Below are 144,179 nucleotides of genomic sequence, written 5' to 3' on the forward strand. Positions count from 1 at the left end.
GGAGCCAGTCTTGGTCAGAAGCAGGTGGGGGCAGCTGCATCCAGTGGTGGTTCTTCTAGAGATGCAACATTGCCTTACTTTGAACATCTTTGAAGAGTCATCCTTGTGCCGGTACTCTCCATGGGGAGAACAGTTCTGTTTCAATTTCATATCTGCTCAGCATTTCTCTCTGCCCATGCCCCATAGATGCTGTCCCCCCAGCATTCCTCAAAAAGTTTTCTATTCTCAAATGTCCACCCCAGAGTCAGTTGCCCCTGGGAACCTGTTGCTGCCAGAAGTACACTGTTATGATTTGTATGTGAGGTGTCCCCCAAAACCTCACATGTGAGACAATGAAAGAAGGTTCTGAGGAAAAATGATTGGGTTGTAAGAGTCTTAATGCAATTGGTGAATTAATCCCCTGATAGGGATTAACTGAGTGGTAACTGAAGTGGTGGGGTGTGGCTGGAGAAGATGGGAATTGAGGTGTACTTTGGAATATGTATTTGTATCTGGAGAGTGGAATCTTTTTCTGCTTTCTGATCTTTATGTGAGCTGCTTCCTTCTGCCATGCTCTTCCACCATGATTTCCTGACTCACTTTGAGCCCCAAGGAATGGAGTCACTTATGAACTGAGACCTCTGAAACCGTGAGCCCTTAAATAAATAAACCTTTCCTCCTCCCCAATTGTTCTGCTCGGGTCCTTTTAGTCACAGCAGTGAAAAAACTGACTAAAATATACACCACAGAAAAATAATCTAAGAAAAAACTGTGGAATAAGAAAGTCTCAGACCTATTGACAGTGACAACACCATCCTTCATCAAAGGTGAAGTGTAGACAGCTCCTTCCATTTGGTGTCCAAGAAGTTGCTGAAAAGCACCAGGGCGAATTGCAGTGAGTTAAGCAGTTCTCAGTAGTGTGATTTCTCCCTCCCGCTGCCCTTCAGGGAACATTTGGAAAAGTCTGGAGTCAACTCTGGTATTCACAGTGTGTAGGGCAGAGAGGGTGCTGCTTACATCTAGTGGGTAGCAGCCAGGGATGCTGCTAAATATCCTGCAGTGCACAGGACAGATCCCAGCAAGAAAGATGATTTATCCTGTCCAAAATGTTAGGAGAGTGAAGGATGAAAAACTCAAGTCGTAGTAGAAGAGAATGCTTGTCTTAGGTGTTAGAGAGGTTGGAGAAACTAGTACGTGTGAGAATGGTAGAATGGAGATACTCTCACTGTGAAAGCTCAACAGTGACTAATCATCAACTCAAGGCAAAGTGTGAAAGTCAAGGGCCCCGTGGCAGCATATAAAGAGATTCACATCCCTTTCAGAAAATCCTGGGCTTCAGGCCCAGTGCTTAATTATACGGATAGTTGAACTCCAGAGAGATGTGAATTTCCATCCTAAACAAGGCTGCTCTGCCAAGATGAGAGCCAAGATTGGGAGGAGTGGAACCTTGGACTTGGGATGTGACATCTGGGTTAGCTCATGTGAAAATCTTGCAACCCAAGTCACCCCAACTTCTGTTGGCCTGAGGAAGTCCCTCAACTGCTACTGGAGGATGCTGTGCAATTATTAGACCTTATAAGACGATGTGTGCTCCCCTTAAGATCTACTCCCATCTCCCCCTCCTACCAACAAACAGGGTTGAGTTATAGAAAAACCCATGCAGGTGGTCATGCTGAGGAAGAGAGGGAAATACATCTGGAAGGTGGGACTTAGACGACATGGGCAGAGGAGTGTGCTCATGGGACTCCATCCAGAGGGCACAAGAGGAAGAGGAAAGCAATACAAGTTGGATAAGGCACGGGGTATTTTTTTAAAGTTATTTTCTCCAACACAGGATTGAACACTCTGGAAAGGACCTCAGGTGATGGTGCACTGCTGGGTTGGCTCTTAGAACTTTGGACAATGAAGGCTCACATTAACTGAAGCAGAAATACTAGAACTGCCATTGCAGATGATGGATGAAGGAAGTAAAAGGCCCAGAGTTGTGCAAAGGACAGAGTAAATATATCATGTGAGGCCTGTCTGTAGCCCTTAATGCTAATGAGGAACCCAGTTCTATGACAACGGCTCTGATCATTAGCCCTGGCCTAGAAGAAACAATGCCCCTGAGCTTTTTTATAATGTTGGTTCACCTCCCATCTTATTGCTTCAAAAACAGTGTCTCCTGAGCTGGGAAGCTTTCTGACATCACATACATCTAACCAGATTCTTTCTCCTATACCTAGATGACCCTTAGATAACATACACCACACACACACACCTCAACGGGCATCTCATCCTAGGCTGCAGAGGCCACCACGCTGCTCAGGAGGGAGGAAAATACAACCTCAACTAGGCCCAGGCTGTCCCATTATCCGTGCACCAGCAGAGGTCTGTGCGCTTGTATTCTCAGTTTTAAGGGAGAAAACTTTCCCCTAGGGCCCACAGTCTTTCTCAGTGAGATGGTTTGGATATGAGGTGTCCTTGTGAAGTTCCAGTGTTAGTGTAGGACTGTTCAGAGGTGAGAGGAGAGGAGGAGAGCTGTAACCTAATCAGTCCACCCTACTTGGAATGGACTAAGGGGCGGAAGAGGTGGGTCACTGGGGGCACGCTCTGGAAGGACCTGTCTTCCCTGTGGTCCCTTTCCCGTCCTCTCTCTGCTTCCTGACTGCCATGGGCAGAGCTTTCCTCCACCATGCCCTTTGGCTATGATGTTCTGCTTCACTTTGAAACCAGGATTCCAGTGTCAGCCCACCATAGTCTACACCTCTGAAACCATGAGCCCAAATAAACTTTTCTTCTAAGCGGTTCTTGTTAGTACTCTGATCACAGTGATGCAAAACTGAATAACACACTCAGTTTTCCAGTTTCCTTTAGCAATGGCAAAACCAAATAACGCACTCAGTTTCCCAATTTCCTTTATTTCTCTATACTCCATTGCTATTATTTGGATGTTTAAATGTTACCAGAAACCCATGTGTTAAAGGATTGGTACCCAGGTGCTGCTACTGGGAGATCGCAGGGAACTTTAAGGAGGTGAAAACTGGTGGGAGTTCTTGAGGTCATTGGGGTGTGAACTTGAAGGGAACTGTGAAACCCTAAGCTCCACCTTTTTGATTTTTTTGATTTTTTTGCTTCTTGACTATGAGTTGAGCAGTAGTTTGTGCTCCTGTCATGATGACATGACCTTGTCATAGGCTCACAAAATAACAATTGATCTTGGATTAGAATCCATAAAACTATAAGCAAAACAAACCTTTCTTCTTTATAACTTATCTCAGGTATTTTGTTATAATCAATTAATAAGCCTATTCCTGGCTATTCACCTCATGTACAATGCTTAACTTCTATAATCAAATAAAAGTGAGCAATGCAGGTTAATCTCTTCCATGTATTTGAAATTTCACATTTTAATATCATTGATCCAAGTCAACAGGATCTATTGGAAGTTGAACTTGAGTAAACATTATAGTAATATACCTTAACTTTCATTGATTAACAATAAATTTCAATTTACCTTTCAGTGTATTTATAAGGTTTTGAATTCTAGTTTTTAATTTTTATTGTGGAAGATTATCTCTCTATGAATTTCTAAAGGAGTTTCTTGCAGTTTAATTGGAAATGTTTTTGTTTCATCTGGCTGCATTGGAATTTGGGATGGCATCTCCTGGCAATGCCAACTAGCACTGTGACCTCTCCTCCATAATTGTACCCCCAAAGACAGCCAAAATAAATAGAATTCACACATTTCACTCATGTGAACATATTTTAGCCAGAAAATATTTTGCATGTTAGCCTATCACAGGATTATCTGATTCTATTTCCCTTTCAGATGAGTTTCATAGCTTTCTGAATAAAATGTTTTGAATATTGATGGTTGAGCTCTGTTTGAGAGATTCTTTGCAGCAAAGCAGAAAGAAACCAAATGTTTGACATGGATCATTAGATATTATGTTTTAATTATTTGGACATTATATTTTTCAGATGAGAAGGAACAGTTATAGGAATATTCAAAATGTCAATAAACTCAGGAGATTGAATAACTCAACAATGTGTCAAAAAATTACTTGATGAAAGACACAGAATCAGTCCAAATGAATAAATAAAAACATAAAAATATTCTGAAATGTTACATTATGTAGAAATGAAATAAAAAATTATGTTTGATATGTAGTATAGTGAAATGATAAAATTCTGAATCAAACTATAGAGAAAGAACATATGAAAATCTGGGGTGGTGAGCGTTTATCATATAATGCAGATACAATGCAATTTTATGTAATACTGCATATATGGTTAAAGAGATTTATTCCACTTATAAGCACCATGGATCATTTTTTTTTTCTTGTCTTTCAGCTATTGTGTGCAAATAAGTGATTGGGAATGATTACCAGTTTCTAATTTTCTAGGTAACTTCAAGATTTGCATAAGAGATATCCATTCATCTTGGAATCTGTCACTTGTATGATTAGTTTGATTCAATTAACATCTCAGATTCTTTAAGAAGTGCATCAACATTTATTCACTAGTAATCGTTAGTAGTTATAATTTAGTAATGATTCATTCACACCATTGTTATGATTTCATGAGTAGCTACTATGTAACAGACACTGCACAACACATAAGAGAACAAAGGCAAGGCAATGAAATTTGACTTCATAACCACGTCCACTAATATTCTACAACACCCAAAACAGACTCCTTTTTGGAACAGTCTTTGTTGAAAATCTGGAGATAACAGAATCATAGAATATGAAGAATTCTCAGAAAAAGAATAATGAGAATTTCCTGGTTCTCAGTCTTATTTCCCTCCCAATGTCAGTCTTTCTCTTTTTCGCTCCTAATTTTTTTCACAGTATGAATTTTTATTCTTGCTCCTTTTACAAATATTCTACCTCCTTCTAACAAGGCATTCCATTCATGACCATGATAAGTTTTAAGAATATATTTCAGTGTCTTTTTAGAATGACCTTGATTTGGATTTGCCTTTTGTGTCCTCATTACATTCTGGTTTTACATTTTTAGACAGGATCTTACAGGTGATTGCATTTTTCTCAGTGCATGCTACCATCAGGCATATGGCACCATTCCTTTTGAAAACTAGAGATGTTGAGATGATCTTCACAGGGCTATTCATCATGATCAGTGTTTGTATTTACTAAAAAGTTGGGAGTTCTGACACATCAAGAGCTTAGAAATTGTCACCAATTCTTAAACAGGAAAAAAAATATGAACAAACTGAAAATCAACAATTTTTCTTAGATCCACATGCTCAAAGATTTTACATCATTCACAAAACTTAATGCAAATTAAATCATAGACCTAAATATAAGATGCAAAACTATACAACTCCCAAAAGAGAATACAGGATAAAATCTAGATAATCTTAGTTTTTGTGATGAGTTTTTAAACACAACAAAAAAATAATTCACAGACTGGGATTGTATGCCTGCAAGACACATATCTGATATTCAAAATAAAGAAGCTTAAAGCCTTTAAAGAAGAAAACAAACAATCCACTTTAGAAATGGATGAAGACCTTATATTCACCCCAAAAGATATGCTTATAGCATGCAAGCATACAAAAAGATGCTGTATGTTATTGGGAAATTACAAATTTAAACAACAGTAAGGTCCCACTGTGCATGGTTAGACTGATAATAATAAAGACTGTGGAGAAAGGAGCTGTGACAACTCCATTCATGCAGTGGGTTTGGGAAGAGTTTGGCAACTTCTTGCAAACCTACACAGTCTTGTCACATTAGCCCTTGTTCATACTCCTAAATATTTACCCCACTGAATTAGAAACCCAGAAAAACCTGCACATGTATGTTTATAGCAATTTTATTCTTAACCACCAAAAACTGGGAGCAAAATTTTCTTCAATAGGTGGATAGATTAAAAAAAATCGTGACGCATCTGTTATACGGAATATTTTTAGGAATACAGGGAAATGACTATCGAAACAAAAAGAAATGGAAGAAACATGCAAGCATGTTACTAAGTAAAAGGAAGCTGGTCAGAAAAGGTGAATTATGATGTGATTGCATTCTCAGGAAAAGCAAAACAAAACTGTGGAGAAGTGAAATGTCCAGTGGTGGCCGGGGATGTTTAATATACTAATGAATGGATGGTTGCTTAAAGGTGATATTATAAATTGCAATTCTTTCTACATTTATTGGTTGAAATTTTACTGTAACAGAGTTTTCCCTTTCCAATTTCTGTCACTCAATTTTTCTTTCATTCATTTACGCATTTATATTAGCATGGACTCCTGGATTTCTATATTATTGCTTGGATTATATTGCATTTTCATAATTAATTATTTGATACTTTAATTGTCCCAGGTTAGGACAGTGAGAATCCTTTTAAGGTGGTTCCTTTGCTCTTTTGACGTGATTAAGTATGCTTTGGTCTCTTCTTTGTAGTACTACAGAATAGTTCAGTCCCAAATTATATTATTTCTGCTCCAGAGTCATCCAGTTTTCAAGGACTCTTGGCTTTATTTATTGAAATAAATAAATCTTAGAAACCAAAATCTGGGTTCTAGTTATGGTCCTGGACTTCTAAACCTTCCCAGCAGGAATTAGGAATGTAAATACACAAAGGAAGTTTATTCTTAACCACCAAAAACAAAGGAAGACTCCCTCATGTGCATCTCTGTCTGCATCCAGCCATCTATACACATTAAAAATCAAGAGTTGAGTCACACACAGTGACACATACCTATAATCCCATCAACTCAGGAGGCTTAGGCAGGAGGATCAGGAGCTCAAAGCCAGACTCAGCAGATTAGTTAGGCACTTAACAACTCATTGAGACCCTGTCTCTAAATAAAGTATAAAAAAGTGCTGGGGATATGGTTCAGTGATTAAGCATCCCTGGGTTCAATTCCCAGTACCAAAATAATAATAATAATTATAATAATAATAATAAATAAAAATCGTGTATTGGAAAATCCAGTTAGACACTTGAAGATCTAACCTATTTCCTTTTTAAATTTGTATTTTTGCAAGTAATGAGACATCTGGCTCCCATAATTTTCATATATACACTTAATTTTAACATCCTCATGTATAACCAATTTTCAAAATATGTGAGAGATCTCCTCTGCCTCAGCCCATCCTCACCTGGAGGTTCCTTCAAGCCAATCAAGGCCATGTCCCAAGCTGTAGTTCCTTTGGTTTTATGCTATTGTAACATGATTAAAGTTCCCTCTCTCATTAAACTCTGCCATATTGAAGGAAACTGTAGCATAGGTTATTCTTCTACAATTCAGAATGAATCCAGAACTATTATGTGTGTGACCTATGCAGGGTCTGCTACCTAATTGGCCAGGCCTAGTGCAAAGTGAAAGCACAGGATTCCCATGGGGAAGGGAAGTCAGTCTTTCCTTCCCATCCTCAATCATCCGAACCCACTACTGACTGAATGAGCTCCCAAGGAGTGGCAGCCTTGGAGCTGGTCTACCCTCAACCTGTATCAGGTGTGGAAAAGAGGTTTGTCACCATCAAATGACCTGAGGCACTGCCAGGCTAGGACAGGATGATCAGTACCATGCCCCTCCTCTAGACATTGCTGGAACATGCAAGAGACCCTGACCTTCCCCATGATCTCAGCCCAATAACGCCTAGGACAGAGGGTAACAAGAGGTCTCTCCCTACTAATACCATCTTGTCAAGTATGCATGTTTATCACATAAAATATGTTCAAATGAGAACTATATAAATATTTTCTAATTAGACATACTGAGTGATTGAGCATGATGAGTTAGCTTTTCCATTTCCACATTAAATTTAATAAAGAATTGTTATCTTTGCCTTTTGGCCAAATAAATAAAAATATCATGATAGAATTCAGCAAGCAAAGGGTGTTCATGTAGATTTACACACTGAGTAAGAAGAACTGTGATAAGGACATTGAGAAATGTGTATGGTAGCCTACTCTTCTCATAGCTGAGGACTTGCTTCAGACTCTGAGCTAGGCATGAAGTTTTTTTTCTTTTCTTTTCTTTTTTTTTTTTTTTTTTTTTTTTTTTTTACCAGCACTTTAGTGGTCTAACCAAACTTGAATGAGAGACACAAGAAATTTATAACCATCATTCAATAATCCAAGTACATTTCTTTTGAATTTGATGGATTCAGAAGTTATGATTTGGTATGGTAAAAAAGATATTGAGCAGTTGGGACAGGTGTGAAAGAAATATTTTAGTTTAAAAATGGAATAAAGATGAAAATTTCTGTATTCCTTAGCGCTTTCCTGTATTGATTATGTCCAAGGCTTTGCTGTTATGGGTTTTAAAACCAAAACATTCTTTGATGCCTGTATGAACATCAACAAACTGATGAAAGACCCAATGTAGTAGAATCAGTATAAAACATTGTCTTTGTTTAAAAGGTGATGTGTAAGGTAAATAATGTGTTTAAATCTTAGAAAAAAAAAGTAAGTCACTTTATTTGGAATATTTAATGGTACGGAATAATACGTGATGAAAAACACAAGCAAACAAATCTTATAATTTCCAGAGTATAGTTTCTCAGAATTACCTAAGTTTCCTTCTTTTGACATAAGTTACCCATTGGTGAAAACACATTTCATTACCAATAAAGAAAACATTAAGCCTTAAACTTTAAACCTTAAGTTGTCATTAATCTACCAGTGACACCTAACCTAATGAGGTTGTCTGTCATCTAGGAATCTGCGAAAAAATCTTAAATTGTTTTAAAGACGTTTTAAGTTCTTTAATGGGTCAAGGAAAGGACTTGTAAACTAATACTGTAAACTCATTCATTTGCTCCATATATTTGTCAGCAAGAAAGATGACACACTGAAATGGGATAATTAAGGATAGTTTAATAAAGGAGCTACTTACACAGGTGTAAACTGAACTAAGGAAACCAGCAAGTATGATACATCTTGGGACTAGCAATAGCAAGAAGTTCTTAATATCCTAAATTGGAAGGGGAGTGGGTATTAGAATTCTGAAGGAGATGTTTGCTTTAGATGCCGCTGTCATAGAAGAGAGATGCCACACAGGACATCTGGTTTTGGATAGGGTAATATAATACTGCCAACCTGGCACCTGGCAAGGACTAGTTGGGGAATAAATGCTGTGCTCCACTCTGCTTCCATGTAGAGATCTCCCTCTAATCCTTCCAACAGGCCAAACACAAGTGGAAGTCAGAGGGAGCCTGCGCAAATCATGGAGTTCATCCTTGCAGGGCACAGAGCAAGATGAAGAATAGAGTCTGAATATGGAGGGAAAATGGAAAGACTTTTGAACACAACAATCATTTCATAAAAAATATTTCCCTTTACAACAATTTAAATCCCCCTGAGGTGTATTTTTCCTCTAAGAAAAATATACTGAATCATAGTTGAGGACACAAAATTTCTGTTCTTCATATTAAATTTTTCAATTATATGTCCACCTTCCTTCTTCCTCTCTGTTTAAAAGTATTTTAATCTTACCCTGTTTAAAGCATAAGATAATGCTGGACTTGCTACGAGTTTTCTAAAACCATTTCTGGAGACAGTCATTTTAAAGTTTTGCTATCACAAACTTTGATGGAATTTCAAAGCATAAGATAATGTCTAACCATGAGTTTGCTAGGGATACATTTAAGTTTTTTTAAAGATTTTATTTTATTTTATTTTACTTTTGGTACTGGGGATTGAGCCCAGGAGTACTCAACTACTGAGCCACATCCCTGGACCTTTTAAAAAATATTTTATTTAGAGACAGGGTTTCACTAAGTTGCTGAGGCTGGCTTTGAACTTGCCATCCTCCCTCCTCAGGCTTCCAAGCCATTGGGATTATAGGTGTATGCCACCAGGCTGGCATGCTTATTGTTTTTTGAAAAGCTATATTTACTAGCTTTGTCATATATTAAATTGAGGTGTGGGTTATTTTTATGGGGATTGAGAAATGCTGTTTTTTTCATAATGACAGGTGAAATATAAACATGTTCATTGAATAATACATTTATTTAAATGAGTTTAAAAGGTTAATTATTGTGGAGGGTTTGTTGTTCTGTCTTGCTGAAAACAATTCACTAGTAGATTACTTCCTTTTTAAGGGTATGCTCAAGTACTATGAATGAAAAAATAACAACCCACGAATGAATTTGCAGGTAGAAAACATATTAGTTGCGTGTTCTAAAAGTTAAGTATTGGATGTGATGCTTCACTTGAACTTACAGAGGCAATGTTAGATGGCATCCTTATGTACCTGTATGTGATGCCATTCTTATCAATCATACTACTTTGTAACTAGTACATGGGAGTTACAAGAAAAAGCTCGTTTCACTTTTTCATCTACATTTAAAATCATTTCTAGAGCCAGGCACAGGGAGGAGTGCCCATAGTCCCAGAGCTCCAGAGGTTGAGTTGGGAGAAACCCATGGAGTTTGGGACCAGCCTGGGTCTCAACAAACAATCCAATAAAATCATTTTCATTTTCTCCTTGATCCTTGAGGAATGACTGGTGGCAGTAATTGTTTTCCTTCCTTGCTATCTGAGAATGTGTCTCCGCTTTCCTTTAAACTTTGATGTAGAGATTGCTGCTTCTGTGCACTGGGGACGCTAGCTATAAATAAAATTTGACAAAATGCTGAACTGAAAATTAACTGAAATAACAGATGAAGTCATTTGTATCAAGTCTAAATTTGGTAATACTGGAAAATGCAATGATGAATTCTGTGTATCTCAAATACTTGAGTCTGTCGTAGAGTCTACATTTTGCTTTATGTATGATGAACTTAAAAGCCTGAATTATACATCACTTCTTTAAAAATATTTTAAAAGGTGCTTCCTCTGCCTATAAGGGCATACAGGAATCTCACCATCATCTCAAAAGTCAATAAACTGTTATACTACAAATAATTTTTATAGGATTAAGGTATCAGTGCACTGAAATCTGGAAAGAAACCAAATGAAAACATTAAAATAGAAAATTTGGCACATTTAAATATTACAGTGGGTTCTTAAAGTCATGGTTTAGGCTATTTTCTCTACTGAATATGACATTAATCAGTCAGCCAACCACTAATTAACCATTAAGCTCTCTTGAACAAAACATGGAACACTGTAGCAGGTTGATAATTTGATATATATTGCAATGGGTAGAAAAAATGTTAACCTACTAGAAATATAAAATTTGATAAGAATAAAATATTTAGCATGTTATGATTAAAATGGTTCTAATAATCATGATTATAAACTATTATTTTCTTTCAAATTTTCTGAGAAATACTATAAAGTACTAGTGGAAAGATTATTAATGTTAGCAACAATGATATGTTGATTGAAATTCTGGCTTTAATATTTACTAGATGTAAGGCATTAGACTAGAACCTCTGTGCCTAATAGAAGAAAAAGTAGGCCCCAATCTACATCTGTTGGCTTAGGGACCAACTTCCTTAAGAAGACTTCTAAAGCACAAAAAGTAAAATCAAGAATCAACAAATGGGATGGTATCAAATTAAAAAGCTTCTTTACAGCAAAGGAAATAATCAAGAATGTGAAGAAAGAGCCGACAAAATAGGAGAAAATCTTTGCCACCTGAACTTCAGATACAGCATTAATCTCCAGGATATATAGAGAACTCAAAAAACTTAATACCATAAATAAATAAATAACTCAATTAATAAGTGGGCAAAGGAACTAATCAGAAACCATTTTACAGAAGAAAAAATACAATTAGTCAAGAAATAAATGGAAAAATGTTCAACATCTCTAGCAGTTAGAGAAATGTAAATGAAAACTACACTGAGATTTCATCTCACTCTGTTCAGAATGGCAATTATGAAGAATATAAGTAACAATAAATGTTGGTGAGGATGTGGGGAGAAAGGTATTCTCATACATTGCTGGTGGAACTGCAAATTGGTAGAACCACTCTGAAAAGCAGTATGAAAGTTTCTCAGAAAACTTGGAATGGAACCATACCATTTGACCCAGTTATCCTACTCCTCAGCATATACCAGAGGACTTAAAATTGGCATACTACAGTGACACAGCCAAATCAATGTTTATAGCAGCTCAATTCACAATAGCTAAACTATGGAACCAGCTTAGGTACCCTTCACCAGATGAATAGATAATGAAACTGTGATATATATACACAATGAAATGCTACTCAGTCATAAAGAGAAATGAAATTATGACACTTGCCAGTAAATAGATGGAACTGGAGACCATAAAACCAAGTGAAATAAGCCAATCCTCAAAACCCAAGGCTGAATGTTCTCTCTGATATGTGGATGCTAACTCACAATTAAGGGGAGGGGAGGGAAGAACAGAAGTACTTCAGATTAGACAGAGAGGAACGAAGGGAAGGGAGGGGGAATGGGAATAGGAAAGACAGTAGAATGAATTGGACATTACTTTCCTATGTGCATGTATGAATACACGACCAATGTAATTCCACATCACGTACAACCAGAAGAATGGGAAGTAATACTCTATGCATATATAGTATGTCAAAATACATTCCACTGTCATGTGTAACTAATAAGAACAAACTAAAAAATTTACTAGCTGTAGAATTTTATATTATGCCAATTTTATTGGTCTATTTTCTTAGCTGTATCACTTACCTTATGCAAATATTCTTGTGATGCTAGGGATTGAACAGGTGCTCTACACTGAGCTGGAACCCTAGTGTCCCTGTAGTTTTTGTGAGGATTAAATGAGATAATAACAAATTTTAGAAAGAATACTCAAGAGAGGGTCTGGAACAAAGTATACATGTAATACATTTTATTTTAAGATTTTTTTTCTTACCTTTCTTTTTACTTTCTTTAAATTCAAAAGCCATGGAAAAGTATAAAAGTAAACTAAAATTTAAAAAGTTACTAAGAAATAGGAGCTATTGAGAATGATAAAAGTCCATATTCCACTTACTTGTTTATTTAACAAATAGCTGTTTCATATTCACCATAAGCCTGACACTGATCTAAGCACTTTACAAATATATCTTTATTTAACCCAGATAACAACTCTATGAAGTAGAACCAATTATTATTGCCCATTTTATGGATAAGAAAATTGAAGCACAAAGGGGTTAAATAACCTGCTCAAGTTCATGCAACTGAAAGTGACATATTTAATTACTAATAAAAAATAACAGTAAGAAAAGTCCAGCCATTCTGTTCCTGGAGAGCAAATTTTTAACCACTACTTTATGCTACTTACTTATGTATGATGACAATCATGTCTAACATTTGCATTCATATGTAGCATGCATTCTGTAAGCAACATGCAGGTTTATGAAATAATATGATTCTTATTCTGTCTTATGGATGAAGAATATAAATTACAAGGGTGTTAAGCAACTATGCTCTTTTAGAGCAGAAGGGTTAAGGAGTGTACTTTTATGTAAAATGTGCCCTGTTTCACTATCATAAACATTTGAATAGATGAACTGGCTTTGGTTCAAGTGTTAACTATATTTATGGTTTGAACTTGATGATCATTTTCTCATAACAAGAGACTAGTTCGTCCAGAATGCTAATACATTTTTGGCCTTCTGAAAACCTCCCTTGGTCACTGGCAGAGACAATGGACTCTATTTGCACTTGGTGGGATACTGTTGCTATAGCAACCTGCTATTCTCTCCTTACAGTACCCAGAGCTCCATTTTCACTCCGGGTGTAGCTGAGACTGTGCCACTGATAGGTCATTCCTTGTGTACCTGTTAATTCTACAGGTCCAATAATAAATTGCACTCAACACCCCCAATGCTTCCTCCTTCTGTTTTCTCTATTCCCCACAAAATCTACTCCTCCTGACCCTGTATAGCTAAATATAAACTACAAAATATAGTTCATAATTCTTCCCTTTTCTATTCTCTTCCCATGTCTTCTAATTCATTCTTCTCCTGCTACTAGCATTATCTTTTCAAAACATAGTTTGGGATTTTTCTAGTTTCTCTCTGTTTTCAAGTGTCTACTATGGGATGAGAGTCAAATTTCTTAATAGGGTAAAATATCCTCACATAAATTATGTTTACAGAGAGATGACGTGCTGGTAATAAACTAGGATGTATAATATATTAATGCTAAATGTTTGACATTGCTGATATTACTAATCCTAAAGGAGCTAACATGACAATCTTGAAATAAATTGTCTATCCAGAATATGAAATAACAAGAAATCATGAGTTTTAACTGTAAATTATATTCATAGATTATTCATACTTTGACAGTTTGCATAACATGGTTAGTTTAGTAAATAAATATTTACCTTGAGGAAAATAGATTGTCAGTCAAACTTTAGAGTTTAAATTTTCAGGAAAATAACTGTAAAAGAAGTGATATAATATAAATAACGAGTTGACAATAATTAAATTTTAATAGCTAAATAATTCAAGTAATTATGTGTTTCAAATTGTCTAGTTAGAAATTATAATTATGTAGTTGGGGGAGTTTTCATCTCTTTGGAAAGTGCTTCTACAACTTTATACAACCCACACTCCAACTCTAGCTGTGAAATTGTTGCTCAGTTTGAATTCTCCACCCATAGAACAAGTCATTATGAGAACATGAAAAAAAGAGGAACATGCACCCCATCATGTTCCTAGCATAACTACATAGCATAAACTCATGCTACAGGGTTCCAAATAGTCCAAGCTATTTTGGAACAACAGTGTCTATTTTTCATTTAGAATTACTGCAATTTCAGTAGCAGCTGTTGCACTGAAAATTATAATGGTCAACATTTAATCAACGCAACAGTTTTTTTTTCCCCTTTCATCAATCAATCATTTGCTTCAGTTACCATAAAAATCTCAAACTTTACTTGGCAGTTGGTAACTTTAAAAGCCTCATTATCATCTGGCTCGACCTACTGATCTCCCATTATTTCCCTCTATTTCCTAACATGCATTCTGGGCTCTGTTTCAGCAGTTCCCTAACACAGAAGCCTCCCTTCTCCTCCCCTTACTTCACACTTCTAGAAAACCATCTGTTTTTCCCCTTCTTGGTACAAACACTGTCTTTTTGGATATCAAAAGCTAATCTCACCTCCTGGAGAAAGTTATCTTTGCGTATGCTAACTTAGCTTTATGATTTCCTCATCTCTAGACTTTTGTAAGCCTCTTAATTTCATCTCTTAATTGAACACTGCTGGCCTTGTCTTCACTAATTTGATGCAAATTCAGTGAGGCAAGATTATGTTTCATATTCCCCTAGTTTCTTTGTAGTATATTACAGCATCTCAACACAAGAAAAATCTTGGTATGCCATCGTGTGCTAATAGAGTAACATTCACTTCTCATTCTTCTGTGTTTCTATAATATTTTATCCTAACTTAGCATTTTATTCTCTGAGACACATACAAATAACTTTAGTAGAAGTTATGTGTCTCAGATTTTCTATAAGCAACCTGAGTTTTTCCAGTCGTTACAATCATTGAGTTGTGACCCTACTCTGTAGTGCCGGGCACTAAGAGAAAACATAATAAGAAAATCTCCATCAAAGAACCCACAGTCCAGAAACCTTCTGGTGACAGAATAGGACAATATGAGGCAGGATAGGGGCTTCAGCAGGCAAGTGGAAAGGACTAGGAGAACTCAGAAGACAGAGCCACTGATCTTGTTCAGCATGGCAAGGACATAATAGTAGAGTTGAGTATTTAAACAGGAGCAAGAATTCGTTCGTGGATGAGACAGTCTGGGGAAAGATTTTTAAGTAGAAGTAGTAGCTCATGCAAACTCACAGACGCAGGGAGCAAACAAAAATGGTATGTTTAGGAAACAGAAGGCAGTAGGGTGAGAAGGAAGGTAGCAATGAAACAGAAGGTTTTAAAGGTGTCTCCCTGCCACAGAATTCTTGTTTATTAAAGTCATTATATAGGCCAGAAAAAAAAAAAAAAAAAAAAAAAAAAAGATGGATTGGAACCAGAGAACTATGGTCACTGATAATTTTTTTGATCAAATTATTATCCAGTTTGGCTGTGTATTACTATCTGGAAAACTAAAAATTCATATATAGACCTAGGGTCCCAATTCAAACCCAGTAATCAGAATCACTTAGAATGAAGCAAAGAGTAAACCATGCAAGAATATCATAATATTTTTTAAGAGGTTGACTGACATTTCAACAGTCTTCCTCCTTTTTAGTATTTTGATATTGAACAATTTCAAATTTCAGTACCCCTACCCCATTACTCCTACAGAAAGTAAAATGTATGATGATGTACATATTTTGAACACTCAATAGATGAAAGGCAATTCGCAAATTTAACTTGTTTTCATATATCACCTCTGTAATCATATCCATGATACAAATAATAAATTAAGCACTGAGAGGTTAACTAACTCGATTCAGCTCACAAAACTACAAAAGGGGTGCAGCCAAGATTTGAACCCAACCAACCTGACTCAAGAGCACTAGCTCAACATGACTCTTACATAGTCACCACCTTGGGCTCTGAACAAACTTCCCAGCTCTGAACAAAAGGTGCTGGGAAAACTGAATATCCATATGCAGAAGAATGAAACGAGATGCCTCTCACCTGCACAACAGTCAAATCAAAGAAGATCAAAGACTTAGAATTAAACCAGAAACTTTGCAACTTCTAGAAGAAAACATAGGATCAACCCTCCTACATACTGACACAGGCACTGACTTAATTAATAAGACTCTTAAAGCTCAAGAAACAAAACCCAAAATCAAGAAGTGGATGGCATCCAATTAAAAAGCTTCTGCATAACAAAGGAAATGATTAAGAATGTGAAGAGCGAGCCTACAGATTGGGAGAAAATTTTTGCCAGGTTACGTTTTTCATTCTGTTATTTTTTTTCCCTTCCCCCCCACCTCTCCCACCCTTCTTTTCCCTCTATACAGTCCTTCCTTCCTCCATTCTTACCACGCTCCTTATCCCTAACCCTAACTGTAACGCTAACCCCTCCTCCCCCCCCCCTTATATGTCCTCATCCGCTTATCAGCAAGATCATTCGGCCTTTAGTTTTTTGAGATTGGCTTATCTCACTTAGCATGATATCCTCCAATTTCATCCATTTGCCTGCAAATGCCATAATTTTATCATTCTTCATGGCGGAGTAATATTCCATTGTATATATATATGCCACAGTTTCTTTATCCATTCGTCAACTGAAGGGCATCTAGGTTGGTTCCACAATCTGGCTATAGTGAATTGAGCAGCTATGAACATTGACGTGGCTGTGTCTCTGTAGTATGCTGATTTTAAGTCCTTTGGGTATAGGCCAAGGAGTGGGATAGCTGGGTCAAATGGTGATTCCATTCCAAGCTTTCTGAGGAATCTCCATACTGCTTTCCAGAGTGGCTGCACTAATTTGCAGCCCCACCAGCAATGTATGAGTGTACCTTTCCCCACATCCTCGCCAACACCTATTGTTGCTTATGTTCTTGATAAACACCATTCTAATTGGGGTGAGATGAAATCTTAGGGTACTTTTGGTTTGCATTTCTCTTATTACTGGAGATGTTGAACATTTTTTCATATATCTGTTGATTTTTTGTACATCTTCTTCTGTGAAGTGTCTGTTCATTTCCCTAGCTCATTTGTGGTTGGATTGTTTGTATTCTTGGTATAGAGTTTTTTTTCTTTTATAGATTCTGGAGACTAGTGCTCTATCTGAAGTATGAGTGGCAAAGGTATTCTCCCACTCTGTAGGCTCTCTCTTCACATTACTGATAGTTTCCTTTGCTGAGAGAAAACTTTTTAGTTTGAATCTATTCCAGTTGTTGATTCTTGCTTTTATTTCCTGTGCTATGGGAGTCCTGTTAAGGAAGTCTGGTCCTAAGCCAACAAGTTGAAGGTTTGGACCTACTTTTTCTTCTATAAGATGCAGGGTCTCTGGTCTGATTCCGAGGTCCTTGATCCATTTTGAGTTGAGTTTTGTGCAGGGTGAGAGATAGGGGTTTAATTTCATTCTGTTGCATATGGATTTCCAATTCTCCCAGCACCATTTGTTGAAGAGGCTATCTTTTCTCCATTGCATATTTTTGGCACCTTTGTCTAATATGAGAAAATTGTATTTATTTGGGTTTGTGTCCATGTCCTCTATTCTGTACCATTGATCTACCTTTCTATTTTGGTACCAATACCATGCCATTTTTGTTACTATTGCTTTGTAATAGGGTTGAAGATCTGGTATTGCGATACCCCCTGCTTCACTATTTCTACTGAGGGTTGCTTTAGCTATTCTGGGTTTCTTATTCTTCCAGATGAATTTCATAATTGCTTGCTCTATTTCTGTAAGGTACATCATTGGGATTTTAATTGGAATTGCATTGAATGTGTATAGCACTTTAGGTAGTATGGCCATTTTGACAATATTAATTCTGCCTAACCATGAACATGGGAGATCTTTCCATCTTCTAAGGTTTTTCTAATTTCTTTCTTTAGTGATCTGTAGTTCTCATTGTAGAGGTATTTCACCTCTTTTGTGAGATTGATTCCCAAGTATTTTATTTTTTTCGATGCTATTGTGAATGGGGTAGTTTTTCTAATTTGTCTTTCTGAAGATTCATCATTTATGTATAAAAACGCATTGGATTTATGGGCATTGATCTTGTAACCTGCTACTTTACTGAATTCACTTATGAGTTCTAAGAGTTTTCTGGTGGAATTTCCAGGTTCCTCTAAATATATAATCATGTCATCAGCGAACAGGGATAGTTTGAGTTCTTCTTTTCCAATTCGTATGCCTTTAATTTCCTTGGTTTTTCTAATTGCTCTGGCTAGAGTCTCAAGAATGATGTTGAATAGAAGTGGTGAAAGAGGGCCTCCCTGCCTTGTTCCAGTTTTTAGAGGGAATGCTTTCAGTTTTTCACCATTTAGAATGATATTGGCCATGAGCTTAGCGTAGATGGCTTTTACAATGTTAAGGAATGTTCCCACTACCCCAATTTTTTCTAGTGTTTTGAGCATGAAGGGATGCCGTGTTTTATCGAATGCTTTTTCTGCATCTATTGAAATAATCATGTGATTCTTAACTTTTAGTCTGTTGATATGGTGAATGACATTTATTGATTTCTGGATGTTGAACCAACCTTACATCCCTGGGATAAAACCCACTTGATCATGGTGCACTATCTTTTTAATATATTTTTGTATGCGATTTGCTAAAATTTTGTTGAGAATTTTTGCGTCGATGTTCATTAAGGATATTGGTCTGAAATTTTCTTTCCTCGATGTGTCTCTGTCTGGTTTAGGTATCAGGGTGATATTGGCTTCGTAGAATGAGTTTGGGAGGGTTCTCTCCTCTTCTATTTCATGGAATACTTTGAGGAGTATTGGAATGAGCTCTTCTTTAAAGGTTTTGTAGAACTCAGCTGAGAACCCATCTGGTCCCGGACTTTTCTTTGTTGGTAGGCTTTTGATGACCTCTTCTATTTCATTGCTTGAAATTGATTTATTTAAGTTGTGTATGTCCTCCTCGTTCGGTTTATGTAATTCATATGTCTCTAGAAATTTGTTGATGTCTTCGAGGTTTACTGTTTTGTTGGAGTATAGATTTTCAAAATAGCTTCTAATTATGTTTTGTATTTCACTCGTGTCTGTTGTGATATTTCCTTGTTCATTCCGAATTTTAGTAATTTGAGTTTTCTCCCTCTTTCTCTTTGTTAGTGTGGCTAAGGGTTTATCAATTTTGTTTATTTTTTCAAAGAACCAACTATTTATTTTGTTAATTTTTCTGATTGTTTCTTTTGTTTCAATTTCATTGATTTCGGCTCTGATTTTAACTATTTCCTGTCTTCTACTACTTTTGGTGTTGGTCTGCTCTTCTTTTTCTAGGGCTTTGAGCTCTAGTGTTGTCGTTTATTTGTTGATTTCTACTTCTTTTGTTGAATGCGCCCCATGAAATAAATCTTCCTCTAAGTACTGCTTTCATAGTGTCCCAGAGATTTTGATATGATGTCTTTGTTCTCATTTACTTCTAAGAATTTTTTTATTTCCCTCCTGATGTCTTCTGTTATCCATTCATCATATAATAGTGTATTATTTAATCTCCAAGTATTGCAGACGTTTCTGTTTTTTATTCTGTCATTTATTTCTAATTTCAATCCATTATGATCTGATAGAGTACAAGGTAGTATCTCTATCTTCTTGTATTTGCTAACAGTAGCTTTGTGGCATAAAACATGATCTATTTTAGAGAAGGATCCATGTTCTGCTGAGAAGAAAGTGTATTCACTCTTGGTTGGATGGTATATTCTATATAAGTCAGTTAAGTCTAAATTGTTGATTGTGTTATAGAGATCTATGGTTTCTTTATTCAATTTTTGTTTGGACGATCTATCCAGCGGTGAGAGAGGTGTGTTAAAATCGCCTAGTATTATTGTGTTGTGGTCTATTTGATTTCTGGGATTGAGAAGGATTTGTTTGACGTACATGGATGAGCCAATTCGGGGCATAGATATTTATGATTGTTATGTCTTGCTGATTTATGCTTCCCTTAAGCATTATGTAATGTCCTTCTTTATCCCTAGTTAAAAACTATGACTAGTTTTGGCTTGCAGTCCACATTTTCTGAAATGAGGATGGATACTCCAGCTTTTTTGCTGTGTCCGTGTGCATGGTATGTTTTTTCCCATCCTTTCACCTTTATTCTATGGGTATCCCTTTCTATGAGATGAGTCTCTTGCAGGCAGCATATTGTTGGATTTTTCTTTTTAATCCAATCTGCCAGTCTATGTCTTTTGATTGATGAGTTCAGGCCATTAACATTCACGGTTATTATTGTGATATGATTTGTATTCCCAGTCATTTGACTCATTTTTTTTTTTTTTTGACAGGATTTGGTTTCTCCTTTATTTGGCTATTCCTTTAGGCTAGTTCCTCCCATTGCTGATTTGCATCATTGTTTTTCATCTCTTCCTCATGGAATATTTTGCTGAGAATGTTCTGTAATGCGGGCTTTCTTATTGTAAATTCCTTTAGCTTTTGTTTATCATGGAAGGATCTTATTTCATGGTCAAATCTGAAAGTAAGTTTTGCTGGGTATAAGATTCTTGGTTGGCATCCATTTTCTTTCACGGCTTGGCAAATGTTGTTCCAGGCCCTTCTAGCTTTTAGGGTCTGGATTGAAAAATCTGCTGATATTCTTATTGGTTTCCCCCTGAATGTAATTTGATTCTTTTCTCTCGCAGCCTTTAAAATTCTGTATTTTGTATGTTAGGTATTTTCATTATAATGTGCCTTGGTGTGGGTCTGTTGTAGTTTTTTATATTTGGAGTCCTATAAGCCTCTTGTACTTGGTTTTCCATTTCATTCTTCAGATTTGGGAAATTTTCTGATATTATTTCATTGAATAGATTGTTCATTCCTTTGTTTTATTTCTCTAAGCCTTTCTCAATCCCAATAATTCTTAAATTTGGCCTTTTCATGATATCCCATAATTCTTGTAGATTCTGTTCATGATTTCTTACCATCTTCTCTGTTTGGTCAACTTTGTTTTCAAGATTAAATATTTTGTCTTCAATGTCTGATGTTTTGTCTTCCAGGTGTTCTATCCTATTGTTTATGCTTTATATGGAGTTTTCAACTTGGTTTATTGTTTCCTTCATTTCAAGGATTTCTGTTTGTTTGTTTTTTTTTCAATATCTCTAACTCTTTATTGAAATGATCTCTTGCTTCCTGTATTTGCTCTTTTAACTTTTGATTGGTGCGATCATTTAATGCCTGCATTTGCTCTTTCATCTCCTCCTCCAATGCCTGCATTTGCTCTTTCATCCCCTCATTTGCTTTCCTGATTTTTTTAATTATGTACGTTCTGAACTCCCTTTCTGACATTTCTTCTGCTGTGCTGTCATTGGGTTTTATTGATATAGTATCTAGGTTTGTTTGGGATATTTTCTTCCCTTGTTTTCTCATATTGGTCAGATGTCAGTGGGACTCTGTGATATTACAGATTTCCTCTACTGGCTTATAGTGTCCCTGTGGATTTCCAGTGGATCACCTCCCAGCCTTCAGTAGCCTGAAGTCTTGGAGTAACTTGATAATGCAGTGCTTCTGACGAAAGCTGCCCCTAGCCCGCTACTGGTTCCAGGGCTTGGAGCTGGCTCTGTGTGGAAAGGCTCTCACTGGGGTGCCTGCTCCAAGAAGCTGGCCATATTGGAGGAGCCCACCACCGGAGTGTGCAGGGCTGCCTGGGGAAGACTCTATCTGCCCTGCCCTACTCTGCCACCCGGGCCGAGCTTCACTGGGTGGGGGAGACTCACCCCGTGGTTCTATTTTAGTCTGAGTCTCTCAATGCCTCCCCTTCTTGAATCCTGGGTTCTGGAGTGACTGGAGATGCAGTCACCCTCTAGTCCGCCATCTTGGATCGCCCTGTGTAAAAAGCCTGTGGCCGGAGGGAGCAGGGCCGCCTCGAGAGGTCTCTGGCTGCCCTGCTGTGTTCCCAGAGGTTGCTTTCGCTTTGGAGGTCTCCGCTGGCTTGGGGACTTGTGGCTGGCTCTGTGCAGAAAGGCTCTCTCTGGGCGGTCTGCTCCCAGAAGCTAGCCTAGAAAGGCGCTTCCCACCGGAGAGAGCTGGGCTGCTTGGGGAAGTCCTTGGCTGCCCTGTCCTGGTCCCTGAAGCTACCTGGGGGCCGGAGCTCGCCTCAGTGGCTCAGGGACTTGGAGCTGGTTCTGTGCAGAAACACTCTCACTGGGGGGCCTGCTCCGAGAAGCTGGAGAATCTGGCCGTGTCCAGGTTACTTTTTTGATAGGAGATTTTAGTCAGAATGTATAAAGCACTCAAAAAACTAAACCAAATACAAGTAACCCAAACAATCAGTGGGCAAAAGAACTAAACAGATTTTCTCAAATGAAGAAATACAAATGACCAACAAATATAGGAAACAATGTTCAACATCCCTGGCAACCAGGGAAATGCAAATCAAAACTATGTGGAGTTTCCATCTCATTCCAGTTAGAAATGAAACCATCAAGAATACAAATAATAAATACTGATGAAAAGACACACTTTTACATTTTTGGTGGGACTTCAAATTAGTCCTACTATGGAAAGTGGTATGAAGATTTCTCAGAAGACTAGGAATAGAACCTCCTTATAACTCAGCTATCCCACTCCTTGGCATTTGTCTAAAAGAACTAAAATCAGCATACTACAGTGATACAGGCACATCAATGTTTATAGCTGTAGAATTCACAATTTCTAAGTTATGAAACCAGCCAGGTGCCAGTCAGTAGATGAATGGATTTTAAAAATGTGGTATATATACAAGATGAGCCTTACTCACCCATAAAAAAGAATGAAATTTTGGCATTCTCTGGTAAAGGGATGGAACTGGAGAACATCATGCTAAGTGAAAAAGAAAGACTCAGAAAGCCAAAGGTCAGATTTTTCTCTCATATGTGGAAGGCAGAGCAAAATAAGGTGGTAAAAGAGGGGGTGTCAGATCTCAGAAAAACGGAGGGAAGATTGGTGAAGTCAAGGAAGGAGAAATGGAGGGGAGGGAGGAGTGATGGGAAAAGTGAGGAAATGCAGAATGAATCTGACAAAAATGTGCTATGTACACATATGGATCTATCACAGTGAATTCTACCTTTAGGTATATCTATAAACGCCAGTTAAATACTAAATTCATAAAAGGAATAGCAGTAGAGCGAAGGGGAATAGGGGCAGGAGAAGAGGAGGGAAAAAAGCAGCACTGGGAAGTGAAATAGAGCAAATTTATATTCCATGCATATATGATTATGTCAGAATTAACCCCACTACTTCATACAACTATAATGCACCAATAAAAGCATATATATATAAATGGAACAATCAGAAAGACACTCTTTCTTTCTGCCACATTATCCTCAGCCCACTCAGCATTTTTTGGAATGTTTTCTCTTCCTCCACAGTAAGAAGTTTTGCTAGGCACATGCCACCAGGAAAAAAAATTCCCCCACTCCTTGGAACCCAGATGGAATGCTGAATCTCTATCTCCTGTTGCGGGGGAAGACCATAGTTTAGGGATAGTGGTACAGAAAGCTGTAAGAAGCCTGAGTCCCAGAGAATTTTTCAAACAATGCTATCACATGGCCTCTGTTTGGCCTGCTTCCAACACATTTTCAATTTGAGAAAAGTAAACTATGTGTTTTAATTGACTGTTGTTTTGCCTTCTTTCATTTAAAGCAGAGCTTGTTCCTATTTAAAACAAATTAAGAACTTAAGAAAAAACATAGTATTGCACTTAGAAAAATATGAAATAATTTAACATTATAATTATCAAACATAAATAAATGAGCTAACACTATAATTATCAAACATAAATAGATAAGGGTACGTAGGATGAGAGAATGAGTTCATACAGTAATTTCAAAAGTCATTTTAAACTGGAATTTTTGGTTGTGAATTATACCACACATGGTATACAGGATACATATCAGACATTTACAAATTAGTCATGATAAGTAGTCATAATTATTTGTACCTCTGTGCCCACAACTAAAATCAATCATTAGCATAAACACTGCCATGTCGTTAGTGCCCTCTCTGGCTCTGCCTAATGCTTCACTCACTACATCCCAGAGGTAACTGACTTCACGTTCATCAGTCAATCGCATTTTCTGCAACGCTTTGTTCTCTCCAAATAATGTCAGAAAAGATCACTTTTTTTTTTAGCATGAAAATACATGGAATCATATCAGTCTTTTATTTTGAATACCAAAAAAATACATAATTGACTAATTAATTCAAGTTTGACATTTCCACAGAATGTTTTGGCACTAGAGAGGCAAGAGTTTTCCCTGAGGATGGATGAGTCAGATCCTTCCAGGTTTAGGATTCTTCAAAAAATATTTATTGATTAGGATGGACAGCCTCTGATCTGCATTATAAATAGTAACAAGTGATTTTGATGTGATTTGACCCCTTTAGATTGAATCTATCAGATGTAAAATGTGAGGGTATGCACTTGACATTTCATTGGCAAAGCTTACATATCATTTCTCCCTTTTCAGATATGAAGGTAAGGATGAATAATTATAATTGCATTAGTATCTAAATCCAGAAGTATCACTTTCCCTATCATTATAGAAATATTAGTTTAGCGTATTTATTAATGGTTTCAACCCCATGTCGAGCAAAATCATTGCTATTTTATTAGTCTTATTCTTACAAGATAATGACATCTCTGTCCTGTCATTATTTTTTGTTTGTTTTTGCTTCTATTTGTACATTTCTTAGTTACCTAATTAAAGGAGTGTAACACTGGTTTTGTAAGTCAAATTACTATTGGTATGTCTTATATGTACAATATTTTAAATATGCATTTGTTTGAATTTCTAATTTTCATTAGGGCATAAAGCATTGGTTTTAATGAAATAGGAGTGACAATTGCTTGGGAAAGAACTTGTTTTTATTAAAACTTGCATACTTGTCATTAAGTTAAGCATCTCTGGCAATTTATTTTGTAATGTTAATAATTATCATTTTCACCATGGGATACTTAATTTCATTTTTAACATTTGGTACTGTTGTGTGAATAACTGACTCAGGAAATAAAATCTAAACCCTCAAGGTGTTTGCAATCACATGGAGGGCTTAAGTAGACCAATTAAATGAAAAAAAGATCTAAATGAAGGGCATGTGAATTATACAGAATTTATTAATAAGAATACTAAAGAACCAAGAACCTGATTCTGTATTGATGCCGAATTAAGAGTTTGTTTGACTTTCTATGATAGTTATCAAAATTCCAATTCTCCTTTATTTATACTACTGAGGTATATTTCTGTGGTAACGATACATGTGTAAAATACGCTGTGCACACCGTTACCCTTCAGAATGGAAACACTGTGATTTCCGGGGACAATGTCATAGTCATCTCTCCTCACAGCAATGCTGATGTGACATATTATAGTCACGTAAATGATGGTAAGTTACAAACCAGTCATTTTGTTGCCACAGACAACCAGATGCCCTTTTCCTATCTAGATCTCTGAAATTCTAAGGGTCTTAAAGTTTCTGGGAAGCATTCCAGATACTCCCCATATTTTATTAAATACATTTATAACAGAAATAGCTTAACTATCATTCACCCTAAGTTTGAACCTTGTCTCTGTAATTTATAAAACCTGTGTGATATTTTAGTATCACTTAAGTTTTATTATGCCTCAGTTTCTTTATCAATAAAGTGGGGAAAGAGCAATATACTTAATAAGGTTGTCCTGAGGATTAATTGAGATAACACATTCTAAGCCTTTTCAAAAGAATTTAGTATATCATAAGTACTCAAAGGTTGTTTTAGGGGCTGGCGGTGTAGCTCAGTGAGAGAGTGCTTGCCTAGCAAGTGTAAGGCCCTGATTTGGATATCCAGCACTAGAAAGAAAAAAAAAAAAAAAGTCAGTTTTATTATAATCCAATGTACCACAATTTACTGATAGGAAAGTGAATTCAGAAACATTTTACAAAGATATTAAAGGAAATCATAAACAAATATGGGTATAAACAGAAAGTACCCCAGAGTCCTTGTTCTTAATCATGATTCCTTGTTCTTAATTCTAAGAGAAAATATTAAATTTATCAGAATACCAGGAATTGTGGTACTGAGCATTTGAAAATTATGCTATATCCATATTTTGCTTCCTTAGTATCAGAAACATTTTATAAACTTTTTTTTTTTTTTCATGGAGAAAGAAAATCAATGCAAGCCTTTACATTGCCAGTTCCAAGTCTAAGTGAGGAACTAGAAAGCTTTAGGTCTATGTTAGGTTGGGTAAGTTACAACTATGCTTTTCCAAAGAGGGGCATTGGTGTATCAGAGGAACGTCACTAACCAGGTCTCTCAAAGCACTTGTGCAGCTGGACAAACTGAACCCTCAAGTGAACGTGGTGCTCCCAGGCAAGTCCAGCTGCCAGACTGAGACAACAAAGGGGAGCTGGTGGAGAAGTCCAAGGACAGCTGCTGTCTCTGCACAGTTACTCTTTCTGAAGCGTCAGATGGAAAAAAACAAACTAAAGAAGAAAACAAAAACAAAAACAAAAACAAAAAACATTTTAACCCTAACAATTATTTAGAGGGCTACTGTAGGCCCAGATCCCAGCCATCTTTTTATCCACATGGTAAGCCAATCTTACAGAAATTGGTGCTCACAGTGTTGGTTGAATGTGTGATTTCTGAGTTGTGATTTGTCTGTTTAGCATGATAAACCCTGATGTGAAACATTCTCATTTCCTCTCCAATTGTCCCACAGATGAGTAGGTCAGCCAGATGTTTGGACAAAATGCCCCTAATTTTTACATTTTCTATTCTCATCCACATCAAACTTCTGGATTTCTCCATGAATATCATGTCATTTCAGCTTATTCCATAAAGTAAGTGCAAAATGGATACCCTGTAATTAAGATAAAGAGCAGTATTTAATGGGCTTACGGTGCTGCTTTGAGCATGTTCATTATCCTGTGCATCCAACAGAGTGTGCTGGTGTGCTGTATAGCATATGGACTAGGGTGGTGATGGGATATCAGGCTTATTCCAACTATTTGGTTTGCACCCAACAATTGAAGTGATGCATAAGACTATATTGCTTAATTAAGACAAAACGAGTGGTCAGCAGGATGAATGCTATGTAATTTATAAATACTTAAATAAATAAGTGTGAATACTTAAAAAAAGAAACAAATAGAAATGATAACTGAGTTTTTCTTTTTATTTGGCTTCACTGTCCAACACCCTACCCATTTAATTTCACATGGATATATAATTAAAGTTCTTACTAGTCTATGTATAGGAAAACCATATACTCTCACATGATCATATTTAATATTTTAAGCTTTTCATATTAAAAAAAAGAAACATGTGCCCTAATATTTTCTTAGGCTAGAACTCCTTAAATTCACTATGTTTTTTTTGATTCTGTTCCAACAATAATGTAAACCTCTCCAGAGACGTGATGATATGAATTTATTTAATGCATTCAATCCAGTCTTCATTCATCAAAATTAGCATGAAGTGACATACAAAACCCTAAACAAAAATCCAAGATGGAAAAAAATCATACTAAAAATATTCCAAAGGGTTAATATCTTTTCACTCTGTATTTTTCATTGAATAGTTCAGCATTTAGATAAATTAACTCTCCAGTTACAATTTAGGAACCAGTGTTGTGATTTTATTTTTCTAGAAGAGTGTGTGCATGTGTGTCTTATGGGAAATTGGCTGTGGACATGAATAAATAAGAATACATGTTTAGGCTGCTTGGGGGACTTGGCAGTCGGAAGAGTTTAGGCTTTTATGGTTCTGACCAATATGGCAACAGTTTTGAACTCAGATGCTTATAGTAGATGTTTGTCATTCTTTTTGGCAACATGTTTTCTGAATTCTCTGCCTTTGAGATAATATTGCAAGATTTTATGAATCTTGTACAGAATGAAATCAAGCTCACATTATAGAAACTGAAAATGCCAGACATTTATTGTCCCATCTGTTTTTGTATCTGGGCTTTGAAACTCTGACATTGACATCCACCTATCTCCTAGGTTGAACTGGAAGCCCATCAGGTCCAAAGTAGCAGAAAACCGTAAGTCTCACAGTGGTAGTTCTCAGAACAGTAGAGCCCACAGTGCAAACTCAGCAGGAAAATAAGTTTTCTCATCATGGCAGTTCTCTGTACAATGTGGGCCATTATTCTCAGCTATGTAACAAAAAACATAATGCTGCAACCCTCCTGTTGATTCTGTGAAATGCTTAATTTCTTTTTTCAACTCACATCAATCAAAGTCAAATTCTGTTGCCATTCAATAACACATAATGGTGATATACCTGTCATGGTTAAGTTATTCTTCTCAGCAAAAGGAATTTATAGCTCCTTTTCTCCAGTGTTGTAGGACACAGAATTATAATGGATTGTACAAATGAAAGGGGAACAGCCCCAAAACTCAGGTAGGTCAGAAGAGATGCAATTTCAGCAGCCAGTGAAGAAAATATGGTCCCATGGTAATGGAAACGAGGGGCTAATACTGGATGGAATTAGGAGGCAAACCTTTACAGGGAGATTTCAAAGGGAACTGGAAGCAAGTTCATGAGCTAAGTCTAAAGGACAGACCCTGGGAAGCAAATATAATCTGGGTCAAGATGGATACTACACAAAATATTCAGCAGAACTGAATACGTAAAGAAAGAATAAACATAAACTAACAAAAGTATTTTCTCATCACCTATTCTTTGTTGAGGAAATACAAAATTATATATCAAAGTCTCACAGGGAGGGAGGGAGGGAGAGAGAGAAGAGAGTGGCAACAACCCATAACTACAGTTCTCGTTCTCCAAAGAGAACGTTCTTCTGGAGGGGAAAGGCCTGAGTGTTCCCCTGTCTTGGTACAAGCATCTCCTCGTATGCTGTGCTGTACTTGCCATGAAATGTAGGAGTGTGCTCTCTCTCTCAGGACTTCTTTCTTCTTTTGCAAAACAAAGCATTCTGATAGGTTCACCAAGAATTAGGTTTGAGGAATTTCCTTATACACTTCATCTTAATTTTTTAGGTATACCTTCATTTGGGATTTCTCTTCATTGAATCTGCTTTTTCAAATAGGTATTTTCCCATCTTCCCTTGAATCTCATGATCTTTTTCCAAGAAATTAAGCTAATTCATAGGGAAGTGTCTGGGCTCCTAATTGCTCCCTGATGGATTTACTGTAAACACTGACTTGGTGTTGTTCAAGTGACAGTGACATTTTCTAGGCCTGGCTTTTATCATAGTTACTTATAAATATAAAATACCTCTGTTGTTCTGTTTTGTGCTGAAGTTAATTATCTTATGTATGAGTACAAGGGGATCTGTGAAGTGGGGGGCCTTCAGGAAATAGAACGAGACAGTGTTTGCTGGACTGTTTTAAGGAATGAATGAAACTGGGAAAGCTTAGGCAATTCCAGTTTAAATAATATCTGTAACATGAACAGTATGGGGAATAAAAAGGGCAAGTTTGTAAGGGAAGACAGTGTGCTGACTTTGGGATACAATGGGGTTGAGGTCCCTATGAGGTATCAAGATGAAAATGCTACCAAGTATTTAGATGTAAAATGGTCTCTGGGGGAAAGAATATGGATTTTCAAATAAGATAGAATGATGTTCAAATCTTGGCTCTTGTCTTTTTCTAACTGTTGGACCCTGATAGGATAACTTGGAAATGAGCTTTGATTCTCTCACGGAAGAATGGGAATAATAATACTTGAAGGTAAAGGCTCACTTTTTCTTGTCTCTGCTAAGTTCATCCATCAGTGGCTGAAGAACAATTACACAGACAGTGGGTTTGTTGCTTTTCTAGTAAATGTAGCTGGATCCTTTTTGGCCTGTCAGCCTTTACTATCCCCAGGAAGTTTAAAGTTCCTGTCTTAGAAAAATGGAGAAATGAGCTAAGATGTCACTCCCTTTGAAGAAGCTATAAACAGCCTATTTATCATTATCCCAGTTCATCTTTCCATGGTGCTCCCATTATCTCTAATGGCAGGGGAAAATTCAGATAATCCAGTAAAATGTAGCAATCTCCTCTTAACTTAAAACTGCTTCCTTAAAGTGACCATTGAGTCATTTTGAAAAGTTTAAAATTTAAACTCCCTCTTGTAGATTTTTTTTTTCTCCTGAAAAATAGTTTTGCTTTCCCTAATATGTCATCTGATTGCAGAGGAACATAGCATCTCCATCAAGGAGACTGGGATAAAGCCAAGGCTCTAGAATTTCTGCTCCCCTTGCTACCTCTAGAACAGGGGGTGCATGATTGGTCAAGTCTGAACTCGTTTGACTATCCCACTGTGCTAGCTGCAGCCATTGACTCTGTGTTTTCTTTGGGCATGAATACTGAACAATGGCCCTCCTCTGTCCTGGCCTCTGACTTCCGGGGTACATGGATGTCCCTACTGCTTTTGTATTCCCTCTCCAAAACACATAAAGTCATCCATTCCTGTCAAAGATGGCAGGAAGTCCTGTTGTACTGGGCTGGGATTCAGTTTAAGCTGAGTAGTCTAGATTTTTCCTATTACTGTCTTTGTGACCACACATAAAGCACTAAAAACCTGAACAAAATAGAACACTAGCCTGGTAGTTCTTGGCTTCTCTTCCAGTTCACTTAGCCCTCTTTCCCCACCCCATCACCTCCAAATCATTCTTTCCCCCACATCTTCCACCCTCTATCCTCCTCACCTCTGACCAAGTCTGGGACTGGAGGCACTACAGTTGTCTCAAGGACTAAAGTAGCATTGTCTTCATCATGGGAACTGCCTCTACACATTTCCTGCTCTACAACATGAAAACATCTCCCTACCTTGCATGTTCTACTATCTGTTCTGCTATCTGTTCTACTATCCTTTCTTATATCACATCATTAGTTCCCCTAATTCTATAGCCTTTTTAAATTTGACATCTTATCTGTTAAAACTTTCCCAAAGAAAATAAATTCTATGAACTGGCCTTAATGGTAAAGACTGAAGAGAAGAAGAAGAAGAAGAAAAAAGAGATTACAGAAAGGGAGAAATATTATCTCATTAGAGACAATAAGATGAAGTATACACAGGCTACAGATACAGGAGAGATTTTGCAAAGATGTTTCAGGTTGTTTATGGTTGACTTTCTGAACTTCTGTGTTAAGAAGTGTTTGGAGGAGGTTTCAAGATGGCGGCCTAGAGGGTGGCTGCATTTCATGTTGCTCCAGGACTCAGGATTCAAAAGAGGAGATATTGAGACACTTGGGACCAACTCAAAGCAGCCGGGTGACTCTCACCCGTTGGGAAGGCGTCCCGGATGGGACGGTGGTCCCGGAACGCAGGAAACTTTGTGAAGTAGAGCTGCCGGCGAGACGCCCCTCCCCCCGCTGGAGCAGTGAACTGGGACAACTGGGAGCGCCGTAAAGGAGGCCTCTTGGCACAGCGCTGGGACTCGGAGCAACCACTGGGGCTCCACGGCTGCCCAGGGGAGGAGTGGCGAGGAGAGCTGTGTGGACTCAGGACACCGGGGCCTGCCCTGAGGAGGAGGAGGAGGAGCGTGGCCGCTTGGATTCGGAGTGACTGCACCAGAGCTACAGGCGGTTGCCAGAGAAGAAGCTGCGCGGCGAGCTATTTGGACTCAGAACGACTGCTTCTGAACACTGGGGCCTGCCCTGAGGACGAGGAGGAGGAAGAGGAGCGTGGCCGCTTGGATTCAGAGTGACTACACCAGAGCTACAGGCGGTTGCCAGAGGAGGGGCTGCGTGGCGAGCTGTTTGGACTCAGACCACTTCTGAACACCGGGGCCTGCCCAGAGGAGTAGGAGGAGGAGGAGGAGGAGCGCAGCGGGTCGTTTGGACTCGCAGTGACTGCATTAGCGCTCCAGGCGGCTGCTCAGAGGAGAAGGCGAGTGGTGAGTTGTTTGGACTTAAAGTGACAGCTCCTGAACACAGGGGGGCTGCCTGGAGGGGAAGCGTGGTGGGTCACTTGGTCTTGAGTGGCTGCACCAGAGCTCCAGGCGGTTGTCCAGAGGACCCGTGCAGCGGGTCACGTGGATTCAGAGCCACTCAGAGCGACCGCTCCTGAACACCTGGGGGGTTATCTGGAGAAGGAGGAGGAACGAGGAGGGTCACTTCGACTCGGAGTGATTGATTGCCCAGGGCTACGGGTGGTTGGTGGGACGTGGAGGCATGCAGTGAGTTTCTTGGACTCTTAGTGACCGCACTGGAATACTGGGCGGCTGTCTGGAGGAAGAGGCGTGTGGCGGGTCTCTGGGACTCAGAGCAATTGTATGGGGCCCCAGGTGGCTGCTCAGAGGAGGGGCCGCATAGCCAGGCGATTAGGTGCAGAGCAGGGTCCCAGAATCTAGGAGGCTTCTTGGTGGAAGAGCCGCACAGAGACAGGCTTAGGGCGGAGCAAAGGTTCCAGGCCTGCGGGCAGATTCTCTGAGGAGGGGCAGCCTAAGGAGATTCATCTACGAAGGGTGAGGCTCCCAGGCCCAGGAGGTAGGGCCGGGCCCCTGGGAACTTTGCAGAGGAAGGCAGCCCAGCCCAGGCGGTAGCTGTAAATTGAGGGGAACCTCTAAGAGGGAACTGACCAGCGAGACCTCCCCACCGGGTGAGTCTTCCCTGCCGGGTGAGGTTTCCCCACAAGGACGGTAAAACCAGAGACTCAGGCCCAAACAGGCCTTGCCTCAGCCCGCAGCCTAGGTCCCCTTTGGATGACCATTGGTCAACAAGTGGAGGCACCTCTGCCCACTAGCAGGGATTATAACCCACCTGAAGGCCACCACTCCTAGAGAGGCAGCTTCCTTGTGGAGCACCGCATTATCAACTTCTTCCAAGACTTCAGCCTACGGAAGGCTAAGGGGGGATATATATAGAAATCTTCAGGGACATTGTAAGTCAATAGAGGAAATCTGCAATATCTCAGCGGTCCACTGATACCGGAACAATATGAGAAAACAAGGAAAGAAAATGCTGCAAACAAATCTAGATGTTACATCAATAAAACCCAATGACAGCATGGCAGAAGAAATGACAGAAAAGGAGTTCAGAATGTACATAATTAAAATGATCAGAGAAGCAAACGATGAGATGAAAGAGCAAATGCAAGCATTGAATGATCGCACCAATCGACAGTTAAAAGAGCAAATACAGGAAGCAAAAGATCATTTCAATAAAGAGTTAGAGATATTGAAAAAAAACCAAACAGAAATCCTTGACATGAAGGAAACAATAAACCAAATTAAGAACTCCATAGAAAGCATATCCAATAGGATAAAACACCTGGAAGACAGAACCTCAGACATTGAAGACAAAATATTTAACCTTGAAAACAAAGTTGACCAAACAGAGAAGATGGTAAGAAATCATGAACAGAATCTACAAGAACTATGGGATATCATGAAAAGGCCAAATTTAAGAATTATTGGGATTGAGGAAGGCCTAGAGAAACAAGCCAAAGGAATGAACAATTTATTCAATGAAATAATATCAGAAAATTTCCGAAATCTGAAGAATGAAATGGAAAATCAAGTTCAAGAGGCTTATAGGACTCCAAATATACAAAATTACAACAGACCCACACCAAGGCACATTATAATGAAAATACCTAACATACAAAATAAAGACAGAATTTTAAAGGCTGTGAGAGAAAAGAACCAAATTACATTCAGGGGGAAACCAATACGGATATCAGCAGACTTTTCAATCCAGACCCTAAAAGCTAGAAGGGCCTGGAACAACATTTTTCAAGCCCTGAAAGAAAATGGATGCCAACCAAGAATCTTATACCCAGCAAAACTTACATTCAAATTTGATTATGAAAAAAAATCCTTCCATGATAAACAAAAGCTAAAAGAATTTACAAAAAGAAAGCCAGCATTACAGAACATTCACAGCAAAATATTCCATGAGGAAGAGATGAAAAACAAAGAAGCAAATCAGCAAAGGGAGGAATTATCCTAAAGGAATTGTCAAATAAAGGAGGAAACAAGTTGTGTCAAACAAATAAATAAAAAATGAACCAAATGACCGGGAAACCAAATCATATCTCTATAATAACCCTGAATGTTAATGGCCTGAATTCATCAATCAAAAGACATATACTGGCAGATTGGATTAAAAAGAAAGATCCAACAATATGTTGCCTGCAAGAGACTCACCTCATAGAAAAAGACACCCATAGACTAAAGGTGAAAGGATGGGGAAAAACATACCATGCACATGGACTCAGCAAAAAAGCTGGAGTATCCATCCTCATTTCCGATAATGTGGACTTCAAGCCAAAGTTAGTCAGAAGGGATAAAGAAGGTCATTTCATACTGCTTAAGGGAAGCATAAATCAGCAAGATATAACAATCATAAACATCTATGCCCCAAACAGTGGCTCATCCATGTATGTCAAACAAATCCTTCTCAATTTCAGAAACCAAATAGACCATAACACAATAATACTAGGTGATTTTAACATGCCTCTCTCACCACTGGACAGATCTTCCAGACAAAAATTGAACAAAGAAACCATAGATCTCAATAACACAATCGATAATTTAGACTTAACGGACATTTATAGAATATACCATCCAACCAAGAGTGAATACACTTTCTTCTCAGCAGCACTTGGATCCTTCTCTAAAATAGACCATATTTATGCCACAAAGCTAATGTTAGCAAATACAAGAAGATAGAGACACTAGCATGTATTCTATCAGATCATAATGGATTGAAGTTAGAAATAAATGAAAGAGTAAAACACAGAAACTATTCCAACATCTGGAGATTAAACAATATGCTATTATATGATGAATGGATAACAGAAGATATTAGGAAGGAAATTAAAAAATTCTTAGAGATAAATGAGAACATAGAAACATCATATCAAAATCTCTGGGACACTATGAAAGCAGTACTTAGAGGGAAATTTATTTCATGGAGCGCATTTAATAAAAGAAGTAAACTCAACAAATAAACGACCTAACACTACAGCTCAAAGCCCTAGAAAAAGAAGAACAGAATAGCACCAAAAGTAGTAAAAGACAGGAAATAGTTAAACTCAGAGCTGAAATCAATGAAATTGAAACAAAAGAAACAATACAAAAAATTGACAAAATAAATAGTTGCTTCTTCGAAAAAATAAACAAAATTGATAAACCTTTAGCCACACTAACAAAGAGAAGACGAGAGAAAACCCAACTCACTAAAATTCGGAATGAACAAGGAAATATCACAACAGACACGATTGAAATACAAAACATAATTAGAAGCTATTTTGAAAATCTATACTCCAACAAAATAGAAAATTTCGAAGACATCAACAGGTTTCTAGAGACATATGAATTGCCTAAACTGAACGAGGAGGACATAAACAATTTAAATAGACCAATTTCAAGTACTGAAATAGAAGAAGTCATCAAAAGCCTACCAACAAAGAAAAGTCCGGGACCAGATGGGTTCTCAGCCGAGTTCTACAAAACCTTTAAAGAAGAGCTCATTCCAATACTTCTCAAAGTATTCCATAAAATAGAAGAGGAGGGAACCCTCCCAAACTCATTCTATGAAGCCAATATCACACTGATACCTAAACCAGACAGAGACTCATCAAGGAAAGAAAATTTCAGACCAATATCCTTAATGAACATCGACGCAAAAATTCTCAACAAAATTTTAGCAAATCGCATACAAAAACATATTAAAAAGATAGTGCACCTTGATCAAGTGGGTTTCATACCAGGGATGCAAGGTTGGTTCAACATCAGGAAATCAATAAACGTAATTCACCATATTAATAGACTTAAAGTCAAGAATCACATGATTATTTCAATAGATGCAGAAAAAGCATTTGATAAAATACAGCACCCCTTCATGCTCAAAACACTAGAAAAAATAGGGATAGTGGGAACATTCCTTAACATTGTAAAGGCCATTTATGCTAAGCCCATGGCTAATATCATTCTAAATGGTGAAAAACTGAAAGCATTCCCCCTAAAAACTGGAACAAGGCAGGGATGCCCTCTTTCACCACTTCTAGTCAACATCGTTCTTGAGACTCTAGCCAGAGCAATTAGACAAACCAAAGAAATTAAAGGGATACGAATTGGAAAAGAAGAACTCAAACTATCCCTGTTCGCTGATGACATGATTATATATTTAGAGGAACCTGGAAATTCCACCAGAAAACTCTTAGAACTCATAAGTGAATTCAGTAAAGTAGCAGGTTACAAGATTAATGCCCATAAATCCAACGCATTTTTATACATAAGTGATGAATCTTCAGAAAGAGAAATTAGGAAAACTACCCCATTCACAATAGCATCGAAAAAAATAAAATACTTGGGAATCGATCTCACAAAAGAGGTGAAAGACCTCTACAATGAGAACTATACAACACTAAAGAAAGAAATTAAAGAACACCTTAGAAGATGGAAAGATCTTCCATGTTCTTGGATAGGAAGAATTAATATTGTCAAAATGGCCATACTACCTAAAGTGCTATACACATTCAATGCAATTCCAATTAAAATCCCAATGATGTACCTTACAGAAATAGAGCAAGCAATTATGAAATTCATCTGGAAGAATAAGAAACCCAGAATAGCTAAAGCAATCCTTAGCAGGAAGAGTGAAACAGGGGGTATTGCAATACCAGATCTTCAACTCTACTACAAAGCAATAGTAACAAAAACGGCATGGTATTGGTACCAAAATAGAAAGGTAGATCAATGGTACAGAATAGAGGACACGGACACAAACCCAAATAAATACAATTTTCTCATACTAGACAAAGGTGCCATAAATATGCAATGGAGAAAAGATAGCCTCTTCAACAAATGGTGCTGGGAGAATTGGAAATCCATATGCAACAGAATGAAACTAAACCCAGATCTCTCACCATGCACGAAACTAAACTCAAAATGGATTAAGGACCTCGGAATCAGACCAGAGACCCTGCAGATTATAGAAGAAAAAGTAGGTCCAAATCTTCACCTTGTTGGTCTAGGATCAGACTTCCTTAACAGGACTCCCATAGCACAAGAAATAAAAGCTAGAATCAACCACTGGGATAGACTCAAACTAAAAAGCTTTCTCTCAGCAAAGGAAACTATCAGCAATGCGAAGAAAGAGCCTACAGAGTGCGAGAATATCTTTGCCAATCATACTTCAGATAGAGCACTAATCTCCAGAATCTATAAAGAACTCAAAAAACTCTACTCCAAGAATTCAAATAATCCAGTCGACAAATGGGCTAAGGAAATGAATAGACACTTCACAGAAGAAGATCTACAAGCAATCAACAAACATATGGAAAAATGCTCAACATCTCTAGTAATAAGAGAAATGCAAATCAAAACCACCCTAAGATTCCATCTCACCCCAATTAGAATGGCGATTATCAAGAATACGAGCAACAACAGGTGTTGGCGAGGATGTGGGGAGAAAGGTACACTCATACATTGCTGGTGGGGCTGCAAATGAGTGCAGCCACTCTGGAAAGCAGTGTGGAGATTCCTTAGAAAACTTGGAATGGACCCTCCATTTGACCCAGCTATCCCACTCCTTGGCCTATACCCAAAGGACTTAAAATCAGCATACTACAGAGATACAGCCACATCAATGTTCATAGCTGCTCAATTCACAATCGCCAGACTGTGGAACCAACCTAGATGCCCTTCAATTGATGAGTGGATAAAGAAACTGTGGTATATATATACAATGGAATATTACTCAGCCATAAAGAATGATAAAATTATGGCATTTGCAGGCAAATGGATGAAATTGGAGAATATCATGCTAAGTGAGATAAGCCAATCTCAAAAAGCCAAAGGACGAATGATATCGCTAATAAGTGGAGGATGACACATAATGGGGGGGAGGGAAGGGTTAGTGTTAGGGTTAGAGTTAGGGTTAGGGAGGGGGACAAGTATGGAGGAAGGAAGTACTGTATAGAGGGAAAAGAGGGGTGAGAAGGGTGGGGGGAAAGGAAAAAATAACAGAATGAATCAAACAACATTACCCTATGTAAATGTATGATTACACAAATGGTATGCCTTTACGCCATGTACAAACAGAGAAACAACATGTATCCCATTTGTTTACAATAAAAAAAAAAAAAAGAAGTGTTTGGAACCATGTGCAGGCTTGACAGAAAATGGTCACAACTAATTACCAATGTCCACCATAAGAGTGGGTGGGGAATGAGTTGTGGCCTAGGTTGAACATCAACTATATGCCACCAGCACTGATACAGAGAAAAGCTTATGGAACTTGAAATCAGAAAGATTTGGCTTATAGTCTATCTTTCAGTTTATTTCCTGTTAAGTGCTTTTATACTCTTATAAATTAATTATATTTTAAAATAAATGTTGATTCATTTTACTATTATGATTAATATACACAAATTCTAGAACATGCTTTAAATTTTTTATTTTGGACTTTTCTATCTATCAGTTCAGATAAGATGAATTTTTTTAAAAAAATTAAAAAGAAAAGATTTTTCTTTTTCTTTCTTTTTTTTTTTTTTTTTTTTTTTTTTCTTTTCAGAGTGATTTAGTCTGGTAGCCATTTGGGGTTAATTTTAGTAAACAGTTGCACCTATTTGATAGGAAACTGATTTTTTGCCTCCAACTAAATTCATTCTATGCTAATCAAAAAATAAAAGTGGTATTTTGCCTGTCCTCAGTAAAGCTTTGTTTTCTATTTATAGTGATCTGGAAAAAATATCCTATGAGTATAAAATTTAAAAAAATAAAAGAAACAATTCATTTTGTATTTTTGGCATGGATTTATTTTTACCTTTAAGATTTTTTGTTATTTATTATGTTATTCCTGTAGTTTATGTCTACTGCTACTTGTAGTAACTAATATTTAAGTTGTATATATAAAATGTGAATGAGAAGTAGTGACTAGAAGCACCTTCATAGTGCCCTAGGGAAACCAATTGAGTCAGGGATCATCTTTATGCATGTTCAAAACAGGTGTTCTGTTTATTTTTTTGTTTGCACTAAACCATGTCTGGGTCCATATCTTTCAAATTCATAAGAAGGTTCATGTAGGGCCAAAATGGATTGTCAAAAGGAGGGCACAGAAATTAATATGAGGGAGGCAAAGAGAGAACAGGGTTTCCAAGACATGAACTGTTCATTCTCTCTCCAGTTGTGATACTGGGCCAAGGGAAGGAGGAAAGGAAGATGAGGCTGAAAGAAGTGGTGTCCAGGAACACTATGAGATCTCACTGTAGTTTAGTGGACATCTGTGTCCCTGAGATGATTTGGTAGTGCAGAAGGTTTCTGTAGTTTATGGCATCCTGTCAGCATACAGAACATGTAGAGAACATTGGAAGCTCCCAAAAGTGCCAGTGTTTGAGTGCTGGCTGCACAAAAGGGTTAACGTTCTGGATTTGCAAAGACAGGAGATGGTGACATTCACTGGAGAAGTGGCTATTTTGCCATCAGTAGCAGGGAGGGAACTGCTTAGGAATCTTCTTCTTTCCACTCCCAGGCACTTTTGTTTCGCCTTATGGGAAGAAATGTTCTCATGCAAAAGTATTAAAAATTGCATTTTATGATTATATTGACATAAAGATAAATATAACCCAGGCTAGATTGATGAGTACATATTCATTGTAATTCTATTTGTTTTTATTCTGACTTTAAAATTAAATCAAAACATGTTTGTGGGTATCCAAAAATATTGTGAGTCCTAGGCACCATGTCTACCATGTATAGCAAATATGCCAGTCCCGAATCTAGATAGATAATAAATATCTGAGGCCAGAAAGAAGGGAAAGGGTATACCTCTTTGAGAAAAGAATTTGTGATATACCTATTATAGGTTTAATTTGCATGGTGTGAAGATGTAATGGGTTATCACTATTAGACTTGCCTCCCATCCCCACTTCCCAAACAGGAGGAAATTAAAGGGGTCAGGATACGGGTATCTTCTGAAGTAGTCAAATGACAGTGAACATAGGACCAGGCCTAGGTCTCATAAATTATCAGGGCCATGTTTGTGACCCAGCAATATTTGCCAAGTCATGTGTACAAGATGACTTATGTTTGAAACACTCCATAACTAGCCTATAGCAAAGTCATTGACAGATTTCAAGTATTTGAGATTCTGAAATTTCTTCTTGTGCTTAAAAGATCTCAAGAAGGTCTAGCTTCAAGAAGTCAGTTGTCTTTAAATTTAGCAAGTTTTCAAATGGACTTGCCTTTAAAAAGTTTTGTTGCTCAGATTTATTTCTGAACACCCAGTTTTCTTTAAAGTAGAATAAGTTGGACGTTTCTGAGGGCAAAACCTTGTTTCTCTAGTTTACCTCAATCATCTGGGATGGTGCTTGATCTGGCAGGTGATAAAAAAAATTGCTGAATGAATCAATGAATGAAAATAACTTCTCTTTGCTCCTTAGAGAGCTTATATTGTCTATACTTTGTTTTGATAATGAGATTCAAAATCAGTGAAGAAAAGTATGAATGATTGAAAAGTAGTTTAAATAATATTCTTCCTAAGGGTGTATTATTTGCTTTGATATTTCAGTATATTATTTGGCTTCCATTGAAAAGTTTGAAATATTTAAAAATCATAAAGATGCTAAACTTTTGATTATAGAAAACAGTACCATATATGTGTATATTTACTGTCTGAAAGCTTCAGTGTACAAAGGCTTCCAAATGTCAAAAACAGGTGGGGAGTGGGGAAAGAGGAAGAGAAATTTTGATAATGGTAATATTTTTCTCTGCTCAATAAAAAAGATAATTTAGAGTTAGATAAAAATATTTTTTTTTGCCAGTTGTCATCTTGTAACAGATTCACAGAACATAAAAGCATGGTTAAGCCTATTCCATCGATAACTTTCTCATGCATTTAAAACAAAATTCAAGCAGAAAGCATTTGTATTTTATCTCTGGCATTGCAATGTTTGCTATTAGCATCTGTGAAAAGCTCCAGAAGGGCTTAAGTTACTGAGGAGATTTGAGTTCCTTGTTTGACTAATGAGTCATCTTCCACTGACATCTAGAAGACAGAGGGGACCAGTTTTTCCTATATCAGTAGATATTTTCAAGGAGAATATTGAATGAATCAGTGTTCAGATGTTTGGGGCAAGAGGAATCTTACATTTTTGGCTTAGATAAAAACATTTTTATAAAGCCAAATGTTCTACATTGAATTTTTAAAGTTACAGCTGGCTTTCCATGTCAGCACAAGTCCCAGTTTCTTTCCACGCTGTCCCCATCCCATGTGTACAGAGATATCTGGATACATTACCACCATGTGGAACCTGGGGCCTCTGCTCTTTGAAATAATGTTTTTAATTTTGCCCAAATCAATTGTCTTCAATCACTGTTTCTACTTTGAGTTGTTGAAGAGCATTTTTCTGCTGTAACTGTAAGCCCTGTTAATACTTATTAAGTAAAATGGTCTTTCAAGTTTAAAAAATTGCTTTGATTTTTCAAATCACATACCGAAAAGGATAAATGAAGCAGAATTGGTTGAAATTTACCAGAATTTTCAAAAGTCCTCATTATAGATATTTTCAATGCTCAATTGAAATGAATTATGCTTAAAAATCGCTTATGTGATTAGATGCTGAAATAGAAAAGTATCGTGCAGCTTTTGACTAAAGATATATTTCTATGACATTAAAGTAAAAGTCAAAATAAAGGTTCAAAAGTCCTGGTCAAATAAATATCATGGCTTCTATAACGTTAAAGTAAATGTCCAAAAAAAGATTCTAAAGACCTGTTTAAATAAATATCATTGCTTATGGGTTTCACAGAAAATGCTCACATTGTCAGATTTGGCTGAGGAATTACAGAAGTCCCTCTTTTTGAGTCCAAGACCTTCATATGATGTCTCATTATTTCTGAGGCACATTCAGGTCCCAGCATTGACAGCTGGGATAAACTACAGGGCACCGTTCCTTCCCTCGACCCCAGCCCTTTGCCTATCCATTCATTTCTTCAAATTATCTCTTGAGGTTTCTAGGTACATGTTGTCTTTCAAGGTCACACCTTATCATCATCTGCATGGTGCAGTTTTACCTGACCTCTCTCAAAAAAGAATGAAGGGGAAAAGGGGAGGGAGAAACCTGGATTTTTCATGCCTGGAATGGTAGTATTTTTGCAACCAGGTGTACTGTCAGCCTTACACTGTTCATCTGGGAATATGTCCTTCCATTTTTGCCACCTGAAGCTTCATCACTCAAACACAGAGTGCAAAAAACAGAGCAGTAGAAAAAAGAGTATAAGAATGTAAAAATAGGCTCCTTTGGTTTCTCATATAATAAAATATGTGCTTGTATATTAGATATACTGGTTTCAGAAATCTAATCTCCATATGATTAGATTTTTATGCACTTTCTATATTCCTTATTTTGTTACTCTTAGCATTTTTGTAAATATTATTAAAATATCCCAGCTTACCCCAATAAGTGAGGATGAAAAAGAGAAAGAAATTCTGTTTTTGACTCAACTTGTATTGAAAAGAGAGGCTGTTTCAGTTATGTTTTCTGGGCTGCAAACTAACTTAAAATTTACTGGTGTAAAACAGATATTTTATTATGTTTTGATTTTTTTGAGTTAAGAATTCAAACAAGGCACAGTGGGGGTGGCATGTCTCTGTTCTATGGTATCAGAGACCTTACTGAGAAGATTTGAAAACTGAGGGTGACAACTAAGGGTCAGAGGGTCTCAGATTGCCCTCAGCTGAAGGTATCTGAGCTGAGATGACTGAGGCACTGGGCTCAGCTGAGGTGCAGGCAAAAACTTACGCATCAACTCTCCACATGCCCTGGGCTTCTTACAACCTGGACCTGAATTTTGAGAGGCATTGTCCTATAAGACATCTGGAGAATGAGAGTGTGGTAGAGCAGAATGGGAACTTCAGAACTTTAAGAGCTAATAGACCGTGGTTTTGCACACTGACACAGCAGCTCTGCACACTGATATATAACCACAGAGGTTTTCTAGTGCCTAACAGGTACCTGTAAAAAATAACTGCAGTAGCAGAAGCAGGGAATAAAGCAATGGGTACAGAACAATCCCCCCTTAGGCTTAGTGCAGTAGAAGTCCCCAAGCTGTATGAGCTAGGTTGTTGCCAAGCTCGTACCCATACAAAGAATGTAGAATGCATCCTTCAATAGAATTGCACTAACTCCTTTGCCTTGGTGTATCCAAAGCTTGCTTATGTATAAAAGTAAAAGCCCTGCTGTGCTTGGGGCTCAGGCTTTGGGAGTTATCTCTCTGTGTCATGGTGACACTAATAAAGTGTTGCTTCCAGATCTTGGTGTCCTGACCCTCATTTTCCACTATATTTATGATGCATTAGCTGGGAAAATGAGAATCAGAGATGGTAGTCTTTCACCTCCTTGTTTCCCAGGAACATGATAAGGATGCTGCAGGACTGGTTACTACCTCTGGCCCCCAAGGGGCATTTCTCCTGTGGGTGGGGGTAGTCCCTCTTGGTGCAAAAGTCATTTGCCCCAGGGAAACAATGGAACCCAATGAGATCTAGGAACCAACACCCAGAGCACTGCCCATCTGAATTGGTAAGAATCTGGGTTCCTGTTCTAGCAATCCTGCCCCTAAGCGCAGAAGCAGAGCTTGATCACCTCCTGTAGATACACTTGTAACTCTATCAGGTCTGGAAGGATAGAGTAAAGATGTGACACAGAGACACTTAAGTAGTCCTATGAGCAGTGGAATGATATTGGTGAAACTGTGTCTCTGAGGTCTGGGAATTGGGCCAAGGGCTGGTGTGGTATGAATGCATGTTGAAAGTGTTTGAAGGAGATGGACAACAGAAGGTTCCAACCCAACCAAAGGGCTAAAGTGAGAGTTGAGTTCCAATCCATGGTTCCGTGGTATATCATACAGTCAAAGGTGAATTTCTACCAATCAAAGTCTGGGTAGAGACTCCTGTTTGGGGGTTTATACTGCATCTTGCTAAGGCTAAAAGGACCCTAATTCCCAAGAGGGGAGGGGCTGAAGATGAATGCAGTGCCATTGTTTTCTTTTGTGTATCAGAGAAAAGGACCCCTTACCTTTCCTCCAGAACTCCACTCCCTTCTGTGTCTGTCTTGACTTCTGATAAAGAGTGGAATTGGATGAATAAGAGAAAGAGTATTCCTTTGGAATGTATGTTAAAGAATTTTAAGGAACTGCTGACTTTGGTGTAAAACTCACCTCTCAAAAACTAAGAACGTTTTGTGAGATTGACTAGCTCAGTTTTGATGTAGGATGGCCTTCCGAGGGGTCATTGACTAAAAGATTATCCAGTCTGTTTATTTGGTGGTCATGGGAAAACCAGGGCACTGAGATCAGTTTCCTTGTATCAGTATTTCCTGGAATCTAGTCAGAAATAAACTCTCATGGCTCAGGGTGTACCCAGAAGAGTATACCAAAGTTATGATGACAAGACTTTTGGACACAGGCACCATATGCCCTAAAAAAAAAAAAAAAAGAGAGAGAGAGAGAGAGAGAGAGAGAGAGAGAGAAAGAAAGAAAGAAAAGAAAAGAAAAGAAACAAACCAAAATAAAAGAGGCCTGAAGAAAAACTTGTCTTGACAGCATACCCAAAGGACAATCCACCACCCTACAGTTTCCCTGACGTTATGCCACCGGGAGCGTTGATGGATCCACCGGCACTTTCACCCTTGTCACTGGAGGCTTGCTTGCCAGAGAGTCCTCCCAGGGTCACAGCGCCTTCCTCTGCCATGCCTCCTCAATCTCCTAAGTCAAAGGTGAAAACTCTCTGACCCGGCGAAGGTCTAAGAATCCAGCTCATCAGCCAGGATCTTGAATCACTCCAGATTCCTTTAAGAGAGGCATGAAGTCCTGTTTATTCTGACCAAGAGGTCAGATCCAGAGAGGGCTCCATGTCTTTGTGTACCAGCCATTCACCACCAACAACCTTGTAAACTGGAAAAATCACACTCTTTCTTTTACTAAAAAACCCCAGGCCATGACTGACTTGCTCCAATCTGTCATCCAAACTCATAAACCCATCTATTTAGATTGCTGGTAAGTGTCCCTGACTTTCTTCAACACAGAACACCACTGATCACCCAGGGAGCCCTAACATGCCTGGACCTGATGTGGGGGAATGTACAGTGGTATGCTCCAAACCAGTTCCCTGAGGATGATCCAGGAAGGGATCCAATGATGCCAAAGATCATCAGCAGCTGCAGTGGTACCTAGAAGCACTCATTAATGACATAAAAATGGAAAGCAAGAAGACCATGAACATGAACAAGACTACTGAAGTCCTTCAAAGCACAGAAGTAAGCCTGAGGCAGTTCTATGAACATCTGTGTGAGGCATTCTGTACACTCCCTTCAACCCAGAAGCTGCCCCAAACCCAAGAATGATCAATGCAGCCTACGTGAGTCAATCTCAGGGAGACATTTGCCAAAAGGTAGAGGGCTTTGCTGGAATGAGTGCAAGCCAACTAATTGAAGTTGCTACCAAGGTCTTTGTCAACTGAGATCAAGAGACCCATGAGGGGGAAGGAGGGACTGTTTATCGAAAAATGAAAAAAAAAAATGGCTATTTGATAACAACCCCAACAAAAAGATTAGACACATGCAATGGGAAGAAAGAGGAGAACAGGAATGAGCGGAGTTTTCAGACCACTGCCAGTTCAACAAACTGAGATGCTAGGATACAATCAATGTGCCTACTGTCATCAAAAAGTTCATTGAAAGGAAAATGCCCCCCCCAAAAGTCATTGTGGCCATGAAAGTAAGGGAATAAACCAGAAGGGGAAGATACTCACCCTTAGAGACTTCGCTGGTTCCAGAAGAGTTCATTGGTATGGTATCATGGGAAGAATGCTGAGAAGACCAGGACAGACTGGGCTCTATTTCTCTAGGTCCCCAAGAGCCTACGGTCTGAAAAAGTAGGGGGCTGCCCAGAAGGCTTCATGAGGGACACAGATGCTGAACACTCCATGGTCACCCAAGGCATCGACCCCATATCAGGAAGAAAAGCAATGGCTGAAGGGGCCATGCGGGCAGCCCCAAATCAACTATTTCTGAATCTCTGTTCCTTCAACATCACACTTGCCAGGTTACTCATCGATTCCTATTTCTCTTGGACTGTCCTGTTCCTCCACTGGGGAGAGACCTCCTGTCAAAACTTCAAGCACAAATCACCTTCTTTCCCGATGGTAAGATAACTCTCTCTCTCTCGGACAAATACTACAAAGGTCCTAGACTTACTATTCCAAAATCAGAAGGATGGTGGTTATTTTGTGCCACAGGAGGCAGCCAGACCACTAGAGCTGCCTAAAGTACTACCCCATAATAGTGGAGCCCCAGCCAGGGGCAATTCTTACAAGAAAATGGCAGTATCCAATTTCTCATCAAGCATAATTGGGCATTCAAAAGCATGTTCGAGAGTTCCTAGGAACAGCATGGTTCTACCAAATCTGGATCCCCAACTTTGCTGTCATGGCAAAACCCTTCTATGAAGCCACAAAGCGGGGAGAATGAGACTCACTAGAATAGGGAAAATTGCAGTGGAAAGTCTTTGAAGATCTCAAACTGGCTCTCTCCCAAGCTCTGGCGTTGGGACTCCCAGATTTAAATAGGCCATTCTTCTTCTATGTGTACAAAAGAAATGGCACAGCTGCTGGGGTGGCTTCAACCAGTGGCATTTTTGTCCAAACAACTAGAGTCCATTGCCAAGGGATGGCTCCTTTGCTGTATTTAGCATTTCTTTCGTGGCAATAATGTCTTTAACAACTGCAACTTCCTCAGCTCCAGTTTTACTCCTGCCTTTCATGTCCAAGTTTTTAAAATCGTTCTGCTCTGCTTTCTGCTCCTGAATATCACAATAAACTTGGCTAAAAGCCACCAGTAATACCAATGCCATTTCCTGAATGCTATGCTGCCTAGAAATTTCTTCTGCCAGATTAAGAAGTCCATCACTTTTAAATCAGCCTCACAGAAAATCTCAGGACATGGAAAAAAATGCAGAAAACTTCTCAACCAGAATGTAACATGAATGGCTTCTAGTTCAATTATCAATAGTGTTCTCCTTTTCTGCTAAACCCTCTTGAATCCTATCTTTACTGTCCATGGTTCTATTGGCATTCTAGTCTTCTGGGCTTCCACCAGAATGGGTCATTAAGCTCCACTTACAACAACCTAAAACATTTCCTGCTTGCACTGCTACACATCCCCAAATTCCTCCAACCAACTCCAAAATGCTCCAAAATCTTCTGAACCACATGATTGGGTCATTCACAGCAAAGTTCTTACTTCTGGTAGCAATTTCTGTATTAGGATTCTCTAGATGAACAGAATCAACAAAAAGTATGATTATAAAAAGGGAATTTATTAGACTGGCCTACACAACCGGAAGCTGGATAGTCCACAGAGGCCATCTCCAGGCTGGAGAGTTGGAAAAACCAGTAGCTGCACAGTCCAAGATGCTGACACCTCAAAACAAGAGGGATCAATCATGCTACCCTAGTCCAAAACCAAAGGCTTCTGGAAACTCCCTAGAGAATCACTGGAAGATTTCACTTTTGAAGAGTGAAGGAGCAAGAGTTTGATATCATCAGGAAATTACAGCAGTAATGAAGAATCCATTCAAGAAGAATCAAGCTTGTGTCTGCCGATGCTTTCTGGTTCTTTTAACTTTTATTCCATCCAAGCCTCCAACATGGTGCTGCCCATATGTGGGGAGGATCTCTACCAGTTCACCATCATACATGCCAATCATTCCTAGACAAACCCTCACTGACACACCCAGGAGTCTCTTAATCTTCAGTATCTCTTAATCCAAACAAGTTGAAAATTCAAATTAACCATTACATTTGTTAACAGAAGAGGGAGAATATGTGGAAAGTTCAGTCAGATTGTTGCTTCAACATAGATGAATATCAGGAAGGTAGCCCATGTCTCAGTGCAGACCTGCAAGGGATGGAGTCCAGATGGCCTCTTGCAGGATGGTTTTCATTTCTAGGTAGATTCAAAACCCTTATTAGTGTTGTCATACCACTTTTTATGTGTTAGCTGTGTCAAGTATCAGCTCATAGCCAACCAGACTATGAGACTGATGTTCGCTGATCTTAACAATATTCAAGCATCAAAGGGGGGGGGGGAATGTAGTAGAAAAGAATGGGAACTTTAGCAGTTGACAGTAGTGGTTTTGCATGCTGACACACAGCAGCTCTGCACACTGACATTTAATCACAGAGCTTGAAGTGCCTAGCAGGTACCTGTAAAAGATAACTACAGTAGCAGAAACAGGAAATAAAGCAATGGGGACAGAATAATCCTCTTTAGGCTTAGTGCAGTAAAAGTTTCCAAGCTGTATGAGCTAAGAGTCCCCAGGTTGTTGACAAGCTTGTACCCATATAAGGAATGTAGAATACACTCTCCAGTAGAATTGCACTAACTCCCTTGCCTTGATGTACCTAAATCTTGCTTATGTATAAAAGTAAAAGCCCTGATGCACTTGGGGTTCAGAGTTTGGGAATTATCCCTCTGGGCCATGGTACAACTAATTGAATGTTGCTTCCAGATCTCAGTGCACTGACCTGCATTTTCTGCTTCAAGAGTACTGAGAGAACGAGGCTGAAGTGCATGGCTTCCATATGTCACTTCTACTTTATTGGTTGCCGTTACATTCCTTTCAGAGGAGTGTCAAAGAATTTGAATATACTCATTAGAGCTGCATTAACTGCATTAGAATTGAATCACCTTATCCCTGGTGTGTCAATTGGGTTTCCATCACATTACAATACTTGAGATAATTAATTTATGAAGAGAAATGGTTTATTTCGACTCATGTTTTAGAGATTTCAGTCCATGATGGATTGACTTCACAGGTTTGGCCTGTGATGAGACAGCACATCATGGTGGGAGTATGTGGCAGAGCAAAACTGCTCACTTCTTGTCCAGGTAGCAAAAAGAATAAGAGGAGTGGGCTGTGGTCCCATCAGCATTCTGAGGACATACCCATGTGACCTAAGGACCTCCCATAAGACCCCACCTCCCAAGGGTTCCACACCTCCCAACAGCACCTTGCTAGAGTCAAGCTTTTAACCTACAGACCTCTGGGTACATTCATCATTTGAACTATTGCACTGGACTTGAAAGAGAGGCAGAAGAGAGACTGAAGTTGAGAAGAGAACACAAGAAAGAAAAGGCCAAGAAAATGGGAATGAGGAGAGCTTCTTTCACAACAGTTTGTTTCTAGCAAAGAAGTCTCCACCAAAAATGCTCATTGCTCAAACTTTGACTAGTTTTATATTTTACCTCACCATTCAGTTGATTATTAGAGCTGAACGCCTTATCTATTGCCTCTGTCCACTCCTATTCCTTCAGAACTAATTCTTCAAGGGGTGGTTTCTGTTAATGGAAATGCCACTCACGCAGGTCTCAGAGTTCACAGTCATCTCAGACTCTTTCCTAGGGCTGGCTTCATGGGCATGTGATCTGTGAGTCCCACAGGCCCCAAGCTGTAAAGGTCCCCCACATTTGGTTTAATGCTCAGCTCTTACCATCTGGATGCTCTTCATTTGATCTTCAAACTTGTGTTTTGCAAGTGAAGTCTGATGGGACAAAGAGCAGGCTCAAGAGCAGAGGTCACGTATCAGGCAGCAGGGTCGTGTCAAGCAGTAGGTGTGGGCAGAGTGGGCAGTGCAAGCAATTGTATTGGTGGGTAGGCAGCTTTATGCCTTAGGGAGCTCTGTGGGCCGTGAGGCCCTAAGGAAGTGGCCAGGTAATTCCTGTGTTCAGAGTGGTAGTCATCGGTGGTAGTACCATGAGGAGTGACTGTGAAACTAGTTGGAGGCACCCTGTCCTGTGGTGAGAGGCTGGTTTGCCCTCAGTCCCCAATGCCTATCTACCACAGTATCAGCACAAATGTTAATACTTCATCCAGAGTGCAGGACGGGAGCTGCCAGAAAACAGGAGGTAGACTTTCAGCAGTTACAAAATAAATGTGTACACATGGACATTGCAATAAAGCATATCAGGGAGTTCTTAAGAATACTTGAATTTAGAATGAAGGGAAAGGTGGGGGGATGGAACAGTAGATTGAACCGGACATAACTTTCCTATCCTTATATATGAATACATGACCAGTGAAACTCCATATCACGTATAACCCCAAGAATGGGATCCTAATTAGAATGTCATACTCCGTGTATTTATAATATTCCAAAATACACTCTACTGTCATGTATATCTAAAAAGAACAAATAAAAATAAATAGAAGCAAAGAATCTCTGGTTTTAAAAAGTGTGGCACTATTGCAAAACAAATAAACAAATATGCATAGGCTTAGAAAGAGAAATAAAATTTAAAGATCATCACATTTGATGGAAGAGAGCACATTTTCAAGGAAGACATTCTTAGGATTAACTTTTCCTTGTAATTAAAACTACTGTAAGTGAAAATAATATAAGTAATAAAATGCATAAAAATGTGTCTTAAATTACAAGTCTGTTTTTATGATTCATACAAGTGAATCCACAAGTTAAAAGAAATGCCAGAAACATTGAAATGCCTTTGCAAAAATTTACAGTTTAAAAAATTTAAAGGTAAATTTATGAATTGCAAAATTATATTTTAAAACAAATTATGCCAAGTTTATTTGTATGAAGAGTTAATATTTTTCAGAAAAAAATATTTTATAAGAATTCCTAAATCTACTATCTCAAGTGTATATTTGATAATGTTTTATTGGAAATTTATTCCAATATTTCCACAGCATTGAAAATGTGCTGAAGAGTTCCAATAACAGTTACATCAGCAAAAGAAATTTTTTTCCAAAGTAAAAATTATCAAAGAATTATTTGAGATCTTGTCTTTGCCGCTTTCAATTATTTGAAAAGAAAGTATTTTCAAGAATAAATTTAATAGCATAATAAATGCTTGTAAAAACATGTCAGAAAAATATTATGCCTGATTAATATAGCATATTATTTATTGTATTACATAAAATTATAACACCAAATGTTTTCTTATAGTTCTGTAAAATATGTTTTTAATCATTATCTGTTATACTTCTTAAATTTTATAAGTAATAAGATTTCACTTTTGTTTATTTGTTTGTTTTGTGGTGTTGGAGATTGAACACTGTCTCACCCATGCTAGGCAAGATCTGTACTGCTGAGCTACATCTGTAGCCCAAGTAATAAGATTTTAAAAGAAATTGTTTCCAAGCTTGAAAAGGGGCTCTATATTTTCATTTTTCACATCATGCAATTGCACTGGACCCTGCAAATTTTGTAGCCAAACTTTCTTCGGCTCTAGGCATCTGATCAGTTTCCAACTTCCAATCCTAGAACATCTACTTCAAAAGTCTCTGTCCATCTCTTCCCTTTCCTTTCTCTTTCTACTGTATTTGCAATCACTCCTTCACATAGATGACTGTAATCGTGGAATGAGGAAGTAGTTCCCAACCTTCTACTTACATTAGTCACACTTTTTCTAAACCATATTCCTGATTATCTTCATTATTATATCATAAGTTGCACTAATTCCTTTACTCAGTGAAGAAATCAATATGGTTTGCCTAGTTATCTATGATGCTCTGATGATTTGACTTTATTTGACCTTGGAAGTCTTTTCTCTCACTATTTCTCTTTAGGACATCCATGATTCAATCAACTACACCCATTGTTCTTCAAACTTGCCAATCTTTTTTCAATTCTAACCACTAAACTCTGCATGTTATATATGCTCCAAAGTCAAGGGGATAAATGTGTTGAGGAATAAATAACCCAGAACCATGCTTTAGCAAAAATGATGTGAAGATGAAGAGTCTTTCTCAATGTGCTTAAATTATCTCCAAACACTTTGAAAGAAATTAACCCAACTTTTAACCATGAGTTTGCCGGGCATAAAATAAGCAGTCTTTTTAGTGGGTAAAAACACTAAGGAGGACCAACAGCAGGTCTCAGTTTTGTAGCTTATTTTGCCACAAAAGGTAACAAGCTCATGGTTGAACCACTTTTACTGACTGGGTTCAGATTTTTACTTTTATTTTGCAGTCCCCCAAATAAACAAGGTAAACACACATTTGAATATGCCCACTAGAATGTTTATTTACCAAACTATAATCAGCTCTAATAGAACTTGCATTTTATTGCTTCTATGGGGTAATTTCCAAATTTTCTATTGTCAATTTTGGTTATCCTGCTAGATTCTAGTCTTGGTTTCAACTGTTTTCCTTACTATTGTGAATTGCCTCAAACCTGTAAAAGCAATAAAGAAAAATTCCTATGAGAATTTAAAGAGGAGAGTTGATGTGATCAAGAACTATTTATGGAGAAATGATGTTTGGTCTGATGTCCAAAGAGTGGGTAAGATTTTAAGAAGGCAAGATGAGAAGAGAAAACATAAGCTAGCAACTGAGATTTGTTGTAGTCCAGTTTACATCCAGTGGTCCAGTTTTTATAGATAGCTAGATGGGTATTAAAGGGGAGTAAATACCCAGATGAGCAAATAGAATGAATACATCTTAGAAAAACCTATATGTAATGCTTAGGAGTCTGTTATTTTTTTCTGCTTTACTGGTAAGACTTGGAAAGATTTGAGAACAGTGATGCCTTTATCAGAATTTTTTTTTTTATAAAGAGATATTCTGATAACAGTATCGAGGGTGAATCTGAGGGAGGAGGGAGATAGAGTGCCTTTCTATAGTTATTGGTGATTTCTTTAATTTTGAAAGCTCTGTTATTACTTTGAAGTCCACCACTATTTTCTCACTAAAACACCACAGGAGGCATCATTTTGACAGATAACTTTACCAGAAGGCTTATAATTTTACATAAAAAATGCAGCATGTTACAAACTCAGGAATGAATGTGATTGGAACATGAAATTAGTGATAGGAAGATTTCCAGACAATCTAGTGACTCCCTAAATGTAGGTTTAAAAAAAAAGACTTCTGGAGAGAGTATTTGCCTAGTTTCCTATAATATCCAAACTACAGGACCTCTGTACTAAACCCTACCATAATCTATTCAAGATAGTTGCAATGACACTGCATTCGGAATGGGGAGTATCTAGAATACAGATGACAGGAGATACCCAGCAGTGAAGGTGAACAGGCTCACAGTGGGAAGAGAAAGCACCAGGCCAGTCACACCATTTGTTTGTATTTCAGTCTCTTACTTCTGGCTAGAGACAAATTATCAGTTAGTGTTTGGTTTGGAAAAAATAAACTGCTCTGGTTGTTTCAAATAATAAGAGATTTATTACAGATTCATTACGGGTGGTTTCAAAGCCTCTCAAAGACCTAGAGCTATAATGCTGCAGAGGACCAACAGCAGGTCTCAGTTTTGCAGCTTATTTTCAAGGAGTCAGGAAATTACTGTGCTGCCAGGTTCAGGATTCGAAGGAAACAGAGTGGTCACAGCTGCTTGCACCACTGAGTTACATGGTTAGTATGGGAGCATCTTGGGAGGGCGTTTTTTTTTTTTTTTTTTTTTCAAATAAAACTTCAGTTCTGCTGGGGCTGCACCTGCAACTGTCTGCTCCTTCTGAAAGAGATTGATGAGTTTTGTTTCCCTTCTGTTTTCATCTTATGTAACTGCTTGCTAAGGGTTCTGTAAATGTGTTTCCAGGCTCCAGTCCCTGCAATATTGGAGGGAATTCAAAAGGGCATGAGGTTAATGCCAGTTTAAAAGCATGATCTATGTATAGCTACCCTCCAAAATCAGGCTAGTGAGGAATGATGATCTTTGACTGCAGGGTATCATATATAATAGTGGTTCAGAATTGTTTGTTGAACTAGGACTTGTTGGCTGACAGTCATGTCTATTTTACAGCAACACAGACAGAAAACAAAATAGGAAATAGTCTCCCTGAAATGTCTTTTTAACACAAGCATCTAGTAACAAGTCAGAAGTTTTATTGTCTAATATGGAATTTCTCAAACATTAAGAATCCTTCTCTCATTAAGATATAAGCATGCACAAATGGGCCCCTATTAAGATGGCCTATCTAGGTGAATATTTATTTATTTATTTAACTAATAGTGGGCATTTTCTATTTCCCAGATATAAGTGAAAATGGAAACAGCAAAGATAATTATAATGGCTATACTATGTTAATTTAGTACTATTTACTTAGATTTTTTTTCTATTTTTTGACATTTAATTTTCATTTATCCTTTATTATACAGTTCTATACATAAATATCACCTTTCTGATGATTACTTAATGCCTTGATTGATCATTGTTTTTGATTGAAAGGGACAAAAGTTTGTTCAAAAGGAGAGATTTCATGTGTAACAGTATAATTTTTTCATGAGAGCTAAGAGACACCTTCATGAAAGATGGGAACATTGTTCCAAGCATTGTGCTAGGAAAATGGTGGTGAATAAGTGGGAAATATCCCTTTCCCCCTAGAGCTCTCAGGTTGGCCTTTGAATTGTCATTTTTCCTACTTGTGCTTATTTAGTGCATCTGTGGCCTGGTCTTTTCTGACTTCTTTGGGGCTTTACTCTAGTTATATACTCCCTGCCACTCCATTTCCTTACAATTTGTCTCTGATACCCATCCTACAAACAAGATAAAAATTTTCCATTCTGAAATAGCAATCCCTTCCCAGTTCTTATGACCTCTTATAAATCCTATTCCATTCTCTCCTTCCTTTCTCAGCTAAGCCTAAATCCTTCTGCTGACCATCCCTGCTCACTCATTTCCCACTATTTAATCTGTAGTAATCAAGTTTAAATATACAATATTCCTGTGAAACTACACTAGTAAAGATCACACATGTCTTCAATAATCTCAGATCCCAATGAACAATTCTTTATCACTGTCTTTCTGGATCTCTCTGATATATTAAAACACTCTCTTCTTTTGAATGACAATATTTTATGGTTTTAGTGCTTATGCTCTGATTATTTCTTGTCAGTCTTTTTGTGTCTCTTGTTTTATTCCCTTCTCCTTAAAACTGCCTTTCCCAAATTTATCCATATTAGGCAACCCCATGAAACACCTAATTTGATTGAGATAAGCTTCAAGGTACTAATATATACCATAAAATTTTAATGCAAAATTTTGCATACATGCTCATGATTTCTAGGGAGAAGTTTTATGACTTTCATTATAGTCTCAAAGTGGCTCATCAATAACTTTTTAAAATCTGTGGAATGTTAGGCTACATATTATCAATCGGTTCTTACAATTTTTTGATATCTTCAAAATGCAGCCAAATTCTACTATGAATGTTAGGTTCATTTAAAGTATCACTTTGCCAGTAATATATTTCCTTATTCTTGTAATTTTCTAGGAATTCATATCCTCACATTCTTTTATCTTTTAATTCCTGCTTATTTTCCATGGCCCAATCATCCTCTCTAAAAAAATCTTTTTTTCCTGTTTTTTAATACTCATAGTAATCTAAATATATTTTATATGTTAGCACACCATGAGGTCAACATGAAACGGTGAGCTCCTGAACTTCCTCATGCTGAATATAAAAACTATCCCCAGGTCTGCCTAGTGACAAGAATGCTAAGATGGACACATTCTCTGGTTAAGCATGGCCTAGCTAAATCTACACATATCACCTGACTTTGGTTTCTATAAGTTATAATTCCCTTTGTGGGATATGGAAAAGCAAAATAACTGTTTCTTTCTAGTTTGATTAAACTGCATATTATTCATTTTTCCTTTTCCCACCATTTGCCTATTTCTTATGGGAATGGATAACTGAATCCAGCCATCCAAGAGCCAGGCAGTTTCCCTGGCCTAGTTGCTGGTCAAAGATGGAGATTTGTTTTTTCCCTTTTGGTACTGGGGTTTGAGTCCAGGGGTGCTTCACCACAGAGCCACAATCCCCGGCCCTTTTTATTTTTTTATTTTGAAACAAGGTCTGACTAGGTTGCTTAGGACATTGCTAAATTGCTGAGGCTGGCTTTGAACTTGCCATCCTTCTGTCTCAGCCTCCCAAACTGTTGGGATTACAGATATGAAGAGCCATGCCTGGCAGGATCAAGATTCCTAATGGTAGTATAATGCTGCCCATGGCCAGCCCATCCTGTAGCAGAAGAACTGGTAAGGAATGTCCCATAGCTGCAAAATTTCATTTTGTTTCAGAATTCTCCTTCATTCCCTTTTAACCACAGCTGACTAACCTTTGACAATTTTGAATGGAAAAATGAATATTTAGGACTCTTTGGGCCCAGTGTTTGGTTGCCCCCAGTCTCACCATCAGTGCGTGTTGACCCTTGTTCTTCCTTTCCTGCCATCTTGGGCTGTGTAGCCAATTCAGGGTTTCTCTGAAGCCCATTTGGAGTTCTTTCTTGAACTGTTGTTTGATAGAAAATATGGCCTTGTCTTTGACAGGGATTATTTGTTTGATGGTGCCAATTTGGTTGGAAGAGACACTAAGAGGTATAGAGAACTTGGGGTTTATTTGAGAGATCTCTGCTGTGAAAATGAGAACTGTTAATTCTATCTCTCTGCTCCTTAGAAGTCAGGGTAATGGGCCCAACTAAGGGTTCTGTTATTTTTTTCCCCAAATGTAAAGACCACTCCACAAAAATGATCTGTAGAAACATTGCAAATATTCCAGCCAAGCCTTAGTCCTTCAGTGGCAGGAAAATGGAAATGGGATAAGACCCTAACAAAGGTTAGAAGAAAACAAAGTTCAAACTCAAGGGCTAAAAGAGCACAACCAGTTAGAAAATCACAGGTCAAACCAATAACCTTGGAACTTTCCCAATACTGGTTTAACATAGATTTTGATTAACAGCTTTCACCTGGTAACTATATTAACCCCAGGACTAACACACCTAAATGGTAACCTGCTGTCAGGTCCCCCTGACTTTGCAGGCATTCTATATCTTCTCACTTAAATAAATGCCACTCCTTTCTTGTCTTCCATTGTTGTACATGGATTTCATTCTTTGGATTGTGAGACAAGAACTGAAAAGAAATTGATGGTGAGCTGCTAGGAGCATCCATTAAGAGCTGCAACATGCCACTTGACATTAGTGGAGAATTCGGTTTTGCCAGCAGTGACCCTAGGAGAGGATGCCAGTAATGATTAGCTGCTAAAACTAAAATGGGCTTTCTGGGTTACAGAGACCTGCAGCTTACTCAGACTCCACCTGCCAGCAGAAGTGGAGAATTGAGTTTTGCCTCCAACTCTTGTTTCGAAAGTGCACTCTGATTTAATAAAATTGCTTTGTATGTTTGTTAACTTGACAATTGACTTAACAGGGTGAACTCTGATGTCTGCAGCACCAGAATTATATACACAGGGTAGGAACTCCATTTCAGAAGAACATACCCTGTTTCTGGGTTGAAAGGAACTCTAGGCATCTTGTCTGGGAAGGTGCTCATAAGAACATGTCCACCTCTGCACCCTGAGCTGTCCCACTCACCCAGTGGTGTCTGGGGATTTCTGTATTTCTGACCCACTGTTCACACTGTTCATACAGTGGGAAAAGATTCTTAAAAGCAGAACATTTTTTTTTTTTATCCCAAATATTTTCAAACATGACTCTTGCTTCAATCAGAGGAACCTCTAATAAAAAAAAGATAAAATTTATCCATAATCATTTTATTTTGAGCTCATGAATTTTTATAGTAAATCCTCTTTTTGATTCTTCACATTTAAGTTATGTTTTTTAATCCAATTAAAAGTTTTTGATTTTCTCTATCTATTGAGCTTTTTCTCTCTGATAAGAAAAACTGGTTATTCAATTTGCTTGTCTGAGTCTTTGGGATGTAAATTTTCTGCCTGGTCTTAACTGTGACTTTTACCTTTAGAAATCCACACTTAAGATTTAAGGACTGCTGAAGGCTGTATCAGATCAACAATCTGACTTTTAAAATTAGCAAATAGTAAATGCAATCTTTGAAATTTTCTTCTGTGTGTCTATATGCTTATATTTATATATTATTTTAAACAAGTTAACAAATTAGCTTATAGATAAGCACATAATGTAAAATATGATAAATTAGCCTATTTTTTTGATTCATGTGACTTCAGTAAATCTATGACAAATAAGTTAATTTAAACATGTTGGTAATAAGAATGTCTTTAAAATTTGATGACACTTTTTTTTTTCCTGGCCTACTAACCAAATGGGATATTTAGGAAATAATATTGAATGTTTACTACCTAAAGCAGTTTTTCAGGATTTTTGTTAAAAATAACTTAAAATTGATATTTTAATAACGATCTTTAGATTACCTTAATTTCCATAGGTAAATATATAGGAAATAAATATATAGGACAGAAGTTTATAAATGTTCAATCAGTTTTTAGGAAAACCTTGTGTGTTTTGCTACAAAAGCCCTTTAGTAAAGGCTTTTCCAAATAGATCAATGGTTACCAAATGTTTACTTATGTGGCCTATCATCAACAGTCTATGATAAAAACTGGAAGTGCTTACCTGCTTCTTTGTAATAAATGAGATACTGCTATTTTCCTATCAATTCATTGCTAAGATTGAATTCTTGTAATTTTGTTTTCATAGGAGAACATTTATTCAGAGACAGAAATCATAGGTTTTTCACATCTCAAATACATTTTTTAAATAAATGTGTAATTCTTATTCAAGTATATGTTTTCATGGATGGTCAAAATATTAATTGTTCGAGTAGATTTGGAAATTCATTAGTGAGCCTATGTACCAGTCTAGCTAATGTCTAGACAGAGTTGTAACCAAGTTCTAAAAGGTTTATAAATGCCATTTACAGCATATTGGCAGAAGAGTTCAACTTAAGGAATTTAATTTTATTTAATATTTCTTTCTTTGTTTCATGTTTAAGATAAACCAAAGGAAGTAACAGATGATTTTAAAATGCTTATAGTCTATGTATGGTTTCTGGTTAATGATTTCTGAAGTGGTATCATATTATGTTGAGCCAAAAATTGTGGGGTTTTGGTTATTTTTGTAAATTTATCATAAATCCCAGCAATACTTTCAAAAATTAACTACTAGTCTGCCTATATCTTTATTAAATAACATACATTTTGCATGCATTTCCAGAATTTTGTTGTTAGATTCTTTATGTTTGATATAAGAGAAATTTGGTATTTGATCAAATCTTAGACATTAGCGTAAAAATTAATTTGCCTCTTTTTAAGTTCATCTTCATAATCTTGCTAAAAAGGTTCATACTGATGTTTAGGAGATAAATTTTGATTGTTAAAAATAAAATTGATGTTAATTAGCCTTCAGAAGAAATAGATTAAATCCTATTTGCAATTCTATGTAAACTTACCTTAGTCCTTTGCCAAACTAGAGTGAAATAAGTTTTTATGGTGTTCCAATATGCAAGTTATGGTGGTATTATATGGTGCTATAATTTGCTGCTTTAATATAAAAACTGTTAAATGGATCTTGTTATGTCTAATTTCAGAAGTCTAGTTTGCTTGAATTAAATATAGAAATACTTTTAACTAAAACAACAACAAAGGATTATTTCTTTTGGTAGTAAATGTAGATGTATCTTTTGAGTATGTCTTCATACCTATTCTGTTCTTCAGGATTTGTATTATTTTAAATGTTGTTTATTTTCTCCAGCTTTAATTATCTAAAGATATAGGATACTAATGAGTTTTGGTGTTTTGATTAGTGCTCAAATTAGAGTGGAACTTAAAGTAATTTAAAAAATGCATTTATAGGTAAGATCCAGTGCTTGAGCAATAAATAATTACTCTATGTAAATTTATGATTACACAAATGGTATGCCTTTACGCCATGTACAGAGAAACAACATGTATTCCATTTGTTTACAATAAAAAAAAATAAAAAAATAAAAAAGTTTACAAAAACTGACTTGCAAAGATTTCATATTTTATCAAGATAACTTTCTCTTTTCTGCTGATTTTGCTTGGGTTTTGATTGCTTAAATAAATATCTCCTACAAGAGCTAGGGTTTATTCAAATCTTTATTTGTTCTAAATATTTTTTTTTGGTTCACAACTCTATGATGTGATGTTTTATTGATAGAAATACTCTAAAATTTTGGTAATCTGCAGTACAGATACAATGCTACAAGTCATGATTGTTGTCTTAAAATGTAGAAGTAACAAATGTTTTGCTAATTTGTAACTTCTCTATGTAATAATACCTTATATGTTATTTACAGTAATTTTAGGTAATGTGAGGTATACCTCCAGAGTTAATAGAAGGCAAGCCTTCTTTATTCATCCTCCATCACAACAAAAATGTAAGATTAAAGATTTTGGTTTAAGATATGTGTAAGAGTGACCATGATGAGCTAATTAGTGAGTTTCTCAGTTGTACCTTTTCCATTGTAATTTAGATTATACAATACATTTAACAATGTATGTATGTTCTTAATTGGTAAGATAATTTTAATTCTTTATTCAAATTTTACAATACTATGAAATGTACCTAAATTCTGAAGATGTTATAAAATGTGATGCTAATTTTTCTTCCCAGAAGGTAGTTAATCTTGATTTACACAAAAAGGACACTAGCAACAGGCACTCTTTAATGCAAATCTGACAGGACTACTTTGATAGACAAGTTGATTGTCTTGGACTGGATAAAAATGATAGAATTAAAGAGATTATATTTATTTGTTCAAATCTACTACATAGACTGGATTTGCTTTGTTCTTATTAAATGTTTTGTATTTTTCTTCCCTGTCAAAATTCTCAACAGTGAACTTAAAAGTAAACTTGACCAAGAGCAAATCTTTCTGAAATTTTCTGCTGCTTAAAATTGGTTAAAGTGGGATCTTCTGATACTGTCTCATAAACTCTGTCACTTTCCCTCCAAGGTGGAACAGGATATAGTTCCTACAGCTGGGATCAAAATGTTTGGCAAATAATAACAAATGTCTTCAGAGGTGATCATTCAGAGATGGGGAAAATCACAAAAGACTACCTGTCAAAACCCAACAAAATAAACAACTGTGAAGTTATAGAAAGAAAGTTTTTATGCAAACCAACACTGAAGTCCTTCCCCGAGGTGGAGCTATTAAATATTTCAAACTTTGCTTCCTGCAGAAACAGGCATCTGGCTTCCTTGTATTTCAGAGTTCCTAGATGGGATCTACAGAATGATCCAACAACAAACTGCCATCCCAATGACAAGGCACCATGAAATCTGACACTGACATATTCTCTAGCTAAACACAGCTTAGCTAAATCTATATATGCCTATCACCTGGCTCTTTTTTTTTTTTTTTTTTTCTAAAAATTGTAACCCCTTCTGTAGCACCCCTTCTGTAGGAAAAATAATCTGTTTCTCTCCAGTTTGATTAAACTGCATAAAATTCACTTTTTCTTTTTTCCATCATTTGCACATTTCTTATGTAGACAAGCAGTTAAATCCAGTCATCCAGGAGCCAGTCAGGAACCAGGCAGCTTGGACCAGGCAGGTTCCCCAGACTTGACTGTGGTTAACGTTATTATATCTATAAAGTGATGAGGACACTTAAATGGCAATTTTGATAAATACCTGGAGACTGAGTATGGACCACGTTGACAGTGATTATTCCTGTTGACATTATCTTGGGGATACCTCAAAGAAGCCACCCAGATTCTCATGGTAAGTATCCTAATGTTTATGGAAGAAGGAAAAATAACTATTTCGAAATGCACACTAAGCATTTTCTATAGCAAAGGCCTAATCTTCAAAGGAAAGTCTTGACCAGATCCTTATCCAACCTGAGAGAAGTGCAACTGTCCAACTCCAGGATCCTCTAGTCTTCCTGTCTCACTTCAGGGGAGAAGCAAAAAGGTTACGAAAAAACTGGGAGTAGTAGGTCAGGGACACTGGCCACCAAAGGACAGAGATTTACGATTACCTTACAGGAGAGTCCCTCCATCACACATTAAAACCTCGTCAACAGGGCTCTATACAATAACAGTGGATTACAATAAGAACTACAGGGACCAGGCTTCACTTAAGAATGAAGCCTTAAGGAAACCTAAAGAATAAGAAGTAAACAAAATCCAGGACATTTGCAGAAACTAATGCCTCTGATACCTACAGCTCAAGCAGTCATTAACTACAGTAGAACTCTTACCATATAAACATAAACAAGGAGAACACAGGCCTGTTTACACATTTCCTGTTAGCTGACTGTTTTAGTCAGCTTTTTCACCCCTGTGACTATAAGGACCAAACCAGAACTGTAGAGAAGGAAAATTTATTTGGGGGCTGTAAAGGTTAATTGGGGTCAAGCTATAAGCATTAGGGGAGAGCTAATAAAGAGGCAAGCACACAGGATGGCGAAGAGCAAGAAGTAGCGGATTCCATGGGAAAGCAAGTCCAGTTGATTCTCTTTTCCAGGATCAAATCAAATTACCCTAGGTTACATAGTACAGTTAGCTTTGCGCATGTGCAGATCACATAACTTGCTTGCTTCTCAGAGTTCACTAGTACCAATGTTATTATAATAAGATCATGTCTCCAGGCCTCAAGGACAGAGGAGTTGCAGAGCATCTCTAAGCCTTTCAAACAGGGCACCTATTGTCATCCTGAGGAGTTTTCTCCACTCAAGGACTTTTGCTCCCCTGTACGTTGACTGAACTGAAATCCCTACAGAAGTCACAATCTATAGACAGCAAATTCCATTCCTTGGGGCTGGAGGTGAGGCTGAACATCATGGCAGAAGAGTGTGGCAGAGGGAAGCAGCTCATATGATGATCAGAAAGCACAGAGAGAGAGAGAGAGGGAGAGAGAGGGAGAGAGAGAGAGAGAGAGAGAGAGAGAGAGAGAGAGAGAGAGAGAGAGAGAGAGAGAGAGAGAGAGAGAGACTCCACTCTCCAGATACAAAATATAAACCCCAAAGCCATGCCCCCAATGAACCCCTTCCTTCAGCCACACCCCACCTGCCTCCAGTTACCACTCTGCCACTCTGTTAATCCCATCAGGGATTAATTCACTGATTAGGTTAAGGCTATGACCCAATCATTTCTCCTCCAAACCTTCTTGTGTTGTCTACTATGAGCTTTTGCGGTACACCTCACATCCAAACCACAACACTGACACATTGTAGATTTCAACAAAAATTAAAAACATGCTGAAGGACAAGTGAATAAACAGACCAAAGAGATAAATCAAGACTCAAAACCAGATCCAGCTATGACGCAAGCTTTAAAGTTAATAGAGAATTTAAAATCACGCCATGAATAGGTTAAGGACTCTAAAGTAGGCAAACTGTAAGCACAGATGGGTAAAGCTGGCAGAGAGACAAATATCTTAAAAAAAGAATTAAATGAAATGCTAGAAATAATAAGCACCATAGTAAAAATTAAGAATTCCTTAGATGTTCATCAGTAGATCACACAGGACTAAGGGAAAAATACTTGAACTTGGTAACTTCACAAGCGGAAATAAGAAGGAAATAGTAAGAAAAAAAAATTCAGAAACAAACATCCAAGTCACCTGCACTTCCTTCGAGTTGATGTACTCTTTACTGAAAGTAGATGTAGATTATTTGTAAAATATATACTGAAAACTCTAGGGAAGCCACTAAATTTTGTTTTTTTTCTAAAGGAAATAATAATTGATATGTTAAGAGGGAGAGAAAAGAATGTTATATACAATATTCAATTAAACCAGAGAAGTAGAAAAATAGGAAATAATAATAACAAAACAAAGAAAAAATGTAATGAATGGACAATAGTTACAAATATGGTAGACATTAATCCACTATGTCAATAATCACTTCAAACATGAATGACCTGGTATACTCATTCAAAGACATAAACTGGGAATATGGATTAAAATACCCAATTATAGTTGTGTAGCAGTCCACTTTAAATAAAAAGACACAGCTGTGATAAAAGTAAAAGGATTGACAAAACTTATACCATATTAATGCTAATCAAAAGAAATCTGGGATAATTATATTAATTAAGACAAAGCAGACTTCAGATCAAGGAAAATTATCAGTGATAAAGAAGAGCATTAACTAATGATAAAAACATCAATTCTTAATAAAGATATAAAAATCTTTTAACTGTGTGCTTCTAATAGCGAAACATCAAAACATGCTAGTCAATATGGATAGAATTGTAAGGAGAAATAGATTAACCTATTATAACTGAAAACTTCATGCATACCTATTTAAGTACATTTAACAGTTAGACAATCACTTAAAAATGTAATTGAAATGAACAATGCTATCAATTAACCAGTTTTAACATTTATAAGATATTTCATCCAATAAGAACACCAAATGCTATTTCAATTTGATATGAAATAGTCACCAAGATAGACCATAGTATATTTTTAGAACACAATAAAATTAAACTAGAAAACAGTAACAAAAATATGTCTGGAAATTTCCCTAAATTTGGAAGATTCAACAATAACTTCTAAATAGCACAATAGTCAATGTAGAAGTCTCAAGAAAAATTTAAAAAAATTTTAATCAAATGTTATGGGATGCAGTGAAATCAGGGTTAAGGGGGAAATTTTATACCATTAAATACATGTATTAGAAAAGAGTATCTAAACTTTATAATGTAAGCTTCCAGCTAGGAAACTAGAAGAACAAATTAACCCAAATGCCAGAAGGAAAAGTTAATAAAAATTGGGGCATAAATCAGTGAATTCTTAAACAGAAAATTAATAATCAATCAAAGAAAATCAACAAAATAAAAAGGTGGTTCCTTGAAAACATAAATAAAACTGATAAATCACTGCACAGGCTTACTGAAAAAGAAGAAAGGATACACAAATTATTCACATCAAAATAAAAGAGGAATAATCAATAATTTCTTAGCAATTAAAAGTATAATAAAGGAATATAGTGAGTTACTCCATGATAACAAATTTGGTAATTTATTTGAAAAGGAACAATTCCTTGAAAACATAAACCACCAAAATTCAGGTGAACTAGATACTGTGAATGGGTTTGTACATATTAAAGAAAGAGAGTAATAATCAATAATCTTACAGAAAGCAAAGCACAATTCCAAATAGCTTTACTGGGTGAATTATCTCAATAATTTAAAGAAAAATGTCAGAAATTCTCTAGAATCTCTTCCAGAAAATGACTACAACAACCTAAAACCAAACAAAGACATCACAAGAGAAAATTACAGACCAATATGTCTCATGAATGTTGATTTTAAAACTTTAACAAAATATTAGTATGTAAAATGTCATGCAAAGCACTTAAAATCAGTTATCAATACCTATGAAATACCTCAGTTATCTATATTAGAAAGGTCAAGTTAATATAATATTAATATTGTCTACAAGAAAAATTAAAATTACACTGTTACAGTTATAATTGTTACAATTACAGTTTCAGTTGTAGATATCATTTACAGCAATAAACTAAAACTCCTCATATATATTCCACATTGTATAAGTATTATTGACAAGGCTCTTGAGTAAGTAAATTTCAGCCATTCCAATTTTACTTAGTAACTTCCAACAAATAACTTGTTAAACAGTGACATTCTCTAAATATAAAATCCAAAGTAAGGTATAGACAAAGCTATTAAAAATAATAACCCAGAAATTGGACAAATTCTCCTTACATAACTTAGAATAGATGAAGCAAATTATAAAATACCTATTTTCAGGCTGCATGGTTCCAACCTATTTGTGTCAGTAGCTGACTAAAAAGATTAAATGGTCTATTTCTTGGTCCTGAGGCCATTCAAATGTTATTGATGTTCCCCAAAGTGGTGTTATCATGAAGCAGTTCATTTGTAAAAAGGGGCATCAGCATCAATTTAATGATTATTAAAATAGATTCTTCACAGAAATTCAATCACATATTAGGCACCATGACATGCTTTGTTGCTTGATGGTTCTTTCAGTTGCCCTCTGTGTAACTCAGAGTCCTTGGTGAACCTAAACTCATAACTCACATCTTTTCTTCCTTGCTTAATTGCTTAATGTTACATTTGGGCTATGACATAAAGAGGCATTAAGTGGACAATGTCAATTCCATATAACTTAAAGGAGCAAATTTTCAATTCTTTCCCCTGGCTATCTAATCTATTTGTTCACAGATATGTCAAAGAGGTGACATCTGCTTTTAGCAAACTTTCCTCCTAGTTGATATATTTGCCATTATCAATGCAGGCAATTCACCAAGGGCCTAACAAGTGCCTTTTCCTGATTGTAGCAAGGCAGCTTTGAAGTAAGGAATATATTTTTAAAAAGTTAAACTCAACGATCACTTATGGTTTTTACTGGATATTTTTGATTGCCTTGTGTAATCTTATGCTTTCAAACTGTACTTTGGTTTGTCAATGAAATATTAAAATGTGTATTTTATTTTTAACACACATGATAAAATACACAGGAACACATTAAAACATTTCATAAACAAAATACCTTGGAGGAAAGAATGAAAAGCATGCCTGTTTCAGGCTAAATTTGTTTGAATTTACTGAAAAAATAGCTCAGTAGAGTAGAAATCATAACTCAGATAAAGTTTATTTGAAGTTAAGCATGATAAACAAGTCCATCTTTTTAACTATGATTGTAGTATGAGGTTTAATGACATTAGTACATTTGTTTGTAACAGGGTTCTGTTTCTATCTGTCACTCTCTCCCTTCTTCCCTCCCTACTCTCACCTCTGTCTCTTTCAATTTGGGGTCTATGTTTAGGGAGGCACTAAGTGTCTTGGGAGGCCACTGTCAATTTGGGTGGAGACTGACCATAAATATCTGTAGAGTTGATGCCATCATGGGACTCTGAATAATCAAGGTTAAAATTTTTCCCTTTCAGAATCACTTGTTTTTAGTCGACAGGGTAGAGTACTCCACCAGTCCCTGGTGATAGACAACCATCCTGAAACTCACCCAGGGATTGCCAGTCCTCAAGTGGATTTTTATAGAAGTCTATGTTTCCAGAAGGAAAACATCTGCTGATCTTATGTTTATATTAAATCCTTTTAAATTTTTGTTTATTCTATTTAGGCTCAATTTAATGTACAATCTTAGAGACCTTCATGTTTTACTTTATCATGTGATCTTTCTGGCCACTTAGTATTTACTCATATTCTCTTTAACTTTTTTTAAAAAAATTTAGATGTTGATAAGCCTTTCTTTTACTCATTTGTTCGTATGTGGTACTGAAAATCAAACTCAGTGCCTCACAGATGCTAGGCAAGCACTCTACCACTGAGCCTCAACCTCGGCTCCCTCTTTAATGTTAATGAAATGACTATGGTATAGCTTCAAAACAAAAAAAATGTAATATTTCAAGTAATTGGATTGTTTTTCTCTGAAAAGGTAGTTGGGCAGTCATTAAGGTAACCACAACCTGGCTCTTTTTTGCTTTAGAGCAGGTTCTGAATATCACTCATCATTATATTCCCAGAAACTACTACAACCCATGTCAATTTAGGGCTCATTAAATGCATTTTAATTAATTGAGCCCTCTTATCATGTAGTCACCAAAACAACAGTTATAAAAGATGGTGATATATATCCCACTTGAAGAGAAGACACAATATGCAGAGATGAGCACTGGTCTGATTTTCCTATGTGAAAAAAAAAGTTCAGAAATAGCATAGTTCTAGATTCAGATGTGGCACCAAATGAAGGTGGACAGTTGGCAACTTTATTTACAAAACAACCAACAAAATAATCAATACACTAGTCCATGTGTGATGGAACAGACACCATATGCATCATTTGCAACTGTGAGTGAACAGCTGTTGAGCAGTAATAATGACAGATTTGCATATGGTTTTTCACTATTTCAAGGTAATTTGCAGCTCAATTATGAATCAATGGACAAAAAGTATTGAGTCATTTTACAAAGAGAACAAAGTGCTCAATTAACAGAATACATGTTCTACAAAAGACCAAGACCGTGTGTATGGTGGTATGAAATCAAAAATAAACTTATTCTGGGAAAAAGAAAGAGCATTTCACAGATTATATTTATACTTTTAAATTATCAGGAACCTATAAAGACTAGAATCTACTTCTTAAAGTCCAGTAATTTGGGTAATTTCCTTATTGAAATGTATGACTCTATATGCTACTATCAAAAATTAATATTTACATTTTATTATTTTGCTACATAGTTGTCTATGAAAGAAAACAAAACACTATATATGTGGGTTGGATGTCACTTTTGTCCTCTCCATCCCAGATAGGATTCCCTATCATGAATTTAGATCCCAGATGAAGCCATTTCTACTGATACATATAGACATAGGTTACTTGCTCCATCTGCTTGTAGAAACAGTTTGTTTTCAGTCTTTTAATTTTACAAACTGCTGCAATGATTAGTTGTACAAATGTCCCCTGCTACAGTTGAGTAGCCATTTTAAAATATACTAAATATTGACAAATCGTTCCAGAGTGGTTGTTCCCATTTCATAACACTTACAAACTCCTTTTTCCTCCACAGTCACATCAAAATTGGTATTACTAGATCATAATGAAATGAAATGAGAAATCAATGATAAGATAAAAGCCAGACACCACTCTAACACTTGGTAATTAAATAATAAACTTTTGATTGATGAATGGATAGCAGAAGAAATCAGGAGAGAAATTTAAAAATATTCCTAAAAGTAAATGAGAATAGTGATGCAACATATGAAAATCTCTGGAACATTATGAAGGCAGTTCTAAGAGGAAAGTTTTTAGCATTGAGTTCATACATCAAAAGAGTGGGAAAAAATATCAAATAAATAATCTAATGCTACCTCTCTAGGTCCTAGAAAAATAACAAACTAATATCAAAATCAGTAGAAGACAGGAAATAGTTAAAATCAGAGGCAAAATCAATGAAATTGTGAATAAAAAAAATACAGAGTTGATTTTTTAAAAGGATAAACAAGATTGATAAATGCTTTGCCAAACAAATAAAAAGAGAAAACACTCAAAGTAACAAATCTAGAAATGAAAAAGGAAATATTACTACAGATAGTAGTGAAATCCAGAGAATCATCAGAAACTATTTTGAAAATTTATATTCCAATAACTTAGAAGATCTCAAAGATACTGAGAAATTCCTAGAGACACATGTCCTCCCGAATTGAACCATGAGGATATAGAAATCTTAAACAGACAATATCAAGTAAGAAATGGAAGCAGCTATCAAAAGCCTTTCAACAAAGAAAAGCCCAGGACTGGATGGATTCTAAGATGAGTTCTACCAGACTTTTAAAGAAGAACTAATACCAATCCTTCTCAAATTATTTCATGAAATAGAAAAGGAGGAAGCGCTGCCAAGTTCATTCTACGAAACTAGTATTATGCTGAAACCAAATTTGAATATAGACATATCATGGAAAGAAAACCAAAGTTCCTGATGGGCAAAGATGCAAAAATTCTTAATAAAATATTGACAAAACACATACAAAAACCCATTAAAAAGATAGTGCACCATGATCAAGTGGATTTCATCCCAGGGATGCAAGGTTGGTTCAACGTACAGAAGTCAATAAGTGTAATTCACCCCATAAACAGAGTTAAAGTCAAGAAACACACAATCATCTCAACAGATGTAGAAAAAACATATGACAAAGTATAGCATCCATTCATGTTTAAAACACTAGAAAAACCAGGGGTAGGAGGAACTTACCTCAACATTGTAAAGGCTGTAAATGACAAACCAAAGGCTGACATTATTCTGAATGGAGAAAAATGGAAAACATTTCCTTTAAAAACAGGAACAAGACAAGGATGTCCACTTTCACTACTCCAATTCAACACAGTCCTTGAAACTCTACAAGGATATGAACAGAAAAAAAAGAGCTCAAATTCTCTCTTTTAGAAGATAAAAAAAAAAAAAAAAAAAAAAAATCCCCAGAAGACTTCTAGAGCTCATAAATGAATTCAGCAAAGTAGCAGGGTACAAGATCAACACTCAAATCAATTGCATTCTTATACTCCAATGATGAATCTGCTGGAAAAGAAATTGGAAAAATTATGCCATGAATAATAACCTTAAGAAAAAACCTGGGAATCAATCTAACAAAAGAGGTAAAGGATCTCTACGATGAAAATTATAGAACACTAAAGAAAGAAATTAAAGAAGACCTTTGAAAATGGAAAGAATGTCCATGTTCTTGGATAGGTAAAATTAATATTGCCAAAATGGCCACAATATCAAAAGTGCTATACAAATTCTTCACTCTTTAATGTTTCTTTCAGTGATGCTATGACTATCTTAAATGTGAATTTCCCTTTGGATTTTTATTCTTTTTCTTTAAATGGATTCAAGTTTTATGATTTTACTTAAATATCTTTTAAAGGAAACATTATTCTTAAATTTATTATTTAAATTTTTGCTTAATTTTATTAACTGGTGAATATTGAAGTCTTTCTGTTAAAAAGGGATACTTATCAGTGTTTAGACACAATAATAATGGAAGAAAAAACAAGTCACAGAGGTACATATAACATTATTTATGTAAGAAAAATGATGTAGTACATATTTGAATGAATAGATGTTGGAAGAATTATTTTAAAAGCTAGCAATAATATTTTTCTCCAGGAAGGTTAAATGGACTGGGTACCAAGACTCATCACAGAAATTTCAATTAATGGTTGACATATTTGCCTTACTCAGAATTACATTAAGTTAAAGATAGGGGAAATAAATTAGTATCAAATTAAGATTTCTATTAACCTAATGAGTGAGGATTGAAAAGGTACTCAATACTTCATAACTTTCTCACCATAACTTTCTCTCAACTTTCAATCCTAGTTAATGCTATATCTATACACTTCCTACAATTATTTCGTAGTAAGTGATATGCATCCTGCATTTCAAAAATACACTGTGTAAAAACATTAGAATGGCCATAATTTTGCTCAAATAATCAATATTCCCCTATAATTACATTACTTGCAAAAATGAATTTCCCATTGTAAAGCTCTATCCCATTGAGAATATAATTATTCTGAAGCTAGACACACATTTGCAATGTTCAGGAACTCCTGGCAAGTCTGTTGCAGGAGAAGTTCTATGAATCTTTCCCAAACGTTTTTGCTATAACTTTGCCCATTTTCTCATAGAATTTTTGAAGTGTATGATAAATGCTCAGCTTTTTCTTAAGGGTCATTTGGTTAAATTCATGTCTACAGATGATTGAACTGGCTGTAGACTAAGGACTGATAATAAAACATCCTAATCATCTTCATGAAATGAAATATTCTTTTTTCTTCTTTATTAAATGGATAGTCATTCAATAAAAAATGATTAAAGGCATTGACAGAACATTCCAGTTTGCTATCTTTTTCAATATAATATATTTAACTCAGTCATTCATTGTCTTTAACAGCACAATTTAGCAACTCTTATTTAAAATGTTCAATTTACCTTCTCTTCCCAAATGACTTTCTGAGAGGAGGCATGTATGGGGCCTGTGGTCTGAATAAGTCTCCTGACATTTTACTTTAATTAACATATTAATGCCAAAAGCTAGGGCATAAAAAGCGTCCTTTGGATGAGACTGATGTATGCAAAGGAAGTCACTTTGTACAAAAATGTACCATCAGCCTAACTCTGCCAGCGTACAGTTAGGTCTCAACTTTGTATCTATGCTTGCATTTACTTTTAGCGACTCTCAGACTCAAAGAATATGAGAAATTCAGAGTTCATTTGTTCTTGATCTCTCATCTTCAAAGATCCACAAAGATAAAGTCACTTACCCAAGATTAAAATGAGTCAATGGAAGAAATGAAAAAGCTTCCATTATTTCCCATTATATTAATTCATGGGACATTATATGTACCCTGGCAGAGTACAGGTGTCCTTTTGGAATGCCTCCAAATTCAGTGTTCTCTGAGGCTTTCTTTCAAACCTTTTCACATCATGACAATGAAAATGATAAACTTGTAGAGTACCCTGAGATCTAGAAATGAGGCTGTTTTTAGAGGCAACTGATCTAGAGGGAATAAAAAGGAAATCACTATCCCTACACATCTGTAACCAATCTACCAGTGCAGCAGACGGAAAATGGCTCTGACTGATTATACATAACTTCTTCCTCTCTTTGTTTGCCCACTCTGCATTTTGAGGGTGAAAGCCCTGGAATTATACCCAAGAGGTTTGGAAAGGTAGGGAAGAAAAGAGAGGGACCTTCTGGTTAGTGATTCTGAGAAGTTCTGAGGTTGGTAAATACCAGATCACAAAAATGCTTCCTATCTTCATCTCTTCCTCCTCACTTTCAGGTAATTCATCAAACGAAAGTGAGTTACTCTCCATCCTGTCCCTTCCACATACCGAGGCAGCTAGCTCTTTAGGACTTCTTTATTTCAAGAAATAAAATTGTGGAAAAACAATGAAGTTTGAAGTGATGGCAGGGGGAAAACAAAAAACAAAAAAACAAAACAGAAAAAAACATTGCCACAGTAGAGAGCTGATTCCAGATTCAATTATGGACCAAGAAGCTGAGTCTTCTCTGCTGTGTGTTTACCAGATACTGCGTGCAGATCTGTCCACCAAAACTTGGATTTGGCATAATCCTCAGATTTCCTTGAGCTTATTATCTTCATTTTTTTTTTGTTTAGTCATATTACCTTTTTAAAAATGAAGCAATTCTATTATAAATTCTGTCTAAACTTTCAGTATTTATTAAATGCTCTTTGTTTATTTTTTACTGTAGAAGTGCTATTCATTTTAGGAATATACATAAAGAAAAGGAAAAAATCACTTTAATAATCATTCCTCTTGATACAAACAAAATTAACATATCATCAAATGTTTTTCCAGTCCTTCCACTATTTCTATGCATATTTTAAAGATAAAACTGCCATTTAAAGTATTCTAAATATTACTTCAGAAATTGCTTTATTATACCTTATGATTATCTTTCTAGGTGATTAATTATTCTTTTGAGTATTATGATAAAATTTAATATTTGGTCCAACACACTTGAAGGTCCCAAAACTCTCCCATATAGGTAACAATGGATGACTTCACTAGAGATATTTTTGGGGAAGGTAAGCTACTCCCAACTTCCATGTACTGGGCCAAATCCAGAAATTAAGAATATTGGAGGATGTAAAAGGAATGGAGTCACCCTCTATCATGACATGTTATATCACAAAAATGGATTTGCTGAGTTAATGCTTACAAAATATGTTATTTATCTGATATTTCTTTAAGTGTCTTGAAAAGATTTGTCCAATTATACTCTCATGAGATCTGCACAAAAAGTACCTCTTTTCTTCTCAGTCTTTCCAACCTATGTATTATTAGTTTTAAAGAAAAATATTTACCAATGTGGAAGGTGAAACAGATTCCAATTTCTTTACTATGAAAGATGAATGTTCTGTATAGTTTACATTTTAATTTATTTTGCAAACTTTTCTGTTTGTATTATTTCAGGTCATTCATTGCTTGATTATATTATATATATAATCATACACATATATATTAAGCTGAGAAAAATACTTAAATCAAAGCCTTTATTAATCTTACATGTTACTCTATAACCTCCAAGGGTTAGTTTAAATTTGTTTACCTAGATTGATTTCAGATTAAAGATGAGCAAATAAAAATTCATCGTCATTTAAGCATCTTCCACTATTACACTATTATTTCTTTTTTTCCATTTTTTTATTAAAAATCATAAATTTACATAGAGCAATGTTCTTTGATTCATTCTGATATTTTTTCCCTTCCCCCACACCTCCCACCCCTCTTTTCCTTCTATACAGTCCTTCCTTCCTCCATTCTTACCACCATCCTTATCCCTAACCCTAAACCTAACCCTAGCCCTAACACTAACCCCTCCTACACCCCCTTATATGTCCTCATCCACTTATCAGGGAGATCATTCGTCCTTTCAGATTGGCTTATCTCACTTAGCATGATATTCTCCAATTTCATCCATTTGCCTGCAAATGCCATAATTTTATCATGCTTTATGGCTGAGAAATATTCCATTGTATATATATGACAGTTTCTTTATCCATTCATCAACTGAAGGGCATCTAGGTTGGTTCCACAATCCGTCTATTGTGAATTGAGCAGCTATGAACATTGATGTGGCTGTATCTCTGTAGTATGCTGATTTTAAGTCCTTTGAGTATAGGCCAAGGAGTGGGATAGCTGGATCAAATGGTGGTTCCATTCGAAGCTTTCTGAGGAATCTCCACATTGCTTTCCAGAGTGGCTGCACCAATTTGCAGCCCCACCAGCAATGTATGAGTGTATCTTTTTCCCCACATCCTCACCAACACCTATTGTTGCTTATGTTCTTGATAATCGCCATTCTAATTGGGGTAGGATGAAATCTTAGGGTCGTTTTGATTTGCATTTCTCTTATTACTAGAGATGTTGAACATTTTTTCATACATCAGTTGATTGCTTGTAGATCTTCATCTGTGAAATGTCTGTTCATTTCCTTAGCCCATTTGTTGATTGGATTATTTGTATTCTTGGTGTAGAGTTTTTTAGTTCTTTATAGATTCTGGAAATTAGTGCTCTATCTGAAGTATGAGTGGCAAAGATATTCTCCCATTCTGTAGGCTCTCTCTTCACATTACTAATAGTTTCCTTTGCTGAGAGAAAGCTATTTAGTTTGAATTTATCCCAGTTGTTGATTCTTGCTTTTATTTCTTGTGCTATGGGAGTCCTGTTAAGGAAGTCTAATCCTAAGCCAACAAGTTGAAGGTTTGGACCTACTTTCCCTTCTATAAGATGCAGGGTCTCTGGTCTGATTCCAAGGTCCTTGATCCATTTTGAGTTGAGTTTTGTGCAGGGTGAGAGATAGGGGTTTAATTTCATTCTGTTGCACATGGTTTTCCAGTTTTCCCAGCACCATTTGTTGAAGAGGCTATCTTTTCTCCATTGCATATTTTTGGCATCTTTGTCTAGTATGAGAAAATTGCATTTATTTGGGTTTGTGTCCATGTCCTCTATTCTGTACCATTGATCTACCTGTCTATTTTGGTGCCAATACCATGCCGTTTTTGTTACTATTGCTTTGTAATAGAGTTGAAGATCTGGTATTGCGATACCCCCTGCTTCGCTCTTTCTACTGAGGATTGCTTTAGCTATTCTGGGTTTCTTATTCTTCCAGATGAATTTCATAATTGCTTGCTCTATTTCATCATTGGGATTTTAATTGGAATTGCATTGAATCTATATAGCACTTTTGGTAGTATGGCCATTTTGACAATATTAATTCTTCCTATCCATGAACATGGGAGATCTTTCCATCTTCTAAGGTTTTCTTTAATTTCTTTCTTTAGTGTTCTGTAGTTCTCATTGTAGAGGTCTTTCACCTCTTTTGTGAGATTGATTCCCAAGTATTTTATTTTTTTTTTCATGCTATTGTGAATGGGGTAGTTTTCCTAATTTCTCTTTCTGAAGATTCATCACTTACGTATAGAAATGCATTGGATTTATGAGCATTGATCTTGTAACATGCTACTTTACTGAATTCACTTATGAGTTCTAAGAGTTTTCTGGTGGAATTTCCAGGTTCCTCTGAATATATAATCATGTCATCAGCAAACAGGGATAGTTTGAGTTCCTCTTTTCCAATTCATATCCCTTTAATTTCTTTGGTTTGTCTAATTGCTCTGGCTAGAGTCTCAAGAACAATGTTGACTAGAAGTGGTGAAAGAGGGCATCCCTGCCTTGTTCCAGTTTTTAGGGGGAATGCTTTCAGTTTTTCACCATTTAGAATGATATTGGCCATGGGCTTAGCGTAGATGGCCTTCACAATGTTAAGGAATGATCTCACTACCCCAATTTTTTCTAGTATTTTGAGCATGAAGGGATGCTGTATTTTATCGAATGCTTTTTCTGCATCTAATGAAATAATCATGTGACTCTTAAGTTTTAGTCTGTTGATATGGTGAATGACATTTATTGATTTCTGGATGTTGAACCAACCTTGCATCCCTGGGATAAAACCCACTTGATCGTGGTGCACTGTCTTTTTAATATATTTTTGTATGCTATTTGCTAAAATTTTGTTAAGAATTTTTGCGTCGATGTTCATTAAGGATATTGGTCTGAAATTTTCTTTCCTCGATGTGTCTCTGTCTGGTTTAGGTGTCAGTGTGATATCGGCTTCATAGAATGAATTTGGGAGGGTTCCCTTCTCTTCTATTTTATGGAATACTTTGAGAAGTATTGGAATGAGCTCTTCTTTAAAGGTTTTGTAGAACTCGGCTGAGAACCCATCTGGTCCCGGACTTTTCTTTGTTGGTAGGCTTTTGGTGACCTCTTCTATTTCATTACTTGAAATTGATTTATTTAAGGTGTGTATGTCCTCCTCGTTAGGTTTATGTAATTCATATGTCTCTAGAAACTTGTTGATTTTCAAAATAGCTTCTAATTATGTTTTGTATTTCACTCATGTCTGTTGTGATATTTCCTTGTTCATTCTGAATTTTAGTAATTTGAGTTTTCTCCCTCTTTCTCTTTGTTAGTGTGGCTAACGGTTTATCAATTTTGTTTATTTTTTCAAATAACCAACTATTTTGTTAATTTTTCCTATTTGTATCTTTTGTTTCAATTTCGTTGATTTTGGCTCTGATTTTAATATTTCCTGTCTTCTACTACTTTTGGTGTTGGTCTGCTCTTCTTTTTCTAGGGCTTTAAGCTGTAATGTTAAGTCGTTTATTTGTTGATTTCTACTTCTTTTGTTGAATGCACCCCATGAAATAAATCTTCCTCTAAGTACTGCTTTCATAGTTTCCCAGAGATTTTGATATGTCTTTGTTCTCATTTACTTCTAAGAATTTTGTTTTATTTCCCTCCTGATGTCTTCTTTATCCATTCATCATATAATAGTGTATTATTTAATCTCCAAGTATTGGAGAAGTTTCTGTTTTTTATTCTGTCATTTATTTCTAATTTCAGTCCATTATGATCTGATAGAGTACAAGGTAGTATCTCTATCTTCTTGTATTTGCTAACAGTAGCTTTGTGGCATAAGACATGGTCTATTTTAGAGAAGGATCCATGTGCTGCTGAGAAGAAAGTGTATCCGTTCTTTGTTGGATGGTATATTCTATATAAGTCGGTTAAGTCTAAATTGTTGATTGTGTTATTGAGATCTATTGTTTATTCAATTTTTGTTTAGACGATCTATCCAGCGGTGAGAGAGGTGTGTTAAAATCACCTAGTATTATTGTGTGTGGTCTATTTGATTTCTGGAATTGAGAAGGATTTATTTGATGTACATGGATGAGCCAATGTTCGGGGCATAGATATTTATGATTGTTATGTCTTGCTGATTTGTGCTTCCCTTAAGCAGTATGTAATGTCCTTCTTTATCCCTTCTGACTAGTTTTGACTTGAAGTCCACATTATCTGAAACGAGGATGGATACTCCAGCTTTTTTGCTGCGTCCGTGTGCATGGTATGTTTTTTCCCATCCTTTCACCTTTAGTCTATGGGTATCTCTTTCTATGAGATGAGTCTCTTGCAGGCAGCATATTGTTGGATTTTTCTTTTTAATCCAATCTGCCAGTCTACGTCTTTTGATTGATGAGTTCAGGCCATTAACATTCACGGTTATTATTGTGATATGATTTGTATTCCTAGTCATTGGACTCATTTTTGTTTTTTGACATGATTTGGTTTCTCCTTTATTTGTCTATTCCTTTAGGCTAGTTCCTCCTGTTGCTGATTTACATCGTTGTTTTTCATCTCTTCCTCATGGAATATTTTGCTGAGAATGTTCTGTATTGCCGGCTTTATTTTTGTAAATTTCTTTAGCTTTTGTTTATCATGGAAGGATCTTATCTCATCGTCAAATCTGAAAGTAAGTTTTGCTGGGTATAAAATTCTTGGTTGGCATCCATTTTCTTTCAGGGCTTGGTAAGTGTTGTTCCAGGCCCTTCTAGCTTTTAGGGTCTGGATTGAAAAATCTGCTGATATTCTTATTGGTTTCCCCCTGAATGTAATTTGATTATTTTCTCTCGCGGCCTTTAAAATTCTGTCTTTATTTTGTATGTTAGGTATTTTCATAATAATGAGCCTTGGTGTGGGTCCGTTGTAATTTTGTATATTTGGAGTCCTATAAGCCTCTTGTACTTGGTTTTCCATTTCATTCTTCAGATTTGGGAAATTTTCTGATATTATTTCATTGAATAGATTGTTCATTCCTTTGGTTTGTTTCTCTAAGCCTTCCTCAATCCCAATAATTCTTAAATTTGGCCTTTTCATGATATTCCATAGTTCTGGTAGATCCTGTTCATGATTTCTTACCATCTTCTCTGTTTGGTCAACTTTGTTTTCAAGATTAAATATTTTGTCTTCAATATCTGAGGTTCTGTGTTCCAGGTGTTTTATCCTATTGGTTATGCTTTCTATGGAGTTTTTAACTTGGTTTATTGTTTCCTTCTTTTCAAGGATTTCTGTTTGGTTTTTTTTCAGTATCTCTAACTCTTTATTGAAATGCTCTTTTCTTCCCATATTTGCTCTTTTAACTGTTGATTGGTGCGTTCATTTAATGCCTGCATTTGTTCTTTCATCTCCTCGTTTGCTTCCCTGATTGTTTTAATTATGTAGATTCTGAACTCCCTTTCTGACATTTCTTCTGCTGTGCTGTCATTGGGTTTTGTTGATATAGTATCTAGGTTTGTTTCGGATATTGTCTTCCCTTGTTTTCTCATATTGTTCAGATGTCAGTGGGACTCTGTGATATTGTAGATTTCCTCTATTGGCTTATAGTGTCCCTGTAGATTTCCAGTGTATCACCTACCAGCCTTCGGTAGCCTGAAGTCTTGGATTAACTTGATAATGTAGTGCTTCTGAAGAACGCTGCCCCTAGCCTGCTACTGGTTCCAGGGAGAGAGACCTAGAGAGGTCTCTTGCTGCCCAGCCCTGGTCCCAGAGGCTGCTTGCAAGTCAGAGGTCTCCACTGGCTTGGGGACTTGTAGCTTGCTCTGTGTAGACAGGCTCTCACTGGGTGGTCTGCCCCGAGAAGCTAGCCTAGAAAGGTGCTTCCCGCCAGAGGGGGCTGGGCTGCTTGGGGAAGTCCCTGTTGCCCTGTGCTGGTCTCTGAAGCAACCTGCCGGCAAGCCGGAGCTGGCAGTGGGGCAGGCCGGAGCTGGCGGCGCTGCTTCTGTGCAGAAAGGCTCTCACTGGGGGGCCTGCTCCGCGAGGCTGGAGAATCTGGCCCTGTGGGAGGAGCCCACGGCCAGAGTGCTCAGAGCTGCCTGAGGGAGACTCTATCTGCCCTGTCCTACTCTAATAAACCACTCGAATCCTGGCCTGCTGCCCAGCTGAGCTTCACTGGGTGGGGGAGACTCACCCCATGGTTCTATTTTAGTCTGAGTCTCTCAATGCCTCCCCTTCTTGAATCCTGGGTTCTGGAGCGACTGGAAATGCAGTCACCCTCTAGTCCACCATCTTGGATCACCCCATTATTTCTTAATATTTCAATTACATCACATTTGAATTTATTATTGATGTCATATTATATTGCTGTCCTTTTAAAGAAAAACTTAAGTCAATGAGTAGAGTATATCAAGGAAAATGATTCAAATTAAAAATCTGTCAAACTGTTGAATATTGGTTAGGGATAACTTATGGTATTTCTGACACATTACAATTCAGTCTTGATGCCCAGTTTGAATAGCAAGATATCAAATTTGATGTTTTCATCTCATTTTCATTCTCAGCCTACTTCAGTTGTATGGTTGGAGTGTTAATTTACAATGTAGCTTTATTTTGCATCTTTAATGAAGACTTTCTCCCTGATCTAGATTAAGATGTCCTATGATAATTTGGGTAGCAACACTTCTTGATTTTGCAAAGAAAAACCTCTAGATAACCTTTTCATCTTCTTCTTTGATGCCTTATATAGTACATAAGCACACATTAGGCATCAAAAATCAGTGATGGAACAAAAATTTTAAGAGCTTCATGATTCCCATGATCACCTGTATCTCCTGTCTATGACTTCAATCCCCCAAACTTAACATAATTTTATTTTATTTAAATAAATGAGCTCTATCTACCTAGGGAGTTAATGAAAACATATAAGTGCATTGTATAATAAGCCAGGTATATAATTATAGAGCCTAGAGTTTAGAGTAGATAAAAAACAGGTTAAGAAGATAGGATGAGGAGGCAGGTATTGGAAAAATTAGAAAACCCAGGAAGTGCATATTATCCAGGGGTCATAAGCAAAGTTGTCAAACTGAAATCAGAAGGGTTAGGAGCTATTAAATGAGAATGAGGTACAGTGCAAGTCTATGATTAGCAGTGAGAAAATCCTACAGGGATTCAAGGGAGAAAATAAAATATGGCCAAAAGGTTAGACAATGATTAACAAGCAAGCATCCCACAGGAACAGAGGGGGCCCAGTCAGGCAGCAGGAGAACAGGTACATGGAGCCGATAATGAGGAATCTGACCAGTGACATTGTTTGCTATTTCAGCAAAAGCAGTCTTCATTTTCTTTGTAGCCTATTAAGAATTAATTCTGAAAAGCCTTGCTGTGAAGGCTTACAGGTGATCCTAATGGAAAATAATGGTCAAAGACCGTGTATGTCTTTCAGTTGTATTAAAAGCTATTGTGACATTTATGTGTCCTCTACTCAAAAAGGGTCATTCATTTCACATTTATTGAGCTCATATTATGTGTTTTGGTTTTTGCTTTGTACAAACAGAATCACTTAGTATTCCTCCATGTTTACAGCTGGCATTCATAATTCCAGTACATTCTGGGGTCTAAAATGGCAAGATCTGGATAATGTACTACTGTGTAGGGAATTTATCAATTTGAGAGGTTTTCCTAAAAGCAGAACTCAAAGCAGGAAGGGGCATGGGATTTGGACTCTAAACAAGGTTCTAGAAATGCCTGATACAGTTGGTCTGGGTACCACCTGTGGCCGAAGCCAGCTCTGCCTGAGTTAATTTCTCTTTACCTGTGAGATTAAAGGCAGGGATCTTCAAATAGGAAAGCAAAGAACATATGGTTTTTGTAGTGATCAAAATTATTATAGAAATTCTATAGTCCACAAAAGATTATAATCTGTAAATTCATTTACAAAATCACCTGGCTTAAGTAAGTACTAATAAAGTTAAGTAATTATCATTATTACTATTTTACCTAGCACATGTGAGGTAGAGCATAGGAGATACTATTGTACTTATTCCTTGTACTCAGTATGCTTACTGTGATATCAGATGGGATATTTTGATTGTAGTAGCAAAGTCATAATTCAAAATGACTTTGGAAACAGAAAATTGGTTACTTATAGAACAGCAAGTCAAAAGGGCCAGAGCATTGCAGACAAGACTTTGGCTCAGGCTCCCTGTGGTCCTCTTCACTCAGCCTTCTTCTGTGTAGGATTCATCCTCACTTTCAGCAGCAAGGTGGCCGTAGCAAACTGAGAGGTCAAACACAGACTCAGTACATCTAAAGGAAGGGAGGGTCAGATCTTCTTGTACGGTTATGCGTCACATAGCACTTTTGCCAGTGCTGGACCGTATGTACAATGAAGGCTCATAAGGTTGTTAGGGAGCTAAAATTTCCTGTCACCTAGTGACACTGTGGCATGGTGCTATAGAACAGCACATTATTCAAATGTTTGCAGTGATGCTGGTATGAGCAAACCTACTACACTGCTAGTCATATGAAAGTACAGCACATAAAATTTGTGCAAACAGAATCGCTTAGTATTCCTATGTATGTATGTACGTATGTAGTACGTACGTAATACTTGATAATTGCAACAAATGACTATATTGCCAGTTTTTGTATTTATGATACTGTGCTTTTAATCATTATTTTATAGTATAGAGTATATAGTGTTATGGTTTAGATATGAGGAGTCCACCCCAAAGCTCCTGTTAAGGCAGGAATATTCAGATGTGACTGATTAGATTTTGAGATCAGTCCATCCTAGTTTGCATGTAATGACAGGGTGGTAACTGTAGGCAGGGAGGCATGGTTGAAGGAGATGGGTCCCTAGGGCTATGCCCAGGAAGGATGCATCTTCTCTTGTGGCTCCTTCATCTATTTCCTTCTGGACCCCACCATGAGTTGAGCAGCTTTTCTCTACTGGGCTCTTCTCCCAAGATGTCCTGCCTCACCTTAGGCCTAGAGCAATGGAGTAGAGCCATCTATGAACTGAGACCTCTGAAACCATGAGCCTCAAAAAAAAAAAAAAAAAAGAAAAGAAAAGAAAAGAAAAAGAAAGAAAGAAAAGAAAAGAAGGAAGAAAAGAAAAACCCAACTAAAACCAAGGGTAACTATAAAAACAACCTCAGGCAGCTCTCAGGTGTTCCAAAAAAGGAGGTGTTTTTATCATAGACCACAACAGCCCTGTGTAGCTGCCCTTGAAGACTTTCCAGTGGGACAAAATGGAAAATGGTGACATTGATGATCCTGATTTTGCACAGACCTAGGATAATGTTTGTGTCTGTATCTAGCTTAACAAAAAGAAGGTTTGAAAAGTAAGTAAAAAATTAAAAATAGAAAAAGCTTACAGAACAAGGTTATACAGAGACAGAAAATATTTTTGTACAATTGTGTTTTAAATTATTATTACAAAGGAGTAAAAAAGTTAAAAATTAGATGTTTATAAAGTAAAATATTTTTGTACAATTGTGTTTTAAACTATTATTACAAAGGAGTAAAAAAGTTAAAAATTAGACGTTTATAAAGGAAAATATTTTTGTACAATTGTGTTTTAAACTATTATTACAAAGGAGTAAAAAAGTTAAATATTAGACGTTTATAAAGTAAAATAGTCATAGTAAGTTAAGATTAATGCATTCTCGAAGAAAGAAAAACATTTCAAATAAATTTAGTGTAACTTATATACACAGTGTACAGTAACATCCTAGACATTCACATTTACTCATTGCTCTGTGAGTTCAGTTTGGCCAACTTCACAGTAAGTGTCCTATACAAGTGTAACGTTTGTATCTTTTATACTGTATCTTTACCATCTTTCCTATGTTTAGACATGGGAACATACACAAACATTTATCATTGTGTTATATTTGCCCACAGTATCCAGGACAGTAGCATGATGTAGAGGTTTGCAGTCTAGAAACAGCAGTCTGTCGGGAGCGCCAAATAAATTATTGCTTTGAACTCCAAAGCCTTGGACAGCTTGACTCCCTGCCACCTCTGGGACTCTTCCCATGCAAAGGTGTAGAAAGACACACCCATTTGCAGGCAGCTGCTGTTAATAGGGCTGGTTCCCTGACTGGCGAGGAATTTATGAGTTCCATAACTTCGAATTTAGGTGCCTGCTAACTTTGGGTGAAAGAGATACCAGTGCACCTAAACAGCCTTGAGGCGCCAGCTGCCTGGAGGAGGAATTACTGGAATATCCAGCTGCACTTGATAACCAACACCCCCCACCCCCAGCCCCCAGGTCAATTTCCCACAGTTCTCGCCTCTTGTTTATCTTAAAGAACCTTAACAATGAATTCCTTTGATGTGTTTCCCTATAAAATAAAGGTTGGTGGGCTTTCTCTCTTTGTTAGGATCAGACCCACCAGGTCTTTTCCACCCCTCAATCTCCTGCTTAAAACTACATTTCTTGGGGCTGGGCTTGTGGCTCAGTGGCAGAGCGCTTGCCTGGCAGTGTGAGACAGGGGTTTGATCCTTGGCACCACATAAGAATAAATAAATAGAATAAGGGTATTCAGCCATCTACAACTAAAGAGAGAGAGAGAAAAAAAAAAAAGCAATATTTCTTGTGTCCTTTGTCTTTATTTCTTAACACTACCATTTCAGACTTTTATTTCCAGCCAGCCCACACCTCTGTACAAGTTACTTCTTTCTTCACTGTTCAGGACACAACACGGGTAGTCTATACAATTTAGCATGGGCATGTAGTAGGTTTTACCATCTAGGTTTGTGAAAGTAAATTCTATGGTGTTCGCACAAAGAAAGAATCACCTAATGATGCGTTGGTCAGAATGTGTTCCCATCATTAAGTGATACATTACTGCCTGCATTTCTTTCTTAGCCTCAAGCAAGCGTTTCTGGAACCATCTCTGCTATTGCTCATTATTGTATGATAAATTTATTAAAAGACCATGTCCTGGCAAAGGGGATAAAGTTCCCATGACATCTGAGACTCTTTGGAGTGAAGCAGATGCAGAGGATCCCTGGAATAAGCTCTTGAAGGAGTTGAAGAAAATATTCATGGAATTAAATGAAAGGCAGTGCATGGTTAATATAGTAATTTCTAAACCTGACTGATGATCAGAATGTTTTATAAATGTGTAATAAGTTTAGGCTCCTTCCTAGAAATTCTGATTCAGTAAGTCTGGGGTGAGGTAAGAGATTTTTTAAATTTATTTTTAATCCCCAAATGATTGAATTCTGTATTTTAATACTACTGATATACAACAACATAGTAGTACATTTATTTTTGTGAAGAAAGAAGACATGCATGTCACTCAAGAGAAGTTTTTAGATTGAAGGAGAGAAAGCATAAAAATACATTCCAGGCTAGCATAGTGTTGCCTAAACATTACCAAACACAAGTATTAAATATATAAATAATAAAAAATGATAGACAAATTTCCTGTGCATTAGAATTCCAAATAATTTTTGTGGCTATTACTCCCTCAAGAAGATGGAACTTCTTCTTCAAGAAGATGGAAGCTTGATACTCTTTAAGTGTGGGCAGTAGGCAGAGATTTCCTTCCAAATAGTATGAAATGTGGGGAAGAGTGACTTTCCAGGGAAGATGCCTGTCAAAATCCAGGTGTTCAATGCTGGTAAGTCATGCAGACGCAAGTACCCTTGATATGATGTGATGCCAATGGCTTATTCCTCCCTAAACCCTATAACTCCAGAAAATGCCAGACAAATCCAAATTGGGGAAAATTCTACAAAGTGTCTAATCAGTTCTCCTCAAAGCCACAAAGCTTTTCAAATACAGGGGAAATCTGAGAAATTATCAAAACACAGAGGAGTCCCAGATAAACAATGGAGTATGGATTGGGTTTTGGAACAGAAAAAGAGCCCTGTGTAAAAAAACTAAGCAAAAGTGGACAAAGTATGGTTTTGAGTTAATAATAGTGTAACAATATTGGTTTACTTTTTGTGAACAAGCTCCCATACTAATATAAAAAGTTAACAATAAGAGAAAGAAACTGGATGTGGTAATGCTTAAATGAGGTGAAACATTTCTATTTCTTCAAACTAATCATTTCTTTTTGATAAAAACTTTCAGTCTTCAGGCTTTTTGAAATAGCACATTATTGTTATCTGTGGTCACCTTATTATGTAATAGCACAAAGGAAGTTCTCGCTCCTATCTAAATGTAATTTAGCATCCACCGAGATTCTTGTTTCTTGGGAGGGTGTCTGCTGAGGCTTATTGCAGCTTCTGAGGCTTCCCACATTACTTGGTGCATGCCCCCTTTTTCCTTTTTCAAAGCTGGTGATTGTGAGTTGAGTCACTGTCACACTTCAAATTTTTCCTAATTCTTCTGTTTCATCTCTGACTCCAGCCAGAAAGCATTTTTTTTTTTTTAAATTTTAAAGCCTTCAGTGATTAGATTGGGCTCAGGTAGATGATACAGGATCCCTATCTCAAGATCTATGATCTTAATCCTATCTGCAAAGTCCCATAGCACATTGACAGATTCTGGATATTAGAAAAGGGACACATTTGGGGCCCAATATTTTACCTATCACTTTTTTTATTAAATCAACTTATGTCTGGAGTCTATCCCTGATTAATTAAATCATCACCTCTTGAAGTGTTACCTAAACCTTGGTAATATTAATTTTACATACAGGGTCAAGAACCTCCATTCTAGAAGCTACCCTTGGCATTAATAATGCATCTAATCATTCTATTGTGTTCTACATTTTTCCTCTCTCCAATTGTAAAGGCCAATTCTGTAGCATAGTCTTCACACAGATAGGCAACATTCTAAATTCTCAGTCAATATTTATGATTACTGAATGTGAGAGTCTCTGTTGAAAAGCCAGTGAGAGAAATTATCTTTACAATTCTTATCTTTTAAAATTATAATCATCTTTGTTTCTATAGATAAAGGAAGACTCTATATATAATATACTCATAATATAGTACTGTCCTCTAAATATTTGTGTACAACAGGAGTTAAAACTCCTACAAATTCATTAAACCTCAGTCATCCTCTGGGGAGACAGCCGGTTGATTTCTCTCAGTTTCTTGCATACAAACATAATAGAGATTCTGAAATATTGTTCTGGGCTGAAGTGCAGAGACACATGGATATGGCTATTTTGACAAACCCTTTTACCTTAGTGGAGCTCCAGAGACTAAAATTTGAAGTCATAATTTTTTTCTCTCTCACAGGATCTCTTACAGGTGAAAGGAGCTATTTTTCTTTAGTGTAACCTGTGGTTTCCAGACACAAGTCATTTTTAATTAAAGGGTGCAACTAAATGCAGTTCAGTCTTTTATCTAAAAATCCACTCCCCCTTCTTGGTGGAGTATTAAGAGTGAGAAAGAAATTCTCTTTAATTCCAATTTTGTACTGTTTTTCTCTTAACCTTCAATTACTTAAATTTTGATATAACAACACAACAATAATAACAACAAAAACCTCTGAAAAATTCTATATGCTATCAGAGTATCAGGCTGTTTTGATACTCTGAATCATTAAAGACTCTAAAGAGAAACCATCTCCTCTAAATAAGAAAATGTCATAAAATATGAATGTATGATGAATAACACTAGGTTAACATTTGCTATATGTTATGTGAATACATATCATCTCAGTTAACTTTTATAACAACTCCATAATATGACCATTACTATTGTTTATCTTAGTCATCATCCAATCCTGCCCTCTCTACCTTCACAATATGAAATCATCTGGCTACATCTCATCACTGTCACTAGTCCAAGCCATCACCTCTTTCCTATGTTACTGCACAAGCCTCTTAATTTTTTCACTGTCTCCATTGTTTAATCCTAAAGTAAATTCTTCACCAAGATTAAGACTAATCTGCTGGGAGAAATCCTAGTTCTTGGCTGGCAGCAGTGAAGGTCTCAAGTGTGTAAGGAAAACTTGCGGGGAGGAGCGTTCCGCTTCAGCCACCGAGGGAAGTACACAACTGCCCCAAATTGACTCAATGTTACCAAGGGAACCAGTATAGGAACCTGGTGGCCTGATCCTGCGTGGCACATTGTGATTAGGCAAGAAACCTATAAAATGTCTAGCTGTTCCCACAATAAATGAATTTGCAAGCTGCTCGCCACAAGCTTGCTTCCACCCAACTCCTGGAGTCTGGGTCTTGACTCCGCACCGCTTATCCCGCTAGTCTGGCACAAGAAAAACAACACCAATCCTTTGAGAAATTAAAGTTATATACACCTGCTCAAGATTTACTACATTTTACTACAGAATGTAAGTCCCTTACCTTGGTGTTATAGGCAAAATACTAAGATGGCTCTCAAGAAACCCACCCTGGTGGACTTGTCTCATCTGAACCTCTCACGATGGTTTGGAAAAGTGTCTATGCTTTGGTTTGAATCTGGAATTTCCCCCAGAGGCTCAGATGTGGAAAGCTTGATCGCCAATGCAGCAGTGTCCAGGCATGAAACTCCTGGGAAGTAACAGGATCAGGAGGGCTCCAGCCTCATCAGTGGGTTAACTTATTGAGGAATTAATAACTCCATGGCATTAAGGAGATGAAATAAAGATTACAGGTTAAGTAATTTGCCCAAAGCCAATTTGCAGGGTCAAGATTTTAACAAATGGACTCTCTGACTTGAAAGCCTATTGTTTTCAACTACAAAATTCAAGGGCTCAAGAAATAGAATGAGGTATTATATGTAATGTTTCTCGATGACCCTGGACACCACAATATGGGAATCTTCTTTGGATTCTTATTATTACCTGGTAATCATTTGAAATTATATTAATTTCACTGAAAATGCCCTCAGATATTCTCTTACTCTAAATTCTTTGTTTTATAGATAAAGAAAAAAAAAAAAAAAACCAGGACTAGCTTATCTAATATTATATTGAGAGAGATGTCTCCCTTAAAGCACAATTTGCTTCAAAACAAAATAATCACAAAAACTTAGTATTTTTGCTCAATGGTGCAATGGCACAAGAATCATGTAAGTTAGTTCCAGAGTGAGGGAGTTGGGGACTGAGAGAAAAGTGCCTCCAATATGACTAAACCATATTCTCTAGATTGTGTGGTTTCACTTTGCATTTTAAGGGATAACTTAAAAGCAAAATTATACTCTACTGGCTTTTTCAGAGAGGAAAAAAAACAGTTTTCTTATATCAGATGAAGTAATACAACTCCAAATCAAAGTAATATTTATTTGCAATATTGATTAAAATAAGAGACGTCCTCCAGCTACAAGAATGCCACTCACTACCACCAGATTCTGTTCCAAAATTCCTTTGCTGTGAAAAAAATTGAAAGCTCTCAGTCCTTTGGTGTGGTTATAATAGAATATCTGAGTCTGGGTGAAGTATTTTAAAAAAGAAGTTTATGTAACTCACAGTTCTGGAGCTTCAAGAGCAGGGTGCTATCATCTACTTGCTTCTGGTGAAGCTTCATGGAAGAGTGTGTGTGTGTGTGTGTGTGTGTGTGTGTGTGCGAGAGAGAGAGAGAGAGAGAGAGAGAGAGAGAGAGAGAGAGAGAGAGAGAGACAGAGACAGAGATAGAGAGAGAAAGAGAGAGTTATGACATGGTGAGACATGAAGCAAGAGAGACATGAAAAGTCAAGTTTGCTTATAATGCCTCAAACAGAGGCAGTCCTTTGAAATAAGTATTAATCCTTCCAAGGACAGTGCTCACCTTCTATTAGGCTCCACCTCTTAAAGGACTGTCATCTCAAACCCACCACACTAGGGACTAAGTTTTCATCGTAAGAAATCTTGGGATCACTCTCAAACCATATCAAACCATAACAGGCTCCACCCTCATATGAAATTACCAGGAAGGACACCTGGTTCAATAGAAATCCAGAAGTCTGTAAACAAATCAAGGTACTTTGGGTCTTAGAGTAACATAGAGTAGCTGTTGAAGATATTTTTTCAAGTCCTAAGATGTAATTGAAAAAAAACGAACAAATCGTCTGCCTCTGCAGGGTGGCTTATGTGTAAGTTGAGCAGCTGGAGATTTGTTGGAACCATGGATACACTACAGCAGGCTGAGGAACAGGTGGTTTTTGCTCGTAATTGCTCTGACCTTGGTAAAAAGAGCCGAAGTAGAAAAATAATAAGCAGGGAAAGAGCAGGTGTACAGAACAGATGCATCTTTTTTTATTGACCAAGAGATGTCATAAAGTTGGTACCCACCTTAGGGAGTATGTCAGAGCCTACCTGATTTGACTGCCTTTTGGATAAGACCATACTTAGTTGTAAATTTTCAACAAACAGAAATTACTAATCTATTTATGTAATTGTTATAAGAACACTGCATTCTATGTGTATTATTTTCATGTACTACTTACTGTAAATCTATTGCTGTGGTCCATAGTTTGAAAAAAAAAAAAAAAGAAAAACGAGTCAGGATTTCAGAAAGCCAGGCAGAGTCACATGGCTATTAATAACCAGAGCCACAATTCCAAGCCAGGCATTAAGACTTTACATCTTTGATTACATTTCACTGCCTGTAGCAATGACAATAAAATATAAGAGAGATTAGATGTATCACATTCTATTTGTTCTCAGCATACTACTTGATGTTACCCACACTGAATACGGGGCTGGTCTCTCGCCATCCAGATTGCCCTGGGTGCCTGAGTGTGAAAGAGGTGTGCCCAGTCTGTAACTGGGAACATCAATACAATAAAGTAGCCTTGTATTTGTAGTCCTCCTGTAGTAATTCTGAATCTATCACTCTCTCAGGATGGGAATTCCTCAAACACTTGCTGCCTGAGTAAGGAGGAATAACAGGGCCCACACAGACATCTGAACACAATTATCATTAACGCTTACTTAGAAAGTTAATGGAAAGGTCCCCCAAATCTCTTTATAAGAATATAAATATAAATAACCATGCAAGCATAAATCTCAAAACTGAAAACTGGCCCGAAGAAACTTAGTCACTTGGTTCTTTTCCTCAACAAAAATATACAGTCTAAATCTGAGCAGGCATATCAAAGACCTGAACTTCATGACTCAAGAGCAACAACAAAAACAAAATCATGGTTTATACTTGACCTACTTCCAACGAAAGAGAAAAATTATCACATAGAGAGATTAAGGGGATCCGAGACATCACTTAATCATCTTTTTAGAGAAAGCACTCAATAAATGTATTTTTGGAAAAGTTAATGAATTAAGTAACTTAAATTCATAAGAATTCAAAATATTTTTTCTTGAAAATAGCATCTTTGAAGCCTTCATTGTAATTTTGAAATTATCGAAGGCAGATTCAACTGGTTTTTTTTGGTCAAATTAAGTTAATCTACTATAATGCTCTTTCATCTCTGGTGTTCATTCAATTCTACCAATAGTAAAACGTGATGGAAGGAATATTCCAATAAATGTTTCATCATTATTATGACATTTCTCTTCATCCAGTTTGAAAATTCAATGAAATAGCTAATTTTTCCTATCACTGGAAAACTTCTATAGTTCATAAATGTTTATCGTTTTTCTATAATTTTCAATGTAAAATGATAAGCTTGTGACATAATTATAGAAAGAGATGCTCTCCAACTTCCACAATTGTTTCATTGGTTTCTTGGTCAGAGTGTAAAGGATTATCATGTAGAAAAGTCCAAGTGAAAGCACTGGAAACTTGCTCCAATTTTGACCTCCCTGTGGCAGTTAATTTTATGTGTATATTTGGCAAGCATAAAGTTCCCAGTTGTTTATTTAAACACTAACGGAGATTCTGCTGTGATATTTTTCGGATGTGATTAACATTTCGACCAGTAGATTTTGAGCAAAGAAGATTACCCTCCACATGTAGATGAACCTCATCATATAATTGAAAGAAAGAAAAAAAAAATGTAACCTTCATATTGTCTTGGGGCTCAAGGCTGCAACAACAACTCTTACTGGAATTTCCAGTCTACCCTATATGAGTTTGGGATCTACCAGTGCTGGAATGCCATTGCATGAGCCAATTCTTTTCCATAAATATCCATCTTTTTATATTCTATTAGTTCTGTTTCTTTGGAGTATCCTACTACAACCCTCAACTCTTTCAAAAGAGAAATGAAAAGCAATCCTGAATTACTTCTTCACTCTCTACCTCTTGTTGTTCTAGAAGTTTTATGCATCACACTGCCAGCATCTCTGACTACAGGTGTTGTTCTGTCACCTAGTTGAGATAGTCCTGCTTTCTTTCCAGGGAATCTAATTCTGGAGTTTCAAGACCTATGCAGTGGAAGCAGCCATTTTCCAACAGCAACTACCCATAATGACCTTTTTTTTTCCTACTGGGATCCTAGAAACACTTGTCTTCCCTTTCTGACACAAGTTGTTTAGCTTTTTCTTTTTTCATTCTGTGAGATATCCAAGATTTCATGTGGAATTAAATCCTTATACTTTTACTTTTGTTTCAGTTAACCAGAAGTCAGCATCTACAGATTGCAAACCAACTCCTGAATTTACATGGAAGTTGATGTGAGGATGTTTGAAAATGAGGCTGTCAAAATCAAACTGTTCTGGGTTTCATCTTACTGACAACAGGACTCTCAGCACACATTATTCTTTTACTGCTGCCTAACAAGGGAGTACAAGTTAACAAATCACTTTTAGGGTCTTAAAAGAGCACCTATAGGTCATTTCATAGTTTCTGAATGTTATTTGTCGCCCTACTCCTTAGCTGGGTCCCTTTCTTAGGATCTCCCCAGGGTGAAATCAAGGTGTCCTCTGAGGCTTCAATTCCCAGCTGAGGTTCAAGGCTTTCCTTCTTCCTGATTCTATGGTTATGGGCAGAATTCCATTTCATACAGTTGTGTTATTTAAGACCCCGTTTTTCAAGCTGCTGGCTTGGGATTGACAGCTCATTTCTGAGAAGTCCTTCTTGAGTACCTGGCATGTGTACTTCCCATAGTTCTCAAATTTTCAATCTTTCTACCTTCAGGAAGTAGCCAGTCCTTTCAAGGGCTCATTGAGTATATCAAGTCCTTACAAATAACCTTCTTTTTGATTAACTTGAAATCAACTAATTGGCAACCTGATCACAGCATGTTTTACCATCCTTATTCTCAGGTTCTGTCCATACTTAAGGGGAGGAGAATTAGACATGCCATAGGGAGAAGGAGGTGTGCCTCTAACAGCAGAGAATCTTAGGGGCCCTATTAGAATTCTGTGTATGACTAGCAAATTTCTCTAGGTTTCTCCTTTCCTTTGCAGAATGAGGAATATGATTCCCATTTTATGGTGTTTTCAAGATTAAATAAAAAATATATGTACGTTTGTTAGAAAGAACTCAGTTCATAGTAAGCTCTTGCTAAATAGGAACATCATTATTAATCAACAGTGTTGTACTGAAAAACATATTTTTATTATGCATTATAATTTCCCTATCCCATTGAAAGTTCAAATGAGTCCTGGGAAAGTAAATAAAAGCCATTTCATATATCACGGTCTCTTGTGAAAATTTCTTCCTTCTAGTTAGTCGTTAAATGTGTTTCCTACTATGATAAGTCACCCATTCAGCATTTTAAAAGCATATTAAGTATGATCTGTTCCTTACCTTCATTTCTTAACACCTTGGTTGTTAGGTTGCAATAGATCCTAATATAACAAAAAACAGTGAATATTTTTTCTTATATGAAACAAAATTTTTTCCTTAAAGATTTTTAGTTCAGTATAAATATCCAGCTCCTCTATTTACTGAAATTTTGCTCAAAATCTTTAAAACTAAAGTATTCTACGACTTTCCTCAATGCCTATCAACTTCTTTCCTGCTGATTTTTCCAAGTTGCACTGATTTTTCCCTTCATTGTCAAGTCCATCATCTTTCAATGTTTTGTACTCTTGTTGCTAAGGAACAATGTTGCCTCATTATGCCGGGTCCCCATGCACCAGCTTTGCTAATCAGTCAGAAATACATATTCTTAGGGGATTATTTTCTGGATAGGAACATTTACTTCTTACATTGGTCAATCATTGATGTGATGACAGTATTTTTGTTCTTGCCACTAAGCCATAGTACAATGATCTATAAATTTACTGGATATTAGCTTTTGCAAAGAAAGCCAATGACTTCACTGCTCCATTAAGACCCAATCATTTGCACAGGATCTATTCTTTTTGAATTTTCTGCAAAATGACTATTTTGATAGATTCTTTCATCCAGGCATTTAATTTGATTCAACACAAAGAAATAAAATAAGCATTGCCTTTTCTTTGGCAATATGAATGTAGTCTTAGGAATAATTTCCTTTGAAAAGGTTTTTCTTTTCAGGCAGCATAAGGATTCTCTGATAATACAGAATTAGCAATGAATGAGCACTTTCCCCAGAGGTGGAGGTGTTATCTATTTCACCTATGTTAGGAAGGTCAAGGGAAACCAGCCTGGATTGTGCAGAAGGTCATCTAGGATAGTTCCTGACTCAATATGAACATGTCAAATTGCTTAGACTTTAGGAGAACTGTTTTCCTCCCCCCAAGATAAAAATAACAATGGAATTATGTGAAGTATAATATTTGAAATATATTTGAAAATGAATGCCCCATGCATAGTATAGACATAATATGACAGTAACATTTGGGCCAGAAGGGGAAATAATTCCAAGATTCTTCTGGGTTTTTCCTTTGCAAGAAAAATAAGAAAATAAACGACTTAATGATATGTGAGCAGGTAGTGATTTAAATGGTTGTACAAATGCCTCTGTAAGTTTATGTGGTGCTAGAGGGTGCTGAGAAATTAGAAGCTCATTTGCTTAGGGGTTTTCTTATGAATTTTTGCTTATGAAATAGGCTGTGGGTTCTGCACTTTCTGTAAAACTTGATCATAGGGCCTCAATTTTATCACTGGGATTTCAAATTCTTTTGTGACTAAAGCACCAAAATATTCCGTAATTTCTGGTTTTACTGAATAAAGAGCTGAGAAATGAAGCTTACAAATACTAGGAATTATGAACCAAGAAGATACTAGGTGACACGTTCATGTTTGCACAATAATTGAGGGTGTAGGAATAAAAGGTACTTTGAACTCAATGCTTCATTTTCCTTCTGGCCTAAAAAAAAGCAGGATTATTTAATTAATTGAAACAACTCTTTCAAAAGCCTTACTAATTATAGAGATTCTATTTGAAATGGCCTGTTTAAAAGAACATCTTACTGTCCATAAGAATGCATTGTATATAGCAGATGACCTTAGATGCATATTGAATTAAAGAAAAATTAAATATAGATAAATGATTTAGAATTCAATTGAGAGAAGTTAAAGCACTTTTGGAAGATAAAACAAGTGAATGCTTCAGACCCTGAGAAAAGTTATAAGTACCAGTAATTTACTGTAGCAGTGATCTCCTTGAAAAGCAAATGGAGAACAGAAATATAAGACAGGGAAAGGAAGCAAACCAAACACACAGGTCAAACACCCGGGGCTCAGGTCTGCAGGGAAATCTGGACACTATGTTTAGATATGAGGAAAGAAGATGCTGAGGTATTTGTCTATCAACTGCACTCCATATTAGCTGCTCCCAGAGACATGAACTCTCTAGTACTTGCAGATAGTCCAAGTATCTTGTCAGATCTGCATATTTGTTCATGTTTTCACCTAAGGAAATCTGTCTATGACTGGACCTTTGTGTAGGTGTTGTTAATTAAAGCAGAATGAAATTTTTGAATATTCATTTTGGACAAAATACCCAATTTATCAAAACCTCCTCCTATGACTTAGCGATATTATTTGTTAAATAAACATTGATTGAGTGTCTTCTAGGTTAAAATCATTCTGCTCTTACTGGGGAGATGCAGATAAATAAGAGTCCCAGCTTTGAAACAGAGGAATCACATTTGTAAAGGAATAGTGCTAAAGAAGTACTAAAGGTCCAAATAATAATAGATGTCAGTCCTATTGGAGATGTTTCTTTCCTTTTCTTATTTTTTTTTTTTTTTCTTTTGTGGTATTAGTGATCAACCCAGGCTTTTCACGTGCTAGGAGAGTACAATACCACTGAGAATACAATACCCCAGCCCTTTTAAAATTTTATTTTGACATGGAGACTTGCTGAGTTGTTGGGTCTGATGACTTCTTTAATTTTCTTGGTCCTTTTGGGAGAAAGGTGTTCTTTCCAATGCATTGCCATTTTAAGTGGCATTTCATAGGGAAACTACTATAATGTCAATTCATCTCTCATAAGGAATGAAGTCTTAAAATGAGCATTACTATATCTTAAAGGCAGTGTGATTTTTCAATAATTTTTAGGAGAAAATACTTTCAGTGTAAAAAGAGCTCATATTTTTTATGCTATTGAGATATTATTTTGTTCCTTCAGATTTACTGTATATATGTAATTACTGTCAGTTTAGTAGAGGAAATAAACACACTTAAAAAGATTAAGGTACTATACTATGCTTATTCTGTAGCAGATATTTTTTGAAGGAATTTAATTTGAAGTTAAAAATTTTGTGCCTATGCCTTCTGATCTTTCCAGAAATGAGAAAGCAGTGTGTGTTCACTTTTGGTCACCTGATGGGGAGAGATACTCAAGTCCTGGTTACTGTATAGATCATCATATGGCACCCCAAAAGACAAATTCAGTGAGATATTTTTCATTCATTTATGTGTTAACTACTAGGGAGAGCTAATGGATAATGACTTTGGGGATAAGCATGCCTTACTCTATTGATGGAACTGTGAGGAGCCAATATCTCCATAAGTCAGGCAAGTCAGTTGAACATGTGATAAATGGCCTGAGACAATAAAGACCGCATGCAAGAACCAATGCAATGCCCAAGTCCTAGATGCTAACAAAGTAATGTTTAGTATAGACTTGGTTATTCCACCACCATGGAAGTCAAAGTAGAGGGCTTGTATCTTTTCTTTTTGCTTAAGGATCTATTTTGTCTTCTACTTAAGAAGGTTTTAAACTCAAAAATGTTAGCAATAATTAAATTCCAGTTCCGACAGGTTACTGATGTCTCTTTCTACTCACTTATTTGTCCAATAAATTGTCACCTTTCATTCCACCATCTAAAGGTTTATGCTAGTCAACTAATTAAAGCTGATTTTGGATAAAGCAAAGAGTGGCAAGGAATCCATCAAAATCTGGACTGAATAAATCTTATATATAAATATATTCTCTGTTACTTCTCAAAAAGAGAGTAAAAAGTCATTCTTTTATACTTTCCACATATTAGATATTTTCCAAAGTTAACAAATGGCATAAAAGGAAAGAAAAAGACTGAAGTGAGACCAAATTTTTTTTCATGAAAAAAATTAAATCAAAAATTGATTTTTATGTATTCAATTGTTTCAATCTTTCAAAGTGACATTTCTGTATATTTAAAAAACCTCAACTATTTTCTAAAACACAATGAAATAGGTATTATATAATATTGCTTTTTATTTATGATTTCTTCAGATGTATTGCCATAGCAACATTGCATTTTCTCATATAGAATGATTTCTTCTTAGCAAACAAATTATACCAAATGCTTCTTTTCTAAGCAATGAAAAAAAAATTCCTGGTACTGCTTTTGAAAATCTGAGAGAATTTAGAAACAAATGCTGTTCATTCATTCCAATGTTATGGAGAGAAAATTTATGAGCATGAATAAAATCAATTGTTACTTTTAGAAAATGGTTAGCAGTTGAACAAGCATATTTTTGTATGTGAATTATATTTCTAAACATTTAATTAACTATAACTTAAAAATCTGTAACTTCTTGAAGATGGAGTCAGAGATAAAAATCATATAATTTCTCAAGTTTTCAGTACAGAGATATAGTAAATTATTTGCTATATAAATTATTATATACTTTTATTTGCAGCATTTTATCTTACATTTCATTTAATCTAATAATATGCCTGTAAAATATTCAATGTATGGTTACATGCAAACTATTTTTTAATACTTTCTATCAAAAAATAATATTTAACATGAAGTTAGTGATAAGAAGGGGGAAGTGAATGTATAACTTTAAGACTGTTAAACTTAGGATATAGAAAATACAATAACAGATAATATGCCTCAAAAGGAGCTCAAAGATCAAATATTTACAGTTCTTAGAAAATACTTATGACAGTGCCTTTATTTTTCTAAATACAAATGGTCTTATCATTTCTAGAATTTGTACATGTCATGCATTTATTAATTTAAGAAATCTTTCTTGATTATCTGTTTCATATTAGGCAGTATGCTATAAAAAAAGGTAAAGAGGTAAAAGAGAATAAACCTTTCACCTTAAAGGATCTTAAATTCAAATGACACATGCTAATTCTTAGGTGTTAGAATAAGTTTAAGAGATAAATGGCAAACTAATGTTTTCGAAAGTTAAATTTCAATATAAATCTTTCAAAATAGAATATTATTTGTCTCTTTTCCTTTGTCTTTCTCTCTTAGAGTCATTATAGAATTCTATGGAGAACACTTTGAAGTCAGATATAGCCTTGGATTAAAATTCCAAACCTACAATCTATTAGTCAAGTGCCTTGGTCAATAAATACATTTCCAAATTTTATTTTCCATAGTGTTTTTTCCAAAATTGGCCACAATATCTTCTCCCATTCTACAAATTATTTCACAATATGATGTTTCTAGTCCCCATTAAGATATGGAGGCTGATCCGTGTACATCTGAAATCTGAACTGGCTTTATGACTTAGATTCAAGAAAAGGTGGTAGAAATGATGGATTTGGGGACAGTGTTAGAAAATGTCATGCATCTCTTCCTGGTGTCTTAGGACACTTGCTCTGGGGGAATCCAGCTGCCATGGGATTCCAGGTACTGTGGAATTGCCATAATGGAGGTACCATGTGTATATCCCCCCCCCTCCCCCGCTCGCTCTCCATCTCTCTGTCTCTCTCTTTTTCTCTCTGTCTCTCCCTCTCTCCCTTCTTCCCTTCCTCCCTCTCTGTGCTCAGCTTCTTATCTATCCCGGAAATGTCAGTGGAGTTTTGGTGGACTCTTCAAACCAAACCATGCACTATTGTAGCAATAATGACCAGTGAATGAACAGTTTCCTCAGTGAACAGTGCAAGGAGCAGAAAAAGCATCCAGTCCATTTATGTTCAAATTCCTGTCCCACAGATCCTGTCAGATAGTCAGTAAAATGAATTTCATTTTATACCATTAACTTCTGGGCATAACTTATTGTACATCGTTTGTAACTGGAGCACTATTATTATTATTGGTGCAAATTACTTCTTAAAATTTACAGAGAAACTGAATTATCTAGGATGAGAAGCTTCAAAGAAGGAAGCATATAAGTTATTCCTTTGAGAGGTATTTCTTATTTGCTGAAAGAACTGACTTACTCTAACACCTGGACTTAGATACTTCTGAGAAAGAAAATAAAAATAGGCATCCTATCTTATTTGGAGAACAAGTTTTATATTTTCATTGGCTCATAAACTATTACAAAATATTTGTCAAGTTTCTAACATATGTTTTCCAGGTGAGAGTTTGTTATGTAGAGACAAAAATTATGATGTTTACATGTTTTTCTTTCAAAACCCTTATTCTTTGACAACTTAAAGTCATTCATTCATTTTAAAAGAAGATGATTTACTACTGTATGGACTGCTAGAATGAAATGGGGGAACCAAAAAGGTTGATCTTAGACCCTACCCTCTGTGTTTGAAAGATATTTTAGTAATTGCCTCCTTGTGGATATAGTACTCTCCAAAGTACTTGTAGTGAATTTTTGCTTTAGTAAATGTTATTGTGACTAAAAAGAAAATATACTGGATGTGAAATTGAACTTTTAAGAATCCGTTTTTAATCACTGAAGCATAATTCTCACATTTATTTTTAAATCAAATTAATAAATAAAAAGTCAAAATTTTAACATATAAAAAGTGTATTTTATTCTTCTAACATTTAAAAAAATGCTAAAATTCTGTCTGATCTTTTGCAGTCATGCTAAATTCTCCTTTACATCAATGTGAAGATTAGACAAGTCTTAAACACTCCTGGGATGATGACCTGGGTTAAGAATTAATGTTAATGATGTCATGTCTTAATCACAAATTCCTAACATTGCTTTTTGCTCCTCTTGCTGACTTACACAGGAATGATGTGTCTGTTACTTCTAGGTCTTTATTCTCTCTACCAGAATTTACCCTCACTTTTGACTGTGGTTAACTGAGCTTCTACAGAAGGTTCTTCTATTTAGTTACAACGTCACACTGCTTTCTCACAAAAGGAGGTTATAAGTGGATCACTAATATTTATTTTCCTTCAATTGCTCTATCCATAAAATATCAAATATTAAATGAAATCAAATGTAGTGGAGGACACTTTTCTGGAGTTTCAGGGATGATTCATATATTTGCCTCGTTTTGTTTTTCTTTAGAAATTTTGGTCTATTTCTGCTAGGAATTAGATGTATTGCAATTCAAGAATGTCGAGAGACTCCTTATAAAGAAGTTTGAAACAAAGAAGACCGTTGAATCTCAGTAATGTGATTTTTCAATTAAGATAAATTAGGCAGAGTTCCAGTATTTCATACAGCAATATTAAAAGTTGTTGCAGGACATAGAAATTTTAAGAAAACATACATAAAATATACATAATCTTCTTACACAAATGACTGCGATTAAGAACAATTTTTTCATCATAACTACATAGCTATGTCATTCCAACAACTAAATTAAAAGTTATTGTCTAATTCTTCTTTGAAAGGTTTAGTAGGCAGAATCTTCTCTTTTTCTTTTTTCAAAACTTCAAAGTAAATAGTACAAAGAATGTATCCTGAGTAAATTAAACGGAAGAGATTTGCTAATGCTAACAGCATGCAGCCTCAATATGATCACCTAGTGAATAGCAGCTTGTCAGTAATTGAAGGCAATGTTCAGTGTTGATTGGGTTATTTATAGATTCCGAAGTCCATTTATATTCAATGAAAAGTACAGGTGTACAGAGAAAGAATACCTAAGGAGCCTTCAAGGACCAACCAGAAGAAAATTATAAGCTTGTGACTCATCTGTCTGCATGTAATTGAAGGAAAGGATGAGCTAGATGTGGAAATAAACAGAAGTGTCAAGGTAGTGCTGAGAAATGATCCTGCAGACACCATGCCCACAGAGTGAGGAGGCGGAAATTGTGGCAGAGCTTCAGCTATTACAAGGTCCACACCATCAACCAGGTTCAAAGTGAGGGCACCACCAGCTAAGTCACAGAGTTCTTCCTCCTAGCATTCTATTGTTCAGACTATGCTTTTAAAGCAATGAATAGTACTTTGGAAAATATTATTCTCTGTTTGACTTGGGAATAGGAGACTAAAGAAAAGCAGAGTTCAAAAATTCCACTCTCATTGCAAACTGTAGCATCTGGTTTGGAACAAAGTACTGCTAATATTTGTTGACTTCAGAGTCAACATTCTCTAAAATGTCAAGGACTGAGGGGGAAAAAGTGAATCCAACTGGATAAAGTAGAGATCAACTGGCATCTTAATGAATTATGTAAATGACCCAAATTGGATTAGAAATATGAAGAGCTAAATACTCACTGAGAAGTAACTAATTTTAGAAAAACTGCTTCTCTTGAATGCTAGTATTGGCATGACTATAGAAAACAGACTTTGAGATAAAAAACTAAAATATGTCCTTTTTTCTGGTTGTTTTAGTCAGCTTTTTCACTACTGTAGCCGAAAGACCTGACAAAAACAGAGAAGGAAATGTTTATTTGGGGTTCACAGTTTCAGAGATCTTAGTCCATAAACAGCTGACTCTATTCCTCAGGGCTCAAGGTGAGACAGAAGATCATGGCAGAAGAGTGTGGCAGAGAGAAGCAGCTGAAGACATCACACCAGGAAGGAGAGAGAGGAGAGGGAGAGAGAGAGAGAGAGAGAGAGAGGAAACCCCAAAGGCATGACCCAATGACCAACCTGCTCCAACCACACCCTACCTGCCTACAGTTACCACTCAGTGAATCCCTACCAGTGTGTTAACACACTGATGGGGGTTAGGCTCTCATAACCCAAATATTTCACCTTTAAACCTTCTTGCATTGTCTCACACATGAACTTTTGGGGGACAACTAACATCTAAATTAGTCCTTTAATTAACTAAAGTAAAAGACTCCTCAAAGAACCAATGAGATATTGCAGAATCTACTGCTGTTTTTCCTGACCAATTTTTAACTAAACCCAAGCTGAAAAGATGAATGTTACTACTTTCTAGACCTCATCTAAGGCGTATTTTATAATACTTCTGGTATATCAGAAGAATCAATATGTGAACATTAACTGCAACATTTTTATTCAATGATACAGTTACAATTTGAAATTTTTTTTGAAAGAAGATTTGCAATTTGACTGAATTTCATAACATTTTAAAACTCTTCTTCAGAATCGATGTATGTATGCTAATGTAGCATGCAACTCTTAATGTGACCTACTGGTTATTGAGATGAGGGAAACGTGTTTACTTAGAAATACTTTACAATTTATCAATTACTATAATATAGAACCAAGCTTGAAGTGATTACTATGACAGAAGTACTTTACCTACTTTTGAAACTAGGGTAAAGGACAGGCAGCTAATTATCAAAGAAAAGGAATTGAGTAGATAGCTCTCCCCATCACTGGGTTGCTAACAACCTCCAGGGGAGGGGAAGGATCACATTTTTCAACACAAGCAATCAACCGATGGATGGCTCTCTTCCTGCCCTTTTGGTCACTTTTGTTCATGTAGGCAAGATAAGAGGAAAAGGGGACATGAGAAGAAAGGAAACCTAAAATCTATAAAAGTGGCAAGACACCCCCACTCCCTTAGGCCCCAACTTTGGACCCACTCCTTTCTGGAAGAGTCTCTCTCTCTCTCTCTCTCTCTCTCTCTCTCTCTCTCTCTCTCTCTCTCTCTCTCTCTCTCTCTCTCTCTCTCTCTCTTGTTTCTTAAATAAAATCTACTTTTTGCTCCTGCCTTGGCATTTCTGGGGTGTTCAATCTTCAACACCAGGAGAATAGGGACCTGATCCTGACTTTCAAGATAGGTTTCACTTTACGGAAATCAAGTCAGAATTCAAAACAGAAGACACAGAAAACTGAAAGCAATAAAAGGGAGGTAAAGGGAAAATTCCAAAACATTTTCTACTGAAAAGCAAACAAGGTTTACAAGAACCTACAATTGGGTAAAAGGAAAAAGGAAATCATGTATTACATGGTAACTGTTTTACTTTGTTTTTCACATTTCTTGGAAGATGGTCAAACAATTTATGTAGGAAGGAGGCAGATCTAAAATTTGTAGTCCTTTTTACTATAGTATTTTGGGAACATATTCATTGTAAAATTGAATGCAGATTTAAAAGACTGTTCAATTTTACAAACTAGTAAAGACTGAAATGCTGAGAAAAGATTGATATTTGGTATATTATATTGATAAATGAAAAAAAAAACTCTGATATCAATTCCTTCTCAGAAGGTTTATTATCTTGTCTTTGATTCATATAGTTGATTGTCATTTTGATGATTTTGGCCATCTTCATAACTGAATCAGGCCAAAGACATGGACAATCATGTCTGTTGTGATTGTTTATTGTCAAAATTGTTGGTAATCAGTTGATCCAAAAGTGAATAACTTTGTCAGAGTTGTAAAGCAAAAAGGTGACTAGTTAAGAAATGAATAATCTATTAATGCATGTGATTTTAAAGTTTGAATAAATCTATAAATAGGATTTATACTCTTAGAATTGGCCAGATTTTCTGGTGATCCTGACTAAAATTTTCAAAAGGGAAATATATTAGCAAGTTTGTTGGCATGCATCTCTTCAGAATAAATGACACTAAGCATGGCTGAAAATTTCAATAAAATAATCTGTGAGAAATGCTGTTAATATCTTGCATTATGTCACTCAAAATGTGATAGAAATTTCAGTTGTTACCAATACAAAATAAAACATAAAATATTAATTTTTTTCTTTTAAAATGACATTTTACCATTCTGAGACAAAGAACTACACATATATTTACCATTTACTTTCACTACATACAAATTTAACTAAAAAATATACCTATATGTTATATAGAGTTTTGTTTTGTTTTTTTAAATATAGGGAAACAGAAAGGTAGAGAGAAAGCAGAGCTTCCCAGTTTAAGAACTGGGATGTGAGGAATCACCAAATGGGGGAGACTTTGGGGATTTTTTTTCTTTTTATTTTGTTTCTGCATGCCAGGATTGCATCTCAAAGTGTTGGAAACCTGGCAGTGCCAAAGGTTTCAGATAAACAGACCCGACTTAAACCCTGTAGTAAGGAGCAGCAAAAGTACGGAGAAGACAAAATTTTAACCGCTCTACTATACACAGATAAATTAGTATACCCCAAATCACACCGACAAGGGCCAAATCCAGAATTGCCGGGGTCCAGCCCTAGCAGGAGTCCATGGGTTCCACACAGGTAAACGGGGCGCAGGGAGACAGCGTCGTCGATGGATGGAGAATGAAAGACACAGACTCTAGTTCTGGTGCAATCATTCCCACTTTATTCTGGGGAAGGCTGGGTTTATATACATTTTTCTTCAGGCTATACTGGCAGTCTTGTGTTAATATTAAAGAAGTTTCCAAAGCATAGGCAGAAAACAGCAACCTTACAGATTATCCTTACCTAATCACAATTAAGAATATCTAACTACGTCGATGAGCTAATACAATGTTTATTTCCTTAATATCTAAACTCTGTGTGACCTAAGACTATTATTATTCTTGCGGTTAAAGCGATAGACAAGTAATCTCATGTGACCCTCTCTACTAGGTCCATCTGGTTAATATCTAAATTGCTGAGTTAAGGGCTACAGGAGGGCAGCGGTCCCAACGTTTATTATAGGGGTGACCTATTCTTTGTAGGAAGGAAAGAATGTTGTGAAACTTTATTCTCTTACCTCACCACCACACATAAACAAAACCATCGTTAGAATTTAACCAGCCTGTTGGAGACAAAGGCAGATCTGTAACTATTTTCTCCAGAGGCTTTCAGGGACTCATTGCACGGTTGCAAAATTATTTTTGACTTTGTTAGTGGTAAAGGCCCATTGTTTTTCAGATTGTAGGTAATATTTTCTGGAATTTTTGTTGTATTCCCCTCATCCCCTTAAGCAATCCGTTCAGAATGAAATGAGTAATATATTATCAGAAAAACACAGCAGAAAAAACACCATGCTCCGGAGCAAAACATCCGGCAATTCCTTTTAGGATGAGCCTTTGCAAACATCCTCCAGAGATCTTTGTCAAGCACTGGATGGAATTCCAGACGCCCCCGCACAGAATTCTAATATTTTACTTTCACCAGGTTGTGAACAAGTGTTCCAACTGCCAGAAGGTGTCTGAGAAAGAATCTAGGGAGCCAGGACTTCCATCCTCACTAACCAGTAATGAGGCCTCCATCTTAGCAGAGTCACGAAGATCACAAGGAAAGCCTGAGGTTTTATTCCCATTTTGCTGCATAAGAACATCTCTCTTTCGAACTGGTAGTGTGGTAGCAGAAGAGCCCTACTGGAGAATCATGACTGTTGCCCAGTGGTAGCAAGGTCAACCTCTTTGCTGCTCAGTGGATATTACGTGGGGAATTGGAAATGTCATCCCACTATGAGGTCACCAGGAGTCTTCCCCATCCAGTGGAGACTAGGGAGAGAAACAGACTTTTATCTCTACCCTTTTACCCTGTAAAAATGCTCTCAGACAGAGCCTACTCCATCCGAAGATTTAAGTATGATCCAAAGTAACATAATAAAATGAAAAATACCTAGATTTTATCATAGCAAAAATGAGGAAGGTCTTATAATGAATGAAAAAGGACAATTGATGAATGCAAACACCAAGATGATACAGATGTTCAAATTATCTGACTAATAATTTGAGAAAATCATGCTAAAGATCCTAGGAATAATTACAAACATACCTGGAATAAATGAAAAAGTAATAACAAGGATATACAAAGTCTCAGCAAAGAAAGAGATGATACAGAGAAGAATCCAATGGAGGTTTTATTACTGAAAAATAGAATAAGAAAGGACAAAATACTTCAGTACATCAGCTCAACACAGATTGAGGGGTCAGAGAAAGAATGAATGAACTGGATAGTAGAACCACAAAAATGAAACAATCTGAATGACAGAACTTTAAACAAAAAAGCAAAAAAAGAAAGGATAGAACTTCAGGGACTCATGTGACTCTAACAAAAAATCTGAAATTTGCAACATCAGTGTTTCAGAAGAAAAAGAGAAAGAGACAAAATTTTTAAAGAAATAATAACTAAAAGTTCACATATTTGGCAAGGGACATGAACTTATGGCTTTAAGAAGCTAACTAAAATCCAAATAGAATAAGCTCAAATAAATTTTTGCCAAGATGTGTAATAATTATATTTCATAAAATTAAATACAAAATAGAAAACAAAAAATAAGGTAAGCATAAGCCCTAATATATCAATAATTAAATCAAATTAAATGGTCTGTGCATTTAAGAAAAAAAATTAGCACAGTGAATTTAGAAACACAACCCATGTATGCTGTCTTTAAGAAATTCATTTAAACCATATTAAGGAAAGAAAATTACTGAACACAGAGAATGATATTCGCGGGTTTTTTTGTTTTTTTTTTTTTTCTTCTCATTTGATCGGCCTGGGATTCGAACTGCGGTCCTTCCGCATGCTAGGCGAACGCTCTCCTAAAGAGGCTATTTCGTCAGCGAGAATGATATTATCTAGTGAAAAAAGAGCAAGTTCACCAAGAAGCAATCCTACCTGCATATGTACCAAATGATCAAGTATAATAAACATCATAATTAAAAACAAATGAAAGGAGAAACAGAAAATTCACAATAATTGTAGGTGTTAAAACACTCTTCTCTCAAAAAAACTAGTTAGAAAATATGCCAAAATATAGAAGAACTCAACAATAACAACCAACTGGATTTAATTGACATAGAATAGAAGATAACATGGAACACTGAAAGAGAAATATTTTTTTCAAGCACCCATGAATCATTATAATTCAAAAAGACAGGCTATATCCTGTGCCAAAAAATAAACCTCAAAAATTTAAGAGCATTTAAATTATAGAATGTGTTTTATAACTGCAATGGAATCAAATTAGAACTTAAGAACAGAAAAATACCAAGAAAATGCCTGCATATTTGGAAATTGAATAAAACAATCCTATATGAGCCACAAGTCAAAAGGAAGCCCCTAGAAAGTGAAAACAAAACAAAACAAAAACCAAAAACTAAAACACAATGAACTAAGTGAAAATTAAATGACAACACATAAAATTTTGTGAGAAATAACTGAAGTGCTTACATTTATAGCAGTAAATACTACTATAGTTTAGGTCTGGAATGTTCCCCAAAGGCCCATGTGATATAGGGTGCCCAACTTGGAGGGGTGTAAATGTTGAGAAGCAGGACCTAGTGAGAGGTCTTTGGGTCACTGGAGGCATACCTTTCAAGACAATACTGGAACCTCAGGACCTTCTCTTTCTATTTCATTTCTGGTCATGCTCCCTTTAGAATGTGCCCAGAGAATGTGACCAGTCAACTGGTCATGGACTGAAACCTCCAAAACTGTGAGTCAAAATAAAACTTTCTTTTTTATAGGTTGATGATCTCAAGTACCTGCTATAGTAATGGAAATCTAACACAAATACATATGGTAGAATAAAGGAAAAGCCTCAAATTGATAAACTAACACCTCACCTTTAAGGGCAAAAAATCCAAAGCAAGAAGAAGAAATGAAACAATGAATATATAAAAGCAGAAATCAGTAAAATCCAGATCAGACTACAATAGAGAAAATTAATGTAGGAAGAAATGATTCATTATAAAGATTAATCTTCATAATGAATCATTTCTTCCTACATTAATGCAAAATCTACATGGACAGCTCTACATGCAAAGATTTGCAACCTCCATTGATTGCATCACTTCTTGAATTGGAATGCATCACTTCTCAAAATGCAATATTACACAACCCATCCATGTGAAATAAATAATTTAAGCAGCCCACTAATTATTAAGGAAATTGAGCTCATTACTTAAAATTGCCAAAAAGGAAACCATCAAGCACAGATGTTTTCAATGGAGAAACTTTTACCAAAATGTTTAATGAAAATTAGCATCAATCCTACACAATTCACTTCAGAAAATAAAAGAGGAAGAAACGTTTTCCAATTCATTTTATGCAGCTAGTATTACCTTGTTACTGATGCAAAGTTAGTACCAACCCCTCATAGATCAATATCCCTCATGGATATAGACACAAATTTCTTTTACATAATCAATTTCCTTTCAGCAAATCAATTATGTATAAAATGAATTAAGTGCCACGACCAAGGGATGCAAAGTTGGTTCAATATTAAGAAAGAAACCAATATAATCCACCATATCAATTAGCCAAAGAATGAAAATCTCATCGTCATATCAATCAACAAAGAAAAAGGCATCTGACAAAGTTTAACATTAGCTCCTAAAAATATTCTCAGAAAAATAAGAATAGATGGGAATGTCTTCAACTTGATAAAAAACATATATGAAAAGCTTACAGCCAACCTGATGTATAGAATAGAAAAGTGCTTTCCTCCTATGATTCCTAAGAGGGGCATCAAGGTAGAGGGTTTGATTTGACTACTGTGATTCAACACAGAGTTCAGCACTGAGCTCTAGGCAGAGTTTCTAGATTCAACACTGAAAGCATGGCTGGAAATAACATGTGTGTCCTTCAGAGTGTTAATGGTTAACAAACAGTAGTACTTGCATTCCAACGCATCCTAAGAAAGGAACAGATGACTCATCAACCTGGGTAAATCTCCAGAAATTTATACAAGACTGAAAAGCCAATTCTAAAAAAGGTGTATACTATATAATTCCATTGATATAATATTCTTTGAAGATAGAATTATACTATTGATTATTGGTTACCATGATTTAAGAAAAGGGTAGGGAGGTACACTCATACATTGCTGGTGGGATTGCAAATTGGTGCAACCACTATGGAAAACAGTATGGAGATCCTCAGAAAAGGAGAAATGGAAAAATTGGAATGGAACCACCATTTGACCCAGTTACCCCACTCCTAGGTTTATACCCAAAGGACTTAAGATCAGCATACTACAGTGACACAGCCACATCAATGTTTATAGCAGCTCAATTCACAATAGCTAAACTGTGGAACAAACCTAGGTACCCTTCAACAGATGAGTGGATAAAAAAAATTGTGGTGTATATACACAATGGAATTACTCAGCCTTAAAGAAGAATAAAAAAATGACATTTGCCGATAAATGGATGGAAGTAGAGAATATCAAGCTAAGTGGTAAAAGCCAAACCCAAAGAACCAAAGGTCAAATGTTTTCTCTGATATAAGGATGCTAATTCACAGTAAGAGGGGTTGGCTAGGGAAGAATAGAGGTACTTTGGATTAGACAGAGAGGAGTGAAGGAAGGGGAGGGGGTATGGGAGTAGGAAAGAAGGTAGAATGAATCATACATTATTATCCTATGTGCATATATGATTACATGACCTGTGTAACTCTACATCAGGTACAACCAGAAGAATGAGAAGTTATACTCCATCTGTGTATCTATGTGTCAAAATGCATTCTATTGTCATGTATAACTAATTAGAACAAATAAAAAATACAAAAAGATGAGGGTAGGGGCAGGAAGGAAGTGAATGTAAAAGGGTGAGATGATGGATTTTGTTGTGCTAGGAATGGTCCTTGGCTCTATCAGTGTGAACATTCTGCCTGTAATACTGCATTATAGCTTTACAAGATGTTACCATGGGGGATACTGAACAAGGGTACATGGTGTTTTTTTTCTATAGTATTTTCTAGAGCTGCTTGTAAACCTTCAATTATCTGAAAAATTTTGATGAAAAGAATGACATATTGTCTGCTTTATGAAATTAATTTGTCATGAAGTTTTTAAATTTCAATTTTTTTTCTTACTTTCCTTTTGATAAGTATGCAAAAATTAGATTCTTTTCATAAATAAGACATGGCAAAGTTTTGAAAAGTTCTTAGATAAATTTAATAATACTATTATCCCAAGCTATAGAGTTGTTAAATATGTTCAGATAAAATTATAAGATACTCGACATTTTTCTTTGAAATCCTTCAGTTAAAAAAAAAGGTAGAGTAAAAAAATTGATATATTTTTGATCATTGTAAAATCTGGATTATGGGCATATGGGAGTTCATCATATATTGCTTTCAGCTTCTGAGCAGGCATGAATTTTTCACAAAAAAACATAAATGGTAAAATATGGAGGTTTTAGCTCACTTCACTTTCTTGGCAATTATGTAACAGCATCTGTTTATAGGTTATGATGCTTAATGTCAAAGTCATTTTTGTGCTCCATCTCTCTAAGATGAACAACCATTCGGTGTTGCATGGGTATGGTGATTATAACACTGGATGTTTTTTTTTTTTTTTAATTTTTGGATCTTGAAGGTGAAAGGAATGATGTAGCACTCAAGATCTATTCTTCTCTCCTTTATGTGTTCAGCTTCTTAAAATTGAAAAGGTACGACATTAATGTTTAAGTAGGCACACATTAAAATTGTTTCAATCAGTGTTGTGTTTTGATAATATATTAATAACTTATTAAAATCACATCTTAATTACCAGTATTTCCATGCAAACAGTCAGGAGTGTTTTAGAAATAGCACTGCCTGTATTTCCACTTCTAAATATTCATTTCCTCCCTGACATTGCCGGATTTCCTGCTGATTTACACAGCTGCCAACCAAAGGACTTTCAATGGCATACGAATGTTGAAATATGTTAAGCTAGTCAATCTGTTCTCTAATTTAATTAGATATAAACTCTAATTACAATAGAATGGTGAATATAATTTTTTCCCTTCTGGAGTCTAAAAGAGAGCCTTGTCTTGGAACTCTGCAAACAGAAGTCTCCAACATTCTGCTTTGTAACTATTGTGTACTTTGGAGACAATCTGGCCTATATGTGAAAATACACATGTTTGATCAGCTGTCTGGAAAAGTTTTACAATTGTGTGGACATCAGAGGTCACCATAACACTCCCGCTATTAGCAATTGCCTAGAATTTGATCTCTGACTAAAAATTTCAGTTCATTTCCCTTGCTTCAAACACCTCTTTCTGCACCTCACTTCAACACTCCAGTAATTGTACCACACCAGAACTCCATTCTTAGACCACTAATTTTGGGTTTTCCACCCCATGAACTGTATTAAGTGTCCCAAATCCTCACTTACCCAATTGATGACCTATCAGGATCTCCAATCTGTTTATTCTATTATTTTTTCATTGACTTTAGCTTCCTTGGGCTGCTATTTCATGAATCTCATTGCCTTCTCTCCTGCTGTCTTACCCACTTAAAACTCTACCTTAGTTAAATCCAATTCCTTGTAGACTGCTCTAATTCTGCATCTGCTTGTGGCTGGAGAAAGGACAGCTGCATCGAGTGGATTCATTTTGATTGAGATCACAAATCTTAGCTTTTTCTAGCAATATGACACTTCCCTACTCAATTGACTTCCCAATTTGACAGAGTACTATTTCATATATTCTCTCTCCTCCTATCTCCAACATTACCTTTCTCCTCCTCTACCTTCAAGTTATAACATTTCTCAGTCAAAAAGATTCTGGACTATTTCTGATATATATTGATTAGGCAGTGTTCTAAGTTCCTAGAATACAGGGTAAACAAAACAGACATATTCCTTCTTCATAGGTCTTATGTCTCAGAAAGAAAAGAAATAACATGCATGATAATTTACATATACTTTAAAATATAATTATCTAATCTCATGGTTTTAAAAAAGTAAGCTGATGGCATCTAAATTTTTATCCACAATTCAACTTTCCCTTTATGCTCCAGATTCATATATGTAAATCATCCCTAACGTTATCACTTTGATATCTAAAAAAATCTCAAATTTAACTTATACAAAACAGATTTTTTGCTAATAAGATACTGTTGCACAATCACAATATAGCATACATAATATTTACATCTACTTAGAAAAAGTCAGTATGAAATTTATCATTTACATTGCCTATATTTTCTTAAAAGTCAAGCATCAATAAATCATTGTTAATTTATTAATCCTACAAGGCTCCTCAGAGTTCCTTGGCTTATATATCTTCAAGAACCTCAGCTCTTTATTATGTCTCAGTCCCCACTGTTGCAGACTCTGTTACTCTCAGAGCTCTTGGATACTCAGGTTTAGATTGAATTGTATTAAATATCACATCACAAAGTGCAGGATCTAGTTTCTTGAGCAGCTTGCAAAGAGTTGGACAATGCAGTTCAAAGTGCAATTTAGATGCAACTTAGAATTATCTTCTTTTAGGACAAACTTCAACAAATGGCAGAGGGGAGCTGGAAGGGTATTGGGTAGATGGACTCTATCCTTCTATACAATGGTTGGTTTTGAGGTAGTTCCTTTGGAAATGGCCAATATTACTCAATTTTAAACTAAACACTGAAAGCAGGTGCCCTACTTTGGTGAATGACTGTATTTATTGTGATGCAGCAGCCAGCCCAGAAACATCACTTACATCGTCTCCTATTCTCCTTAGGCCCATTTTCCCCCTTTCTTTTTTCCTTGGTATTGCAACTCCCTAATAAGACACATTCCTAATATATTAAATATTGTGCTTACTTAATTAGTAAAAATATTTCATAGCTAAAATTTTGAACTGTGGAGCATCTTAGTGTTCAAACATCCTTTTTTTTCCCCACAAATGGGAAAACCAAGGTCCAGTGACATGATATATACAAAGTTAGAAAGTCTAGTTCCTGTGCAAAGATTCAAGATGGTGGATTAGAGAAAGGCTGCCTTTCCAATTACTCACTGGCTCAGGATTTCAGCAGAAGGAATACTGCTTCTCAGTGAGGCCGATAAAAGAGGGTATTCACTGAAATGCAATATTAATCAGAGTCTCTTAGAGACTCAGAAACTCAGGTGCATTGACCAGAGAATAGAGAGTATGTTGGAGCCAAGTCTGTTGTAGCAGCAGCAGTGCTGGTTCGCTGGAGAGGGGAGGGATAAGACAAACAGAGAATGAAACATGATAGACAAAGTTTGCACCAAAAAATCTATAGATAAGAAAGCAGCCTGAACTTAGCTAACCCACAGGCTGCACAACAAACTGGTGTTTAAAAGTTTTCTGTGCTTCTCAACTGACTAGCAGTGAGCTGAGGCAGGAAGCTATCTTGAGGTGGCTAAGCTGCAGGTTGCTGCTTCAGGAGCCTAGACAATCACAGCATATTGCCCCAGTAAGCGCCTACCATGTAACCTAGGGTTTATCCAGCAGAACATGAGAGAAAAAGGCTCAGAGAAAATTGAACCCACAGGAATTCAGAGGTATGAAAGGGTATACAACTCAGTTTACCTTTGAGTATGGCAACTCATGTGATCAGATGAAGGGTTAGAAAACTGAAAAGGTAGATGTATTACACTCAAGGACTAAGCCTGGGAGAGCCATATTTACGAGCAGCATATTGTGTGAGCCCTGTGGTGTGTTGACTCCCCTGCCCTGTGAGTAGAATTCGCAGAAGGATACTGAGATCCAAACTCCCTACAGAGATGACCACCTGCCCAACCATAGGGGTGTGTTGATTGAATATTTCCAAAGCAGATACTACCTACTAAATGCCTGATAAGAGATAACCTCCAGTCTACAGAACTCCTGACTTGGAACTCGCAGTTCACCAAGTCTGACAGTGCATCAATCTGGTATGCTTGGACAAAAATTAAATTGACAGTACTTTCCAGTCCATCCTACCTCAGGCTGGTGAAAAGGGAAGATTAAAGCTATCTCAACAAGCTTCAGATTTAGGCCATTCCAGTGGCAACTTTGTGAGCAACACAAAAAGGGGAAAGAACAGAAAGAAAACAGACAAGATTTAGCAAATGATGGCTATAAAGAAGGAGGAGAAAAACAGAAAGAAACAAAGTAAAGGGAGAGAGAAATAAGAAGAGAATTTAGCTATCAGAGGAGAAGGGAGGAGAGAAAGAAACAAGAACAAACAAAAAACACACCAAATCAAAATAAATAAAAATCCAACCCTGAATAGACAAGAACAAAAAAATCACAGTAATAAAAAATTATAAAAATGAGGAAAAAAGAAATAAATGTGCATATGTATGTATCCACAAACTAATCAACACATCACAAATATCAAAAAAGAATAAAAAAAGAAAGAAAAATAAAAAGAAAAGAAATTCCTAATTAAGAAAAAGGAAGAATTGTCTCCATTAAGGTGTTCAAAACTGTCAAAAAGGATGGATGATCACTGACTATCCTTGACTATTCTTTTTTCCAGTTTTTCATGGCCTATCTACCAAGAGGGAGAAAGACAACAAAGGTTGGGAATTATTGCAGTTATTAGTACTGTGGATCATATAATTGACACCTATAGTTTACTTTGGAGCCAGATCTATTTTACAGCTATTTTTTGATTTTACTTTTCCAAATACTTGTCCCACCATTTCTTTTTTTGTGGTAATTAGTGTTTTAATTGTCTTTGTGGGCATCAGGAGTTTATTTTAATGGTATATATTGTTTGCTTCTGTTGCTGCTTTCTTTTGGTGAGGTACTCAGAATCTGTTGATACACAAATTCACAGGGTAAAGACTGCTGCCAAACTAAACCCAAACAAGAGAAGAACTTGATAAAATAATAAAAATTATCCATGCTCAAACAATACTTGAATTCAAAGAATAAAAGGGACAATAGCCACAAAATAATGAAAAGGCCCACATATAATTGTGGAAGAGAAATTCATCCCAACAAATGCATAAAATCCAACACAAGAATATAAGAAAAAGCAAAAGCAGAGTAACATCACACTTCAAGTTTATAATTCACCATTAACTTATTTCAAGATATTGAAGTGGATGACATACCAGATAAAGAATTGAAAAGAATATCATAAAAATGATTGGTGAATTCCAAGAAAACATGGAAAAGCAATTGAGTGAATTAAGTAAGTCAGTACAGGATATGAGTGAAAAATTCAATGAGGAGATAGAGGTATTTAAAAAGAACCAAATGCAAATCTTAGAAATGAAAGACAGAGTAAATTAAATAAAATGTTCATCTGAAAGTCTAATAGAGTAGATCATGCTAAAAACAAAAGACAAAGTAGTCATCCTTGAACACTCAGACAGTATTAAAGACAAGAAAATAGGTAACCATTACCAGAACACACAAGACCTCTGGGACAACATCAAGAAGCCAAATTATAAAAAAATATTGGAATCGAAGAGGGTTGTGAGATACAGGCAAATGACACAAGTAACCTTTTCAGGGAAATAATAACAGAAAAATTTCTAAACCTTTAGAATTAAATATAGATACAGCAGCATTTCATAATCTGAAATGGACAAGATGTAAAAAGAACCTCTCCATGACTTATTATAATTAAAATGTCTAACATACAGAACAAGCCTCAAGAAAAAAACCACCAGGCCACAATTGGAGGCAAGGGTGTTAGAGTTACTTCCAACTTCTTAGTTCAAATCTTAAAATACAGGAGAACTTGGAATAATGTTTCACAAATCCTGAAAGAAAATAACTATCAACCTAAAAACTATCCTTCAGAATGGAAAGAGAAATAAAAATCTTCCAAGGAAGGCAGAAACAAAAATAATTCATGACTATTAAGCTGGCACTACAGAAAATACTTATAGAAATACTACACACAAAAATGTTAAAAAATATATATAAATGTCATATGATCAGAGATCATAAATAGAAAAATCTCATTTGAAGAGTAACTAGGAGAAACAGGATTAATTTAATATTAGAAATAAACAAAATGGATGAAAATAATAAATATATATTATAATACTAAATGTAAATGGTCTCTACTTTCTAATTAAAAGACATAGACTCAAAGAATGGATTAAAAAGCAAGACCCAACAATATGTTGTTTGCAAGAAACTCATCCTACAGGCAATGACAGCCACTGACTGAAAATGAATAAAAATAGAAATTAAGATAGCATACAAATAAAGACTGAGAACAAACAGGAATATTTATTCTCATATCTGAGAAAGCAGATTTCAAGCCAAAATTAATCAGAAGAGACAAAAAAAGTCACTTCATAGTGGCAAATGGAACAATTCAACAAGAAGATATAACAATAAATATTTATGCTACAAACATTGGTGAACCTAATTCCATACAACAGACACTACTCAAATTAAAGACTCAGATAGACCCCAGTATGATAATATTGGGTGATTTCATTGAACTCTCACCAAGAAAAGGGTCATCCAGACATAAATTCATTAAAGACTCTTCAGATATAACAAATATTATAAATCTAATGAACTTAATTAACATCAGTTGATATTCATCCAACAACAGTTGAATTCACTTTCTTCTCAGTTGTTCATGGAATTCTCCCCAAAATAAACCATATATCAAGTCACAAAGAAACTCTTAACAAATACCAAAAAAATCAGTATAATTCCTTATATCCTATCTGATCTATCATAAATTAAATTAGAATCAACACTCCCCTTCCTTCACCAAAAAAAAAAAAAAAAACTACACAAACTATATAAATCCAAGGAGATTAAACAATACATTTTGAATATAATGAATAGATTTTAAAAGAAATTAGGGGAGAAATTAAAAAATTCTTAGAATCAAACAATAATATTAATATGATATACCATAACCTCTGTGACACTATGAAGAAGGTCCTAAGAGAAAGTTTATAGCTATAAGTGCCTATATAAAGAAGTCAGAAAGTTACCAAATAAACAACCTAATGATGAATCTTAAGGTCCTTGAAAAAGAAGAACAAACCAATTCTAAAGCCAGTAGAAGGAAAGGAAGAATTGAAATCACAGCAGAAATCAATGAAATAGAGAATAGAAAATAGATACAAAATAACAATGAAGAGTTGGTTCTTTGACAAGGTGAGCAAAATTGATAAACCATTAGCCAAACTAACCAAAAGATGAAGAGAGAAGACCCAAATTAATAAAATTAGAGATGAAAAAGGAGAGGTCACCACAGATATTTCAAAATCCAGAGGATCATTGGGGACTGTTTTGAAAACTTACACTCCAATTAATTGACAAACCTAAAAGATCCACCAGGTATACCTCTAACACATACTCCTTTTCCTTCCATGTGATTTGCTAAGTCATATGCAAAAATATATAATTATAAATGTTTTCTGGATTAAATGGCATCAGAAAGGAGTTTCAACCAAGGACATTACTTTGAGCATAATGTCCTTTCCAATGATCTGAAGTTTTAAATTCAATGATGCCCTTTGGAGAAAAATTGAGATGTTTAAAAGCAAAGGAAATGTTCAATAACAGTGTTTATATATAATGTTCAAAGATTTAATGAGTGACTATCAATCTGAGCACTCTTTTTACCTGAATTGGATGTTACCAGAAGTAGATTATATAATCATTTGACAATGATGTTGCAGAGGTGGCTTAAACATTGATGAATTGAAATGATTTTACATTTTCTTCCAGTGTTGATTTTTACTTTCTGAAAAGATGCATTTTGTAGCTTACTATGCCCAGATTTCATTTAATGCATTATTAATCAACAGCATAGTAATATGACAACTGAATATTTATAATGAATTTTATCCACATTTCTTCTTTAACACTTCCTCTTGGTCAGTCACTTATGCTTATTGTTAATTTCTAGCACTTTACAATTGTTAAATGCCTATAATTTAAACTAGAAATTGAATTTTGATATTAATCTAGCATAAAGGCATATCTCTATGCATTTAAAAAATTTCCTAAAGCAAAGACAATAATGAAAAAATAGAGAAAATTTTGTTATTTAAACTAAAAGTTAACTGTCCAACTACTAAAGTATGACTATCAAACAGAAAGATGCTGAGAAGGTTTGTATGAAGGTACAGCTATATAACCAAATGAGGGAAATATTTTTTACTTATAGTTGGAAGAAAATACAGAAGTAAAAAGAATGTGCAGATTGATAGAATGTGCTTCTTTGAATTCATTTGGAACCTCAAAATAGCAAGTCAAGACTGAATGAGGTCAATCAGACATATATTAACAGAAATAATTTGCTTATTCCTGATATACTATCTCTTTTATAATAACTAGTAATCATTAAGCAGAGTAGAAAAGTGGGACTCTAAACTTCAAGTAATTGCCAGTTTTGGGTGACTGAGAAGAGTCAAAGGTTAAAAGAACTAACAGACATACACAATTTTGCCTACAAAGAAACTTCATTCTAAGAAACTCCTACAGTACTTTCCCTATTTGAACTTCCTATAAGTATGTGGAAGAATCATTCATTCAAAAATGAGTTATGTTATTTAAAAATCACACGGGCGTGTAAACACACATGCTTGAATACACATTGGCACACAATATCCTGTAAAATCCAGAGACACAAATGGAAGGAGCAGGACATGTACAAGAAACATGTTTGTACTGAACAGGTAAAAGTAGTATCCAACTTCTTCTTGTATTTTGTTTTACATGTTACTGTGTTTTGATGGTTCCATGAATTCAAATAATTTAATAAAAAATAAAAATCTTTTTAATGGAGATACAAAAGCTAGAGCCTGATAGGGTGGGACAAAAGAGTGAGTTCAAATATAATGTGCTAGAAAAGTATGAGAGAGATGTTGAAAAGAAAAAATAAAACCCTATTTAAAGCAGCACATATGGGAATATAAATTGCAAAAAAAAAAAAAGCATAATAAGGAACATAGATGAGAGAATTGATAAAATGGTAACAAGCAAAGCTTTTGGAAAATTAAAAAATAATTAGGTATAAAACTTAGTAAAAAGTTAACAGATTCATAAGTAATGTTCCTGAAAGAAAGTAGCAAAAAGAACAGAAGAGATAATATTTTAAAAAATTATTGTAAAAAGCATTTCAGTAATGAGAGTTTCAATGTTTCTATTGAAGAGTGATTACACAAATTCCATTCTGGCTATGATGGAATATCAAGATCCTGATACAATTTTCTTTTTTAAATGGCTAGAAAATTGTTAAAAGTACAGGAAGTAGTGGTTTCAGATACCAGAAAACAGGTAGCACAAGACCATGACCCTGAGAAATGGGGAGCAATTAATGTGAGACCTATCATTGTATCTGAAGTGCAGAAAGCAGAAAACCAAACACAACTTAGATGTCACACTGAGTTAAAGACGCAGAAACAAAAACTACAACTTAATCAGCTCGAATTCTTGAGGTAGATGGTAAGGTAAAAGGGAAATGAACAAAGGGAAGCTCCTAAATAGCAACTGGTATTTAGACTCCTTGAGTCTGACCAAGTATTAACGCATACACAGGAGAGAAGACTTTTCAGGACAAGGGAGAGAATCATTAGGAAAGAGAAACTGGAGCTCACATAAAATTGGGAACAGAAGGTCTTCTCATCAACTTAATTTACCTGGGGCATTGGAGAGAATCCTCTGAAGGATATTGCCTAATGTTTTGACTAAAATATCTTTTGACAAAAAGTTCTCTGAATGCACTTTAAAATAGCTCACAAGACAATTTAGAAAGGGTCCAGTGTGTTCCAACTAACTAAACTGAGTATCAGAATAGAATCCATGTGCTGCTGAGAAGAAAGTGTGTTCGTTCTTTGTTGGATGGTATATTCTATATAAGTCGGTTAAGTCTAAATTGTTGATTGTGTTATTGAGATCTATGGTTTCTTTATTCAATTTTTGTTTGGATGATCTATCCAGCGGTGAAAGAGGTGTGTTAAAATCGCCTAGTATTATTGTGTTGTGGTCTATTTGATTTCTGGAATTGAGAAGGATTTGTTTGACGTACATGGATGAGTCAATGTTGGGGGCATAGATATTTATGATTGTTATGTCTTGCTGATTTATGCTTCCCTTAAGCAGTATGTAATGTCCTTCTTTATCCCTTCTGACTAGTTTTGGCTTAAGTCCACATTATCTGAAATGAGGATGGATACTCCAGCTTTTTTGCCGTGTCCGTGGGAGGGGTGGGGGGAAGGGAAAAATAACAGAATGAATCAAACAACATTGCCGTATGTAAATTTATGATTTTTAATAAAAAAAAATGAAAAAAAAAAGAATAGAATCAAAGAGTATTTGAAGAAATACAACCAAGGCGGTGACAAAAACAATGAAATTCATCATGTCTGATATCCAGCAAAATATTACCAGTCATGTAAAGAAGCTGGAAAATAGGACCTTTAGGAGAAAAAGTAATCAGAGGAAGTTGACCCAGAACTCGATGACTAAGCTAGCAGCAGCAAAGAACGTTAAAATAGTTGCTATAAAATCTCCACATTCCTCAAAAAAGTAATGGGAAAAATGAGCATGATGAGGTGAAAGAGAAAAGAAAAAAAGTGAACCAAATAAAATATCTAGAGATAGAAAATATAATATCTGAATCCAGACACTGTTTGAGATAAATAGCATTTAGATACCACAGAAGAAAAGATGATTTTACTTGGACACATAGGAATAGAAACTACTTGAAATGAAACAAAGAAAGAGAATAGATGGGAGAAGAAAGAACAGACCATCAGGGACTTGCAAGCAGTGTAATATAAATTTAATTGGAGTTCCAGAAAGAAAGGAAAGAGCTGTTACAGGGAAAAAAATATGTCTCAATAAATAGGGGTGAAAAGTTTTCCAAACCCGATAAAGAAATATCCTTAAAAATAGTCATTAAAAGACTAAAACCAGAATAAGAGACAAAGTTAAAAATGAAAGCAAGTTATTTTTGGTCATAGATTATGCAAGCTAGAAAAAGTAGAACAACATTTTATCAATATAAAAGAAAATAAATCAATCAACCTCCAATTTTTGACCAAGCAAAAGCATACTTCAAAAGTAAAGGTAAATAAAGACAACGGAAGTTGAGAGGCTGTATTGTCAACATATGTGCAACATAACTAATGCTAAAGACATTCTTCAGGCAGAAGGAAATTATACTTGAGAAATTCAGTTTCTAGGTCAAAACTCAAGTAAGTTTTTTCAGAACTAACCATAGGCAATTGCAAAACTTTCCTTGGCTGGCCTCATAAGGGAATGCTGTCCTTTCCACATCAAACTGATACACAATCAATGCACTGCAGTCTCTGAAAGGTGTTGTAGAAAAGAACTCAGGTCCCTTGAGCCAGCCATGAACTTTCACTGCTGAGATCCTAGCCCAGGACCCAGGGCCTCTGTGTATGAGAACTTCAGCTGAGGGCCTCTTTAAGCACCTCGGCCTGGATCTCCTTGTTTTAAGTTTTCTTCCCTGAAGCCCTTCTTCTACACTGACTCAGTATTTCCCTGTCTCCCTCCACCCGATAGCCTCCATCACAACACTGCAGGAGGATTTTGTTCACAGCTTCCTTGGCAGTGGGATAATCCCCAGTGCTGATCTACTTGACCTTTACTGGGGGCACAGTTTCCTGGGAGAAAATGGAACAGAGCTTAAGGTGACACTTTCTCCCATTTAGCTTACTGCTTATTCCATTAAAATAAATGACAATGGCTTCACTATTATTTATTTTTGCTTGCTGCTTTAATTTGTGATTCCAATAACAGGCAGTGCAGCTCTCTGATGCTCTTAGGCCTCAACATATATAAGAAGGAAAGGAATGAAGGGCCCACAAAAGCCATCAGAACTGATAACTATGTTAGTAAACTTTACTGAGGAAGATTAAAATGGTATAAATAAAGGCTTAGCATATTTACTGGTTGGAAAACAGCATTATTAAGATGCAGATTCTTTCCAATCGATCCATTCATTTTGTGCTAAATTTTTGATGGATTTTAGAAAGAAAATGGCAAGATGATTCTGAAATTGATATGGAAAAGCAAATTACCCAGCAGAGAGAAAGCAATCTTCTTTTGTGATGGTGGGGATTGAACCCAGGGCCTTGTGCTTGCAAGGCAAGCACTCTAACAACTGAGCTACCTCCCCAACCCCAAGAAACCACTCTTAAAATGAATATAATGTTGGAAAAATTAGACTGCCTGATTTCAAAGCATATTATACAGCTCTGGTAACCAAAAGATTTTGGTATTGGTGGGTAGTATACAAGTATGTCAATGAGACAGAATAGAGAACTTAAAAATAATCCTAAACATATTTGGTCAACAATGGTGGTAGAAGAATCCCATGGAGGAAAGAAATTCTCTTCAGTAAAAACTGTTGGAACAATTAGAAAATTAGATAGTTGCATAGGAAAAAAATAAACATCACTCTTGTTTCACACAATACATATTAATTAATCATAAATGGATGACAGACATAACTATAAATATGAAACCATAACAGATCCAGAAAAAGGTAGTAGAAAAGTTTTTGCAACTTTCAGGACGCAAAACTGCATTAGCTATAATCTCCAAAGCACAAAAACACCTAAAAATTGATAAACTGAACTTGACAAATATTTTTTTAAATTATCCCTTAGAAAGATTCAGTTAAAAAAAGCTATCTAAAAACTGGAAGAAAATCCTTGAGAATTATATACCACACAAAGGACTTATATTCAGAATATTTTAAAAGTTTAAGTTTCAACAAGAAAAATGATTCATTAAAATGTGGGCAAGTAGAGAAGATGGCAAAGTGGATCTAGGCAGTCCAGCAAAGAAGCAATTAAAGAACAATTTATAGGACAGGTGGGTGACAGAGTAAATACTCTAAGACTCAATATTGGACAGTTTGAGATTTGGAGGGACTTGAAGTTTGGTTACTGGAGCTGAAAATAAGTCTAGAAATTCTTAATCCTGAACTTGAACCAGAGTGGGGTTGCGGGGAGGGGTAATAAAGAAGGAGAGGAAAAGGATGCAAGCTAGCTTCCTTAACAACAGCTGGAAAGCAAAGCAAATCAAATTAAGGCACAACAGAAACAGTAAAATCAATGAGGGAGATCAAGCAGTTTAACCCAAATTGCGGACTGAAACTCCTACTAGGCATGGTAGCCATTTTATAGAGTCTACAGCTAGCCAACCTCTCCAGAAGAAATTAAATCAATATAACTCCTCTGTACCTTCAGATTGCAACAAATAAAACCAGCAGTAATACCTCTGAAATGGGAAGTCTCAATAATCCACCTAGAAGGAACCTGTGAAGGAATTACTGCTGGAAGAAAGTTACTGACACACTCTCCCCTATACCACGGACAAGGGGAGTGGGGTGAAGCAGATCAAGACCTAATAAGTCTTGGTGTTACAGAGTTGTGGCTTTCCAGGAAACTGAGGCAACACAAAGTCTCCCCCTTCAAACCCTGATTCTTGCATTCAAGTCCGAAAGAGTTCAGACATGTCCTGCAGAACATGAATGACATGCATGAAGAACAGGCATGAATTTAGGAGAAGGATGGGAACGGGAGAGAGTGGGTCCTCTCAGAGGGACAGGGAAGGTTTCCCACTCCCCTCTCCCCTCAGCTCCCCTGCTGCCCTTCTGTACCTGGCCCAAAATTTTGACAGGCGGCATAGGACCTGCATGGACCACTTCCAAAAGAGGATGGTTTGACGATTATAGATTAGGAGTTTCTAAGGAAATTTAGTCACCCTGTTTGGGCTTCAATTTCCTCCTTAATCCGTTCACAACCCATTTAACAGCCTCTATAAAATTTTGTGAGGGTCTGGATGTTTTGGCTATCAATGTGATCAGGAGGTGTGGCACATTTTGTGGTAAAGGACAGTTCTGGAGAATTGGTAAGGAGACATCATGAATACATGATCTGAAAAGGGTAATTTGCCATAATTAAGGCTGGGTAAGGTTTTAACCTACCAAACCCACACTTCTGTGTGCATAACTATAAGATAAGTCTCCCTATGGTTTTCAATGGTCCTTCATTGTCTTTTCTCTTCCCCATTCATGACTGAGGCTACACAACACCTGTAAGTGCTATCCCTGATCCAGTGCCCAACACAGTCCCTGAGGGAGGTCAGGAAAAGAAGGGAGCAATTGGCCAAGATTCACAGTCTCAGGCAGAGAGCTCAGATACAGGTGGGCCAATGGTCTCTTTCAGTCAGCGCAGGGGAATGACTCTCGTGATTCACAGCCAAGGGCAGCGAAAGCTCAGACACAGCCAGCCACCAGGCTCTTTGACACTTTGAAGGAGACCCTGGAGATGAGAGCAAGACACAGACAGCATCCTGCAGCAGTCAGAGCTACAGCTCTGAGCCCTGTAGCCTTGTGCTCCCACACCTAATAGAGACAGCCAACAGCTACAACACAGCACGCTCCAAGCATGCAGCCTCAGGGACTTGAGCTGATGGACAAGCATCAGTTAGTAAAATTCGTAGCAAACAAGGAAGTTGCCCTTGTGCCCCAGCACTTCCAGGAGGATCCAATGCTGAAGAGTGATTGGGCATCTTCTAAAGGTCCCAAGTCCTGATAAAAACCTGAACCAGGAAGACTCAGTAAGAATTTTCTGCACCTTGGCATGGATTACTATAAATAGTAATGTATGATCAATTCTGATCATGTATATATTACTCTGCATGTTGATTCAATAGTTGTTTCCTTAGTATTTGATGCAGTGCCCTCACTTGTCTGACTGCATTTCTTCCAGGGTTTTAAAGCACTGATAGCAAGCATTCTCTCATTGTTTTCCTAGCTCAGGTTTTCACTTGCTCCTCTTCGCTCCTCTTTTCCCTTTCATATTACCTGCTACTGCCTCAAATCTCCCCACCCCAACCATCTTTTTCTTCTTTTTAATCTTGGTTTGTAATATTCTTTTCTAATTTTGTTTCTTTTTGTTTCTTCTTTTACCCATATTTTCTCTCCTCCTCTTCTCTGCCCCTACAAAACGTTATAGTAATTTTTATTTTTTTTCCTTTTTTTAAAATTATTTTTTGATTCATTGTACACAAATGGGGTACAACTTTCATTCCTCTGGTTGTACACGAAGTAGAATCACACTGTTTGTGTAATCATACATGTATATAGAGTAATGAGGATTGTCTCATTCTATTATCTTTCCTTCCCCTCGCCCCCTCCCTAACCTTCATTTCCCTCTACACAATTCATCCTTCCTCCTTTCTTCCCTTACCTCCCCCTCAACCCCCCTTTGGTTTTTAGGGATTGGTTGATTTCACTTAGCATGATGTTCTCCAGCTCCATCCATTTACCTGCAAATGCCAGAATTTTATTCTTCTTTATGGCTGAATAATATTCCATTGTTTATATATACCACAGTTTTTTTTTTTTTTTTTTTTAATCCATCCATCTATTGAAGAGCATCCAGGTTGGTTCCACAGTCTAGCTATTTTATGAACTGAGCTGGTATAAGCATTGAGGTGACTCCGTCACTGTAGTGTGCTGATTTTAAGTCCTTTGGGTATAGACCAAGGAGTGGGATAGCTGGGTCAAATTGAGATTCCATTCCAAGTTTTCTAAGGAATCTCCATACTGCTTTCTAGAGTGTCTGCACGAATTTGCAACCTCACCAACAATGTATGAATGTACCTTTTCCCCCATATCCTTACCAATGCCTATTGCTGTGTGTATTCTTGATAATAGCCATTCTAATTGGGGTGCTAACTAATTCAACATATAGGAGAATAGTACTACAGTTTTATGCCTGGATTAGAAGAACTATGAAGAACACTATCAACAAGTTTTTGCTTTTCCCAAGGCTGATTAGTATGAGGCTTTGCTCTGAAGTGATTGTGAATAAATACAGCTTATTTTTTTATATACATGACAACAGAATATACTATGGCATACTTATAAAAGCTTGGAATGTACTTTTTCTAATTCAGACCCTAGTATTTTCCCTTCCTCTCCCTCTCCCCACCTCTGTTCCCTTCCCTCTAGTCTACTGATCTTTTTGCTACCAAATAGGGTTCAATGTCATTAATCAAAATGGTGCTAACACTGGTAATAGCAGAGGACACACACTGAGTGAAAATATCAACACCTGGGTATTTACCCAGCCTGTGTGGTGGGCGGTCTTAGAGAAAGAAGCTCACTAAATAGTTCCTTTCATAAAAGTAGAAGTGATAATCATATACAGTCCTTACAGTGTTGAGGTGAAGTTCTTTCTATCCCTAGTTTATCTACTGTTTTAAATACAAATGGATGCCAGACTTTGTCAAATGCTTTTTCTGCTTCTCTTGAGACATGTGATTTTGTCCTTAACTCTATGTGGTGAATCACATTTATCGATTCGTGGATGTTGAATCCGCTGTGCATCCCTGGGGCGAAACCCACTTGATCATGGTGCACCAGTTTATTGAAACTTGCTATTCATAATCTCCAAGACTTCATATTCCAATGGAGAGTGAAGGTATCAATGAAGGAATGCTGAAGAAAAGACTTGCTTAGAGCACATGAGTGACATATTTTAGTAGGACTGCCAACAAAAGTTCAGTTAACAAAGAGGGAAAGAAAGGTACAGTCCTCCTATCACCACAACACCTTGTTTTTTAGCTGGCATGCCTGGTATGAAATAAGAAGAGAGCATTTTTCTTTTGAATGATCTTCCTTGGGACATATTTATGGTCTTTATTTGTTGGGACTAATGACACGTTAACTAACTCAGGCTGACTCCTTACTTCCTGGTGAGTGAGCAAGATCAAGGCCTCAAAGATGGTTTCAATAGTTAATGACGATGAATCGGACCACCATCAGGGATTGGTTAACAATAGTTCCGCGAACGTGATCAGCTCGTGCTTGCCATATAGTCTTATGGGACTCTTGCCTGCGTGAACACCCCATGCCTTGCTGACCTTTAAGCTGATTGGTTCCCGCCTAGCCCCCACCCTACATAAAAGCTGTGTGATTTCCTCAATAAACGAGTTCCTGCTGTGACGGGTCTCCCTGACGCGTCTGATTGTCCTCCGCCTGGAGGGCTGGGAGCGGGCGGTCAGTCGGCCTTACCTATCCCGGTCTGACCTTGTTGGGGAGTGTCCCCTTCCCTTGCCGCTGGTCCAGAAGAGCAGGGGGGCTTAAGATCCCAACATTTATTTAACTTCTAACTACACAACTGGTGCCTATATTGGATACAGGAGAATGAGAAGAGCTTTTTCACTTTTTCTAAAAGCAAATATATATATACAGTATGCATAAATATCCATATAGGATAGTGTGATGTTGATGCCTGATAGGAAACTAAAGAGGTAAGAAAGTCACTTTGTGGTTTCTAAGTTTCTGATTTAAAGGATGATCTTAATTGAAGACTTTGAAGAGCTATTTGTAGAGCATAGATAGTTGGAATGGGAAAGTGATATTGCAAATGAAGATGCCCAATCAGAGTTATTTTTAAAAAGGAACTGAAGGAACTAACTGAAATTCATAGAGCAATATTTTTTTCTTAACAGTTATGGTGAAGTAGAGGTAAATTTGCTATAAGGAAGCTCTACTCAGGTCAATTGGTTCAAAACACTTGGAGGTTTAGAGATGAGTCTTAGCAATCTCTGGCTGCCCTCTTGGCTTTTTTTCTACCTCATAGTGCTGTTAAAGGATCAGATGGAATGATTGCAGTCAGGGCTATGGCCACGGGGCCAAAGAAAACCACTGAGACGGCTCTTAAAGACAAGAAGTGGTGCCTCCGAGGTGGCACATGAACCCTCTCAAGCTACCTACATGCTTTTTTTTTTTTTTATTCCTTTCTTTTTGGTGTCTACTAACAGACAAAATCAACTAACTGCCTTCTGGGCAGGAAGGGCATAAAATCAGCTCTGTTTAGATTTAGTTAAATGAGAACGCCTGCATTGTTAGCTTCTTCGAAAGATTTTAAACACCAGGAATGGTTTTTAATAAGTTAATAAACCATTTTCCAGAGATGAGGGGAAAGTGGGTCAAAAAAAACTGAAAAGACAATTCATAAAATATAAGTGACCAAGATGTACACTTGAAAAAAAAAAAATTCAATGTCATCAAGAAAAGTAAACTAAATCCACAAATGAGTTAATACCACATAGCAAGTAGAAATACTAAGATAAAAAGACTGAGGCTATTATGTGTTGATAAGAATATTGAGGAAATCTCAAACTTTATTAGTAGAAAGAAAATAGTGCAACTTCTTTGGAAAAAAATTTGCAGTTTTTTAAATACACACCTATATCCAACCATTTAACTCAAGAAGTACTCAAGAGGTAGGAAAATATGTTTGTACAAAGACTTGCACAGTAATGCTAATAATAGCTTTATCTGTAATTTTCAGAACCCTGAGGGAAATGTCTGTCTGAGGATATGTGATGAACACAATGTGGTATACCAACAACATAGTGAATACTACTCAGGAATAAACAAGAATGACTTATTGTACATGCAGTGAAATTGGTTACTATCAAAAGCATTATGTTGAGTGAAAAAAGCAGACACATAGAGTATACGTATTATATAGTTCCACTTGCATAAAATATACAATTCTAAAAATGAAAGTTAATGTATAGTGATAGAAAGCAGATTTGCAGCTGCCCAGTGTCAGGGAGGCAGAAGCAATGTATTGTGAGGACACATGACAAGACTTTTCAATGTGATAGAAATGTTTTGCATCTTGACTGTGATGATGGTTTTCATGGTTATATGTATATATCATTCAATATTCATCAAATTGTGTATTTTATATATGTTCAGTTTGTTGCATATGAATTTTACTTTGATAAAGTTATTAATAAAAATCCACACTGTCATATTACCAAATAGGGTAGAAATTAAGAATAAACAATGGTTTAATGTTATGAAATATATTTATATAGTTCAACAAAACTATGCTATATTTGCTATATATATGCTATGTACAATATCTGCTATGTTTATATAGATAAATTCTTTCATGTGCTAGAAAGTCATTTAATAAAGTGCAAAGTTCAAATTAAATTTTAAATATTCATAATATAAAGGGATAGATGCATTCTTAATTCGTAATGCTTTAAAATAAAATCCACACACACAGATATATGCATGACAGACATGAGAGAGAGATTTATTTAGTGAACTCCTGAAAGTCAGCAGCATGCTGAAAATGAAAGACAGAAGCATTCTTGTTAAAATCAAATGTAGGACAAAGATACTTTATCATCACTAAATACTTTTCTGGAATTATTATCCTAGAGAATAAGATAAGAAGTAGAAATACGGAAAGGAAAATAATCAGATTTTGTCTGAGGTTTTATTTATCTCCAGAAAAAATCCTGGAGAATAACTGTAAAAAATCATAAAAAAAATAAAACCAGCAGAATCTGGCAAGTTAGCTGGCTACATTATTCAAACACAAATTGAATAGCATTTCTTTATATATGCACCAATGACTTAGAATGCAGATTGGAAGGGAAAAAAATGATTTTGAACACTATACAAGATGTGTTAAATGAAAACAAAACAACACCCAGGTGCAGAACACTATTAGATGTTACACTTTGTGTTTACAAATTAGTAAATACTATTTTGTATGCATAATTTACATGTGGAAGAGTGTACAAGAAACTATTTAATACAGATAATACAGCACTTGTAGTGTCTTCTCACAATACATTTGTGTTATCATGAAATGTAAGTTCCTGGAGTCAATCATTCTCTAAGTCCTTGCTACCTGTCATTTTGGCCTCACTTGTGAACTTTTTAGGAATGCCTTCTTATCTGTCACTCCTGAAGTACTGAATCAGAGTTTGCATTTTAATAAAGCTACTTGGATACTGACATGAAGCTCTGCTCCAAGTAATCGATTCATATTTGTTTGGTTGAGAGTCAGAAAGTATTTTTTGAGAGAGCCAGACAGAAAGCATTTCTCATATGATTTGATGCAAACCAAAGAAAAATCAGAGTCATCAACAGAGAATTAAAAAAAGAAAAAAGAAACTAGGAAAAACCCAAACTCCTTCTTTATCTACTTCAACTAATTACTACATTTTCTTGCCAGTAGACAACCATTCTATCTTTCATGTTGATATTTTTAAAAGAAACAGGCCATTTAACAATAATTGCTTAATTTATTTAGAGAAAGCTCTTCTAGAGAGAATTTTGTCTCCCATGAATTGAACCAACAACAACAACAAGGCACAGCATATTTTATTTTCCCATTATTTTTGAAATATCCAGAATCATCAATGATTATTTTCATAGTAAAAGGTAAATTATTATTTTCAGCTATGTCAGCAATCCTTATAACTGTGTAGAGATGATAAACAATTATGCTAACCAAAGGAGGAAAAGTTATTTTCATTTTATGAGTAAGGATGTCCTCAATTTCCCATTATAAACTACATTTCCATCTTCTCTGGAAATTATTTTTAGAACCAGCAGACATACTTTTGAAAATTGTTATTTTTTTCAGGGTTAGCCATTAAGAAAGACAGCTAATTTATCTCATAAAATTTATGCCTTTTCTGGTTTATGTTTTTTGTTTTTTTCAAATTTTTTATTAATTTTTTGGTACCAGGGATTGAACTCAGGGGCACTCAATCACTGAGCTACAGCCCCAGCCTTGTTTTGTATTTTATTTAGAGACAGGGTCTCATTGAGTTGTTTAGCACCTCACTTTTGGAGAGACTGGCTTTGAACTCAGGATCCTCAGGCCTCAGCCCTCTGAGCCACTGGGATTATAGGCGTGTACCACCAAGCCCAGCAAATTTATGCCTTTTCATGTAGAAAAGTCTAAATGATTTAATTTAAGCTCCCCAAAACATTTCTGACAGCTTTATTGAGATATCATTCATATGTCATACAATTTTCACATTTGAAGTATACAATTCAAAAGTTTTTAGCATATTCACTAGGTTCTATAGCCATCACCACAATCAATTTTAAAACCTGTATTCTTTGAGAAAGAAATCCCAGAACTCAGAGTAGTAATTTCTTATTTGCCTTTGATAATCAATTCTTAGGCAATCTTTATTCTACTGTTTTTAAATAGATTTGCCTATTTTGGATATTTCATATAAATAAGATCATATGAAATTATAATTTTTAATTTTTCACCCAGCTTTCAAGGTTTATCAATATTTTTACATATATCTGCCCTTAATTAATTTTTGTTGTCTATAGTATGACATTATATAAATATACTACATTTTATTGATCCATATACCCACTGATGGGAATTTGGATTGAACCCAAGGGTGCTTACCATTGAACTATATCCCCAGTTCTTTTCTTAAGCTTTTCTTTTGATATGGGATTTTGATAAGTTGCTGAGTCTAGTCTAAAACGTGTGCTCCTTTTGCTGTAACCTACCATATTGCTGGGATTATAAATGTGTGCTGCTGTACCCAATGAAATTCCCAAGACTTTTTAAAAGTAAAGCACATACATGTTCCATACATTCACTGTGTCAATACCCTAATTTCACATAATGTAACTTTCAAAAATTTATGCTTTTTAAAATACTGGAGTTAAACCAATATGTAGAAGTACTTTAAACTCTTTAGAGAATTGTTATCATTTAAATCTTCCACAATATACAGTCTCAAGTAACTGCTTCAGAAAATATTTGAAAAGTGCTTTTCTTGTGATAATTTCTAGTAAAATGTGAATTCCTATCGTACTGTTTACATACTTAAATTCTAAGCAATTGTTCTAAGAGACTATTTCTGAGTTTTCTTTAATAAGGTAGAAGATAAGAAAAATGGCATCATATGACATTGATGACTTAACTGAGTATCATAATAAATAATTTTACTAGAATATTTTGATCAGTCACTTATGTTGTAGTGTCAAAAGGAGAATCTTTCTCTTAACTGAAAGGAATTCATATCGAAAGATAATTTCAGTCAAAATTGGACAATTAAATAAAAAATTAGGAATAAATGTACTGTGAAGTCAAATGACTGGTACTTGTTTAAATGGCACTTTCCAGATGTAGGGCTCAATTCCTGGTTCTTGGCAGCTGCTGCACATGGTTATGAGATCATGCTTGAGCTGATTCTGTACAGCTCAGAATATTCACTGCCAAAAGTGCACTGGGGGCTTTAGTTCCTTACTGGGAATTTGGGGTATATATTCAACATCACATTTAAAGAAGAAGGGTCAATCACTGCTACAATGGAACAGAAAAGAGAGCCGAAAAATAGACTTTTACAAAGTCGGCTAGTCTTTGACAAAAGAGCAATGGAACAAAGATGGCCTTCAATAAATGGGGCTGGAGCAAGTTCACATTCACATGTAGAAAGTAAATCTAGACACAGACCTTTATGCTTTTTGTAAAAATTAACCCAGAGTGGATCAGACCTAAATATAAAATGCAGAATTATAAAGCTCCTAGAAAATAATATAGGAGAAGAATCTTTTATTTGGGCAATGACATTTTGGTTGCAACACCAAGGCATGACCCATGAAAGAAAGAATTAATAAACTGAACTTCATTACAATAAAAAAAAATTCTGCTCTGTAAAGGATGAATGCAAGAAAGTGAAAAGAGAAGCCACACACTAAATATATATGTATATGTATGTATATTTGCAAAAGACATGTGACACAAGAAATAGTTATGTAAAATTTACAAAGTACTCTTGAAACTCAACAAGAACATAAATGCCCCAATTAATACATGGGCCAAAGTCCTTAATTGACACCTCACCAAAAAAGACATAAAGATGGAAAACACGCATATGAAAAAATGCTGCACATGATATGTCATCTAGAAAATATGTCATCTATTAAAATGATAAATGAGGTACAACTAAATTTCTATAAATATTGCCAAAATCCAGACTACTGACAATATCAAATGCTGGCAAGAGGTAGAGCAACAGGGATGTCGATGGGGATGCACAGTGGTAGGGTTATGTTAGTTGATGGGTTTTAAGTGAAATTATAGTACTCACACTTTAGGATCCAAAAATTGCCCTTTGGTATTTACCCAAGAGAATTGAAAACATATGTCTGCACAAAAACCTTCACATCAATGTTTATAACAGCATTATTCATAATTGTCAAAACTTAGAGGTCCTTGAATGTTCTTCAGTTAGTAAAAACTGGTAGATCTAACGAAATATCAAGCCATGAAAAGACAAGGAGAAAGCTTAAATGCATATTACTAAGTGAAAGAAGCCAATCTGCTGTGCTATTCTCACTCTTCAGAGAGTTGGAACTCTGGAAAACACAATATTGTACAGTCAGTAAAAAGCTCAGTGTCTGCTGGGGAAAGGGAAGGATGCATAGATAGACAAATAGGATTTTTATGGTAGTCAAATAACCAGTATGATGCTATTATGTTGGACATGTCATTATACCTTTATCCAGACCCATAGAATATACAACACCATAGGTTCTGGGTGGTAGGGATGCATAAATGTGGGTTCACAATCGCAAGAAGTGTACACCTCAGGTGGAGGATATTGACATAGCTGGACTACGTGTGCATGGGTTGCGAAATGGGTTATAGCACGGTAAATCACTATCTTCTGCTTAATGTTTTGTCAACCAGTTTCAGTTCTAAAAATGACACATTAAAATATGTTTAAATAATTTGAAATTTTTAGGCTTAAAAAATAACTGTTAAGGAATGCAGAAGCTAGGAACATACAGTAACTGGCTTATCCCCAGTTCCACCATAGCTGTGAAGCCCTGCATGCCTACTTTAGCTGAGTGAAACCTATTTTGGACTTGTGACCTTCAAAACGCTTATAGAATAAATTTATATTGTTTTAAGCTACTATGTTTGTGTTAATTTGTTATGGCAGTCATAGGAAATTAGTAGAGACAGTATATGATAATGTCTGTTTATATTTCCCCATTTCCACTCCATTCAAATTCCCCCCAATGCATAATTAATTCTGATAAAATTTATGTTTTCAATCTTTTTAATCCCAGGATCTATCATAATTCTTGGGACATAGTAGGGACTTGATAAATATCTGTTGATCAGTAAATGAATGACTTTTAGATTTACCTTTAGCTATGTATTCTAGGTTTATCTTTTCCTACTATATAATTTTTTCATGGCCTCATGGTTTGGAAGTGCCCAGGCTCCCACTGACAGATAAAATAGAGCAGCAAATTTGGCAATTGCATATTGCTAATCAGATATTGAAGTAGATTGTTATGAATATCCATTAGAAGTTCACACCCCCTCACCCCCACCTCCTGCTGCCTTGCTTTTCTTATTCCCACAATTGAATACAAAGTTTGGCCCTTGTAAATCACTCCAGTTGCCATTTTAAATGGATTTAAGGATGAATGGGTCCCGGAACATAACCCTTGCAAATATAGTCTGAAACAAAAGCCTCTGAAAACCTACAGAAAGCCTGAAGGGCTCTAATTTGGAGTTATAAATCTCGACCATTTTCTTTTTCCTTCTTCCACCAAACTGTTCAGCTCCCACTTAATGGTTCACAGTTATTAGTACTTACAATCAGGCATCTGCAGGGGTCTCTCTCTCTGATAGTTACATTGAAATACCCTGTCTCAAAACTGGTGAGATTGTAAGATTGGTTTTTTATTTATTTTAGCTATTTCATCCAAAATTATTTATATTATGAAAAATTTCACTTTGTTTACTAATCACTATTATAGAATAATTCCTAATAAAATTTAATTATGAGCACTTTGAGGACTTAACACTGTATTTAAAGCATTTTACACACTTTAAAAATATTTTTAATTAGAAAATAGAGAAAAACCCCAAAGTGAGTAAAATCTCCTAATCTCATTATACTTCTGTAAATTATGTAAGTAACCACTTTGAAGTTTTGGTGTTCATTATTTCAGGCTGCCTTTCCATTTCAAAATTTTGGGCAATTATCTTAAAGTATGCTTTGAGTTGACATGTAATTTGAAATTATTATATTTAGTTAACCATTGAAAAGACTTTGAAGATGAAAGTCCAAATTGAAAGACTAAATAGTAGAATAATTTTGAGAAAGACCAAAGGTTAAAGACCACTAGAAACACACCTGCAGTTGAAAGAGTTGGTTTACCTGGTAGTTGCAATGGCACGGATTACACACCATTGGGGATCAACGGTGCATCCTTGTAAAGAGTTAACAAGGGTTAGGCAGGATCAGGGCTCGGGATAGTGGATTATGGGGAATTCAAGGAAGCAGGATTTTACTCTGGGCAGCATTGTCAGAAAGCAAGGATAATTCTATAACCGAGAATTATCAATCTTATCTGGAAGGAGGGTGATTTCTGGTGATTTCTAATGCCCAACTCTTAACCAGACAAGCTAGCAACTTGTCTGGCAATGTCAGCCATGCTCTGGTGTTGCAAGCTGCTGACTTGGCACCACTAGTTGACTCTTAGTAGTTTCCCACTAGACATTAAAAAATTTCAAAACACCAGCTTCAGAGAAGGTACTGAACATGATGGGTCAAGATAAGGATAAGGTCTCTCCATAATGAAAACTAAATGCAGAAAAAATGCTTTCTCAAGTAACAAAAATGATAAAACATCCCCCCATATTGGGTAACATAAGTAACAACTGCTCCTTTACTAAATAAAGCACTGATTTTTCTCTCATTCTGTCTCCTTCCAGATAAGATTGACGGAGCTACTCAATTTATAGAATTATCCCTGCCTCCTTCAGTCCTCCTTAAAGTCACTTAACCAGAGTCCCAATCCTTTGGATAGTCCTCTATAGTAACTCCTTACCAGGATGCAACCTTATTCTCATAAAACTATATGTGTTTCTGTTGATCTTTGGTCAGCAAGCATTAACATTTTAGTCAATCATTTTACTTCAGATTGAATGAAAACAACGTTGTCCAAATTTTGCATGTTATTTATATACTAAGTGAATTGTTTTAAACATTTACTATATGTTAAGTTTAATTCTAGGTGGCAAATATTTAATAGCAAATTTATCCGACATCCAGTACTTTTGGATTGCTATGGTCTGAATTTTTTCCCCCTCTCCCTAAAAGTCACCTGATGAAACTTAAGCCCAGGGTAATGGTATTAAGAGGTGGAGCTTTTGGGAGGTGGTTAGGTTATAAGGGCTTACTTCATGATTACAATTAATGGCCCTATCAGAGGCCTGAGGGAGCTTGTTTGCCCCTCCATCATGTGAGGACATATCAAAAAGGTGCCCTCTATGAAGAAGTGCTGGTGCTTTGAACTTAGACTTCCTAGCTTCCAGAACTTTGAGCAATAAATGTCTATTACTTATAAATTATCCAATCTAAGTATTTTGTTATAGCAATCTGAACTGATTAAGACATGGGATTATCATTGTATTGGAATCTGACAGTTTTTAAAAGATTAAATATTTCCTTAAGCTGAGGATGAGACTCTCATGAAACAGGTTCTTTGTCTAGTATGCTCATTGCATATAACTGTCTGTGTATAGCTCTGTTCCTTGGCTTTCTCAAAAATAATTGTATATCGAAAGATATTATTCTACAGCATACACACAGTTGTAAAGAAAAATTACATGATAGATGTTCATTAAAGAAATTATCTATATGTGCTCTGTGTGGAAATGTGCTTGTTTTTATCTAATACACTGGGTTAGATACAAGAGGTTTTCTTGTCAATTCTCCAAGATTTTCATTACATAAACATCAAAATATTTATAGTTCATCATATTAATTATAAAAATTCTGTTTCTAGTCTTCTAGATGTGGATTGATTTTTTTGTAAAAAAGTGTTTACTGTTCTCAGATTTTCTAACATTCACTTACGGCGACTTGGAATTGTATGAGAAATTTCTCAGGAAGAGTGAATTAGGTATGTTGCCTTTAGAAAATACAAAGAATTTAACTGGCTTCTTTTTTCTGAGAGTCCCATGTTACACAGGCAGTCTCCTTTTGCTATAGTGATTTTCATTAGTGTGGTGATGACATTTCTATATATCTCTGCATAATTTTAGCTAGGGATAAATATTCTATTATGAAACAGAACAATTATAATATTTATAATTTCCGAAGGCCCTCTCTCCTCTTGTGTATTTGCAAATGGACTACTTTCTGAAGGAAATTGTTACTTTATCTCTGAGTTATATATTAGGTTGATTTTGAGTCATAGAAGCCTAATTGGAATACGTTGGTATTGGATTTACAGTGCATCACCCTTCACACAATGGATGCATTATTGAACACTTTTTACCTTGGAATCCATTAATGCTGTCAGTCCACCAACATTTTACATTATGATTAGCTTGTATATAAAGAAAAATCCCTTAGGTAGAGTCTGTCAGATAGAAAATAAATTGCAGGTGTGCAACACTTGATCTTTTATGAAATATTCCTATTCCTGATCTGACTCAAAACAGGGTTTTCAGACCATTTTAGTTTTAAGATTCTATTTAGAATTTGGGGTACTTATAGATAATCTGGAATTCATTTTTAATTTATCAGCAATAAGAACAGTGAACAAATTAATTACTAACATGAAAGAACTATAATCTCTCATAATTATACTGATTTTAAAAGTTTGTGTGGGTGTACTGTTATTAAGTATTGGTACAATTTGTTCGTGAGTAGGTGGCAGTGCTGTGCCTGACCTGTCAGGAAACAAGACTCTATCCAAACTAATGCAAGAAGCATTTTCTTCACCAAAATGTATCTAAATATTTTGGAGAATTAACCACATTCTCAGACTTGCTTTTGAAAGAGTGAACATTTTTTAAGCTGTAAGCTGTTCTAAAGAATGAACATTTTTTTAAGCTGTTTTATCTCAACTCCCTAAGGTCTCCCGCCCATTGTCTTAACTCCCTAAGGTCACCCTCCCAGTTATCTTAACTCCCTGAGGTCACCCTCCCAGTGATGGGAGCAAAGCCCCTAAAGCTGTTCCAGGAAATAGCCCCAAACAGAGAGTAAAAGAGTAAATTGAGCCAGATAACTAGATAGTGCTCAAACAGTAGGATTACCAGAAACTATTGACCAGAATCTATGCCCTGTTGTAAAACATTGTAAAACATGTTGTATGTTATCAGACAACTCAGACCCCCTTTGGAATTTCCCGGCAGCTTTGTTCCCACATTTTTTTTTTTTTTTTTTCCTTTTTCTCCCTTTCATGTGCGACCCCTCCCGATGTGTGGTTTTCTGCCTTTATAAACTTGTAAGATTTTCTGCTAGGGACTCGACCCTTGGACTCCTGTGTGAGTCATAAGTCGGGTCCCAGGGCGCTGGAATAAACACCTCTTGCGGTTTGTATCAAGTGACGCCTCCTGTGGTTGATTGGGGTTGCCGTCGGTCCGAGGGATAGAGTTGGGGTCTCCTTTTTGGAGGTCCTTCACTTTTAAGATAATATTCAAACTCCTCAGCACATGCTTGGATACACCTTTCTGTGGTCTCACTTTGTCTACTTTCCAATCTCAGCTCTCACCACTTCTTAGTTTTAACATGGTGCTGTAGATATATAAACTGCACATCATTCCCTGAATCATCTTTTCCAGTCTTCATGAGCTTTTCACATCTTCCTTCCCGTCGGGAAAACTCCTTCCCAAACTCTCCCAGTTTCTCAAGATAATATCCTAAGTTTCCAGACTCAGTTCCAGTATCATCTCTCCCAGGGAAACTTCTTGAATCTCTTTGGAGTTAAGTGACCTCATAGCACCCCGTAGATCAACACTTTATTAATGAACCACATTGCTTTGAGTACTTACTTTCTTGTTTACCTGGACTGTAAGAACTTTAAGTTCAGAAGTATCTTATTCATATTTACATTCCTGAGTCTTTCAATAATTTGCATGAAAGATTTAATGAATGAATATAAATAAATGGATTAGTCTACATCAATAAGTGACTTAATGTGCTAATACATGTAATCCCTAAGGCCTATTTTTAAATAGAGTAATTGGATATAATCTGCCTAATCATAATATATTTAGTTATGTAGATAGATTTATTTATTTTGTTTTTTTCAGTTGAAACTAAAATAGAAGCCCATATTTGTATACTCATGTTCCTGGAAGTATTATTCACAATAATCAAAAGATGGAACTCATCCAAAGGTCCATAGACAGATGAATGGGTAAACAAACTATGGTATAAATAGAATGGAATATTATTCAGTTTGAAAAATAATGAAATTCTGAGACATGCTACAACATGAATGAGCCTTGAAAAATTTATGTTCAGTGAAATAAACTGAATACAAGAGTACAAACACTTACTATTAATATTATTGTTTTTGTTTTTGTTTTTTGTTGTTTTTTTTTTTTTGATGATGGTACTAGGGACCAAACCTAGGACCTCATGCATGCTAGGCAAGCACTCTATTGCTGAGTCACATCCTGAGCCAAGCACAAATGCTTATGATTTTATTCATACCTGGAAAAGTTAAATTCATAGAGACAGAAAATAAAATAATAGTTAATGGGAAATGGATGCAGGAATTAGGAGTTGTTTAATGTGTTCAGAGCCTCAGTTTGGGATGATGAAAAGTTATGAAAAAAATAGTGATGATGAGTTCACAATATAAATGTACTTAATGCAATTGAGTTGTACCTTTAAAAGTGGTTAAGACGACAAACTTCATGTTATATATATTTGCTACAATATAAAAGGATTATATTAGAACATGGAACAGGTACACATCGAGTCTCTAAATAACATAGATGTAATGTGGTAGAACATTTTGGACAGGGTCAAAGTTAGAACAGAGGTTAGAGAATAGCACCCTCTGGTCCTCTATTCATTCTAAGAAACCTTGCCTTTTATTGACCCAAAAAGTTTGGAAGAATGAGCCCAAAGACCTGGAACACTCCTTAATTTACATGGAGCTTAAGGGACTAGAGAAAAAAACTTATTCCTAGTCTACAATTGGGATGTAGACTTTTCTCTAGGAATAAGATCCAGAAAAGATAATGGAGTTCCTGAGAGGGTGGGGGAGACCACACCAGCAAGTGCAAAGCAGAGCTGTACTTGGCTAGCCCTTTTCCTTCCCCCAGTGTCTCTGTGGCCCAAGAAGTAGAGAGTTGTAATTCAAAGGCAAAAAGGAAAGTGTTACAAGGGAGTCGACAGTTCTCTTGTGGAAATCAGTCTAAGTGAACTTGTCTTGAGAAGAGAGAGGTGCTCTCCTACTGAGAGGAGGAATTAGAGGAGGAGCAGAGGTCAATGACTTGATGTTGTGAGGTAGGGCCACGTGGCCAGGAGTGCTAGGGATGGAAATCAGTCAAGTAGTCACATACAGGTCTCAAGGGCAGCAGGTCTACAGTGATCAAGAATGTCAAGAGCAGTGAATTTCATGATGCAGGAAATGCAGAGCTGCTGTCTGAAGTCTAGATTATGCAAAAGAAAGAAGAAAAGCTTGGACATCATTTTATTAAATGTAGAGGCTCAGAGCATTGATATGGGGTATTACTATAAATGAGAAGTACTCAAAGTCGTCAGTGTATAAAACCAGAACTCATGAGGATTTTATACAGTATGGATAGATTTAAAATAAGGTTTGCATCTTAGTTGCCATAAATTGGGATTTCATATAAATGCTAATGACATTTTCTTTTATTCTTTGATTAGTACTTAGCTATTAATTATTTCTATCCCATCTACCTCCAACTTCCAAGCCCAAGAACCCCACAGAGAATGCTGAGAGTTAATACCATGCAACAATTATAGAAACTAAATCCTTTAATTTGAACCATAGATTTTTAAACATCTATTTGAATTACCATCACTGTCTACTTTAGAACTAATTTTATTCTTGCATTAACTAGGTTATGCCAATGTAAAACCAGCAGGAAATAGGAATGAAGCTTTTTTCTTCCATGTAATGGGTTATAGTACAACCTTATGGAATATACTTCATTTGACTCCACCATTGGATGTGTTTGAAATGGAAAGCAGGAAATTCCTGCATAATAAACCGTTCTCCAAATATCTCCTCCACATATATTTCACTGGAACACTACACAAGGGTATGTGTAATGAACTCATTCTAGCCATAGAAGAAGAAACTATAAATGTAAACTGTTATTTTCAGGGTAAAGGTGTTTCAGCAAAGCAATGTCTATATTGCTCAAGGCAGAAAGACTGAAGACAAGAACAATAATATTCAGTAGTGACTTCAAAAGAAAGAATTTAGAGTTGAAACATTAGGTGGAGTAGATATTTCTCAGGATGACCATTCAACAATTCTTTATTATTTTAATAATGATCTCTTCTTGCAACTGATCATTCTGAGAATAGACACCTGGGTGCGAGTGGACCAAGGAGATCCTTTCTCTGCAGATTGAAACCTGGGCCAGAGAATAATGTAGACTAGTAGTCACTGAGCTGAATTCAATGAAAGATCATATTCTAGAAAAAAATAAATGCCTGCTTTCCCATGCTGTAGTCCCCGTGGCAATCCTGACCCATTTCCTTTCTAAAGCTGGGATAGTCAACTTTTTCTGCTTCTTTACAAATACAACAGTATCATTTAAATACTTTATTCTTGCTCCTCCTTCTTTTAACTTTAAGATTACCTGAATTGATTTCTGTAGTTTGCTTCTACAAGAACTTAGCAAGTGCACTACATATTACACAAAGCTCTTCAAATGTGCAGCAGCTCAGTAAGACTTTTCAATAAACACCAAGAAAGAAAGTTCCTCCAGAGATGTTATTCCAAGTGCCAAGAAGAGGAGGAGGATGCCAGGACAGAAGAGTGGGTCAAGGACCAGAAGCCATGTTAAAGCTCTACCTGCAGAAATCCTTCCTTCGACCTGTCTCTTTGCATCTAAGTCAATATTTCAGTAAGTCTTTATTTTATTCAAATTTAAAACAGCACTCAGGTGTGACTGATCCAGTAATCTCTCAATGGTAATAGACCCAAATAACAATCATAATGTCAGATATTTAATCTAATTCATTTTTTAAAATGGTATACGTATACGGCCTATGCTTTGCTGGTAAGAGACCTCCCTGGTTAACCTAGCAAACATCATTTCCACTCAAAAGTTACCCATAAAAGATCAGTTATAAGAATGAGCTAAAAGATCTTAGGAATTGGGGAATACTCAAGAGCAATTACTGTGAATTAAATTAAACTGCAACCAATGTTCATAGTTACTGTACAATAGTACTTATTATATTAAAAGTCACAGGAGTTATAAGACAAAATAAATGTAGCCCTGGTCTGGGAGACTAGGTCTAGAAGTATCACCTGCTGAAAATAAAATCAGAAAAGGTCTGGCAAATGTATTAAACATTCCACATGTGCTATTTTATAAAATTCCATGAAAGTTGTTTTTAAATTTTATCTTTAGTTTACCAACAAAAAATTAAATCTCAGAGAAATTCATTTACTTATCTAGGGACACAAGGATTAAGTCATGGGTTGGAATTCCGTAAGATCTGTTCAAATCTGCATTGTTTGCTACTCATGAGTTTAGTCTCTAGGATAAGGAACCAAAGCTGAATATTGTTGATTTGTACATATTTAGACAAGACTACAGTGTTTACCATGTACTGGAAATAAGACATATTCTTAGAGAAATGGGCTGTATGTAATATAAATGACAATTTAAAAGCATCCATGGTAGAAATCTCTTGTGTCTTCTTTTGTGTAACCTCATAAGGAAAAGCTTTAAAAGAGAGATTAGGGATGTAGTTCAGTGGTGGAGTGAGTGTTTAGCATGTGTAAGGCCCTGGATTCAATCTCCAGCAGACACACAAAACAGAATTACAAAAATAAAAACAATCAAGTAAAGGCAAAATCAGATAATATTGCCAGAGAGCAAGAGAAAGAGAGCGGATGGAGGGTTGGGAGAAACAGTATTGTTTAGGATAGGGCCAGTATTTTGACTCTTGCAATTGGAACTCCATATAAAAATTGCTTAATATTAATATTACCTTGTATGGGGCATAGGAGGAAAATGATAATTTTAGTGACTGATTAGTAATTCTTTATATATGTGAGTTTCACAGACTGATAATTTTCTATAAGTAAAGTTAAGGGTGAAGGAATAGATCATGTTCATATGCATACATTCTCTACAGTCTTGAACGTGTAAGGCCCCCAAAAAGGAAACCCCAACTCTGTCCCATGGATGGAGGGCAACCCCAATCAGCCGCAGGAGGCGTCACTTGATGCAAACCTCAAGAGGTGTTTATTCCAGCGCGCTGGGACCCAACTCCAGGAGTCGAGTCCCTAGCAGAAAATCTTGTAGGTTTATAAAGGCAGAAACCACACATCGGGAGGGGTCACACATGAAAGGGGGAAAAGGGGGAACAAAGCTGCCAGGAAATTTGAAAGGGGGTCTGGGTTTGCTGACAACATGTTTCACAATGTTTTACAACAGGTGTAGATTCTGGTCAATAGTTTCTGGTAATCCTACTGTTTGAGCACTATCTAGCTATCTGGCTCAATTTACTCTTTTATTCTCTGTTTGGGGCTGTTTCCTGGAACAGCTTTAAGGGCTTTGTTCCCATTACTGGGAGGGAAACTTTAGGGAGTTGAGATAAAACAGACAGCTTAAAAAAATGTCCATTCTTTCAAACGGACTGTCAAAGGGCTGCCAGTCAACAATGAAAGTGGGCTAAATGAATGAAAATGAATTTCTAATCATTATTTCAACTCATATTTCAACAATATAAAGTCCTCAAAAAGCAGCAATAATTTTCATCTTGGGATAAACCATGGGCATATATTGTTACTGCATCTTCTATAATATGGGGCTTTGGTTTAAAAGTTTCATACAGAGTCATTATGGATTACCCATTTGGCAATTTCTTCTAAGATGAAGGTCATAAAATAAAAATGTTCTAGACTGAAAAATGCTTCATTTGACTTTTAGGTCTATGTGATATCTAATTTATATGACTACTTCTGAATAATTATGCCAAAAGCATTATTTTCATGGCTGAAAATAATCTTTTTGAATCAGTTCGGGGTTCTTATATGTCTCTTGCTTTAACGTGTGACAACAAACTCATTTTCACTGAAGTGTTTGTAGCTGCATTTCCACTCTGTTGTGAAATGTAGAACAATCTTATGTTTCATAATTAAAATGTCATTAGATACAAACAACAGAATGTATGTTCACACATTTATTTTAGTAATACATAAAATTGTATTCTAGTGAATGACTGAAAGTACAATATTTTGATGTGAAAAATATAGTAGTAAACATGTTTGTTTAAATTTTAAAAACTGCACTAAATTAATTCTTTAGCCTAATAAAATATAATAGTAAAATGTTTCTCTATTCCTGTATCATTGTCCTGCAACAAACATGAAAATAATTCAAATTACCTACCAGCTTTGAATATATAATTTGGTAGCTACAGTTGTAAAGTTAAAAGAAAAAATGAAAGAAATTCGTTTTCTCCTTTGTTTTTTAGATCTTTGGGATTTTATAAAAACAGAAACTCCTCAGTTCAACTTTCATAATGTATAAAGTTCTCCCTGCGTTTGTGTAAGTAGTAGTTTATTATTGACCACTTACAACATATTTGCTTTCTTTGAACTTGATTTTGCTGATAATAATTCACCACTTTTTAAAATCTTTACTATATTTTACTGGTAATGAATATCCAATATGAATTTTCAAGAGACAGAAAATAAAAGAAGAATTGAGCAAACCAATTAGAATGGCATTATTCAGATATAATCAATGTGAATATTTAATGAATATAATTATAGATATCTTTCCATGCAAAAGACATGAAATAAAAGGTAATTATAGATTATACCATACATATTATTTAAAATTTATTTGTAAACCCATTTAATTTTATACCAACTTAGAAGAAACAAACATTGAAGTGAAATTAGGTATTCTTTCAATTATGTTTGAGATATAGATTTACACGGGTTGTAAGGCTGGTGTTTGTGGAAGCCAAAGCTAAATTCATTTTAAACATGTCCTAGGTTATTAATGCCCCAGGGTAACCTACAGGAGTAAAATAAATTGCACTCTGGAGAAGAAAATCCCTACTTATGGCTTCACATGAATCTACTGATATAAAGTTGAGTATGTATGAGTAAAAAGTCCCAAATTATGAAACATATGGAAAAAATGTGCCCCTCTTTAAAGTCCTCAGAAACAATAAGCAGCAGAATTAAAACTCCAAGATTTTGAGTGAATGATATATTACATACATATGTTACATAACAC

Source organism: Sciurus vulgaris (genome assembly GCF_902686455.1).
Source record: "Sciurus vulgaris genome assembly, chromosome: 4".
NCBI classification, from domain to species: Eukaryota; Metazoa; Chordata; class Mammalia; order Rodentia; family Sciuridae; genus Sciurus; species Sciurus vulgaris.